General features: G+C 36.6%; 1 long non-coding RNA gene across 1 annotated transcript; it reads right to left on the reverse strand.

The window, feature by feature from the left end:
* Positions 1-19791: 19791 nt before the first annotated feature.
* Positions 19792-83145, reverse strand: LOC132317631 (uncharacterized). The gene is made up of 5 exons (XR_009484125.1): positions 82893-83145; positions 53955-54068; positions 20808-20881; positions 20652-20723; positions 19792-20567 (listed from the first exon to the last, which is right to left on the reverse strand). It is a non-coding gene; the product is annotated as an uncharacterized LOC132317631 (long non-coding RNA).
* Positions 83146-144179: the final 61034 nt, after the last annotated feature.

The following is a 144179-nucleotide window of genomic DNA, read 5'->3' on the forward strand; positions in this document are numbered from 1 at the left end:
GCAATGTTTCTTCCATAACTATTTTAAGTTTCTCTTCAACTAGAAACTGGTTATAAACACAAACATACAAAAATCTGTGTAGCTAAAATGGTATGTATTCAGTTTGTCTCAGTGTTCTAGCCCCTTATAGTAAAGGTGGTCAAAAAAACTTAGCCAGGAAGTTGAACCAACGTATCAACACATACAAAAATATCCTAACCCAAATACCACTTAAATATTTCATATTGTTGTTTGCTACAAAGGAAAGCAATAGATTTAGATTAGTTCAGATGATCTCAAATACAAGCTAGCAAATGTCTATGCACTGCGAATATCCATATATCGACAGACTCTTGATATATCTGTTTTTTTAAGTTGCCTACTTCATTGTACAGGATGGAAATACTTGTATAGGTTCCTAAGCTACAAAATATTCTCAAACTTGGGCCCAAGTGATGCTTTAATGGAAGTACTTGTAGTAAACCTAAACATATGCATCTAAGATTTGTTTAGCGGATTTTTCTTTTTCGTATTTTCTTTAAGTATTTCTGCTTACATTAGTAATGTGCCACAGTTTTCACTTCATGATATCACACATTTAGTTTGCTTTTAATAGCAGGAACAAAGAAAATGGGCAGCTATGTAACCTGAATGATGTCACTGAATTTAGGCTGTGTGACTAGAATAGTGTATAATATATAACTGTAGTCCCTGTAAAGCCAACAGAGCACTGCCTTTCTTGGTGTTGAGAAACCCCTTTGAAAAAAAGAAGGCCAAGCTGTACAATAAGTTACGTAAAGCATAGCTTCCCTGAAAAAAGTTTCAACAGCTTTACTTCAGTTTGGCTGCTTCCATGCTTCATCAGGATAATTTCTTTTAAGCATGGATGTAATTGTAATTTTTACACATTTACGGGATGGATGAAATACAGTAAGTTTGGGGGTTGTTTCCATGTGGAGTATCTATTAATTGTAAAATTCTCATAACACAATCAGGGTTGATTAGCTGGTTGATTAGTTACCTTATAAAGGAGCGTGTAAACATCTGGGGAAACAGGTGGTGCCTCTCCTAAATGTATCTGCAAGAAGTGGAAAGCTGCATTGAATGTCTGCCCTGCTGGAATCCAGAGACTTTGTCTCTGCCCATCAGCATTTTCCTGTAGCTGGTCCTAGCTTCTGACTCAAATGGGATTGTGTCCATATCTGGCATTGTAACTATTTAATATGCCACCCATGTTCCTGGTGCCATGGTAAGAGCTCCAATGGTTAAAACTTGAAAGGCCTCTTCCTAAGAGCTTTCTTAACCCCTAGTGGATTAAATTCAAAACAATGTAAAGCAGATATTGGATTTAGAACATGGATGGACAAGCTCCAGAGAAATAGGAGATCCACAGCTATGTTTCCATGGGGAAGATGGTTACCTGATATGAAATTAAGTGTTGTTATCACAAGGCATCCTTGTGAATATGCATTTACAGTAGTATCTAATTTATATATGTATATACTGGTAACATGGGTGCGGATGTAGTCTGCCACACAGCTTTCTTTATTAAGCAAATGTGTTTTTTGAGGGAGATCTAATACTATGTTCATAAACACAGCTTTGCAATAAAGCTGACTCTGGGAATTTAGGGCATGTGTTTGTTTATTAATGGTGTACTTTGTACTATGTATATAAAGAAAGGCTATCAAAAAGTGCATTTCTGATTTGTAGCTTGAAATTCAGATCTTTATTAAAGTTTGTTTCTGTGCCAAATATTTGCTCATAAAGATATATGGGTTTGTGTGCAGCTTAGATATTCTGAGATTAGTGAAAAGAGGCAAGCTTGACTGCTTTGTTTATTAATGGGCAAAAGCACTGTCTGAAAATTTTACAGTAGAAGAGTAGTTCTAGACAGACAGCAAGGCACCACTGTGGGAGCTGATTGCTCATTATATTTATAGATAGGCATAGAAGCAATGTGTGAAAGATTGCTTTAAGGGGTGAAGTTTTCTAGTATATGATATGAAGTACCAATCACTGTTTCTGAGAGCTGTTGAGAATACAGATTTAGAAATGGAACCCTGTCTTTAACAGCTGCTTAAAGATACCAAGTGAGAATTCTTTCTTTTTAAAGACCTTTTTAAAAAGTTGTAACAGCTCTGGTTGTGTGAGTGAGGACTTTCTTAATTAGCACCTAACTCTGCATGCCTGATGAGTGATTAGGAACTTGTGAGCTCTTGAATAAAAGTTTATTGGAATGTTGCATAATCTAATATCTGGGGTTGGTAATAATCAGCAGTACTTTGACTTACCCGAATTTATTCTTTGATTTACTTTAAATAATGTCCATTTGAAGCCTGGTGGGCAATTCAATAAAGAGCTGGCTTTCCACTCAACCAGTTCAATGCACCATGTATTTAGATAATACTTGAAAGCTGGGTGATCAGTATTATATCTGTGTGTTAAAAGGGTCATTTTATGTGCTTGGGAAGTTTTTAGACTTATCAAAGAGTAGTAATTTATTTTTTAAGAGGAAGCCTTATGTAGCATTAAGTATGATTTTTGAGACTTCAGACTGTAATTTCCATAGTCTACTGAACCTAACATGATTAATTCAACTTAAAAATTAAACTTTTTTCTGAATCTTGCATAGCATTAAAATTGCTGTAGCTGACACTTAAAAACAACTTTCCTGTATTTTCTCTTTTCAACTTCGCATTTTTCAGCCAGTTCTGTAGGGAAAGACTATTCAGGAATATCTTTCTTTTCCAATGACATGTTAAAATATAGGCTTAAGAATAGTTTATGGCACAATTACTCTGTTTCCAAAATTAACATTCTGATATTTGCTGCTTTTTCAATAGATCTGTTATGTGTTTGAAGTTTGTAACAGTATTGTCTATGTCATATGGTTGTGTGGCTTCTTGTTAAAAAGCTTTGAGATTCTCTCTAGAATGCAAGCTGCCAACTTTATCACCTCTTGTGGTTTGTGAGCTGACTGGAAGGCTAGCAAACCCAAATGTGTTGAAGTGCTAGTGGTATTACTGAGGGACTGAAGTGGAGGTCTTCCAGCAGTGGGGCTGCACAACCCTTTCCTGTTCTGTGTAGGGGCTGTGACAGATACAGCAAAAGGATGCCAGTTAGCAACATCCCTTATCAAGTTCTTGTGGTGTCCATTTTCATGAGGTCACCACTTGCCGTGGTTCCTTAGTGATGCTTTTTTTCTTGCGAGTTAAAGGAGGTGGTTTAAACTGCAGACTTGTGTCCTTAACTTCCCTGAATGCCCAGGGTGGTTGGGTGCTGGCTTGCTCAGTCACTACGGGCAAACTCTCAGATGATGTAGTTGGCTCTGCTGAAACCAGTACAGGCACACTCACTTATCCCTGAGGCCACTCTTAAGTCTCAGCAATGAATAAAAACAGCGTTCTAAGATTAAAAATCTTATTCTGTGTAAGTTTGGAGAACTTTACACCTACTGTAATGAGTTAATATGCAACAAGTATGCATGATAAATTCTGCATTGCAACCCAGGTTCCAGAAAATTTTCTAATGTCTGACTTCTGCCAATTTTTGCACACCGTATTTTCAGGATGTGTTAAGGAACTAAGCCTGCTTTTGGCTTATTTTCTTTTGAAGCTTTGTGTGCTTTGATTTGCCAAAGAAGCTGTACCTAGAATCCCATGTTCATTGACTCTTTAATCTTAAACCCAAACTCCCCTAAAAAACACCCAACAAAAACACCCAAAAAACCCAGCAAACTGCAAGTTACGTTAACCAAGGTGCAAATTCCAGTCTGGGTTTCTGATGCCAGTTCATGCTCTCTTCTGACTTCTGGCTGTGCAGATTTAGCTGTTCTAAGCTCATAGATTTAGCTGTTCCATGCTCGTATGTGCTATCATCTTGGCATTTTCATATCAAAAGCATTCAGATGGAATATTGAATTGTGTGTTACGCATCAGAAAAAACCATTTTCCACTATCAGTGATGAAAGAAGTATTACTGATCTCATTTCAGTTTCCATTTTTGGAGTAAGGGTAACAGGTCTGGAATGAGACTGAACAGGGTATTTTTGCCTTTATAATTGAAAGCAAGCAGGTCACCTTGCCAGGCTTCCAGTACCTGAGCAATTACCTGGGTGGAAAAAAGCAAGTGCTGGATCCTCAGACCTAAAATAACAGATTGCATTTATCTAGAATTTGGTTGTTTACTTTATTATAACTTGGATTTTTCAATGGTGATTAAGACAGTCGTGTATTCAGTTTTGACTCCTAAAACATTGAAAATCCCACCCCAAAAAGTAACCGAACAAACTAACAGCAAGTTTTTTGTCTCGCACAGACCACCATGGTAGTTGAAATTACCCTGCAAAATATTTCTTAGTTTGCCATCTTTCATTATCGCATTTGATTTTATTCTTTATCTAACACAGCAGAACCCCGGTTGCCTGCAAATTGCTTTGTGAGGTGTGTTTCTAGGCTGCTTCTTGTGAATGATAAAAGCTTAGCTCACTCTCATAAGGACCCTACTTTTTATAACCTAAAACTAGCAAATATAGAAACCAAACTAATTTTGGACAAGCTGCAAGTGAATAAAAATGCTGCTCTATATCACGTTGTGCTGTGCAACCTCCCCTGAACCTTGAAGATCCATGGCACAATTAACAGATGCTCAGATTTTGAATAAAGATTCATACAGGAAGGAGAGACTTGCTTCTCAATATGCCTGCAAATTTTTGAAAGGGAAAGAGTGGTAATGGGGGGTCAGTGCAATAACTTATTATATCTTCATATTTTGGTTGTCATTGCCTTTCCTGCACATTTTTCTTGGACTCTACTATGAGTAAATACTATTTTTGTGTGTACACCAAAAATAAGTAGATTCTGGTAATGCGTTGGTATGAGGGAAAGTTGAAACATTGCAGGAAATTCTTTCTGCATTGACACCATCTCTTTTTGCTCATGCTTGTATGTAATGTTTATAAAGCAAACAGACATCTGCTTCCCTTTCCTCAGTTGTAGGCTTTGGATCCAATGAAACAGCTTTTACCATTGTCCTGCGTGGTGCTTAGTTGCTGGCTAGGGTTAAACCATGACAAGCATACAATCTTTAAGTTGTCTAAGTGAGAATAGTTCTGCCTTTTAATGTGGATGTTGGTTCTTGTGGTTTTGGAGGTACTGTATGTCTCTTGGGGTGAAAAAGAGACAATTTGGGGCTTAGAACTGTCATGGTGGCAGCAAGGGCCCCTTCCTGACAACAGCAGTAAAGCCTACTGGAGTGGAAGGAGTGTAAAGGGAGCAAGAAAGTGACTCAGTTTTGTCTGACTTTATTGTGCAGCAGGTTCTGTGAAGTGATGATTTGTCCACTGCCAAATTTTCTATTTAGTGGTGTTCAGAGAAAATTAGTACAGATTCTGTCCCCAGTCTACCAGTTTGGTGTATGACCCCTGAGAGCATCTAATAAAATCCTAACAAATTTTAAGAAGTTCCTTGCAATATAATTAAATACTGCTTAGTAAAAGGCTTTGTAATCTTCCAGTTATACATGTGCATCAAAGCACAGATGTTAAATAAAGCTGGACTTTCTCAGTTCAGCGATTGAATTAATGCATTTGAAAGGACGAGAGGGGAAATGGTTTCAGGACAAACCAAACCAGATGGGAGAAGGTGGGGGTTAGCTTTCCCATTGATTTCTTTAGGGTGAACCCAAATATATGGTCTGAAATTAATGTTTTAACTTAGGAATTATTTTATATTTGTTTAATATAGGTTAAAAGAGAGGGGTTTTTTTAGATTAAAAATGTTGAATGTTTTTGCTTGAAAATACTGAAACAAATTACTCTGGGATCCTGATTTTTTTTTTTTCCCCTGTCTGTTTTGATTCACATTGATAATGCAATTTGACTGGAAATCACAAAAGGCTTGTTCTTCTGAGCAAATGTATTTTATGGTTAATTCATTATTGGGGGTGTGCGTGCAGCAGGGAAGTCCAATTGTAATACTAAATGCTTTGGCTTGTTTAACTGCTATTGCATGTTCCTCAAGACTGTGAGCTGAGAGAACGATTTCTAAGCTTGAATTGCACTGAATGTCAAGTCTGTCCATATCGAATGATACAAAAAATGAACCTGTCATACAACCTTATTTTAATTTTCCCCAATGTCTCATTGGTGGGAATTGAGTTTTTTGGCTCAATATTTTATTTAAAAATTTGAGATACCACATTACTGTCTCTTCCCTACAATGTGTATGGTAATACTAGGTTTGAAAGCATTCGGGTTTTATTTCAAATAGAATTTTTGATGAGAAAAGAGATGTTAAATCTTTCAGATCAGCAGAAATACCCACTGTAATTCTAATTTTGGAATATCACTTGGTTAGATGATAAAGGCAATATTTGCACATGCTAGTTGATGAGGCTGTTTTGATCCCAGTCATAAAAGACTCCACAGTCTGATGCTATATATTAATCTGTTTACCTAGAGGATGATGTGTGTGGACAGTTAGAAAGGTTAGTGCTGTGGTTACTGTACTGAATTTTGTAGGGGATTCTGCAAAGAGCGATGCAAGAGCTACACAGATTGTTTCAAATAGCAGTGAATACTATGGTTTTGGCTCAACACATTTATGCTTTTCTAGATGAAAGTATAACATAAGTTTGCTGGAAGCCAGAATAGTTTTTATGAACTCTAACAGGCTGGAAAAAAAAAGTTGGCTTAAAGAAAAGAAAAATGAGATGAAAAAAAATTAACTCCTAGAAAACAGTTTTTGCCACTTGCAAGAATATCGCACATGCCTTTATTGTTCATGAGTTCCTATGTTCTTGCTAATTTTTGAAGCAGAAAGCAACAGCAGTCTGACTTCTAATGTCGTAGGACAGAGCAACCTCAAGATAGTATTTCAAGAGGATGAAAGAATTTAGGCAGATACTGCTGCAAATTGTTATCTAAAGCCAATGGGGTTTCACAGGGTATGCTTTCTGGATGAGGCCAATCCTCTTGTGCATATAAAAACATAACAAAGTAAAGAGTTGCTACAAGAGAAGTCTAACTTGTGAACATCAATAATTACTACAGTCACAGTCCAAAAAGATACTTGTTTCTGGAAACAAAAGAAATGAGAAAATATTGATTAACCAAATTGGGGATAAACATTTGGATTATTTGTTTTGATGTGGCAGTGCAGACAACTGCTCTGTGAGATGTTGAATCAGCAGCTGTGTATGGGCATAGCTGTCTGAGTGTGCTGGCAGGAATGGGATGTTCATCTTCAAAAAAAATCCACCCAGAAACAAAATGTTTCAATAAATAAAAAGAGCAATGAAATGTTTAAGGATTTTATCTTGGGTTTGGCTACAAAAGGACTAATATTTATTTGCCAGAATTCACAATGCATTTCTGAGACACTGTTTTCCTTCAAATCAGCTAAACCCTTCAATTTGAAAAATACCCACAAAGAGGGAAAAACTGCAGTTGTTATACAAGCAAGCTTTAATTATATTTTTGATCCTTGTAACTCTCAGTTCATATTGCAATACTAGAAATAGGAAAGCTTGTTCGAAAGTGAGCTAGCAAAGATTCTTCTATGTGCTGCATTACCAAATAATATCTCATTTAGGAAGCAGGAGGACTAGGTCATACCTCTTTAGCTGTGTGTAAGGGAACAAGGCCAATGACATGCTAGATATTGCCAGTCTGTGATCCAGTATAAACCTACCTTTGCAGTGGAATCCATGCCAGCGTCTGACTTGTAGAGTCACAGCAAGACAACTCAGCCGGATTGCTAACTTGGAAAACTAGGTGGTCTGGAAAAGGTGGATATTTAATTTTGTAGAACTATCAATGCAGAGGTAAGCCCAGCTGGATGTCAATATGTTGTCTTTTTTAAACTAGCAAAGGAATTTACAATTGCAAAGGGCTGTTATCAAATATGGAAGTGAGCAAGAAGAGGGGGCTACAACAGCTGCATGCCATTTGTTGCATGTCTCTCCATGCTCCTTTTCCTGATACATTTATTGACTTGTTTTCCCCATTCCTGCAAAATGTCTCACCTCCTTTTGCTGAATTATATTTTGATCTGTATTGAGACACCATCTGATGCTTCTGTATTCTCTTTCATGGCTTTTTTAAAGATTTCATTTCACACAACCTTTCCAAACTTTTCCTCACTGGAATCTGTCTATGAAGTGCTGTTTTCTTATCTGTCAGTACCAGACTTCCTTCATCCTCATCACGCCTCCTCCTTCTACCATTCCTACCTGACCTAATCCCCACTGTCATCCAACTGTGTCATCGGTGTCCACAGTGCCCAAGTCACTCAATCATATCTGTGCTGTCCCAAAGCAAGGCTACTTAAGACCAGCAATGATGCCTTCCTTCAGGCTTCCACCATACTAAATGTCACTTGTTCCATTTTAGTATTGGTCTGTAGTGAGAAACTGGGTCATGTATTTTTGTCTACAAGTATTTCTTCAGTACTGGTATACTTCTGCTCAAGTAATTTTTCTCTTTTACTGCCAAGTGTCCTGTGCTTACAGTGCCAATCATCTGTAAAGCTCCCCAGTTTCTCTCCCAAACTTTTTCCTGAAAAAATGCCTGAAAGATGTGCTTCCAAGGAAAGATATAAAAGCTTTGTGGAGGACAGATAATGGCTAGAAAGAAAAACAATCTTTCCCATCTTTAAGAATTGGGAACAGGGTAAGAGGAGTCACAGAATTGTTGGTCTGCTGGCTGAAGTTAAATTCCTTGAATTAATTTTGGAATAAATGGCCCAGCTTTTTAAAAACTCTTGAAATGTGAGGAGAATGAGAGTCACCATGGATTTGTAAGGAGCAAACTGTCAAATTAATTTCCATTACAGTGGGATAATAGGACTTGCAGAAAACAGAAGCAGTAACTGTTATCAGTGTATTAGTAAGGTTCAAGTGAGCTATATGCTCTCAAAATGAAAAGGTATTGAATGGTGGTATGCAAGGTTCTGTCCCAAGTCCAGGACTATTCAACAGCTTCACTAAGAACCTGGTGTTGAAATTGAGCATCTTCACTAGCTTTAAAAATAAAAATTAAATTGGGAGAAAGGGGGCTGCAAGTACATTGGGCAAATTGAGGAAATTATCAGAAAGTGTATCTACTGTAGTCAGCAGTAGTAAAGCATCATCCAAATTACTTCATAAAATCTTGGATGTGCCACTTCCAGAAATGTTGAGATCCTAAAAAGATCATTGAAAATTATCAGATAACTACACTGGAAGAATTCGAGTGCTTTGCCATAAGGCAAGAAAACTGAGGGGAGTGTCTTAAGATATAAAAACTTTGTCCATATAGGAAGAAAAAAAACCTTGTTCTCGTAAAGACATTACAGCCATAATCATAGCATGAGAAATGGGATGGACTTGACTACTCAAATTCCCTTATGGTTTCAAAATGGCATATGCTGTTAAAAATGTAAGGTAAAATAGAAATGTTTTGGATGAAAACACAACTATATATTATATATGTACAGAATAAAGGGGAAAACTGTTATTAGATTTTTTTCTGATATAAATGTTGTATTGGACCATACCTCATTAATACTATTGAGTCCTTGTGAGTGAGGAGTATAGCCAGACATACATGTTGCAGCTGATGATCTGCAGCTTGAGATATTAGGCAACTGCCGTAGTCTTAGGCAGCTGAATTAGTGTTTTAAGCGCACACATACTTTGACTTTCTAATGTTGCATCTGTATGGATCTGAAAAGAGAATTCTAATTCTACTGTATAATCACAACTTGTCTCCTTCCCACTAAAAGAATATATGCTTACATATTCTAAAGTAGGTGGATTAATCCAAATCTATAGTCTGAATATCTCTAAAGTTTGGAGTGGAAGACCAAACTGTTACTACTTTTCCCAGATCTTTCCTGGACTAACGTTAAAGCCTTTTGAACTTTTGAATGCATGTTTAAAGTTGTAATTTTATCTTGGGCCAGTCCCATGTAATTAAATGTCAGAAATTTGGTAGTGCCGACCAAATGCCGACTGCATTGTATAACGAACTATTTAATTTTACATTACAGTAAAGCGAATACATCTCAAAATGATTGTTTCTTCATATGGGCCCGAGAAGATTTATTAAATTTAATTATCTCAAACTAATATTATCTTAATGGTATTTTTTTCCTCCAAAGAAAAAACTTAAAGAATGGTGAGGTGATGTAATGGTTAAAGAGATAGCATAAGAAAAATTGATACTAGTGCTTGTCCCCATAGGAGTACATTTCACATCTGTTATTTATGATGTGAAGTGCCACTGGGGACAGATCCAGTAACTATGTACATAGTAATACCTTTAATTAGACTAACAGAATAAATATTGCACACAGGCTTTAGGGATCTCATAAAAGCTTTACCCTGATGAAGAGGAAATTGGTGCAACTGGAGAATAACTCCAACATGAACGGTAAACTGGGAAGATCAATATCTCCTAACTTCTTGTGCATTGATTCTTGCAGCACTTGCAGATAAACTTAGATTCCTCTATGACCTTTCAGAAAAAAACCTTCCTGTGGACTTGGAAAGCTTAAGAATAAAACTTATTTGTCAGTCAAATGACAAATGTCAGATGACCACCTGCTATCACTGTGCCTATACCAAGATTGTTTTTTTAAAAAAAATCTAATCTCTTTTGTAAGCACTGCTAGGTTATTGGAGCAGAAAAATATCTTTACCTGAGACTATGCTGTCTCTCTTCTGGGCTGCACTGCCTGAGGTACAGAGCTGAAGCTTGAGGGTATGAAGGCTTTGAAGTTAAAGCATAACAGCCTCTTTGTTTTCTCTGTTTTCCTTGCCATAAAGAGCACATAACTGGAGTGACAGAGTTCAGTGAATAGACGCTTTACACAGCCGCCCATTGCAACACCTGCTGGCATCTGAGTGTGACACCACTGCAAACCTCTACCCATGGCACAGGCAGGGACACAGAAACCCCTTGTTCAGTCTCATGTTTTATAATAGTCAGGAATATACATGTGGTGAGTTGAGTTTTCCTCATTCTTGAAGCCAGTTTTTCCATGTGTTTCAGCCAAAGCAATACCTGCAAACATTAAGACTAATTTTCCAGCTCAGTACTTCAGAAGTAACTATGGCAATGCTACAATTGTATTGTGTCACCTGTAGCTTGTGGGGCTGGCTTCCATGTCCTTACAGTGATCTGTAGGCACAGTTAGGTGGACAGGATATTTTAATAATCTGTGACTGTTGATTGTGCCTTGTAGCTTGTGTCTGCTTTGGAATAAGAGGCCAATTGGTCAAGCTGCAGAAGAAAAGACCAAATGGGATTTTAAAATTGAACCTTTTTGCATGGTTGTCACAAATTGAGGACTTCCGCTTGAATGCTGTTTGTGGGCAAGGTGGTAGGGGAATTAAGCTAACAAAAACTCTGAGCTGAACTTTATGGGTAGGCTGAAGAAAGTATGCCCAAAACAGTGGAACCACAATTGCTTCTGCTGTGGAACCACTTGCATGACTTGCCAGACTCCAGCTTGAAGTTGCGTTCCTTCTGTGCTCTGTTATCGTTTGCATGCCTTGATCCATTAACATCTCTCCTTAAACATACACAAAATGAAGGAATTTTTTTTACAGTACTTCTGTAAATTGCTTACCTTGTTTTGTTTTTTTTATAAAAAGGGTCTATTTGTCCCTTGAAGAGTTATGAGACCTGCTCTTACAAAGAACATGTAGCACCTATCAGGTCTTTTTCTGACTTTTTTAAATGTTCATTTCCAAATGCAAGGCTTGAAAAAGTAGCAAATCTATATACCTTTTACACAGTAGGTTCCTCTGAGCCATCTTTGATATGAAATATTTTTTTAAAATTCCAATTAAGTCTTGTCTTAAGAATTAATATCTTATTTTATCCACAAAAATTTCTATATAAAGTTAAGGTCTCTATTTTGCTTTTTAAAGTTTTAGCTTGAAACAGCACTAGTGGCTATTTGCATGAGAGGCAGGCTAAAACCTTATTAAAAGTAAAAGCTGAGCACCCACTGCAGTATTTCATTTTCTATTTAATTTTATTAATAGTTGAGAGCTTTCTTGATAGGAAAAGTTATTTTGACAATCATAACAAGAAAAAATTCTATACATGTATAAATAAAACTTGGTGATGAAAAAGTAGGTCAGTCCTTCAGTCTGGCTTTTAGCTACATCTTAGATTTTTCTCTGCAGTGATTTGCTGATCCACTTATTCTTAATATCATAATCCTTAAATTTATAATCCTCATTGATTGCTAACATGTATAATTTTCCTCATGCAGTGTCAACAGTGCCAGTGATACATTTGGTCATGTGTTTGTAAGTGGCTGGCTGTTTCAGAATCTGGTTATTTAAAGTGTATCTAATTTAATTACCAAACAGCGAATATACTGTCTGTAAAAGTCACTGACCTAGAATGTTGCCTCTAAGCTTTTTGAGCATGGCTGATAGTGGAATGATGTAAAATGACATGAAAGCTGAAGACATAATTGCTCATTGTGAATTTTTTTCAGTAGCTAACATTATTCTGAAGATGAAAAGTGACAGTTATATATTTTTGGCAATGTTTCCCTGTAGGAAAGGAACATGCAACCTACTTATTTTTGCTATTGCTAGGGCTGACTCAAAATTATATTCATAAAAAGTTTATTTACTGACATCATGGTCTGAATTTTTGAGCGGTCTCTACCCAAGTACTAATTTAGGGCTCTTATAGTCTAGGTATGTAGTTATGCAAAATGAGCTGTTAGAGGTTTATCCACAAAATATCAGAAGAGTTATTTCTAGGAGAAAATGCTGTGTTTTGGGAGTATCAAAAAAAAAGTGAAGCATCCAAAATTCAGATGCTGCTTCTGAATATCTGGCCGCATAAAGCTTGAAAATGCCATCTGGTGACAGTTTTACCTTCGATACAGATTCCATCAGACTGAGCGTGTGTGTGTGTTCCCATTGCTTGCAAATTTACACTTGTAGCTGATGGAAACGATACATATGTGAAAGCTTGGAAAGCAGTTAGTGAGCAATCTTATTTTAAAAAGAGCTCATAAAATGTACCAGCCAACAATCTTAAAGTGAACATAGAGCCTAAGCACATATTGCAGTATTCTGTGCTTTTAAGTATGCAGGCTCTGTGTTCACTTTAACACTGTTACAGTTTTGGATGACAATAAAGGCACATAAACTGCAGTCAGCTCAGGAACCTACCAGTCTCATCTATGTGCGATGCAGAGATACCAACTTCATTGCTCAAGAAGTTCAGAAGGCCTGTTAAAACTGTGGCTCTTCCTGTTACGAGGTAGAGAGTGGCACCAGTGCCCTCTGAGCTCAATCAAGCACAGCAAGTTGCTAATGTAATCTTATTGATTTGGGGATCCAAGTCAGAATTTCTTTGTAAATGTGACCTATACTAGCTCATTTGTGGTAGAAAGATGGCAAAAGAACAGTCTGTTTAATTTTAATGACTACAAAGAGTCCTCAAAACATGGTCTGTTACTTGTAGGCATTTAATTGAATTAACTTTCAGTTCAGTAAAGGCTAGTATATTCTCCTGGGAAATAATTTTATCATGGGTATCCTGAGCTAATCTGATAGTGTCCTCATAAAAAATGAATATGGCAGGAAGACTTCTCTTTCAGGACAATATAGCTCATGTACTTCAGGTACAATATAGTCTAGGTAGAGAGGAACTGCTAGTGCTAGACATTGACTGGTCAAAACCAGCTGGAAAGGTATGCACCTAAGTTCTAGCAAAAAAAGTATCTCTGCAGGTATGCAAATCTGAGACTTGGATTACTCCTAAGCAATGCTCCTGACTAATTAGCAATAGATACAGTAGTGGCCCCAAAATCTCAGTACAAGGTTTAAAGCAGAAGTCATGTTTCCACACAGGTAATAGTCTGTATAAGGAAGAAGGAATTTACTCTTAACAGTCAGTTTGTGGTATTCACTTTGAACAGACCTGTGGCTTGGTTATCTTACTCTTGATGCATGTCATCTGGTTCCAGAAGGCACTTCCAGTCAGCAGTTGTACACATACCTGCAAAGACTAAAATTTTGCAGAACATAAATCACCTCTTGTAAAGGCTGATATGAATCTGGAGTCAGTACATAGTTCTAGGCCAGAGAGGGGTGCCAATAGGCACCCCAAATGAAGAAGCTGCTGGATATTGTGGCAGAAGGTATTTAAAATGATGCAATCATGTTTTGCTTTGACTTATTTTTTTTCTCAAATGCAACCAATGAATGGCTTAATTTTACTAGCTGTGCGTCAAAATAATAGAATATGATGTAAAGTGCACAGTGTGAAAGGAGAGAGAGGAAACAAGCTGCCATTGCTTCAAGTGTGTACGCTTGTGCTGTGGGAGCTATCGTTGGACAAAAATATGCTACAAGCTCTTTCCCACCCACATATCTCAAGCTTCATGAAGTGAAGGAGACTGTCATGTGGTGGCAAAGGCCAGATTATCATAATGTGGGTGTGACGTTTCTGCCCCAAAATACTCTCCTGCCTGTTGTGTTCCGAAGCTCCTTGTTTGTACCTGTAAAGCAGTAATCTGCACAAATGGAGTAGTTAGGCGTCCAAGTGATGTGTGTCCAGGGCCACCCACAGTCTGTGGGCAGAAATGCTCTCTCTGTAGGTAGGAACATGTGTTTTTCAAGTACGTGTTCTTTTGTTTCTCTCTTTCTCTCCCCTCCCCCAAGACTGACATCTACCTCTGACTGCATTTCTGTTTAGTGTAGGATGTGTGGGACCATACTTCTTTTGCATTTCTTTTGTGTGTTGGCTTGCCAAATCCTCGCTTGTACAAACTGGCACAATTCCACTGAAATCAATAGAAGTATGTTGACTAAAACCGGCAGAGAATCTGGATTCATTAGTTAGCAGACCACGATCCATGTGAACTTCTGTAATGATCTCCCGCAGTTGTTTTGGGGATGTACAGAGATCTTCCTGGAGAGGTTACAAAGACTTCCTTTAAGATATTCTGTAGGGCACAGCTGGCTGCTGTTGTTAAAGTACTGTCTTTTTTCCTGTTTTCTTCTACAGTTACATCCTGAATGTCTGTCTGAAAGTTCTTTTAGTTTTGGTATCCCTCTAGCAGTTTGTGGCCTCCCTAGTCTGCAGGACAGTGGATGCAGTAATTTCATCATGTCTGTCCAGTGTGGTAACTGGAGCCATACTGATACCGAGACAGTGAACTGGATGGCGTTTAAATGTAAATCTATCATCATGAACTCTAAGCTTATCATGGCTCATTATTTTGAGGCAAACACAGTAATTAACACGGGGTATGCTTATGATAATTAGGAATGATGCACACATCAGATGGTGATGTTGACTTTTGAGCGCAACCACCTGGACTTAGCTCTCAGTAGCTAAAATTAATATTTTTGTATTTCTTTTTGTTTCAGTGTTTCAAAATGCCTATCATAAAGAAGTATTTTAACTGTTTAATCACTAAATAGTAGATCCATGCAATCAATTAGCTTAATAGCATGATTATTGGGATAACTTGCCAATACCCCTAGGTGATACTGTAGTTTAGATAAATAGTTTATGTATATTGTAGTTTACCTTGAGTGCAAAGTGAAACTTCCACTATCTAGTGGCCAGGTGAATGTTACTTTCCATCTATCTTGTCTCTTTGTCTGACCTGGTATCTGAACCTTCTGAACGCTGGTATCCTAGAATTGTGGTATCTGGTCCATTTTACACTCCTTTTTATCATAAAGACCTAGTGTGATATTTCTAATAGAGAAAATAATAATTATTAAAAAAACCCACAAAAACTGCAATAACTTGTATCTTCAGGTCTCACGATAATCTATTTGCAAGCTTAAGATATATTAAAGTGGCTTTGTTAAAACATCATCAATTTTTAGAGGTAGCTTGGAAGCAGCTGTATCTCAGAAAGAAAATCGGGAAAGGTCAGAATATGTATCATGGGTATATATGCTAGCTGTAGAGCTAGGGGCTTATTTTTCTTTTACTGTGAAATATAGACAAAGTTTCTGTTGTAATTCATGGCTTGTGTGGATTAGAGTTTCTGCACATGAAGCTTTCCCTAAATTTTTTCGTATCAGTTCAGATCCAAACCTAGGAGGAGACAACTATTTTTGGTTACAGTGACAATGTGAAGACAGTCTCATAACCAGCAACTCTAAAAATTGGACAATTCTATCCGTTTTTTTGATAAGAGCCATATTTGGAAGCTGTGCAATTTGAATACTTGTCCTGTTTCCTCTTCAGATTAATACTTCCTAAACTCAAACATAAACTGTATCTTACATATATTTGTCAGACATATTTGTATTCACTTTGTGAATATTGGTTGTTATAAAGTGAAGGATCTAACATGGCAATTTAAAATACTGAGCTTGTAAATACACTTTGGATGCAGAGAGCAGGAGGGGCAGTTAACCATTATGCTTACTATATGAACAATAAATGAGGATGCAATAATGTAAAATAGTGCTATCCTTTTACTTCTAATACATTTCTTATTTGCATTCCAGAAATTATCTTTCTTAAATTGTATGACAGTATCTGCAATATCTCCCAATAATGACAAATAGCAAATGTTTTAATGGTTCTCTTATGTCTATGCACCTTGAAGATACACCTCATTTATATATGAGAGGGAATGTTTTTTAAGCTCATGAAAAACTTGCTGGTTTTGTATTTATTCTTTCTATACCTCCTTTCGCAGTCAATACTTGTAAAATTAAAATAATGGGGGGGGGGGAATGAAATATAATGGCAAGTTCAAATTTTTTTACTAAATTATGACAGGCTTCTGCTTGTATTCGAAGTTTATTCCTACTACTACATGCTGCCATGGTTTCTAAGTTTCAAAACCTTAGTGCTTTTTGGGGGGGGAGGAGCAGCTATATGTTGAAAAAAAATTCTCTAAGTTCACAAAATTGCAAGTGTTACATTTCAAGGGGATGAAAGAATCTATTTCAAACTAGGAAAGAACTTGTGGACACTTATGTATCTATGGAATAATGTTAGATAAATTTAAATGTGTTAACTGTGTGGTGCCATTACAAATGCTATTTTTGGCTGAAAAGGATCAGTGATTGCTTGTAAAATAAGGAGACATCAGACTATTTCAGCTAGCCTTGGCTGGGCTGTTTGGAATGTAGTCTGTGTTTCTGGCACTTGCACTTAAGGAGGATGCACAGGAAGACTAAAAAAAAGTTAAGACAAAATTATACAAACCCAAATAAAAGAAAGGGCAAGATATAAAAATTAATCTGGACTGGGTGTCACCATGCAACTGCTTAAAAAAAAAAGTTTTTCATTGTAACTCTGGCAAGTAACAAAGATAAACATCAAAAGAAAAGAAAAAAAGGGGTGGTCAGCAAGAAAAACATGGTGTTCGCATCAGGGAAAAGTCAGGTTTACAGGATTATTTTTTTCCGGAAAGACACACGATTGGAGTCCAAGATCATCTAGATACTGCTTCCAGTTCAACTATAGACTACTTTTATATTAACTCTTTAACTTACTGTATGTCACTTCACCATCTGTAAAGCGAGATATGTTAGCATGGTGGCATTAGGCTGTGCCAGAAAGCGAGTCTAACGTGTTCATCCTGCCCTGGTCTTGAATATCACAGACTATTTCTATCATAGGAATTCTTTGACTTGTAGTTTTAGAGGTAAAACCAAGTGTCTTTCTGTACTTGCTAAAAAGAAGTTATAGACTTGATGCAGAAACTGTTGGCTTAGATGTTTTGATCCTTCTTACGCTAGAATTCGGGGAAAAAACATTCAGAGGCAAGTAAAAAAACCCAACTACAAACTTTATAACAAGCCCTTAGTATCACCTCTAATGTTTTCAAGCACAGTATTGTGTGCACTGGGGAACAGCAACTGATCTCTCATGTATGGAAAGTATATTCCTCCTCATCTGCTGTTGTAAAACTAGTGCTCCTATTATGTCAAGGTCCATCACGTTTACTGCAACTTTGATATGCTTGACCTAAAAATATTGCTGCGAGTGAATTATTTACAATGACACTGAGGAGCAATCCTCTAGAATATCTATATGGCCCGTGGGCATTGCACTGAGTACATATGTCTCATATTAATAAAAAAACATGCAAATTACCACGAAACTTTTCGGTGGTATTTCACAGCTACCATTACCAAAATAGGATTGTTCCGTGGCTTTACAGTGTAAGGAAAGACAAGTGCGAGCCAGCATCTCATGAGGGGTGTGCAATAACGGTATTTTTTTGGCCAATGAACATTCTGTAAATTGCTAGTCTGTAGGGGTTGACTTTTAGTTAAATTGTATGACATACTATATAACTGTACACTAAGAAGACATTTTTCTATCTATATGAAAATATGATGTCACTAAAATAACTGATAAATCTTTTAACGGTACCTAGTATAAAAGACTATTGTTGCATTGTCTGTTCTTCAGAAACCAGTAGAAACTTGCAGTCCAGGTAAAAATACTTGTTTTTATTTGTAATCGGTGTGGACTGATTATGTGTGCCTAGGTCAATGCGGGCTGTGGTTTCTGCACCCTGTTCTGGTAGGGTATGAGTTGTTGCTGTTTAATATTTAGTGAGTGTATGAAACAAAATTATGATAGAAATAGGGGAAAACCATGTATTTTGAGGAAAAGTATGTATTTTGAGGAAAAGTACTGCCTTAGAAAAGGATATAACTTACTTTCTTCTTTTCCCATACTGGAATCTGTCCCTCCAATGCTAATCGTTCAGACATTAGAAAACATGCAAAGAAACCACTCATGGTCCAGGACATTGGTTCTTTCCAGTGTTGCCAAATTCCAGAATCTTCTATTTTGATAAGTATTCTCTGTTAAAAATACATAACACAACTATAACTAGCATTATAAATGTATTGCAGAAACAAGACCTGATTTTTAGTTTCCAATAAGGGTTTAAGTTTCCAGCAAGGAACCTTGATGCATGCTGTTGCAAGAACATACTAGCTACAACTTAATTTTAAAGTTTCTTCTTCTAGATAGAATATATACCTTTGAGTCTTGCTTTTAATATGATCTTTATCTATCTGCAATATGTAAGTCGGTAGTAATTCAAGCTCCCATTTTTGTAGAAATGAGTAAACTTAAAGATACAGGCTTATCTCTGAACAGTGTTGCTGAGAAGTCATACATCCATAGCAACCCTTCCTTTTAATACTTAACTGCTGTCTCTGACCACAATAGTATCCAGTGAGCAATAGAACTTGTGGATTTTTCTCTAGTAAATACTGCAATAAAAAAATATAATCTTCCTAAACATCAACTTTAAATAATGTCCAAACAATTCCAGGATTTAATTTGTTAGTGTGGTTATGTCTTTGAGGAACTGATTTTTTTTTTATATAAATATCAGTTTCACATGCTATTGAGGACTGATCTTTCATGACTGAAATATATTTTTATCATTTAAGTAGACTGGTAACAAAAGTTTAAGAAGCAACTACAGATGTATCCTCCCGTGATAGCCTTGATGTAACCTGCTATATGGTGAAACATGCATAAAACAAGCAAGTACAGTACACAAGACAACTGTTGTGTAACTGACGTGCTGAGGAAACTTTGTAAATAATCAGACTAAAGTATTGTTAATGGACCCCCCCATTATGAGGTGGAACAATGTGAATGCTGTGTGATTACCTAACTTTTGGAAGCAATTCCTACTGCGGGATATCTGAGTTGCACTAAGTCTAAAGGCTGAACTTACCTTGGATGACTGTGTGATGTGAGAAATATAGACTGGTCCTTCAGTGTGTCTGACCAGGTTAATAAAGGAAATAAGGACAAAGTTGTGAGCTTTATTTACACTTTTATTTTCTTATTACTATCAGCAATACTGGCAGTATGACATAGGTACCCAAAGTTTACAGTAATTTTACAATTGAATGACTTCCATAATTATTACTGGATATACACTTCTCTGCCATCTTTCAGATCCCTAAAAAGGCAAATGTAATAGCATTTATTTAGGTGCTTAAAAGCAGTTTTATGTAAAATTAATTAATCTTTTGATTTAACATTTTCTCTGTATCATTGAACTCTGGCTCCCATTTGTATTTGTCGTGACAAGTATTGAAGAAATTTTTGAACTATTCCACAAAGCCTAGTTAAAATGAGATTTAAATATTCTTTCTTATGCTCAGAGTTCCCCATATCCTTACTTATTTCCACATATATACTGAATAAGAATTTTTGTTTCAATGATGCTGAACCCTGGGAGGAAAATATTCCAGAAAAAGGCAGTGATTTTTTTTCTAGTCGTTTAAGTTAAACACACTTAAAAACAAGGAAGCAAAAAGCGAATAGCCCCAACTATTTTTTTGACCAGAAAAATGTAGCCTATAAGAAATACTTTGCTCCTCACTACTGCTCTCGGAGCTGATGTTCCTTGTTCCTCTCAACGGCAACTGTAAAATGTGGGGCCACAGTTGCATTCATTGTTCAGTGAGCTTGTCCACATAGTTAAACCCACCGACAGCAATGAATGTTGATTGTGACCTTTTTTGTAAAGCTTGGCAGGGTGGGGGAGAAACATCATGTGGTGGTTAGGTTGCTATCTTCGTGTTAAGGCCTGAAAGCATGAAGTAAGGAGGAGGATGGTTAGCTGGAGGGTACAATCAACGGTCGATGGTTTTCACTTTAATTCCAAACTCACCGACAGCGTTGAATGTTCACTGAAGCAACCACTACAACAGAACTCCATTGACTTGACAGCATCCTCAAATGTCTGAAAGGGTGGGGGGGAAATCAAAATTCATACAATTACTTTAATCATACAAATGATGCAACTTCAGTCATTTTTTTTTCTTACCGACACCAACATCCTTCTCTGCCCATCTTATTTCACTCTTTGTGCAAGGAGCTGGCAGTTTTCCAAACTTCCTTCTGTGAAAAGAAAAGATATTTCAGTTACTCAGGCTTTAACAGTATAGGTTGGGGATCCAGGCCCAGGTGGATTTATGTTGCCTTTTCACGAAACTGAATGTCATAGCAAATCAAAACACAAGATCCAGTATATGAACAAAGTTGGGTAGGAGTTTTATGAATCAGTGTTGCTAATTATAGATTGCCCCACTGAGTAAAATTTCTTCTGCTGACATGGTTCAATTGGATTTAAACTTGCTTAGTATTGATGAAAAGTACATTTTCTTTTAAGCAGGCTTAACTTCTCAGTAAATGTCTTGGAGACAGAAGGCCTTTTTTCCTTAAAAATTGTCATACATACAAAACCTATTATGATAGTTTTCAGGAGGAAAAAAGGCAAATGTACATCAAGGCTTGATGACCTAAATTTCTTTTCATATATTTTTTTAGGTGGCAGCATGCTGTCCATATCCAGAACTTGATCATCACACAGTAAAGAGCTTATTTGTAAAAAAAATTTCCACAGTAACACAATACTTTTTTCCAATCTTCTGAGCTTTCCAAATCAATTGTCCTCATTCTTAAAATAAATTAAACTTAAAAAAAAAAAATCCATAGGATTGCAATTTTCATGTTGTAGGGGGAAGGGTTTTAGAGGCTGGATCAGAAGGCAAAACATGGTAACCTAGGAATTTACCTTATTTGCATTTTTGAGCAGAGTTCTTCTGCAGAAGGTGGTCTCATAGCTCAGCTGATCTGGATTATTTTTTTGCTAGGTCCACTCTTAGATTGCTGCACTGAAAGTACGTGACTGATTCATTGGCTTCTATGAATTGCTGTTTGTTTACTTTGTCCTTTGGTAAAAGATGTCTTATACTTTCTCATCCATTTCTGATTATTTGAAAAATCTTTATAAATGTTGGGGGCTTTTTTGTTAAATTTGTTCGTACTTGCATAAAGGGAATCAGCACCAAAAGACTGCAGGTTGTAAGGGTGCTGTCTGTATATATTTTGTAAACAAACACTATGACTAGGACTTTGTCCTAGCTGTTTCTTTCAACTAATTGCTCTGCCTGTAGAGGTATTTATTATATCATTAACTCAATTGTCTTTTCTATCAAATATATCTACAGGATAGTCATTAAAATGGCCTGTTGGGGAAGTAGACAAGAATGGAATCAACTAATTTTTTCCTTTATGGTAGATTAGATGTGTTTTGTTTAGGCCACTGTGATTATGAATATATCTGAATTCTAACCAAATGTGGCAGTCAACCGTTTTTTTTTTTGCTGTTATGTTAGCATGGGATATTTGCTGACAATACTTTAGCTCTGAAGTTTGATTATTTTTCTTTTTCTTCCATTTATTTGTACTGGCTTTTTTGCAGTTCAATTCCATGGATGTTATGAAAGGAGTTCCTTACACCAGCATGAGCAATGAGAGAATAAGACTCTCCAACTCAGCAGTCTTTCGTGCATCTGTTCAACATTGTTTTAGCCAAATGAATAGACTTTATGGTTTAGGGTCGCTCATGTTTAACATCCGTCCTATTATAAGATTTCTTTCTGTATGTCATTTCTTTCAGTACTTATTCCTATGTTCTTATTCCCTGCTTCTATCTGTCACTTCATATTTCAATATGGGGTCTTGCCTTGCTGATACCTGGCAGTTAGGATGGGGTGTAGGGGAAGGAGAGGAGCTACATAGAGCTTGCAGCTGAGTGGATTGCATCTTAGGAGGAATTACTTTCACAGGTTATTATTATTCCCTTCCCACCCCCCATAATGGAAAAACCTCAGTATTTCCTTGGTTATGTAGCCTCTGTTGAAACGGGCTGAAACTTGTAAGTACGAAAACACAAAAAAGTATGCCTGAGCTCCAGCCCTGATTCCTGATGTGTGCAGGTTATGCAGGGTAAAAATGCTTTCATCTTCTCTCATCTGGTTTTAATTTTTTTTTTACATCCCTCACCAGGCTTAGCTAGCTGTTACAAATACCAGCTTTATTTTAAGTTTTATTTCAGATCTGCAGGCTTATGTGAACATTCAGATTGGATGTATGTTTTCTTTTTATTTAAGGTTAGTAGGTCATAAATAAACCAAAGCACTTTCCTTGCTATGAGCAATAGGTTCACGGTGTACATGAAATATTGCTTTAAAAAAATTGAAACCTAACATGAATTGACAGAGGTACATGAGGAAGTAGTTCGTTGTGTTGCTGTAAAGGCCATAGGGATTTGGACTGCTAGAGCTGCCTGTTTTAGGAATAGATTAGATATCTTGTCTGATGACCTGTGCTTAATTTAAGTGACTGCCTTTGCCAGTCCTTCCAGAGGGCAACTGTGTGAAGTAGAGCATCTCATCTTCAGTCCTTTTCCTCCTCTTGATGGCCTGACCTAAATTGAAGATATGGGTGTTGTGCTGCACAAACAGACAATTACTTCAATGCTATGTGAACTGCATCTTTGGTTCTAATTAGTCAGCTTTTCCATTTTGACCTTGATATCTTGAATCAAAAGACTAATGTTCAACTTCATTGTACTGGTTAATACTGGCAACTGTTATAGAGTATACTCATGTTTAACAGCTGCCTTACATAAAACAATAATAAAAGCTCCCTCTCCCTACTGTGAAATGGTGGCTGGACCTGTAAAGTACTGCTCTGCCCTGCTTATTGCCCCACATCTTCTTTCTTCCTTCTCGCTCCCCCACATAAATGCTTCATGAAATACAAATGGTAGATGTCAGACAGGTCTGGCTTGCAGGCTACTTCAAACAGCTGTTCTAGTACTTGTAACAATCTTACTGCTTGTACAGCAGTGAGATCGCTTAGGGAAAAATACTTAGGTGAATATACAGATCTCAGGTTTGGGGGGTTTCTTATGATTTTTAGATAATTTCCCTAATGATGCATTAAAATGGTCTATTCAGATTTGTACGCTGATTAAAATAGTATGTTAACATACTTATATGGTAGATACTCTGCATAGTTTACAGCATATTTTTTCTTTTGCTGGCATTGAATTGCTACTGAAAGGTGGAGTTAGAGTTTTTGAAGGCAAATATTCATTTGTATAAAAGGAAGACAACAGAATAATAGTGTTAATACTCATACTGCAAAGTTATCTCATGGATACAGTTGTTGGCTACTTCCACCTCCCACTTGCCCTCTCCCACAGTCTGTCAACAGCCTTCCAGTTATACGCTTGGGGACAGGAAAAAATGCAATGTGTGGATGTATTTTTAATTGTGTTGCAAAAGTGAATTCCAGTGGCAGTGTCTAAAAATGGTACTAACACACTTGGGATCAGATTCTCAGCTAATGTAAACTGACACAGCTCCATTGACGTCAGTGGCATCTGTGTTTACACCAGCTGGCAACTGGATGCTCATCTGGAAAAAAGTGAAGTAGAATGATCAGTTATCAGTTCTTATCACCTTTTCTATTTTTTGTTGCGTGTTCATCTTTTTTATTAAACCTTTCTCAAATGATACATTTTCATGTTGTATTGACATTTTAATTGCAATAAATCAGCAGTAATACTAAATCTCAGTAAGTATTGACACTGCTGTGCTTCCAGCAAAAGGAATTAAATCCAGCTGACTGTAGTTATTAGAAATTCAATTTATTCTTGGATGACTGAGTTATATGCTGAAAGTAAAAACTCTGTGCAGCTATCAAGAGAAAGTCCTTTTTCTGAAAAAATGAAAAGTGTTCATTTCTTCTGTGGTTTTAAAAACTGCAAGAACAGAATCCAATAACCTTCATTATAATCTGAGACTCTCACTGTATTCTACAAACACTAACTGCAGTTGTTTCTGCAGGGCATTGGAGTATAGCATTGGCTCCTAATTACTAATGCAGTAATTCTAAGGCCAGTGTTTTTCAAGAAATCCAACTAGACAATCACAATGTTCTCATGTTGCCTTCAACCTATGGAAACATCTTTGTAAACCTCTGCTGGAAAAAAAGACATTTTAGGGAGTATTTCACCATTTACTGTAGTACAGCTGTCTCTGGAGAAAAGTAGCAGCTGCATAACATCTTGAAGCACTAGTGCATGCCAGCCTGAGACAGGAGGGAAAACTGGGATTGCCTTGTTTAAATTCTGCATTCTACAAGGCTGCTTTTTTGTCCGTTGTAGTATGAAGAAATCTGAAGTTATGCAGAATCATCCTGGCTTTTGCTCATGAAATAAGAGGGGGGGAAATATCTTGGCACACCAGAAAATGCGTTTTTGAGGTGAAATAATAACCAGAAGACTTTCTTTAAACTAAATCAAACTTGTTTGACATGCATACCATCACAGAGCAATCTGCAGCTCATTGAGTCCTATCAGAGTTCTGCTGGCTCAGAAACCAGGACCTCTCCAGGTATGCTAGTTCATGCGTTTGTAGCCTTTGACTAAGTTTTTTAGGAAGTCTGCTGTCCAGAAATTGACTGTGGTCTTGAAATTAAACCCATCAGATAATATTACATGTCCACAACACAGGCTATGAGGTGGGATGCTGATTAGCCAAGCTAATTTAGGAACAGAACAAATGTGAGGAGCAGCAATGATATTAGTTCAATCAAATATTTGATTGCACTGCCAGAAATAATTAAATTGCAGAGTTCAAAGCTATGCTTTGCCTATTAGAATTTTTCCTGATTACTATTTTGTTAGATTTTGATATTAAAGACACTTCCAAAACAAAATGCCAAAGGCAATATTGGCTTTTTGCTTATTGTTTTAGACTTATTGTACCTCAATCAATATAAATTGTTACTCTTATTTTAATAAACCACAGTTGTGTTCATGTGTTCTAAACAACTTTTACATCTGAGCTACTGAGCCTGACTCTGCAATTTATTACTTCATGTTGCTAGTCCTGTTTGAAATTGTAAGAGCTTTTCCAACATACAGGATTGTGGCACTGGACCTATAAGCTTTGCTTTTTATTTAAAGCCAAGAAATTGGTGAATAAATTCTAATACTGCCTGCAGTTTCCCAGCCTCTTGGATGACAATTCTCCACTCTTTGTTACTGGAACACATTACTGTTTATGGAAGATATGCACATATTTCAGTGTTCATAAATCACATGCAAACATCTGTTCTTTAGATCAGTAGATGGAGTATGGTAACTGCTTTTTACATTAATATCCATGATGTAATGCTCACCTACTGACATTATGCTTAAACTTTTAATATTTTAGCAAATATTTCAGTAATTTAACTTTTCAGGCAATGTAAGTCAAAACAGTAGAAAATGCAAATACACTTTGGCATAGAGTTATGTGGCCTGTACCCAAAAAATGTCAAATGGAAGTTGTACGATAGAGGGAGTAAATATTAAGAGCAACATGATCAACTTGGCTAAAATACAAGAGGTTCTGTTAGTAATTCTCTGTACTCATTACTGCCTTTGAAAGGGAATTTCTTACCCTCCCTCTTCCTGTGATAGCCTTAAACGGGCATCCTTTTCTTACTTGATGAATCTGGATTGTGTGTAGAGGTCTACATTTTTGTCTTAGTATGATCTATTTCCCATGTGATTCTGCAGGCAAGATTTGAAGGCCTATTACTGTGAAGCTGTGCTCAGGAAACATATGGTATGTGTGGAAACCAAGACTGCATACAAGTTAAAATGTAAGATGTGGGAAAGACAATATTGTATGACAGGGATGGGTGCTGGATGGAAAGGCAGAGGATAAGAGTTTTCTGTCTGTCTTCAATCTCAGCGTTGGTATTTTTACATAAAATGTTTTCAGCTATAAAGATACATCCTGAAGATTCTTCTCCTGTTTAGCATTTTTGTCAAGCACTTATTTGGTTGTCATATGTACCAAGACTGTGGATTCATTGGTGGTTTTTCAACATCCCTTGTCTTTGTATTTGTTTTATGGGAATGGAGACTGGATATTTTGAGGCTAGACTTATAAATGTCAGCATAGCAATTGAATTTTCATAGAATGAAAGTATGTATAAAAATGGAGAGTAAAAATATTCTATATTTCTAAAAGTTATTGAGTCCTACTGTAGTCAAGTGTTAGACAATAGGCTGAAGTTCTTTATCTGCAGAAAAGCAGCTCATTACTTTTAACTTGCCTACTAATCCTCTTGGTTTTACAAAAACCAAACTGCTTTAGAATGAAGGGGGATCCCCATCTTAGGATTTCTGGAGTATTTCAGTACAGTTTGTGTGTTGTCTTTTAGGTTCTTCACAGTGACTATATGAAATACGTATATTCAGAAAAACATGTTTGGGGCTTTTAAAACACTTTGTTTAATTTGTGGTTTTGATTTTTTTAATTAATTTTTAGAAGTTACTAGAAAAGGTGCTGTTTGAGTGCAGGTTAGCTTAGGGATTCTCCATGTATCTGTTTCTCACTGCCAGAGCAGAGTGCAGTAGGAACTGGCTTTAATATCCCACCCCCCTCTTCTTTCTGAGTCACCATAGAAATGGACTGTGAGAATTACCAAATTCAAATAATTATGGTCCTGCTGCACAAAGTTTCTTTTGATCAAGAGCAAGTCATTTGAACCCTAATGTTTAATGGGTAATACTTACAGCCTCATAAAAGTGTAGTGATGCCTGATATCTCATAGTGCTTTGAACATGTGAAGTGCTATATAAACAATATAGGGCTATTGCACACAACTCAAGCTATTAGCATTTCAGGCACGCTGCCCCAGGCCCTTAGAGGGGAAATCATGTCTTAGCTGGAAAATAGGCACCTTTTTGTGTTCTGTGTCTGCTTCCAGATTAAGTATCAGGAGCTTTCTAGGTAGCATATAGATATGAAAAAAAAGTATGTTTTTTCCAATACAATGTTTATTACACAGTACTGGATACTAGCTAAAGGCAGACAGCATTCAGTTAGAACTGTGATTCTGAAAATGCAAGGATGGTAAATCATTGCCTGTTTGCATTATTTTCTTTTCTGTAATTGTATTTTGGCATTCTTGCATTTTTTCCTTTGTGAAATTTCTGCATGCAAATCTATTTGTTGCTAACATACTCAGTATTTTTCAAGTGTAATTTAAAACAGATGAGAGATTATGCTTCATCTTTGTTCCTAAAAATATCGCCATACTTTACACAAGTTAGTCTCAAATTGCATTTGTGGTCTATGTTTAACACTCCGTGTGTGTGTTTCTGTGTAAATGTTGGTGAAATCTTGTTCTTAAAATATCAGTATGAGTTAAGAAAATAGTAGAGGGACACTGGCTAAACAGCTGATGTCATATCTGTCTATTAGAGCTGAAGGTTCTGCTCAGAAGGGAACAAAGTTTTCATAAGATTGATGGAATTGCCTCATTTGCTTCATTTTGACTCTCCATCACACATCCTGTACACCCTGATAAATAAAGGCTACTGCTTAGGACCCATGAGACATGCCTATCTTGCAATCACTACAACATGCAGTCTGGGGTAGTAGAAAGGCTCATGGCTATCTTCAGAGAGAAGAGGAAATTCCTTGAAATCTTTTTATGCCAGTCATTGCTCCAGTTTAAAACCAAAACAGTTTTTGATCCAGAGTTGGCAAAACATTCTTTTTGCCTTTTGATGGTGTAACTTCTTATTTTCAACAGCAGAGACCATTCCAAAGAATCATATTTTTCTGCTTGCTTGGTTTTGGGTTTTTTTTGGTGTCTCAAGCTAAGCTTTTAGGCATGTTAAATGATGTAAACAAGTTTTGGATTTTTGTTACTGTTATCTAGGAACAACCATTCAAAACAAATATGTTATTGACTCAACCCTACAAAGCTCTGAACACAGAATAAGATCAGACTTTGAAGGACTGGGCACACAGTTTAAATATTTAGCATAGCAAAACCCATTGCAGTACAATTACTTGTACTGGATCCAATGATTTACAGCACGAATGCGAAGCATAATCCCATGTAGTCAGGGAGCAAATGCCTAGCTTGTTTACTGTTTTCAGTTGTGGTGTTTTTATAAAGACCAACACACACAAACTACTTACTTTCTGCCCTGGCAAAGGTATTTTTAAGTAATATATATTCTTCTAAAGAAAAATAGCCCATAATAGATCAGTATAAGATTGCAGGAACTGTTATAAAAGCCTTATCTTTATTGTTGAAAAATGGTCCACTCTTAATGTTTTTAATCTGCCTGTATTTTTGTGGTCTCTCAACACCCTTCTCCTTGTCCCTGTTGAGCTCAGCTGCCCTTTGAAAAGCACTTTGTGCTCCAGTGACCACTTTAAACTTTCTATTGACAAAATTAAGCTGGACTCCTAACTTATTTTTCCAACAGAAAGTGTGAGTTGAAAGTGGTCGTTGGCCCAAAAACCTATAGTGAGAGCAAAGATGATTTTATTGGGAAGGGGGAGTGATGTTTTGGTCTCCTTTTCTGTCCTTCAAGCCCCTTCTCCTGTTAACTTATTATAACATTCTTGTTTCGTTCCTTCTCCCAGAGTCCCAGAAAACTGCAGTTCCTACACCTCTTCCTGAAGTTTCCCTTTTCCAGCCCCACAGCAGCAGTTTCGTTTTGGCAGACATCTGCTGCAGTAAGGAAGGGCAGGCCAGGAAATAAAGCAGTGTTTGGGACCTCAACTGAAACGGGTTTGTGAATCCAAATTTTGTCACTTAAAACCATGGGAAGACTGATGGGGATATTGGCAATGAAGTAAATGAATGAATGGGATGAGGGAAAGCATATATAGCCAAAGGAAGTGGACATGTATAGCCAAAGGAAGTGGAAATTATTAAACCATTCCCTTTGCTCCACATATGCTTATGTGTCTTTTAAAAACACATGTAAATGCACATGCAGACATAGTTTAATGTGATGGAAGAAAGGGAAATGTCTCTTCCTTTTGGAGATTTAAGGGGATCACATTTGTACATCTGTAATACCCAGAAGGCTCAAACATAATCAAAATGTATTTCTACGCAACTGGGTCTTGCTTTTCTGCAGTACCTGATACATTTAAACCAACCTTTAATGACTGAGTAGTTTTTGGAGTAAGTAGATGGCATTTTATGCAGTCAGCACCTTCTCTAAAAAGTCTCTAGAGATCTGCTATTACCATCTCAGTAACCATTCTTAATTAACAAATCATAATCTGAACAACCATAGGTGACATTGGCAATTCTGAACTTTGTTCTGCATCAATACCTCCTTGGATTTATAAAACCTTTCTTGTTTAGGTAGCTACCGATTTTCTTGCTAAGGGTGATCAGGGAGTTTGAGGCTCACGGATTCAAATTACTGTGCTGCTTAAAGGTGTTCTGTTTGTATTTTTCTCCAGAAAAATCTGAATGGAATTCTATTTGGTGGGAAGGCTCTATCACTTAAGTCCTATGGTAACTCTATACTCCAAACACTTAATGCAGAGACATTATGCTGGCTTTTAGCAGATAGGGTGAATTTCATTCTTAGTGAATATGACCTAGGTGCTAAAAAGCTATAGCTGAAAGTGCTAGGTTAAAAGCACAAGTCAGCTAGGTACATAAATATTATATGGCTATACCTTTAATGGGTTTCTGTTGTAGACTTGCTTTGTTTAAAGATTTCCATAACACTGCTGATTTATTGTGTCTTTTCTAGAAGTATGCTGTTAGCAGGAAACTCAGCTGAAGCACTTTCAATCATATTGGAGGATCATTACACTTTCACTTGAATAACTAATTAGTCGCAAGAAATTAACCACTGCTGTTTAGCACAAAAACACTTCTAAGAAGGGCTTTCATTTTTGTTGTGGAAAATGACCTCAGGCACTTGAGGAGGGGGGCAGAAGGGAGAAGTAATGATCCTGCTGTCTTTTAATATAACTTTTGTTTTCAATTCAACCTGGTAACTAGCAGGCAGCATAGCTGTCTGAACAGGGCACTGCATCTGGACTTGGGATAAATATTTTCTGATCTTGCCAGTCCCATGGATGTAATGGCTGACCTCATCCCATTGATTGAAACTGGTTTAAGGTTCCAAATACTGTTCCTTAAGGCTGTGGGAGGCAGAATATGAGACTAAGGAAGAAATAAATTGGTGAATAGGATGGAAGGAAGAATATAATATGACCAAAGAAAGGTTGTAATGAGTCTGTTCATGTCTCTGGAACTTATTTTTCTTGTTGTGAAATGTGGATCATGCTTAATGGGTGTATGAGGGTCTAGTCTGAGTGTCTTGCTTAAGAGTTTCAGTATTATTGTCATGTGCTGTTCACAGCACTGTTAATATAATGTAAGACATAGTGAAGCGAGGAAAGAGAATAAAGAGCAGCTAAAATACTTAGCAATTTGTCCTGCTTCTCTTAGGGCATAAACTGGAAGGAAATTGAAGACAAATGGTTTCTGAGATCTAGAGTCTTCTCTAATATATAAAATTCATTTAACAAGGCAATAACAGAGTGATAAATCCTGGTCACCACTTTTTTCTCTGGAACTGCCATTCCATTTCACTCCTGCTGTTTGAGAAAAATACACATAAAATAATTTTTATTTTATCATTTAAAACTATAACTTATGCATATAAAAATCGGTTGTCTCCTTTCAGTCTTCTCCTCCCTCTCTTGCAGAGGCAGTTAATTCCTCAAGTATTTGGAGAAAGAGAGAAGTATCATTCAGAATGTGAGGGCAAAGGGGAGGGGAAGCTTATTGGTATTTCTTGCTCTCCCCTTCCTTTTCTTTACCCACACTTGCAAGATTAGAAAGTTAAGTCTTCAGTACATGTATCTGAGATGTGGTGATACAGAAATGCTGGGAATTATTCAGTGCGAAAAGAGTGGGCTACTGTAGTCATTAAAACTCCTCCTGAATATCAAAAATAAGGGTAGCATGGCCCCATTCCTATAATACTCTTAACACTTTTCCCCTCTTCTGTGTTCTTTGCCTTCTTTCCAATGCTTACTCTCAAGCACCTATTTTGGGTGCCTGAAGGTTAGGATCAGAATCTCATTCAGCTGTTTATGATTATATTGAATTACGCGCATATCATAAGTGTCTCCTGAAAATATTCACATAAACGCAGTACTTGCTGGATGTGTGTTTTTTTTCTTTGGGTTTTTTTGGCTAAGTTTGCAACTTATTTTATTGGCACATGACAATACAGTAGAGAGGAAGGTCATGTCTGAGGTTTTTTTTATGGGGAGGTTTGCATGTGTGCATGCCAGGAAATGTAACTTCATGTGGAAGAAAACAGCAGTGCTGCCTTCTAGAAAGCAGACATGAGCAATGCAATTACATCTTCAGTCAAACCCATGATAGCATTTTTCTTGAGGAGCTATGGGGCAGACAATTTCAGATTGGGCAGGCTACCACTGAAACAAAACGGCACAAACATAGTCAGCCAAGAGCTTGTGCGTGTGCACCATATGTGTAAGCCATTCTGCTTCAGGATAGCTGTACATAAGAACTCATTAGGAAAAATGAAGGGCGAAGGGCTTAGTGAAAGTTCTTTACTATTTTCTGGAAGATTACCTTCCAGGCTTTTTAAAACAATGTTACCCTGAAACTGCATGCAGGGAATTTCAAAAAGACCAAGGGATTTTGAAAGATCCCTTCCCTTAACACTTAGTGGAATTTCTGCTAAAAATTCCAGTGCTTTCCTTTGCACAATGCTGAAAAGGGCAATCCGAGTGCAAGAATAGCATAGAAATGTTAAACTCAATGCAATGTATCTTTCAGATGAAACAGTATGCAATAGCCTAAGATTCTTTAGTTCTAGTACCTGTGGCTCATTCAAACTACATAGACACTCACACTTTTGTAGTCATTACAATTGAATAACATAACTGAATATAAAAGCATTAACAGATATCTGAGATATAGGCTGTTGACAGATGTCTCAATTTTCCTTTCCCCTTTATGAACATGTTCTCTGGTTTGTTCCCATTACCTAATTTTGTTTTACTTGCTCTTCCATTTTGATCTGTAACTGTTCAATGAGTTTAATGTGTCTTCAAATAACAGGTGCTGACTTTGAGAGTAGTTTCAAACTGCAATTCAGATTGGGTTTGTTTGAGTTCTTACTCAGATCTAAATCTTGAAATTCCTTCCCACTTGGATACTCTTATTCATGCCACATCAAACATTGACTTGCTAATGTTCAGACATCAGCTGTCCCTATGCTGTGGAAAATATATGTCCTTCGTAGTCTTGTATAATCAAAAGAAGTGGAAAATATGTAGTCCAAAACCCCCTAAATATCTAGAGAGAAGGAAAACCTTTGAAATGCAATTAAAACAAATAGGCAGCTACGTCTCCCTTGCATTTACACTTCAGTTATGTGATGAAATCACAGAACACAAAGGCTGATCATGAATGATTTTTCTTTACTGAGAAAACGTGTCTATACAGATGGAGTATGTTGAGCCAAGACACTGAGGGAGAGGCAAAGAAATATCACTTTATGTGAATTATAAGAAAAAGCATGTAACTATGTGCCATTCTTTCTGTTAGGAAACTCGTGTGTATTAGTTGTATGTAAATATAGCTACTTTTCTATTTCAGTAGCTGTGAATGCATGTAGTTGAAAAGACCAAGTAAATGAGAAAGTGGGTTGGGTTGGTCATACATTTGAGAATCCTTGCTTTGATTGGGCCTATGCTGAGTAAACCAAATGTGAAGGGATTAGCTCCTAAAGTGCATTCCAGGTGACTTCAGACAATTGGAAAGAAAGTTTCACTGTGCAAATGGAAACAAGGTTCCGAATTGGAGAAAGTATGCTTGCTTGCCCAGTATAGTCCAGTAAGAATTTTTTTTCCTCTTTCCCCACCCTTTCTTCCTCTACTGAGGACATAAACCAACCTTATTTGTCATCCTTTCTGGTTTCCCAAGGTGTAAGTTTGTAAACATGTCTTTATGCCAATGAGTAAATACGTTTCTACAAAATTTTACAGTGCACGAGCATTCAAAGCTTGTACATTTCATCAGTTGATTACATTTTGATGTTCAGCAACAAAACATGGCTGCTTTTCTCAAATGATCAGCAGTGTTTCATACAGAGCTAGTGGTGATGAATTGAAGTTTCTATAGTTCAAAATTCATTGTAAGTGTAGTGTACAAATTCAGTATCTTTATAATTGCAAAGACTTGTTGGAGTTTTACAATTCTGAGTGGAAATCGGGATAGTTTTATTGGTCAAAACCAATAAATCTGTACTTTGCAGATTATACCATGTCTCATGAAAATGAAGAACAAATAGTCCTTCTTGCATTATGGCTTCTTGGTGCCTAAAATGTTTGATATATATTAGATGTTTGTCAGAGACGCATAGTCAGAAGCTGAATGATGATCAATGTCTTTGGCATTCTTCCCAGGATTTTTTCCACCACTATCTTTATTTAAAAAAAAAAAAAAGTAGTTTTGGGGCTTAGGACCTACGCTTCCTCATTTTTTTTTCTTGTGCTTTTTTGAGGCTTTGTATGGCACTAGTATCAACTATTCAATCAGTGTCTTTGAAAAGCACCTACCAGGCTGCCAGATTCCTGATGCAGTGAAGATAGATGGTGCCAGAAATCAGTCACTCCATGCTAAATATTGCTGCTGGTTCCACTCCCTGTCTCTCAGAGTCTGTAGAATTCTAATCTTCTGTTCTTTGGTGAAAAGATGGCAGAATTTAAAAACACCATCTGAAGTTGCTCTTACGTAACAAATGTCTTGTCATCCTGCATGGTTAAGGAGTTAAACAGGTCTCTGGTCTCAAATGTGGTAGCAAAGTCCTATTTTGTTTCCTTATGGTATCTTATATACATGGAATGCCCTTATGTACAGCTACTGTCGTATTTGTCATTCAGTTGTTCACTTGCCAAGACTTAAGTTTAGTGAATTTAGAAATTCTTCTATTTTAAATAGTGTTTTGCTGCCAATCAAGTCTAAATATCAACACTAAACTGCCTTGTATGTGCACAGAACACCAACTAGCAGAGTACCTATAAAGCAGTTCAGCTGCCCCCAGTTTCCACCACCCAGATGATGTCTGTACAGAGTTGGCATACTGAAAATTAAAACGATGTAATATTAAAACTAAAATCAGAAAAAGTAATGCTGAATCTAATGTGCAAACAAATCCTTTTCACAATTGTAAATGCATCTTCATGGCATTTCCAGTTTTCATAGAATCTAGGGACCTTCCCAAAAATAGAGAGCCATTTGACTGTATGAGAAAATAGAATTAATTTTCTAATCACACACACAATATGCAAGTAATTTTTAGAAGGTTTTAGAATTTTTAGTAGGCATTTAAAACAATCGTTATGAAATTAGCCTAGTGTAAACTCCATCAAGCTGCATTATTTTGCTTAAATGTGTTTTACAGCTGGCTCAGGTGCTTAACTTGGCACATAATACCTAAATTCAGAATCTGAAGCCTCAAAACACCTTATTCAGTGCTTGTCTCACTGTGGAGGTGCCCAAAGCTCCTAGCCCCCAAAATACCTGCCAGGTGAATTCCCTGTCACTTAGGCCAGGCTGGTGCTGAGCACTCCTCTGCAGAAGTGCCCTGCTGGCCTCTCTTCAGTATGCCTTGCACAACAGGCTGAAGGAGCATGCGGTTCCCTTTCCCTGTCTTTTCTTGCTCCTAGGAGCAGTCATTGGAGCAAATCCTAAAGACGAGGGAAGCTGGTGTCTCAGTTACCGAACTGTAGCTGAGCATATTCTCTATTGCCAACTGAATATTTAATTGATCTTTGCATATTGTGAAAGCTTATGGAGGAGACATCTCAGAATATCCAGTTGCAGGTAGAGGGATTTGGGTTCAAAATCCCATTGGTAAAGCTGGAATTTGAATCTAGGTCTTACATGCCCTGGGCGGGTAAGATATTCCTTGAGACGGAGGCAGTAAAAGTGCCTGCTCCTTTGTCAGTTGGGAGAGAAGTGTTTTAGGGGCCAAACTACCCCTACAATTAGGAAATGGACATAACGATTGTGGGGTTTGGTTGACTCTTCTTGTCCTTAACTGAGAGGCTAATATATTCTTTTCTGGATGTTCTTCTTAGGCCTAAGTTGATATTGCTCCGCCTGCTGAAGTGACAGCTCCTGGGTGATGTGTGACATGGCACTGCCAAGAAATTTGTAGGTGTGATGTTTTTTCTCCAGCTGGATAGTTCTCCAGGAAGAGGTTTACAGGTAAACCGGAGCCACAAAAATCTGTTTCCATTATCAAGGGGTTTAGCTTCAACTGCTAATTCTAGATATCTAATGTATGAACCCAGAATTTATGCATATGACTTTGGTAGCTGAAAATGTGAGCATATGAATTTGAGGGTCTGAGAAGGATTTTTAGTAGGCAAATTAGCTTTTAGCTAAGCCACACAAAGTAAACCTGAGAAGATAAAAGAAAATAATATTCATATGTACTAAACTGCTGAGTTTATTTCTATTTATTACTCTGCCAGCAAGTAGCTGGATGGCCTACATGAAAACAGAGGGCTCATTATACCTTACAAGTGCTTTCCTGGGGTTAAAAAGATGGGAAAGAGCTCAGAGAGAGATTTCTTATTTTAAGATTATTAATATGGAGAATTACTAGTGGGAGCAACTTATAACCTTCAAGGCAGTTTTTTTCCTGTGTGTTTAAAAAACCAACCAAACAAACCTTTGATAACCTTTATTTTGATAATGTTATAATCCATCTTCAATGTATGGGAGCCTGAAGCCTTGCTTATCTGCAAAGTTGAACCTTAAGTGCTATGCCTTTTTCTTCTACTCTGAGTATGCCAACTAGAGTGTCTTAAAAAGGGGGATTTTCCTTTTTAGACGGGGATTTTCTAAGAAGGGATTTTCCTTTTTAATTGACTTTGGAAGGAGTTAACTGTGTTTTGAGCTTCCTTATCTGTGCTCACCTGCTTGAGTATGTTGTTAGACTACTTTATTAGTGAAACTTTATGCTGATATTTTTGTTTATTTTTCAAAAGATCAGGTAATTGGAAATAATCTAGTTACTCCTCTCTAGATGCCTTTGGAGAGACTTGGAAAAACTAATTGTAAAAATGTGCTATAGTATGAATCTTGCTGACTTTCATTTGATTTTTCATTCGTTAATTTGAGACAATGAAGGAGAACAGACGTTGCTTATGTAAAATGAGACTGGGAGTGCAACAACATGGAAAACATGCCTATTCTTGTGAGAGGTGTGGTGTGCGATAGCTTATGATGAGGTGCAGTTGAAGAGCTGTTAAGTCTAAGATGTATGCTGCCTAGTACAGGTCTGGTAGAGCTACTGTTTCTGATTGTGTATTTCACACCTTTGCCTTCCCTGCTTCTTCTCCCACCATTGCAGCACTGTCCTACATTTTCACCTCATGGGGGAGGAAGAATTTAAAGGGGAATACTAGTTGGCAACAGAAGCATGCTTCCAGCTGGACTCTAATGATAGACATGTGTTGCAAAAATGTACTGCAAGAAGGGAGAAAGGGAACTAATAGCCTCAGGAGCTATCATTCTGTTGTGAACTGTGGCAATGTAGATTGCATCACAAGGAGTTTTGTGTCTGTGGCTTATGACAAGTTGGTAATTGTAAACTGAAGATAACTCAGTGCACTGTTTACCTAATTTCTTGTTAAACTTGTCATGGATATTCACTTGAGATGTGATTCTATTCAGGTTTGGCTTTTTCATCATACTCTAGTCATGTGGTTTCCTGGTTTTCTTATGTTTGAAAAAAAATCAGAAAGCTTGTCCTAGGTCAAGCCATAGAGGCATTATTTTTCAGGACCAAAATGCAGGCATAGATGTTTCTATGGGTTTTGGAAGTCTGTCTGGGTTTGGGGCAGGTTTTGGTTTCTTTCCTCCTGAAGTATGGCTCTCCATATTTCTTTCAAATCAGACATAGGTCCTTAATAATGAAAATTGATAATGTTTTAACTGCCAGGCACATAATTAACAATGTGTGTCAAAATTTGCAGCTTAAAGAGGTCTCTGGACAAGGTCAGCAAAATAGTTTACTGATTATACTAATTCACATTCATTCTAGAGAGTGTCTATGGTAGATTGTCTGATTATAAAAGTAATTATTAAACTGATATGGAAACTCTACTGCAGTAGCTTAAATTTCATTCTATTATTATATCACTAAATCTACAATAGTATTTAAAAATCATAGGTACAGTAGCCCTGCCAAAAGTTTTTCTACAGCCCTATGCATTTGAGTGATGATAAGCAATGAAAAGCCCAGAGTGGACAGATAGTTACTATTTCACTGTTCCCTTCAGTCCCATCGTGTGTCTGAATATAGGTGCTTGCTACTTGACTGTGCAAGGAAATGATTAAATATGTATGACTGGATTTTTGAATATACAAATTGGGTATTACAGACAATTGTGCTACCCTTGCATGCAAGTTGAAAAAATGGAAGAAGGCAGAGAATTAATTTAGAGAAAACAAGCAAATATGTCTGAAATACTTTAAAACAAATGAACACATAGAGATATTTTATCAGGAAATTCAAAATTTGGTCACTGTGAACATGACTAAATGTAATCAGGTCTGAACAAAGGGGGATCTTTGAGACAGAAGCATAATTAGACTTTTTGATTATAAAGAGTGAAAAAGGATTTTACAGCATCAAATATTTTTGTCTGTTTGCTGGACCTCCCAGAGCAAAAACTTTCTATGTAGTTGAGAAGCAAACCAAAATATTTTTGCATTGTTTTTTGTAAAGACTTGTTTCCATCAGCACTCCATAACTAATATCTGCTTGAAAATCTACTGACTTAAGCATTTAATTACGTGTTTTTCTATATAAGTATTGAAGAATGCATGTATTGGCGAAGTAGTATACCTCTTTTAAGTAGATACATCCTAAATTGAATAATATGTAGTATTTTTCATGGATTGAAAAAGGAAGAAGATATGAAAATAAGTATTTAACAAGGAATAAAATGGGATGTATTTAATCATTAATATCCCTGACAATCATGGAAATATATAGTCTAACTTGAGACTTCTGATGTGTAAGAAGGGATGCAGAGGGTACAGATCATTCTCATTTAGTTTTGGTGTGTGTTTAAGTGCAGTTCTCTCCCTATTCTGTCATAATAATTAGTGAATTTCTATTGATGAGGTCAACAGGGACATATCAGTAAGCTTAGAAATGGACCTGATTTCCCAGTTCAGAGCAGGGACAGAGGGGAAGGTATTCTAGTGTTTCCCCAGAAAGCTCTTTCATCTTATATCTGAAACACAAATTACAGCCAGCTAGCGGTCAAGCATGAATTAAATCTTTGTCATGTAATACCACATCTTTTCAAGCAGATGTCTGAAAAGAATACCTAGTATTTTTACCCTTATTTAAAGGCCAGTGACTAAAATCTTTATTGAACAAACTAAAGGAGGCCAACTCTATGCAGAAGATCTCCAGTTCTTAAGTAATCAAACCTAGTATCTTTTAATAGATGCTTTTGGGTGTTTCTCATATTCACTTATCAACAGCAAATTGTTCTAGGGATAGCTTTGGGCTAAAACAGTATGTCTTTAGAGTAGGTTTTCAGAAGGGCTTAATGTTACTTTACTTTGCTGTCAATGAAGTTAAATGGGAATTCTTATGATGATTTTTAGAGTTGAATTTAGGAAAGGCTAATTATTTCTGTGCAAAGAGGATTTTCACATCAAATTGTCAGAACAAACCACCAGCACTTGGAATGAATCCAGCCCAGGTTGACTGCACCAACTTCTGACGAACCTTTGAGGCAGTTCTAGTGAATGCCTTTAAATTAAAAGAAACTAAATATCAGTAAGGTATTGATGAATGTGGTCAGATTAAAATGAGGCAAAACCTAAAAGTATCTTCAAAGGATCATCCATGGCCTAGGTTCAGTAATCATTACTAAATCATTTAATACACCATTACATAGTGGTCTAGACTAAATTAAGAGCATTTACCCAGAGTTACCATGGGGTAATATCTGACATACCACAGGTAGTTCTTTTTACAAAGGAGACTAAGTCGGGAAAAACAGTTAAATGCTATAGCTAAAATGTAGGTTCTACCATTGGCTGATGTTGTAAGCCTATGTGAAGAGTTGTTATTAAATAAATGTTTAAAGTTTTGCCTCAAATTATTACTTGACCTGTCAGCAGAGGCTGCTATCTCTATTCTTGGTGATATTTAACAATTGATTGAACGAGGCACCCAGCACAGGGTAATGCCAGGTTTTGCCCTGGTTTGAGCAGGACATTGGACTAGGGTGAGGTACTGAGGTCCCTTCTGACCTCACTTATTTCAGGAGTCCTTCTGATGGAACTGTTTCAGAGGCACTTCTGTTGATAAAGATATTTCAGACAGCTCAAGAATTTAAAGTGTATCTACTTCTACATGTTTTTGTCAGCTGTTGGAGAAGAACTTGTATATCTGAAGGATGCTTTGAGCTTTCTGTTCTAAAAGTCAGGAATAATAAGTATATTTTTTGACTACTGACACTTTAGAAAATTACATTTGGGATCTTCATATGTGTGCATAACTTTCTCTAATGCCTATAGTGTGGTAGGTTTTTTGTTGTAGTTGTTTGACAGTAAGAAAGGGTGAGTGAATAGCTGGGGGGAGTTTTGTTTTGCTTTCATAGTCTGCTATCCAATGCCAAACCATTGTAGCTTTGGATGAAGTTTAAAATGGGGTGCAGGGGGGAAATAAAAGAAGTTACATTAGAGGGGGAAAAATAAAGAAATAAAGAAGCTAAGTCACTCTTAATATACAAAATACTCTTTTAATTTAGGAAAAAAGTAAAATAATTTCAACACTTGAAAAGAAAATTGTAGGCTGTTTTTTCTCATCCCCTGTGCAGTGGAAACAATTTTAAAAGTTTAGCTGAACTGTTGAATGTATTCAGTTGCCCTAGATAATCTTGGCAAGTTTAGAACATGCTCAGAAAACTTCATGGTTTCCTGATATTTAGCTCTTCTGAGTTGAGACTATGCCTTTAATAAGCAAAAATCACTGTTATTTTGCATATGGCATTAGAAATAAGCCAATACAGAATAAAATTAGCTGACTGTAATTTAATAACATGAATCTTTTTTCTTAGTGCGAATACTTTGAAACACTAACTTTGAGGGTCTGAGTGTTCAGACTGATGAACTGCACGTACTTTACACTGCAGAAAATAAGAAACCATGAAATCTTGAAAATTCTGTCTTAGATGAATAAATCCTTTCATCTTAAGTGGAGCTGGTTGTTTGAGGGCTGCAAGCAGCAGACCAGATTATAGGAGCAGACCCCCCAAAAAGCAGTTTTGTGACCTTGAAACAGCTTTCCCTGGACTTTTGACATGAAAAAAAGCTTTAAATGCAGGTCAAAAATCTGGATTCAATACCTAGCTCTGTTAGTGACTTCACGTGACTAGTCAAACTTCTTTTGTTAGAATAGTTTAGAAGAAGAAATGTCTCAGATAGTCACACAATTATTTAGAAATTTGAATGTATTCTCTTAAGATGCTGTCAAAGTGCAAATTGTTATTTAATCAATATTTGTAATTGTGAATAACTGTACATATGTACAGGTCAATAAGTACCTGCTTCTGGAAAACAGTGTTTCAGTACATCTGGAATATGTTACTGAAAGTGGAAACAAAAACCAGCTAATATTTAAAAAACAAAAGAAACAAAAAATCTCACTTGATCTAGTTTAGAAGCTAGTTTGTTTAGAACACATTATTTCTATCTGACTCCCTAACCATATCCTGTATTTTAGTTTTAAATTCTCCATGAATGTTTTTATCTGGCTCTGTACTATTTGTACCTCTAAATTTCATTGGTGTAAGCAGGAGTCTGGCTATGTGATGAATTGAAGTATTGCAGCTGTCAGAGTAAGAAATTTCAGTGGAGTCTAAAGATAGACTTGTCTCTTGTATCTATTTGTTGGTAGAGAAAGAGGGTGATTGATGAGAAGTACAGTATATGAAAGAACAGTTAAAACACTGACACTATAATACAGTGTCTCATTGGGTGATGTGGTGTTTTGACTACATGGCTGCAGCAGGTCTGTAATTTAAATGCCATTAATGGGACAAAAAGCAATAGGATGGAGACAGGAATACTGTAAAATCTCTGAGTCTGTACTTACAATGCAGATAAAATAACCCTTTGAACTTGTGGTGCCAAATGTTGTCCAAAGTTACCTTTCTTCCATGGGAAAAGTAGTTTTTGGTTTTGTGGGGTTTTGTTTCTTCCCTTCCTCCTAGCACAGACAAACATTTTCTGTTTAGATTGCTTGGCTTGTGTCACTACAAAGATCCCAGGCAAAGGGAGGCTGCTTGTATTTAGCCTAACTCATGTTCTGTTCACACATTCAGTACAGAATTCGCTATTGTGAATAGTCATGACTATGTTTTCTTTGTGCTTGTTGGCTTTTGAATATGCTGCTTTATACTTCAGTAAAAGTAGCACACAGAACTAATTTCATCAGAAGCTATTGGTGTTTAGCTGTAACTGAGTTACACATAGTCCTGTGACTGCATCCCAGTTATAATATCTCATTTGTTTCCACTCGGCTGTTGTAATGTTCCCTGCCTTTTAGACTTGTCCTTTCTCTTGCTCTCCTTTTTTCCTTTTTTTTTTTTGGCCCCCATTTAAAATTATAACTGACTTTGTTTTGCTTATCGAACTTAAGTGTGGGTAAGCACGTATTTTCCGTACCCTCACAGAAGCCAAACATTTAATGCACCTTAATGTAATATATGCTGTAATTGTGTGCCAAATTGGACTGAGTCTTTCCAGAAACAGTTCCTGATCTTTGAGAACCTTGCAAAATGTGTACAATATGTTAATTGTGAAGCTTTTTTTAAGCACGTATTTCAAAAGAGGAGAAAAAATGCTGTGTAAGTGAAACTTGTTTAAAGGGCTCTGCCATTTCTAGCAGGAGACTGTTGTAATATTGCATTATTTCTTTATACTGATAGAATGCAAACAAAAGAATGAAGCCTTTGTAAATTGCACTTAGGCTTTTGTTTCCCTTAAACTGGTTCATTGTATGTAAGTCTGGTACTATACCACATATATACTAGATGTTTCCAGTTTTGGCTAAGTGGATGGATTTTTTTCAAAATATTCTTGCAGTGCTAACAAAGTTTAAATCCAAAGTCTGTTCTGTGAATAAATCAAAACTTAATAGTAATAGTTGCTAAAGGGATGACGGGGGGTGGTGGTGTCAGAAAAGCTGTCTCTTTATAGTACAAGCCTTACTTTCTAAGTGTGGTAAATGCGTGCGTGTATGTATGCCTTTCTTTTCTCCCTTAAAATCAAATTGTACTTAAAATTCAATACAAGTTTCTCTGTTACAAAATATGACATGGATCTACTTATACTGAAGGTAAGAGAAGTGAAGAACAGTAAACTGCATTAACTTAGAAATTTTGGATCTTATCAGAAGCTATTTATTGAGAATTATCTTTATCTGGTATCTGTCATGTGAGGCTACCTCTTTCAAGCAAAGTCTTTCAAATCTGTGGTCATCAAAATGGCTTTCTAATGATTCTGTGTATTCATATAGCAACTCAGCTTCTTCCAAAACCTAGTACTAGAATAGAAATCTTATGGCTGCTTTGGTTTTGGAAGGTATCTTGATCAGAACAGTCAATAAAATGCAAAAAGGTACATTGGCCAAGTGAAAGCAATTGTCTGTGTTTATTCCCTTCTGAATATTACTGAAGAAAGATTTCCCTTAAACCACTACGCATGGCTACTACAATCAGTACTTAGTTTTGGCAGGGGGCAGATGGGGTTCTTCAAAGAAGTGATTAGTGGTCCTAATAAAGTTTCTCTGTCAGGCAGTCCAAGAATTTTAACTAGAAATTATGGCTGTAAGTTATAAATTTTGGAAGGTTAGGTTTTCTCAACTTCTAACAGCAAATGCAATAGATACAACCTTGTAGTATGTTGGGGAACTGCACCACTTCTAGATCCTGTCTTGTAGAGATCATTGTTTTCTTTTTTATCATTATTTGGAAGTGTCATGAGTGAAATATCAAGATTCTGGGTCTTGAGGTACAAATATTGAGAAAACTTGGCTTCCCTTTATTTCCTCTTGCTGTATTTGTTGCTAGTTTCTTCTTTCACTGCCCTGCCAACGTACTAATACCTTATTTTTGTTAGTTTGTCTTTCTGCTTGATAGTGGAACAGAAATTATGCAAACAGAAACAAAATTTCTTTTATTTTCAGTTCCTACTGTACAGTTTTTTCCTTGCTATCTCAAAGGAATCATTACTTATGAAATCCTTTGGCTTAGTGTGACTGCACTTTCTCGCTATGGCTAGTCACAGTGATTAAAACAACCTCTTGTTTACCTGCTATTGGAAAAAACAGTAGTTCAAATAGCTAAAGGCCTCTGACTTTTTGTGCTGAATTTTCCAAATTCAGTGTTTTGCAAATAGACTTGTGTCTCTGCATGTGTAGCTCATGGTTTATCATGTACTATTTACATACATGTGCAACATAAACCCGTGAATTTTGGGTAAACTTTTGCTTCTTTAATTTCTGTTATGTCTTTCCATGCAAGATAAAAATGACAGGAAATGCCTCTACAGTAAATGTAGAATTTACACATGTCAGTTGCTGAAAATAGTGTTGAAGGGGACTATTTACGTACAAAATTCTTACAATTTTTGTATGTGACTTCTGAAAAATAATGATTTCTTTCTTAGCACCCTTGTCACAAAAGCTTGGCCTGGTAGGCTAGGAATTCTTTCCCCTTGCTCTTGAAAACCATGGAAAACTAGAATTTACCTAGAGCTTAATCACCTGTGCTGGAATCTCCTTAAAGTTAGTGGAAGTGTTTGTAAGAATCAGGAAGAGCTTAGGGGTGTTGTAACAGCTGCTCACAAACCAAATTGCCTGGGGGCAAGACCTGCTAGGAGTCACAGACTTTGAAATAAAAGCCCAGTGTTTTAATATTATAGCCATAACCTTCCGGTCTTTAAGTTGCAATATGTTCTAGTAGGAAATTTAGGGGAAATGCTAGAAAAATTTGCAGCTTATTTGCATCACCTTCCCCCACTTATTTGGCCTTAATGTTCTTCATAATTCTCAGAGGTGTTGGGCATAAGTATCAGCTGATTTTTAAGAACAGAAGAAAGTTTGAAATTAAAAATACTGACTAGAATATTTCAGAAATGGGCATATGTTTGCCCATATTAAGTTATTAACAGATTTGAAACTATCAGCTTGAATAGCACAAAAGCAATATCCCAATTTCTTTATCAGCATAACTTGTGCCTTCAAGATCAGAAAATATATACTTCATGGGGATGGACTGGTACTAATCTCTTAACTGTAGTAGTATTACTGATACTGCTTCAGAGACTCTGAATGGAAGAAGGATTTATGGTCTTTAAAGCAATGTTGCATCTCCTCTTTTTCTGTATTCTGAAAACTATTGTAACAGCATAATCAGAAGGAAAAATTAATCAGTTGCTGAAAGAAGTGGGAAAATAAATATGAAGAAACCAAAATGCTCAAGGATTAACTAACAATTTAGAGCATTTGGAGATGCTAGGATGGTGTGCATGTACTTCACACAGAATAGACAGTATTTGAGTAGTATCTAGTGCTTACAGTCCTCTGGGAACCTCCGAACGTGAATGAGCCGTAATGTAATATTTAGTGAGCCACAGTCCTGTGATTTATCTGCACAGAAGAGAAAAATGTGTAAAGGTGGGCATGGGTGTTGGAAGAAGCTAGAGAGGGCATGGCAGCCCTTATGGTAAGAAGTTAATTTCACCTGGCTTCATTTACCTGATATGGATCAAGGTTGCAAGTGGTCACTTCCTTGTCATATAACAGAGTGCAGCTGAAGAGAAATGAGTCATTTTTCTTGCATTTATTGCCACAAACCCTCTGTGAACATGAAATCAAAGCACAACTTGAAAAGTAATGGCTAGTGTTTTCCCAACCTGTTTTTTTAAATAAGATCAGAATATGAGTTAGTGAAGAAACTTACTGGCAGGTTTGGTAAAATCAATCTTAGGTATAACACCATTTTTCTACTTAAGAAACAATTTATGAAATGAAAGGGAGCTATTTTTCATGCCCAACTGGATTTTAAATATAGAGTGAATGTGCACAATTTCTGCATGTCGTAAAAGCATATTATGCACTTAGATAGATTTTCCTAATAAATGACTTGCACACAAGTAATTCTTTCAGTAACCAAAATGGTTGTTACTTTTCTGCTAAAAGTCCTGAGTATATTTTGTAACAATTAAAACCCTGAGGAGAGCACAGTTCACTTCCTGATGTAGCAGTGCAGTCCCAGCTGCCCTCCCAAGAGCAGAATTCCAGATGTTCCTGTTTTGCTGTATGGACTGGTGCTGTAATTGTTGGACAGTAAGGATATGATTTGGCTATCTGATAATGTTGTATTTGAAATACTTTCACTGTGGCTGTAGTGATGTGTATACACAATATGAAGAAAACTGTATTATGGATTGCAGTCTTTAAATGCATTCATATTGCTAAAGTGAGTGCAAGAAGTGCTTAGATTTGAGGATATCTGGAATCCCACGTAATGGGAGAATTAGCTAGTATCTAAAGCAGTATATAAGGTAACATAGCCGATGATTTGAACCTGTCATTCATAGAATCATTTAGGTTGGAAAAGACCTTTAAGATAATAGAGTCCAACCATAAACCTAACACTGCCAAGTCCACCACTAAACTATATCTCTAAGCACCACATCTACAGTCTTTTAAATAACTCCAGGGATAGTGACTCAAACACCTCCCTGGGCAGCCTGTTTCAATGTCTGATAACCCTTTTGGTGAAGAAGTTTTTCCTAATATCCAATCTTAAACCTCTCCTGGTGCAACTTAAGGCCATTTCCTCTTGTCCTATCACTAGTCACTTGGGAGAAGAGACCAACACCCACTTCTCTACAACCTCCTTTCAGGTAGTCGTAGAAAGTGGCAAGGTCTTCCCTGAACCTCTTTCTCTCCAAACAACCCCAGTTCCCTCAGCGGCTCCTCATAGGATTTTTTTCTGTAGACCCTTCACCTTAATCATGCTACTTGCTTGCTCTGGTCACGATTATAGTGTGTACATAGAGGGGAAGAAGAAAAACCCATCTAGGGAAGTGTTTCTACATGTTCAGCTCTGGTGTTTCTTGCACCGTTTCATGGGGCTGTTTTTATAGGACACTAAAAGTTTAATAAAGCTTGGATTCAGTAAGACCGCAGAATATGAGAACAACTTTAGTTGTGGTTGTTCCCATGTTTTCGGTATTTTTTTTCAGAATATGTTCTACCATGGTTGAATGTGCATGTGTTCAAATTTCTTGAACGTGTTCGTGACGGGGTTGGGGGCTGATCCTGGATTCCTTCCACACCTAATTATTCCATTAAATGCTGTGGATATTCTGGTTGTGGATTATCTTGTTTTAAATCACCACTACATATCATTTAAATGATTTTAAATGCCCTAGTGAGCAGTTGATCACGGGCAGAAAGCTTCTCAGGTACTAGTAATAACTGCGGCAGAAGAGGAACACCAAACATTAATTTCTTCAAACACAGTTCGCAAACTCTGTGGCCACTTCTATTTTCCTAATCTGCTTAGTCTGAAAATGGCTTTTTTAATTTTTTTTTTTGCAAGACGTAGCAAAACAGGGCCTTGATTTCAGGTGATGCTGCTGATGTATTATTGTAATAGAAATTTGTAATCAAGATTATAGTAACTGTCAACAGTATACAGCTCCACTTTCAGGATGAGAAAAATGGAGATGATGATTCCCAGATCCGTAGAATCCTACTTTGTTGGAGAAAGACTGTAGGGGCAAACATGGGCTTAGGTGTATGGAGAAAAGGATCTTCTCTCCCTTCTGGGCATGTGGAGTTGAACATTCACTTTGCTTTGTGGTCTAGGCTTATTACTAAATGCTCAAGCCTGGAGGCATTTCCTAAATGAGGCTGCAACTGTATAGCTTTTAAACTCAATCAGTCCCCTCTTCTGTTTTCTCCGTACTGCATCAATTATAATGGAGTTTACTTGGCTGTGTGAGAAAGGGAAGGTGTAGGGGTCCCTGTAACCAGCCCTCTTCTTTCCCTGTAGTGCGGTGGAATGGCTACATCTTATGTGGCCCTTTGGCAGCAGCAAGCTAGATTCTCCAGAATCTTAAAATGTAAATTATGGTTAATGGGGGGATGCTGGGACAATAAAATCATTCAACAGCAAAGAAATAAGTGAGTTAGCTTCCACTACCTGATGTGAGACTCCTTCAGAGTAGAAAGAATACCAAACTGGGCTGTGCTTTGTGTAATATCGACATGATAGGTTGGCCCAGGGTGTTTCTTCCACACAGCAATCTCCTGAGGCTTGTGGTCTTCTGTAAAATGCAAACTTGAGAGAAAGCAATCCTATCACAACTATTACTAATACCCAAAAAAAGTGTCCTAAGGAAATTGCTATTCACAGGATTAAGAACCGATTAGAGTGTATTTAACAAAGCAGTCGAACTGAGATGTTACCATTAAAAAAGAAAAAGTAACAAAAATGACGACAAAACACCTAATAACTGCCTTAAGGAAAAAACCCTTTGTTAGGGTTCAGGCATAAGAAAATACTTGGCCTGTTTTGAACTGCAGTGTTTTTGTAACATGCTTTTGTTGGATCACAATCTTCTCTCTCTTCTCTGTTTGATCTAAAAGTCCAACTGTGTTAATTTAACAAATTAATGTAACGCATTAAGCTTGTAACATGATTAAAGGTATTACTAGTACTTTCTATAAAGAATGTTTTTTCTCATTCTGTTAGGAGTTTTTCCCTGCAATTGCAGATGTATACAAAACTGTAACTACATCTGGTTAAAAATTTAATCTATTTTTTTTCCCCCTGTGGGGAAAATGCAAGATGTTTTGAAGAAATATATTTTTCAATTGACATTTTTCTGGGAAGCCCTTTTGTATGAGGAGAAGAAAAAAAGACCCCTTGCTGCCCCAGAAGGGTTGATAGCCTGGTGTTTTTGGTGTGCCTCTGGAATGTTAGAGCTCTGTTGTTGTTGTTGTTGGAGAAGGGCCTGGAAACCTGGGTTTCTGATACTCTGTGTGCAAGTCTTAACGATCAGACTACCATCTATCTGGAAAGTGATAGTGCTGCCTAGTTTTTCTCCTCCTATTTCCTTTGCTATGACCTCCTTTCTCCAAAAGAAAATGAAAATAACTTAGACATATCTCTCTTTAGTCTAATACAGAAGAAAGAGATATTCTTTTCTAATTGGTCTTAACAGCAATGTATAGAGCCATTGTTTATGTTGTCTAGTAAAGAAAAAAATGTAATTATGATATAAAGTTTACCCTTAGCAATGAAGTGAAACAACTGTAAATGTTTGGAGAGAAAGGTTCTGTAGCTGTGGCTGAAGAGTTCTGTTTGGAGCAATGGAAAATTCTTGTATATATTCCACTGAGTATCGCAAAGAAGCATCTTGCTGTCTGCGCACTTGTATAGGTACTTAATACTTTGCTTTATTTACGCATAGTAAAAACTAGAACTAATATTGACAATGTGAGGGCTGCTTCAAAAAAATACAAAACCAAACAGAAAAAAACATGTGTGAGGAAAAAATCCTGTTCATGAAGCTGAAGTGACTCTTTATGGAAGAATAAAAATAATCAGTCTGATATATCTGAATCCCTCTCTTCCACTTATTCAAAAACATGCAAAACCTTAGCGTAATTTTATTGCCAACTATTACAGCATCTCTTTTGAAGTACAAATTCTAACTGAAATCAGTGAAATGTCTTTCAAAAAGTTCAGCATGCGTGCTAAGGTATTACAGATTTTTCTTTTATGTACTTGAACACAGGTATGTCTGATTTTCTTTAAAGCTTCTGTCAGTGGGGAAAGAAATGTTATGGTTGGATCATGCTCCCATAGGATGTGCCTTATTTTTAGTACTTCATGTTTTAATATTCTTCGCTTAATGGTGTTTTGGGGGGTGTTTCTGAATCATTACTTTGCAGAAAGAAACAGACATTGCTGTCCATCTCCAAATGGGTTTCCACCTTGTTTAAAGATTGGTGCTTTTCTCCTTTATTCTTTAGAAAAGATAATTTTAAATTAGATTCTGCTTTCCAGATAAGGTACTCTTAATTTTTAATTCAAGGGAACAAGAGGGGGTAACATTGGGGTATATTTGATCTCTTTGAATTATTTCAGTCTGCCTTTAAAAACTACCAGCATTGTAACTTTCTCTTGAAAGGCTGCTGTTGCAGTCAGATGTTTGTTGGCTGGACTGAAAAGTATGCTTTGGATACTGTTTTGAAAACAATCTAGTGCCCCATAAGTGCAATATACAATAAAAGGAAGTAATGCTCAAGACCTATTGTGTGTGGATTGCTGCAAACTGCTTTTCTCTTAATGCTTTCAGCTTGCTGATCTGAATAAAAGGTTGTTTCTACATTTTATTCCAGTTATCTAGGTGAAATTCTTCATTTCAGGTCCTTTTTGTTTTTGCTTTCACCTGTTTTTACAGGTTTTTAGTGCTGCCTGTTTAACATGTGTGCAGTGAACAGCTGTACTAGTGAGTTCCTGCAGATGATGTGAGCCAGTATGAGTTTTATAACTGCCCCTATGGTGTTCAGTCATGGAAGCCTTGATTTAGGAAAAAGAAATCATATTCCGTCATGGATGTCTTCAAATTTCCTGACCTAGACCTAGAAAAAAAATGTGTGTTTTTTTCTGTCACCCTCTGTACTGAGCTGTCTTGGATGACTTTCTTCTGTGGCTCCTAAACATGCCAGATAAAGTTTGGAGCTATCCAGTAATTGCATGTTCCAAGTTCCTTTTCGTATCTACAGCAATCCTGTTAATGTTACTTCTTTTAAAGCTCTTTGTTAGTAAATATAATCAGATAAAAGGCTACCTACTCTGGATTTCTGCTCTGTAAAAGTCCGTTAAATAAACACAGTATTACCAGCTGAGTGACTTCTGAGCTTACTTTTACTGAGGGTTTTAGTGGGCTGTTAACAACTACAGGTATGGCTTTTTTTACTTCTTGATTTGAGGGGGTATTTTGCTTATCAGATCACCTCTGTTTTCCTGATTCCTTCATGTATGACTTTGCTCTAAAGGAGAGCCATATCTAACTATATTTTCTTTATTATGAGTTCAAAATACCTATTAATCTGGAAATAATTTCAGAAAGTGTATTCCACTGTTGAAATAGTGGCCATGACACCACTATTTTGTATCTCTAGTTTTGTATAAAAATTTCATATATTTAAAATTCATAATTGAGTTTCTTTTCAAGATAAATTTCAGAAAGACAAACCTTAAACAGACCTGTATCAGTGTGCTTACCTAGGAACTAAGTTGGACATTACAGCTGTATCATAGTGTGCATCTGGAGGGGGGACTTAAACTGTAGTGGCAACCTTTCACATGGGTGTACTATGCAGTTGTTTGCAGGACTTAATATCTTTGTATAAGTTTTTCAGCTGGATTTAATGTTCTCCTTGCTCTGGAAAAGTAAAGTGTTTTCTGTGGCATGTCCTAGACCCCTTTCTCATTTCTCCCACTTCTACCATCAAATCACTGTATCACAGGTATATATGCAGGACTTTTTTTTCCTTTTTATAGTAGTTGCTAAATAATGCTGCCAAGTTTGTCGAGTCAGAAATGTAATCAACACTCTATACAGCATTTCTTAGAGACTGAGATTGAAAAGGAAATAGACAACAAAATCAACGCTGCTGGTCAAGAGTTGCAATGAGGTGTTTTCCAGGGGAAAGAATAGTAATAGCAAAGCCAGGACTCATTGGTCCTATTATCTGTGCACGAGAACAGCATTGTCTTTTTGTCCCTTCCTTATGCCCCACAAAACAACCTCCAGTTTTGGTGAATTAGAAATATAGAGATTTAATCTTCACTCTTTAAAAGTAATTTTCTAGCTCTTTCCATTGCTAAGATAGAATGGAAACCATAAACCAATGGTAAATGTCAGCTAACCACTAGACTTGAAAGAACCAGCAGCTGGCTTTTGCTTATGAAGCGGAGAAACTGCGTGGGAGGAGATGTAAAGAACCTCCTCAAATACCCACTCTAACAGAGGGGGGTGGGAGGGAGACTGTACCGAATATGAGTTTTAACCTTTAGAATTCTTTTGCTATTCTCTTGTATTCTTAGACTTGTATGAAAATGCAAAATGGCAATTGATTTGTTTCAGGTTAAAGGCATCAGACAAAGGCCCTATGCCACCTAAAACTAATTTCTGATAAGAAATGGTGCACTTAATTTGCCTGTATCAATTTTGTGTCTCGTAAAGATTTATGGTATGAATCTCCAACATTCTTGAAATGTATTTAATGAATAATTGTTTGCAAAGAGCTTGAGTGTGCTTCAAATCAGATGCAATGTTTTTAATGCAGTAACATTATTAACAACGTTGTTAGAGTAGTACTGAAATGGCAGCACTTAAAAAATGCATCTACCACAAATCTGAAATGATGGGTTTGTTTTGAGTACAAATAAACATAAGGGAAGTGGATTGGGTGATATTAATTCATGATGTATAAACTGAGATCAAAAATAGTCCACAGGTTTATGCTAATATAAATTGAGACAAATTCTAGGTTGGCAACACTGTTTGATCTAAAAGCTGTCTAAGCAAGGCAACTAATGTTTCTTCTGCTTCTAAAAGGAAGTCTATACCTGCTGTCGAGGAAAGACAAAGGGTTGGGTTTGGGTGTTTTTGTTGTTTTTCAAGTAACTTATTTTTTCAATAATTCATTGATCCTTCATCACTTTCTGATATGGAAAACAATATATAGCCTCATTAGTTGATGGCACAATGACTTTTAACTTATTCTGAAAAGATTCAGGGTAAACAGACTAGAAACTGAAGAAAGAAGTTTTTTTCTGAAAACAGTCAATTATAAGACACTTAACCAATGCATCTGAAAAACATGGTGGCAATCTGTCTGGTTTCAATTGGAGAACTTTCTGTATCTAGATGCTGATTTTACTGGGCAGATGAAACTGCTCTCAAGGAATGGTAAATACTGTTCAGTATGGGAAGACTGTTTTTACATGTTTGAGGAACAACTCTCATATGCAAAAAAAAAAAAGGGTATAACTGCAACTTTGTTATTTCACCTGCTCTTTTTAGAAGTGTCCTTTCTTGTTTGCTGACAACTCCCACTATGGAGCGCTTGTCCACAGTCCTGGGAATTACTATTAACTCCCCAAGACGGGGGTGGGAGATTAGAACTGGTGAGCAAGGGCTGGAAGGGTACCAGCTGGAGGATATTTGTGACAGATAAGAATAGCAGGAAGAGAGACAGAGAGAAAAAGAAATGGTCAGCACTTTTGGCTTTTAAAAAGTGAGGTGCATATGACTTGCTGTTATGTTTTTGCAATGTCTTGTTTCCAGACTGCTGGCTTAGTCAGCCACATCTTTAATTTGCCTAGTCTATAACAGCTGCTTCTGCTGCTACCACAGAAAGAAATTATAGTTTCCAACCCTTTATTTCATCCCTCTTACCTATAATCCTCAAGTTCCAGTCTGTCTGACCACTTGACTAGGCTTTTTTAATTAGCAGATCTTTTTGGGGGCCCTTAAATGTTTTGCATATACAGAAACACTAAACAGCCTTGGAAACTCTTGATGAGATGAAAAACATCCTGCTGGGAAATATAAAATGGCATATAGTGCCTAGAATAATGATTTCCATAATTGAGATTTTCATGTGCTGTACTAAAGGCATCATTTACCTGGGGTCCTGTTCTTATGAAAAGGAAAAAAATATTTAGTCATTTAAAAACTTGTCTGTTTAATTCAGTCTCTACACTGTTTTGTTGATTCCTGTGAAGAAGGCTTATGGGTTTGGCATGAAATACACAAAAGGCCTGAGATGAAAACTAGCATTCAGATATTTCTGTGCAATCTGTGGTTTGGATGTACTTACTTGATTTGCCCAAATGAGGCAGGTGTAGTTTCATTACTATCTTTTCCTTGTACCTGAGACCCCGTGCTGCCTGATCATTTGGCTGAGGTGACATGTTGTTAATGAAGTGCTAATAAACAACATAATTTGGGAAGGTACACTCTTCTGTAGAAAGTAATAGCTCTCACTGCTGCAAGTATCTTAATGTAATCAAAGAAAACAGCTTGTTTTAGTCATTTACTAATTGTGTGGCACAACCACCTAATCTCTGGGATGTACCTTGGAGAACCGATAACATGTTTCATCGACTTCTGGGGAATCGACACAGATGATGTTGGTCAAATTGCCCTCAGTTCACTTCATTTGCTGGTCTGCAGCTCTGTGGTGATTTGTCTAGAAGACAAAGAAATAAAAGATTCTGCGTGATAGCTTAGGATAAGTTCAATAGATCAGCCAATAATTGGCCTTGACATTACCCAAGGAAAAAAATCACTAGTGTCGCTATAAAGGTCTGAGTGTTTTTGTACTAATTCTTTTCTTTGTCTCTTCAGGTAAAATACATTGTACCTCAAGTTAGCTTTGTGAATAATCTAATTTCACTCAATGTTAAACTGAGACACAATACTGTGAATAAGCCTTATATTTTCAATAATTTAAACTTCATAAATACATAGGTCTATGGTATTTTGTTTCATGCTGTTCTGGTTTGCTGTTCTTGTGAGATTATTCAGACACATAAAACAATAAAATTTGCCAGAAAATGAGCTCTAGGCTTATTTTTTAGTGCTGCAGATAACTGTTGGTAAGTTCTTTCTCCAAAAACTCAAATGTTAAAACTCTGTGCATTGGTCTTTTTCCATAGCATAGCTTTGAATTAATTTTCTGTCTTAAAGAAAAATAATCCCACTTAAATACTCAAATACAGGTCTAGGTAATAGTGTGATCTTTATTAGTACCATGCACCAATCCAGATGAAATCTGCAAAAATCCTGCAGTTTTTCAATAGGTCTGAAAATTGTTCCATTGTTAGCCTGCAATGTTCAAAGGCACCTGTGGAACTACCTAAAATACTATCCCCTGTCCCTGAAGTGCAGTGGGTTAGGTGATGGGATTCCCAAAGCCCTCTAAATTCTTGGCATTCAGGCTTGAAAATGCCAGGGCTCAAGTAACAGGTATTTAAGTTGCTTGTTAAAGCCACTTTATTATATTGGACTCATCTGAATAAGTCTAGTATCAAGTAAGCATGGTATATTGAATCTAAAATAAATCTTTTCAAATCTATACTTTTCAATGGTCTAATGATTACTTTTTGAAGAGCTTGTGATCTGCAAAATACTGTAATTATACAGCATATGCTTAAAAAGACTAGTTTGTAGTATTAACCTTCATACAGTTTCATGGAAGACATTTTGAGAATTTCGGATCAGTCTTGTTCAGCTACACCTTTTCCATTACGATTAATGGAGAAACATGCAAGTTTGAGTTCTTCAAACAGCTTTGAAGAAATCTCACATTTGTTATTTGTCTATTTTATGGACATGAAAAAAACCCTGCTCTACCCCTCAGGGAATTAAAGCACAGTGCTTTAATTACATAATGCCCATTAACGCTAATACATTTTATGCTGAAGACCTATGCTGTACCAATGCCAACTAAAACATAAGCCTCCTTCCTTTTCAAACCCTGTGCCACGTATTGCCTGGACATGTGGTCATTAAAATGAACTTGGTTGCGATGACAAGCATTAGTCAAAGATGCAAGATTTTATTTTGACTTTGAACAGCTTTTATAGGTTGAAATAATTCTAGGGTTTGATCTTCAACTAATCTTCAAAAGCATTCAAATAGGAATAGTGTTAACTGAGTGAAGGAACAGGCCACCATATATGTGAAATCAAGGGATAATGTTTTCCAATTGCTGCAGTGTTTCTATACTCTGATGTGACTTGTTTTCTCTCAAAAGATTCTTTTGTAATGTTAGTCTGAAGAATGAGTTTACTAGCTGTATAAAAGAAAGCGTGTTTGTAAGTATTCACAAATCTTGTTTCTTTTTCAATTCTCTGCTGTGTATCTCTCACCTAGTCAATAACTGCAGCCCTCTTTTCTTTTTTCAAATATAGCTCTGCTGTTAGTAGTCCTTCCAGAGTTTGACCCCAGAACTAAGTCTCCTTCTCTGCAGTATTTCTGGAAATCAGGCAATCAAATCACTCTTGAGCTATGTGTTAAAGTGCAGCAGTTCTTTCTACTTTCTATGGGTGTAGTACAGGAGGAGGTTGGGATCCACTTTATGAGAATTCGAAGGAAAAAAAAAAGTAACAGTAAGAGAATCAAACTGGTAGATGCAGACTTTTTTCACATTTCTGTAGTGAGCTAATATTTAGTATCCCTTTGTGCTAACGAAACAAAAATATGATAGTGGTTTGATCTGGTTGAGAATGGAGACCGAATGGGAATAGCTGTGCATGAGGAAGATGGCATTTTATCAGTGCAGATGAGAGGATTTTGAGGCAGCAGGAACATGAGATGAGGAGGGGCTGAGTGGTGGCTGCACAGTAAAATGCATAAAAAGAACAAAAAGCATTTAGATACTGTCTGGTTGGGAAGACTTAGAAAAAGCCTAGACTTAGTAAGCGGGAGGATAGTGGGATCAGCCAAAGGGTTGTGAAGAAATTTAATGGAAAATAAATTTAATGAAAAATAAATGTAAATGTGTAACATTCAAGGTTTGTTCTTGTGTTCCCTGTCCTTCACCCCAGATGGAATAAGGAAAATAGGGTTGTTTCTCTACACAATTTTTGTTTTCTCATATATTGTTCTTGACTATCCCAATCCCTGTATAATGATTACTGTTGATCTCCTGAAGTGGTTTTATTAGTTAGTCAAAGGATTACCAGCCTGTTCTTTCTTAAGCCTATCATCAGAGCAGCCTTCAGGAGCAGACAGAAAGGAAGAGCAAGGGCTGTGCAGCAGCACATGGGTTCAGAGTGAGAACCATGCCACATGCTCATGGCCTTGGTCTGGGTGGGCAGGGGAGGTGCCATGGTACATGGCTGGGCTGAAGGGAGGTGGAACGTGAGGGTGAGGAGTGGGTACAGAGCTGAGCTCACTGCCTGCAGTGCTCTCTGCAGGGCCAGGGGCCCCTGGGAGTCCTCTAGTAGAGAGCTCTCACAGCTGTGTTTTATTCTTGATCGCAAACCTGTCAATTCAGGGCATTGAGCACAGTTTTAGTATTTTCATTATGTAATGTGTTCTGTGTTCTGTTTACACTGCATTAGTGTTTCTGCTGAAAGACTGGAAGACTTCAGCTGAATTTGGGTGGCTCTGCCACCAGATATATAGAAGCAGCCTCACATAAAATTAAAACAGGCTATTATAAGCAGAGTTTGTTAGAATGCTACATGTTGATGAGCAGTAATTATCACAGTTGGGAGCATTTTGAAAACCTTACTGATAACTAAGCCGCCATTTTACACTGCTGCTTCCCAAATTCCCAGTCTGGTGGGAGCTCATGTTATTTTTAACAGTAGGTACTTTTGCATCTGAGTCCTAATGGATTGGAATAACACTGAAAATAACTGATAGTTTTTAATCTTATATGCTGTTGTTGCAAATATCTTTTTTTATTTTTCAATTAGTGAGAAACTTGAATTGTCCCAAATCTTCCCACCATCAGTTGCACTATCTCCCAACTTTCTGACTAGTTTTAAAGAGGAATCATGTTCTTGATTTTTCTTCTGCTCTGCTTGCCTGTGTTCACCTCGCTGCTGATCTCCTTGCTCACAGGCAGACCCATTTCAGCTCAGTGATGAGTGCCAGTCATGATAGCTTAACAAGCCAAAAGTAGTAAACTTGCTATGAAAAGCTTGAGAACTTGGAAGTGCTTAGGTGCCAGGGTTTTAAACTCACTGCAACTTTATTAATGACACCCTGGGGGAAGAATCTTTCAATAGTAAACACATTCAAACAGATTTGAGCTAAAAAAGGTGGATTTACTTGGTTTTGGTTGCATGTGTACTACAGCATTATCAAGAGATGATTTAAAGCAACATCTTGGATCGTGTTGAACTGAAGGTTCAACACGACTGAAAATGTTTTTCCAGCCTTATGGGAGCTTTCCCCCTCCCACCCCCTGTAGTACTTTGCAGTTTAAAAACTGCTGTGTGCTAAACAGCATTTGTTGAGTTCACTGAATAATCAATAATGATTTCATTTTTTCTTGAAACATTCATTCCTGCTCTGCTTTCAAAATGATACACGTGCCAGTGGGCTATTCTTCTCCCCAGTAGTTTTCTACATGAAATCTATTTTCCCTGAGAAAATGGAATCTTTGTGTCTTTGTCTCCTCGCTAGCTTTCAGGCATGTTTTGGCAGGAGCTCCGACTGTCGAGGCACTGCAGAGGAGGGGCCTTACACTCATTTGTCAGCTTTTCTTGCATCTGTAATTTTTGTCCACTCAGCAGTACTGGAGGGGCTTAGAAAAGGGGGAGAGCTTGTAGCTGTTGAAAGTCAAACTCTTGAAAATAATTGCTGGACTGTAACAGTTTGGGAAAGGTGGGGGGGGGGGGGGAAACTACAAATGTTTTGGCTAAAAACAGCTTTAGGTTTAAGGTTTTTAGCAACTCTCCATTTCATGTAATTGCATGCCTTTTCCCCATATATCTGTACAAGCAACAGTACTGTGTTTATAGACTTGTTTATTGTGTGTTGATAAACTGGCTTTTTTTAACGGTGATAAAAATTATTTCATTGGTGTTCAAGACCTGGTTGTTTCCAACAAACAGCTTAATTTAAAACATTTAAAGTCTTCTCTAACTTTAGTTCTCCACTGCAGTCTTCCTTTGCAGGCCATGTGCTTTCATCTCCTTGTATAGTGTAACCAAACAGAAATCAGTTAATTTTTTTCATTAGAAGACAGATCCCTTCATACTAGAGAAAGCATTTTTCCTCTTCAGCTTTTTATGGAATATTAGCGTTGATCTCTCCTCCTCATTTCAGTAGGCTATTTAAGCTCAGGGCTCATACTGTGAGCTGTTAATTAATCAGTGTGACAGATGAGGAAAGTATCCAACTATGAAAGAAAACCTTACTTCAGTGACTAACAATAAGGATGTGAGCCCGAGTGATTTAAAGGATTTTTTTTTTTTGTGAATGTATGATAAGGAGTCTTAAACTGAGGTAACAATGTTTTTTTTTTTCTCAGATTGTGTCTTTGCACAAACATTAAAGGGCTCATCAATATTTTGTCTTGAAAAGTCTAGACAGGAGTTAAAAGAACCTCTCCTACAGTTTGAAGAGATCTTGTTTCCCATAATTAATAACAGGAAGCAAGTAAATAAGGCTTTACTGACAAATGAAACTGCAACAGTAACATGTACCCAGAAACATTAGCTCCTAGCTGAGAAATGTAGCTGAGGTCTCTTGGTTTTAGTGTACGGGAAAAGATTGCTGTGGAAGTGCATTAGAGCTTTGCTCAAGTCTAATTCAGTTATGTGATAGCAGACTGAAAGTCCAGAAGTACTGATAATGTATTTTAATTATTGAGAGTGATTCCTGACCTTTGTTTACATCTGTGTTATAGTCCAAGAACTCTTCCCCGTCATTATTTGAAACTCTTTGAACTTAAAAGGAGATTTTCATGTTTATTTAAAAGCTACCAGAAGGCATTTCAGACATTTCCTGGAACAAACTGTATATATGTATTTTAGGAAAATAAGAAATGAAAGGAAACTTGAGGAAAAGCTTTTAATTTTCTTCCTTTTTGAAGGTTTTATTTTGCCTTCAAAGATACCTTTTCAGAAAGTAGTTGAAAACCCTTCCCTCCCCCTCCCCAATTCCTCTCATTAAAATCAGTTAAACAACAAAAGGGGAGTTAAAACCTCACCTGTTCTGTACCAGTGTAAAACCAGAGCAGTGATATTTATCTCACTGAGGTCATTTTGGTAACTCCACACTGCAATGACAAAAATTCAGTCTTGTCCTTGCTTGCCATACTTACGACTTCGGTTTTTGGGTTACATTGTGGGGGGGAGATTGAAGGGGAAGGAAAAGGAGGATGTTTTTCTGTGTGTGGTTGGGGGGGTTGTTTTCCGAGGGAGCAGCAATGACTGAATGCAATATTCAGAAGCACTGGAAAGCACATTTAACTCCATGTTTGTGCTGGACCTTAAGTCTGAGCTTGTTGAATTATGGGTTCATCTGGCATGTCGACTGTATGATATAACTGGGTAATACAGTCTGTATGTCATCTTAGTGCTGACCTTGAAAAGAGAAGAAAAGTGAATTTGTTTCACTGATTCTTAGATACACTAGACAGTAAATTCCTACTTTAGCTATTTAATTTACAGTTAACTATAGAATTCTTTTTTTTTCCTGTAGAAAGTCCAACAGCTCATCTACTAAAAATGACAAGATAGGCTGAAATAAGGCTGTTTGTAGAGCTAATGTTTTTACTTTTCTGTATGTTTTACAAGATTAACAGCCGTTGCTGTACAGGAGCATGGCGATGAATACTAAATAGTCTGTCCATAAGGCATTTTGGAAGGAATTCAGTAAATTCAAAGACGATATCCCATAACTTTGTTTATTTTTTCCACTGACTGTAGCTAATGCTATGAAAGCAATAAACTATCCCCAAAGAGAAGACACAGTATTTACAATACCTTGTCAGGTTAAAACATTTACTGGCAGATATTCTTTTATTGTTGACTGATTAAATGATATTTGAGCACATGTACCTAACTTGAAGCATAAGCTTTTTCTGTTCAACACAATGAGATTATGTATTTCCATAGTTCATGATTGGACTTCTGTTATTTTCTAAATGCATCTCCCTCCCCTGCTAAGTACTGAGTTATGTCACCTTGGATCATACATGCCAATATCCAGCAAGACTTACAGCTTTTAAATGAGACAGCTTATGGAATATGGTGCTACCTGACACAAATGCTTGGGTTCTTACTGCAAATAAATATCTCAGATGTCACTTCAAGTGATTATTATAATAGGAAAAAGTCAAAAAGACAACTGTTAAAGGTGTATTTTCAGGGTAACTATAAGGTATTATGTCAAGTTTTTTCCCTAGCTCAGACCTGCAATAACTAGTCAATTCCTGAGGGAAGCTTACTGTAGACAAGGTGCGTTTTCTTTACCGCAGGAAAAGTTATATTACACTGCAAAGCTTTGAAGAAAATTGTGGGAATCTTTCATTAATTTGGGACCTTTGAAAATCAGGTGTTTATATGCTGCACTTATAGATCTAGGGTTAGAAATTTCTCTGACTAAAAAGGAAACAATATACAAGCCTTTTTAATAAACATTTTGAGTATCTTCAATTCCACATCCCAGAGAGAATGTTCATATCAAGCATAATCTTTGTATTCAGCTTTTGATATGTTTTACATAACTAAGGAGGAATTTTTCATATTTAGGGTACTTCTAGAAAGAAAGGTGATCCATCAGTAGACAGTTTGAATTCTTTAAATTGTCAGATTATACATTACTGGTGGTGTGTGCAGCAGTACATGTAGAATGATTAAATACATATTTCAAAGAGATTAACAAGTATAGTAAATAGTGTAAAATAAGGTTCCTGATATAGACTCAGTTTAATCTAAAACATGCTAATATGAAAAACTACAGTCCTACCAGGACTAGGTATTGGTAGCAGAATTCTATTATCTTAAACATTGTAGGTACATATTTTCCAAGTGAAACTCTCTTGATAACTAGCAGTTTCCAGGATATTATCTAGGTTTCCTGTTTATTTTATGTGGTATTGGAAGTATCATCTTGTGCCTTTTTCCAAAAGGTTGAAGGCTGCTTTTATAGGGTCTTATCCAAAGCCCGCTCTGTTAAAGTCACAAGGTTCAAAGTCACTGTAGGTACCCTGGTTATACCACACCCTTTAACACAATATTTCCTTTTGTTCTCTAGGATTTTTAATTACTTTGAGCATATTTTTCTTTGTGTGTGTTTGTGATTGGACCTGATGCATTCTTTCTCCAGCATTTTTAAATATTTTTGATTGTCTAATTTACTCAAGGGGTAATGAGAAGTTTATTTCTGAATCAGCCGTAGGCTCCTTAAAAGAAACCTACTAGAAGAAAAGTGAAGGAAAATTTATTTGCATTCAACTTCAAATATTAACGTTTCTAACTACATTCTAGACTATTATTTAAGTATTCTAAGCATTTATTTCTATACTTTTTCTATAGTTCCTATATTTCTATAAGAACTGTTTTGCACATCCCTTTCATTAGCAGAAGCTGGGAGGCTGCTTATTTCTTTTAGGCAATAACCTATTTCTGCCACACAATTTAAAGAAGGCATTCCCATTCATTCTCCTTTTAAATGAAATGATGATTGTATAGGTGGAAATACTGTGAATTACAGTGAATGTGTGAAAGTAGATGCATGCAGATGGATTATGATGTAAAGAATTTGCCTGAAATGTTACTTTTACCATGACTAATATTGGATAGCTCTTGGAAAGTTCATCCTACTGTGTTCAGGAGCTCTTCAGGGTGCCAGTAAGCAGTGCAAACGAAAAAATGTTCCGGGCTACCAGCAGGCAATGAAAACTGTGGATTGCCAATAGGATATATGAGTTCAGGCATTTAATTTTCAAAGATGTTCACTTTAGAGATTCCATTAAAAAAAAAAAAAAGCTTTAAATATTTGGTTTCTTGTTTGTAAAAATACCTGCTAACTATAAAAGATTTTTAAAAATTATTTTCTGTAAAGTGGCAGACACTTATCACTGTGTTTATTTCAGCAGAAAGAGCTGGCTGATGCTGTAGAGTGGAGGAGGCTCCTGGGTCTCTGAAGACTTTCACTCTTTCATACAACCTAGAAGGGGTTAAAAAGGAGGGACAATGCCCTGGGAGCCCTCACTGTGCTCTCCCTACCATGACAGTCAGTAGTAGTGTCAAAAAAAAAAAAAAAAAAAAAAAAAAAAGAGAGAAATGCCAATACTCCAAATGCTGATTCTGGAAGGAAAGACTTTTGCTTTACATACAATTAATTAAAAACAAAAGTAAAATTTCTTGCAATACACATTTCAACCATCAGAGACTCAAACTGACATGCACCCCACTGTCAATCAGAGGAGGAAGTAATAACATCTAGTAAGGAGTTGTATCTTTTTTGGCAGCAGAGGAGTAAGGGAATACCTGCTGCTGCTATTTCTTGATGTCCTAGTTTAAGCTCAGACTTAACAAATCAATGTGTATGATGTTCTTACTCCTTTGAAGACAATTACCTGTATTTTTTTTTTGAAAAGCCAGGAGATGGGAATATGTGATGATGAAACTGGATTTTTGTTTGTTTGCTTAAATAGTCTCATAGAAGGTTTTTGTAACTACCTTGGGCTGCTTCTTTCCAGAAGCATTATTTCTCCCAGGTAACCTAAATATAATGCGACCAGTTAAATAAATGGATTTTTTTGGTTTTATAGTAAAACTGTCTCTCCTATAGGGAGACAGAATAAAGTTCAAGGATACTTTCCTCTTCCACTGCTTTTTTTCCTGAATGGGGAAGGCTGTGGTAATAGCTAAGCTTTTCTGCCGAATTCCTGTGAAACCTGGGGGTTTTCTCTGTGAGAAGTCCCCTGCAATGCCTGAGATCCAAACACACAGTTCCATGACTCAGAAAATGGCAGCCTGACATAATTTTGATAATTGTTGACGATGCTTTTCAACAAGAGTAGCATCTCTTAAGCCTTGTTTTCTAGAACACTATGATGAAGATTTCAAAGACCTGGGAAAAAGTTATTGAGTGCCCTTTGTCAACTACGTATTTGCTTAGCTCTAGTCATAAGCAGAAGCTGAGAAGACCTTTAGCTTGTCTGGTTTGTTCCAGGTATCGCCTATTTTGTAATGGCAGAATCTTCCGGCAGCAAAAGAATTATTTTAAATATAGAGCTGACTCTCATTCCTACCCCCCCCACCCCCAATCAAAGTCCAAAAGTCATCCTTCCTCTCCCCTGAATAAATTTGCAATACTTAACAATTGCAATTCTCTCTTAAAATACCTAAAATTGGATTTAGATCTGGGATGTGATAGTTCTATTATTAAAATTAACTACTTTATCTGGAGGACTGGTTAGGGCATTTTTATGTTTTATGAAATGTTTCTACTGGATATTTAATTTGAAAAGTTCACATAAGCAGCTGCACTTTTCCAAAGCTAAAAAAATAATCTTTTTACTAGACATTATGCGGTAGGTACTGTTGCACATAGGATTTCTTGCAAAAGTTCCCCACAAATTGTGCATTTAGTTCTATCTTGGGTTCTTAAATTATGCCAAGCAACTCTGAGGTACTTCTGGCCCATTACATTAAAAACTAAACTCAGTGGGAGGCCATGTTGTTACAATTGTATGAGGGTGACATAAAGTAACATGACTCAATACGTTGAATACATGTGATCAGTGAATGCTAGATTGGTAATTTATACGAAGGTCTTCACATATAGAAATGAATCACTGTATACCATTCATTGCTATTTTTTTAACTGGTGAACTGATAAATATTTCATGACCACAGGTAAGCAGAAAACTCACTTTTTCCAGCCCACAAAACTTTGAGTTCAAAACTAGTTCTGTTCTACATTAAATTTCAGTGAAATTTGGGAAGAATGAAGAGATCTGTCTAAAATGGTCGATTTGCTGCTGAATGGGAAACAGCTATTTTGAAGTCAATGTGTCTGGTTTTGACTATAAATTTCCTTTTAATCCTCAGAAATGTTTTCCAAAGGAGTTTCCTTTAAAAATGGTACAACCTCATGAATCACCATCTTCTAGCTTGACAGAGAAGCTGATATTCAAAGACTGCACTTGTGAATTAGGAGTCAGACATGAAGTGAAATCTTACGTTTTTGGTGAGAAGTGGCACTTGATCCTTGAGGCAAACAAATTCACTTCAACCTGCATGACACATCACATCACATTACTAACAAGTGCACTGGCAAGGCCGTAAGATGAAATGCCACTTTCTGTTAAGTTAAAAGTAGGACATATTTTTTCAATTTCTGAAAGTTCTATCACTTCATATAGTTGCTTTTGCAAATGAAAAATGGCAAGTCCTGTACAGAAGTGGTTTATGAATTACAGAAAAGCTGCTTATGCTGTGTGGCACAAGAAGATGCCAAGCATTTCATGAGAGAATGCAGCACAGTCATGCTGAGGTTAGACCCCACAAAATTTAGTTATGCTAAGTGTCTCTTTCTTAACTAGAGAGGAGTATGAATAAAATACAATTATGGTTATATTTTCATTTTAGCAGGATCAACAAATACGGTAACCTTGTAGATGGTCAAGATACCTTACAGTACCTGGACAGAAAATGCAGATAGAGAGAACATATGGGGTTTTTTAGTTTTGTTAATGTCATATGTTTTCATCAGCATCCTGATCTAGATTACTACTGCTAAGTTTTGAGGGTGATATACAACTGTGTGTATGATATACCATATAGAATTGTCTAGATTTCTTTACTACTGTATAGCAGTGCCCAAAATAGTCTCAATTTGTCTTTGTTTTCTAGTAGAATGAATAAAAGGAAATAATCTTAATATACCTTCCCACAGCCTACCAGTCGGGGAATAAGCAAAGAGGAGTTTCTCATATTACATCATTCTGAGTCTGGAACAGGAGCCCAGATGAACCTGGGTCTTTTGCTGGCTTCACTAGTAACTTGCTCTTTCCTTCCCCAAGAAAGGGAATAGAAATGTTTCAATCCATACTAATAGGTTTTGTTTATTAGATATTTTAATGAAATTCTGGTGTCTTTGTTGGAATTGGGTTCTACATATGGCTAAAAGCAACTAGAAGGCTTACCCATAGAGGTAATGGAATGAATGAAGACAATTTTGTTCTTTGTTCTATAGTTTTATAAATTGCCTTGTTATAAATTTGTTGTTGTTGTTTTAATAGCTTTGATACAATTTTATTTTCAAGAGTTTGAATCGGTAGAAGAAGAAAAACAAAATAAGAAGAAATATGATGTAGTGAGGAATGTAACTCTAGCTCACAAAAGCTTTCGTTTATAGTAATAAAGACTGGAGTTGTAATTAGTTTTTTGGAGTGTTTTTCACTCCAGCTGCACTAGACAATACTATGACTTGTAGTTAATACATACAGACATGTCTACTTATTTTCCTTTGCATTGCAGCACATGTACTTCCCTAATTGGCAGCTTGCCATTTATATTGTGGAAAACAAGATTGTGTTAGCAAGAGGGAGAGACTGAGATTTCAAACGTCTGCAGTGCACAAATATCTTAGTTGCATTAATGAAGGGAGAAGAGATTTAAGTTTGAATTTAGTTATTTGGATCATAACGCAGTTAGAGCCTCCATAAGGCTAGCCATGAGTTACAAATAATCAAAGTCCAAGTGAAAACTCAGACTGCCCTTGCAAGGCTTCATATTAGGACCACCTGTTAGTTTCAGTTCTGGTGGTAGCTCTATGTAGATATCCAGCAAGAGTAGATACATTCAATAAAGCCACTTAATGCTGAAACATAAATCAAACTGCTGAGATACTCCTCCCCCCCCCCCATGCAGAATAGATTAGTGAAGGCGTTCTACTTTTTATGAAGCTAAACATCATAGGTAGGAGCAAGATGATTGAATACAATGTTCTAGAAAATAAATACTCCTTTACTCCATTCAAGAACTAAAAAATTACCATTAATATCTCACACTTTCTCACAAATCAAAGAACAACTGATGTAGTAACAAGAGTTGTATCAGGCACTGTATTTCTGCCCTCTTAAATGGATGTATTGCTAAACTTCTTGAGGATCATTTGACACCAAGTTTGTGTTGTCTAGCTACGCCAGCATGGTATAACTTGCAGTAAAGCATTTGAATGAATTCTATTTGGAAATTCTTGCTACATCTTCAAATTTCTCTTGCTACATCTTAAGTGAAACTCATCACAAGTAGAACCAACTGTAACTCTAGGTCTTGTTTGAGAAGTCACGCATATCCGTTATAAAAAGTCAAGTTGTGCAAAATGCTTTTATGGAACCAAGAAGGTTTAATCAACTGCCTAAATTCTAGAAGACAGGATTTTCTTTAGTTGTTCTTTTTAAGCAAGGATCTTGTATGCTTTTCATGTCTTAAGGCCAGAGAAATCTAAAATCTTAAAAGTGCTTTCAGGCGGACTCAGCTTAGGACTTCAGTTTCCTGAAGTTCCTTTTGTCAGTGTCCCTTTTTGTTTAGTGCATGCAAGTGCTTGTAGCAATTCAGGTGTTACAGATGATGGAGGGAGGTACCTAACATTTTCTATGTTAATAATTACAGACAGAAAGTATTGTGTATTTTGGAGACTCTGTGCCTGCCAACATAAGGGACTGAATTAATAGGTTTTGAGTACTCAAACAATGCCTTTCTAGACAGAGTACTGGAATTAGACTAATAGACTCTGAAGAATTTCTGACACGGGCTGTCTGCTATAGCTTGCATAAACCTGTGCTGAATGAGTACTGAACCAGAATTACTTGAAAAGAGTTGATAGAAGTATTGTCAAATTAAACAATTGTCTTAGTTCTGTAAAACCAAGATCGTCATCAATGAACATAGTCACTAGTATATTAATGACTTAATCGTTACATATTATAGGAACGGTGGGACACTATATTAAAAAGAGCAAAGTGCGATCATCTCTATTCCAATCTTGCATTTTATACTTCTTACCATGAATTAGGGAGTTCAGTAGCTTTCCTGCTGTAATCAGCTAGAGGTGACACTGCTGAATCCTTATAATCCACTGGTTTAACAATCTATATGATCTTCATAGGTTTAAATAAAATCTCCAACTGACACAGCAAAGTTGGGTTGAAGGTTAGCTATGAACTTATCCAGTTCCTCCCACAAGGAACTAATTTGCTTCCATAAAGTAAACTGGAGCATGTTTCTTCCTCCTTTGCCCCTTCTGTTTCCAAATACAGTAGTCCCGGTCCTCTAGATAGGTTTTGTCAACTGAAACAACGCAGCGGGATAAACAAATTTTCCAGACAATGCGAGGTGATCTTTTAAACATCATCAGTAGTCTCTTAAATACTTTTGATTTAGGTGTTGGTGTGAAAATCCTGATGTCATGCGATCCACTTTACTTTTCTTGCCCGCTTTTTATCTAACCTCACCCTGTGAGCTGGCTGGTAATTATGGTGACACTAAAGAAAGGATACATTTCAACAGAGTTCAGTAAAAGTTGGATGGTGTAATTTAATCTCCTTTTTCAGCTTCCTCAGAATTCTCTTTGTCTTTTCTCATCAGCCAAATCTATAATGTCTTGTTACACAGCTCTGATTCTGGCTTCACAGTTTTGAGAATAAACTAGTCCCTCTTCCTGGTCCAGTTCCAGGGATTTCTGATGAGAAATCAAATCTTTTAGAATCTTATCTCTAAAAATAAAATGTGAGTTGAGATTCAGCAATCTGATTTAAAAATGACATGATCACACACATTGTGTAAATTTTAAAGCATGTTTGCCCTGATCCATTCCGCTAAAAAGATGTTTCTCTCCCAAATATCTGTATTTACTTCCCCATCTTCTTGCCCTAGCAGGTAAAATCCATTCACTTTCCCAAGTGCTCAAATGAAGCAATCTAATTTTATGAGGCGGCTAAAAGGACTGCTGGCAAATACTTAAATACCTGCTTACATTTGAAGTTTCTATGATTCTCTTTCAGTCTGAAATCAGTTCTATTAACTTTTCATAACAAGCCACTTATTGAAGATTTGCTTCTATTAGGGATCCTTTAATAAATACAGAAAACACCTGTTAAGATCAGTGTTACAGGACAATGGGTCAATCATCTTTATGAAGAAATAAATGCAAAAGGTGTTTGATTAAGAAATGTTATTAACTGAAATTTTAATTTTTATTCAAGAGGAGAGAGAAATGAGATGTTCTTTCAGCATCACTAAAACAGATTAGTGCTGGTCTGTTGAAGAAAACGCTCACTGTTTTGAAGAGAGACTCTGTAGATGTTGTTAACCTCAGTGAAAGGTAGAGCTACCAGCTCTGGAAGGCAAAGGTGCCTAACTTCCATTTGCCTCATAGCAAACTTCTGTGTTTGTTTTTAAGTAATCTGGAAGTAATTTGAGGATCAAAATAATAAGTATTCTCAAGAAAAAGTCTGTCTTAATGTTGCTTTTCACTGCCATATTTAGGAAATGTGTTCTTGATTTATCAAGTTAGGTATTATGATAGGAAGGAATGGGAATGGCACTGTATGAGGGAGACGTTGTCTGCCTGTCGTTCTTAGAATAAGATAAAATGTGAGACTTTTCTGAGGCTATGGGAAATAAGTTTTCAGTATGTGAAATGTTTTGGCTTTTAACGAAAAGGTTGAGCTCTACAGTGCCACCATCTTTTAAAGATTAAATCCACATGGCACTATATGGAATACAATATCCATTGTTCATACTTCTTGAATGACTTGGAATCATGTGTTAACATGATGAAACCAGATGGGATGTTCAAACACTAAACTCCATTCAGTGCTAGCCAGATGTCTTTCCTGGAGAATGGGGGAGGGATCCTCCAAATAGCAATTTCAGAAAAGATATTAACTGTCAAATTTTGAGCAATTGAACTGTCAAATTTTGAGGAATTGATTCAAGTGATAAATATGCTCTACTGGTTATTCAGTAATTGCTTATCTGCTTTCAGGTGAGCTTAACCTGATCTCATCTTAGCTCCTGGCTTCAGATGTGGATGTATCATCTGATCCAAAAAATGTTTATTTTTTTACCCCCAACTTAAATGAGTAAGTAAAACTAATTTGGCAAGTACACTGGGAGATACAGGGTTTGTTTCTGTGGCTCAAATAGCATCTTAAAAAAAAAAAAAAAATGAAAAAAGAGGGCAGTAGAGAACAAAGTCAAAGGCAAGCTGTGGAACGTAGCACTAAATTAAAAAAAAAAAAGTTTGCCAAATGGTTAGCAGTCACTCCGAAAGGTTGTATCTCTAAATTAGATTAACAAATGTTTCTGTAATGAGCCAGCTATATGTGTAGTTATGTTTGAAGAAAATGCATGGTTATCTTCTTATGTCTTAAAAAACAAACCAATCCAAAGACTCTTCAGTTATGCTACCTTTGACCCTTACACAAATTCCACTACAGTGGGCTTGCAGCAGTGTGGAGAGACTGTAAATATGTTCAGACAGCTGGCACAGTCTGAGGCCTTCTTAGGAAATGGAAAACAATACAGAAGGACTTAATTCAGAAATAGTCTCATATAATGAAGAATGCCCAATGTCTTTCAGATATGCCTTTTTCAGTGAATCTTATTGCTTGTCACAAAATAAAGTATGAGTTTTCAAACAGAACAATTGAGAAGTGGGTCTCCCCCACATTTCTTTCATGCTATGTTAACCTCACTTATTTTACATTTGTGCAGTAGAAGAAATGCCAGCCAAGTTAAGCTTCTAAATTTAAAAATACTGGATGACAAATCTTTGGTGAGGAGGGATGCACAATTCTAGTCTTCACTTTGATTGCCACCTTCTGTTGTAGAGAGCTAAGGAAAAAAGGAGCAGGAAGCTCATTAAGATCTTGTAGCCAAAGGCCACAACCCCCTCTCCCATAAAAGTCTCAAATTTTCTTGACTGCCTGCTCTCCCTTTGCAATGTCCAAAACACACAGTGAATCCTGAGGGCATCCAGCAGGAAATCATTGCTGTCTGTTCTGTATAAATTCCAAAGAAGGGAAGAAAAGGACAGGACACAAGCACAGCATAGTGTGTTACCCAGCAGAGAGGCATTGGAGGAGAACATAGTAGAGTAGTCGGTCTTAGTACAACAAAAAGTTTGTGAATTCAGCCAAGTCCCTCTGGTGATTTCAATTGTCTTGATGTTCTCATAATCTGTGTATGCAAGGCATCGGGCTCCTTCTGCCAGGGGTGTGTTGGAAACACATGATGGAGTCCTAATCTATTGAAGCCTGCTGGGATGATGCTCAATGTGATCCCCTGTGCTAGTTGCTACAAAATGACCTGCATGGGTACAGGTGTGTTGCCATACCCTTTGGGGAACCAACTCAAACAGTTATGCAACCAAGAAATATATTCATGAACTTGATGCGCATTCAGTGTTAGTCCCTGTTTCTTTTGACCTATTTCTTTCTTAAAGTTCAGGAGTTTTTGTATTGTACAAACTTAAACCAGTCTTTCAGCAAAAAAGTTCTTAATTCCCCTTTGAAAAGGAAATGAACTTTATTAGCTTTTTAAGTAACTCAGGTTTCACTTCCTTCATTAACATGACCAATAGATTTTAGTATTTTTTTCATGGAAAAGTTCTTAAGTTACCCAAATTTTGTCACTGAGCCTGAAAAATTCAGCTAGAATACTGGTACTGATAGAATAGTCATGATGAATGACTCTCTAAATGAAGTTATATAAACTTTATTCCCCAAATATATGTACAAAACTGTCAGAGGATATTGGTTAGAGGGATCTTTTTTCCACTTTTTTTAACAATGTGTTTTGTAGAATTGAAATGTGGATTTAACGATAAAATAAATCAGTAAAACTTAATAATAAACAAATAAAACTAAAAAATAAAGTACATGAGTCACCAATGAAGTGAGGGAAAAGGAAGCTTGGATTTAGAAACAAAATGTCAGATGAATCCCACAGATTGAAGTAACCATGTGCCGTATTCTAACTTACTGAAATTTCATGAGACAATGCTTGCTTTACCATCCTATTTTGTGATTTGAGGAAACTTGTCTCTAATTTTGTAAGTAGGAAAATTATGGAAGACTAATCAGATTGCAAGCTAGTTATTTATTGGAGGTTTCCACTGATAATGAAAATGTAGATTTGAAGTCCTGATCTTTCTTGTGTCAATTTAATAAAAATATGTATGTCTTTGAAAATTAACTGCCCCACAAAAAGGCACAATTTTACTTGCATTTATGCTCTTAAGTAAAATAAAAATCTCATCTTATCTAGAGTAACTTTTTCATGCTTATGGCAACCAGTTCCAATTTCTACATCTTTAAATCTTACACGCTATTTGCAGAGGAATACAGCAATTTAAGGCAGAGTAGTTTAAAGAAGCAGGTTGGTTGGGGTAGAAGAGATGGGTGAGAAGCAGCTCACCAGCAAAGTAGCCCACCAGTGAATGGATTTCAAAAGGGGAATCTGTCTCTAGTTTTAGAATTCTGTGAACTGATGCTCTGGTGCACACTTGAGCTCTGATCCTGACTGTGCACAGCATCTGGAAGGAAGGATTTCTTTTCTTCCATGTCTCTGATATATTAGGAGTCATTTAAGTGTTATGCAAGACCCGAAGTATTATATAAGAATTACAGAAGGAGACACCTGTTTTTTTGTTATGGCTTGTTTCAACTGACATGGAAAAGGACTTTAAAACCAAGCACAATTCAAAGATGGTTTGCTTTATTTCGCTTTTTTTCAGGTAAAATGTGTAGTGAATGCATTAGGAATGATTGTAAGTTAGAGGATGAGGGAAATATGTATTCGCAGAAAAAGCAGGTTCAATGGACAATTTCCTGTATTGTAGGTGCACTTACTGCATGAGGAAGGGACTGATAATTCATAAGGGTAAATGAATCAAGACACAAGAATAGTGTCCTACTTGTACCACGCTATTTTTTTCTGCAGATTTGGTATGGTGTGTAACAATTGTAACAAATCAGTTTAGAATTTACAGAGAATAAGTTTTATATGAGTCTTCTCTGAAAGACATGATTTTGATGTTCCAAAATAGCAGAAGACTAAATGAATTTATATTTTTGGTTACCTATTTTCTCTACTTAAATTAGAAACTTGCCTAATTTCAGTTTTATTCAATTTTATACTTGCAAATCATTGTAAAATCAGTCATTTACAAACATTACAAGAACTTAATCTCAGGTTGCAGTCCTGAAAAAAATTCATGGTAGCCACCTAAAGCAAGACAAATGAAACGACTTTTTCCAGACAAAGGATTCTGAAGTTTTGTAAGTGTAAGTACCCCAAATAGCTGCTTCCACTGATACATAGCAACTTCAAAAGTTATGATCTTGATGAGACAGTAGGAGAAAACAGTGTGAAAAATTACTTCATTCTGTTTATTTCAAGTTCAACTCTTCAATACTCTTTCCTTCACAGAAGCAATGTCTGTTTTCAGTCTATAGAAGTAGTTGAATTCTCAGCTGTGCACAAAAATACAATTATGACAAGTACACTTGACCTTCAGTGAAATTAAGGAGAGTACCACCTGTACTAAATATGTCTTGTAAACAGTGTAAGGAGCAAAGGGATACAGTGTGGCTAGAAATCAAATCCAGTTGCATAGCTTACGACAATATAACATTTTGTGTTGCTTTAAAGTTTTGACTTCTAATTGTACCCTACTCTTAAACAAGGAGTGTTGATGAGTTGTTAGCAGCTGCACTGTGAGCAGGAGCATTCTTTGTGCTGAGATAAAGCTGCCAGCTCTAGAAATAATCTGTCATGCAATAGACAACTTTTCTTTTTTTTTTTTTTTCCCCCCTTGATTCTCTTGTAGTCCAAATGTTACAAATGAAATCAAAGAACATAAGAAATCTGTTTCAGGGCACTTCCCAGAATAGTTTGATCCCTTGACCTGTGCCTACTCCTAGAATAAACTAGTATAGTAAAATTGATGTTTTGTTTTAAAGAAAAAAACTCCTCCAAAACTGAACCCCTTAGACCTATCTAGATAATTAAGATGGCCTAAATTTGTTTATATATAGATGCCATAGAGAAACCACAAAATACTCTTTTAGAAAGACACTTCATACTGCAGGCTGCTTGTCATATCTGAAAGACAATCCAGTAAAATAAATGCTTTAATCCAGATCTAAACACATCTCTGTCATGGAAGTTCCCTAAATGTAAACCCTCATCAGACTTCTTTTTATGCAAGTCTCACCTTGATGTAATGCCGTACCTAGAAGAGGTGTTAGCCTGGGTTATTTTTGCTAGACAATTCTGACTAGTAAAGTTCTCCATGAAGACTACCTTCCACTGTTCACCTCTTTTCAACCAATCCTTTTCCTCTTTTCTTTTTCTTCAGCTTAATGAACATTTTGCAGCATCGCTCAGAGAGGAAGGAATGTGGGGGAAGTCAGTTATTTAAAGCTTTTAAATGTCTAAATCATAATTTCTAAATTCTTTTAGGCGTAGTTCGCTGGTATAGATCACAAAGTGCAGGAAACATGTACCAGACAGTCTTGTATTTCCAGTAAGCTTTATACTGCAGTTGTACAGAGTGCATTTTAGTAGACCATATCATAAGGTGGTGAACTTATGGGTCTTAAATGCCAGCTCTACATCTGAAGAAGCCATCAGTCCTGGAGCATAATATGAATGGGGAAAATGGGTTCCTTGCCTACGGTGGCAGGAAATGCCTATGGTAGGCTTTTTGGAAAGAACATGAAATCTGTAATGGTCTTGAAGATGTCGGTACCCAGCTCATACTTTCTCCCTGGCAAAGTCAAATTGCAAGCCCACAAAAATCTTAGCAACCATCTACTAAATATAAGGCATAGATGAATAAACATGACATATGTGTGTGCCATCTTTTATATTATCTCCATCACTGACAATTGTAGAATTTATAGCATGTCATATTTAATATACATTTAACTACACTACTTATTTCTGTAAATCAAAATTGGAATTATACACACCTTATGTAGTTTAGCTCTTTTTATTATTAGTCTGTAAAACTGTTGTGCTTTTCTTTAAAATTTGTATCAGTCCAATATAATTAATAACTGTATAAGAAATCAATTAATTTCTGAGGAAAATCAGCTGAAGTGCCTTGGCTGTTTTGTAGCAATGGGTTCTGGTTTTGTCTCCCATTTCCATAGCAAAAAGAACTAATTTAAGGGAGATCAACAGCGTTGCCAGCATACGTTGCATACTCCTGCTATAATTCGGAGTGCCTGGGAGTATGCAACAGGAATTTAAACTTAATCATGTATCTTGTTATATAGAATTACACAAATGGCATACCCTTACAAAGAAGCTCTTGTTTTTATTAATATAACACAGTAATAACTAACAAGGGAAAATGCATAAACCAAATAATTGTGTGTACTTAAGATAAAAAAAAATGTGCTAAGCCTTGATATTGGGGGGGTGTAACGGATGTTGTTGTGTAAAATGCTCTGTGCACTTTGCAGCGTGTGAAACCTGCACAAACTTTCCAATAATGTTAAAGCACTTGCAAAAATGTTGCACCTGGAGCAGGGAGGAGTGAAGAGGGCAAAGGTCAGCATTAGGCATTAAGACACTGACTAAACAGACTTTACACTCGGTGAAAAGTCCAGACAACCCCTGCAGTGTCATCTTACAACTCTGGTTTTCTTCTTTTCAGGACATAGTAATCCATAAATACACTCAAGTCACCAGCAGCTTGGCTCTTCCCCCCCTTTTCCCCCTTTTTAACTCTCCTTTCATTTTTAATTCTTACATAAAGATCTGAAATTTTAACCCTTTCTGTGTCTTTTAATCAACCTTGGGAACCGCTTTTCTTCACTGTTGTCATTCACTAGACTTCTCATCTTTTTAAACCCTCTTTTTTACAAATTATTCTCTTAGAAAAGTGGTTTCAAATGAACTAAAAAATAATGCCTGAAAACAGTAGCACAAACTCAGTTTATGGGTAAGATGCTCTGGGAAATTATCAGATTTTTATTTCTAAAAACCACCAGTTATCAAACTCAGTAAACAACTTAAATGCATCCTTTTTTCTGAAGCTTCTTAACCAGAGACTTTATGTAAAATATTTCATGGGATGTAGTATAAAATTTTTTTTACAGTTTCTTCTGAGCTTATTTGTTTGGATAGATGAAACCAGCTTCAACTGGGATGCTGCAAGAAAATAATCATCTTGCTTGCCATTGTTGGCTTTTTAATCAAAGAAACAAACAAAAAAACCCCACCCTCTCATCAATTATTTCTCTAAACCGGAAAAATGTAGAGGTAAAACACAAAGAGGTGTTTGTACTTTTATTGTACATTTAAGTCTTTCAGTTTGCATCTATTACACTTATGAGCTGAAATCATGAGACCAAACCAATTTTAATAATTTTATCTGATCCCATTATCCACGTCCCATGGCTTAAGAGACTGGATAGACTCCTGATACTAGTCTGGAGCCTTGATAGTAAAAATAGGCTGGTGAAATATAGCCCATCAATTGCACATAACTCTGCACATTTTGCTGAGTTTCTCTCCTTGTTCTGAGCTGTACTTCCATGCAGGATATTTCCCTCTTGTCTGCTTCTCGCTACCCCAACCCTTCTGCAAACCCACCAAGATGACCAGCAGATCTGCCACATTGCCTTTTTCTTTATTAATTTTTACAAATCCTAAACAGCACTGACAAAAGATACCTGAAAGTTTGACTATTTATTTCATACTGTGCATGAATATTGATTAAAAGAAACATTCAGCAGAAAATGATTTTTTTTCTTTCCTACAGAGATCCCTCATATTTGTTCATGGAGGGAAAACAGTTTTCAGTTCTATGTATGTGCTTGTCATTTCAGTTACTCATAAAATGGCGGCCTGAAAAAAAATCTTCTGTGAAATCTCATGATCATCTTCAGGCCCACTGGTTTCTGTTCCTGTGCAGTGATTTTTAGAGTTGCTGCCCAAGGGTTGCTAACTCTCTCTGTTCAATGGTGGGAATCAAAGAATCATCAATAGAAACAGAAAAGTGAAACCGGGAGTACAATTTAATGACCACCAGCGAAGGGGGCTAACCCAGCAAAGGTATTTACTTCTTGTGGCAAAGGGTTCTGTAGAAATTAAAGACCTATTTCAGCACAATGCTTTAAACATGTGCTGAACTTTGAGCATGGAAGTGGTTTGCTAGATCACCTTCAGGCTTTAGAAGTAAGAATACGCTCAGTGTCGTTACAAGATCAGATCCTTGGTGCACAAGTACTGGAGGTGGTAAATGTCAAGGGCTCAGGTTTGGTACTTCTGGTCATGCAGTGCAGCATTTTAGCCTGTAGTTAGTCTCACTGGTACCATGGGACAGTCTGTTAAATAAGCAGTTATTCTACAGGAGTTAGCATTTTAGTGTCAGGCCCTGTATGATAGCAGTTTATGTTGCATATAGAGCATCATTGCAGATGGAGTAGTATCTTCTGTTTACCTTATATTCTGATGCTTTGTTGTATGTTGGCAAAAAATAAAAAGTGAATGTACATGAAAAACTTAAGAAAATAAAGCTAGAACTGAGTTATGTGAACCTCTTGAGAAACAGGCTTTGTATCTTGTCTAGTTATAGAAATACCACACCAAAAATGACCTGATTTAATATAATAACAACAAAAAAAAAGACTGTCTGGAATTTTGTATTCTTTTCAAGCATCTGAGGTGTCTCCACTACCCTTTGCTGTGGTATCTCGATGCTGACCTCGTAATAATAATCACAAATTCAAAAGTTGAATTCTACTAATATGACGTAGATGAGAAACCAGGCAGTTGAATGATTTGCCCAAGGCTACAAAGCATCTTGCTGGAGAGCTGAAACCAGACCTTCTACCATGTCTGCTTGGCCAGTCCCAAAGTCTGTGCTTTGTTTTATGTTTTCAGGCATGTCGCTTCACGCACATGTTACTTGGACTGCATGCTTGACAATATAGCAAAGGCCATGCTGCCCACTGCAGTTCCTCCTGGATTGTTTTTCACCTTACATTTAAAAAGTGATTGGGGTTTTAATGAAAATCTGATTCAACTGAAAAGAAGGTTATCTTATTGAAACCATTTTCATAATTATTTTTCAGAAATTATTTTCCAGAGCTATTTGGTTATTTCCTGATTCAAGCTTATACTGATAATCTGAAACCACCAACCACTCAAGCGTAATGTTAAACTAAGCTGTGAATAGTTGAGGGAATTTGTACAAAATAGTATAGGAATAATAAATCTGTTGCTAATTTTTTTGTGTAAGGAAAAGAAAAACAAAAAAACAACCAAAGCCCCAAAAAACAAAACAAAACCCAAAAAACCCCAACAACTAAACTTGCTCTGCATTGCTTTCAATTGGTCTTTTCCTGCCTCTTTTTTTCTAAAGGATTCATTTTACCCACTTACCTTATCCGTGGGTTATGTAAACGTATGGGGAGGACCTTGTGCATCTTTTGCATACTCTGCTGCTAAATCTAGATAAATATTGTTATATTACTCCACAGATATCTCACTAAATCCAAATAAAATAGTCACTAAGACTGTAATGATGTCATCTGTGTGCATATTTCTGTAGATAATGTTTGTGTGTGATATAGACAGTATTTACAATCTGTACTTTGCACGTAGATCACACAGAAACCAACCCATATAGCATGGGTGGGGTATATGTGTGTAAAATCTATGTAGGCAAATTAATAGTAATTGGAGATTACGGATGTTTTAAGGGTGAGCATTTTGGACAGTAAAAAACTATATCTTTCTGACATTTTTAGATTTTTTTTTTTACTTTGAGAAGTACCATATCCTTCGCATTTTCCGACTTTGTTAGAAAAGGCAAAGCAGTTCATGCTTTAATTCACCTGCACCTTTCCCTTTTTTGTTTACTCTTTGCTTGAGGGTTTTTATTTTTCTTAAATATTTGGCAATTGAATGATGCTGAGTACCTGTTTTTCTGGTGTGTGATAGAAATGCGTATTCCTTGTTGCATGCATTTGTAAAAGAGGAACTTGCAATGATTTTTGCCTGAATGTGACTAGATTTGCTGCTGTACAAATAATATAAATTAAATATTCTTAATTATTTTAGCTCATGCTAGAAAAGATTCAGGACAAAGGGGAGATTGATGCAGCGTGCCTTACAATGGCCCTACTGATTTCTCTACTGGTCCTTCCTCTGCACATGGTCAATTAGAATTGAAAATCCTGTGCTGATTTCATTCGGTGGAATTTTTAAGCAGGTCAGGAAGAAAGATGTTATTGAAAGGAAAAGTCTCATCTAAATAAGAAAAGAACACGTGGCCATCTGGTCTAACTGTACCATGCTGAAAGTCATTTTGGCTCAGCCATAGTTTGGTCTTTGCAACAGTTTGCCAAAATATCAAACAGAAATCTGTTTACATTAAAACATTCTGTGCTTTTTATCTGTAAAAATGCAATGTGCAGTTCTCTTCCTATCTGTAATGCATGAGCTCATTTGACCCCATTACCTTATTGAGACTGCCTATGTTTCTGGTAGGCTCTCAAGTTACTTCTGCTATGTAAAGGTGTAAGTGAAACAACAAATCTTTTGAAAGTTTGGGAAGTAGTCCTGAGCACTTCATTCTTATGACTAAAACTTGCACTAGGAAAGGCTCGAACAAGCAGATGCAGCAGAGGAAGCATTGGGGGAAGAGGGGTAAGGAGAGTTTAAAAAAAGAAATTAAGACTTCAAGTTTGTGCGAGTAGCATCATGGAGTTTGCACAACCAATTGGAGGCCATAGGCTAAGAGACGAGCTGTAATAGACGTAAAATTTTTAAGGAATGGATTCATAATATGCATGAGCTTCCATGATTGCTTTGTTTCAACATCAACTATTTAAAAGTTTAAAGTCAGCAAAAAAACCCAGGTCAGAATTTTTCACATTTAGGTAGATAAACTCTCTGCGTAAAAAGCTGAAACACATAGCTCCAAATCTCAGGTGCCTGGACAACAGCAGCTGGAGGACAATGCCATATTTGCAAAAATGCTGGGCACTTGTATCTCCTACCTACTTCAGTCAGAGCTGCTGACCACCCAGCATTCACAAAAACCAAGAGACCTTACTGGGAGAAGGAGAGAGCGTTGAACTAAACATGGAGGCAAAGGGCCCTGTATTTATATGCTCAGGTTTAATGCTTAGCTCTTATGTGATTAGTCATTACTTTTGCACTGACAAACAATATATAAGTTGCCAGTTGAAATATCCCTTCTAATACAAGGTAGTGTGTAAATCGCTTCTGAAGTTTAGAGGAATTGATTCGCATAGGATTTCAGTGTTTAGGTAAAGGATAAAAATATGATTGCTTATTGTCATTACCTTAAGAAAATAAAAGTCAGTAGTTCAATATGTAGCTGCAGGCATTATATTGAAATACATTTGTGAAACATAAGTGACAAATTTTATTTTTCAAGCATAATATGCTAGGAAAAGTAGAAAGGTAATTAGGACTTAATACTGGTGGACTTGTGTATATATGTATACATCTAATTTACAAGTATATACTTCTCATATGTGACCATTGTGTTGAGTTAGCTTGTATATTTCATGTAAGGTATATAAAAATTTCCTTCAGAAAAAAGTTAAATCCCTTGTTTAAAAAAAAAATATACAGGAATATAAATTTGAATGCAGCTCTCAATTATTTTCATTTCTCTGAAATATCTTTTCTCGAATATTTACCTTGCCTGTCGATATTTTTGCCACTACGTGCAACCTTTTGTTTGTATGTCTCTGCTGCTGTTTGGAAAGAAAGTTTTTTTTAAGACTAAATTTATGGGATACCTATGCTGGCTTCCTCTTTTAATAGTGTTTATTAGCAATACTAAAGAAAAAAGCTAAAAAAAAAAAAAATACTATCTTTCTATTAAGATACCTGTTACTGTGACTAAAATATAGTTTAAGCCTTTTCAGGGAGTAAATTAAAAGCAGTGTACATGTGTGTATAAAAATGTATTTTCTTTTAAGTCTTTTTCACATAAAGTCCACATTGAAAAGCAAAAATTAATCACCATGTATATCATACCATAATTTGCACGAGAAGACAATGCAGTTCCAAAGAACTTTTAGAAAATAGGTCCGCACAGCACACATTTAAAAATTAAATAGAATAAATGCTTTGAATCTCCCTTTTCCCTGGATGTCTCTGCTAACCCCACCCATAGCCACACCAAACGTAGAGCAACTATTTTGGGGAGTATTGCATTCCCAAGACCAACTTTCTGGCACGACGACACTGGGCCAGTCGGCGTTTTTCTGGGCTGTGGCAACAGGAAGGCCGGGGGTTGCAAGGCCAGCTAACTAAAATAGTGCCCTGCCACGCTCCCTTTCTTCGGTTTGAAGATAACCTACTCCCAAAGCTTTTCGCTACTGCCTTGTTTAAAACTGCCACAAAACTGTCTAGGAGATCTTGCTAATCTCTCAAAACCCAAATATGTTCAAGTATTTCAGTCTGACTGCCCTTCAGATATAGGTCTCTGTATGCTAGCTATTTGCCCTTATGTAGCATATTGTATACGTATACAAAATCTTTACGTAGTATGTGAGAGCTACACGGCAATTATGTAAGTGATGCATGAACTTAACATAAAATACTGCATTAACTGTAAAGCTAGAGTAGAAAGCACTGTAAAATGGGAAACAGTGGATGTCCCTAGTTACACTGTGCTGGAAAGTGTGTGCACATTATGTGCATGTTTTGTACAATAATGCGCATAGATGTTGACAAAGTTTCTTACTTTGTATTTTTTGCGAATCGCAATGAAGTTGAAACTGCGCCTGGCCAACATAAGGAGGAAAGGCTTGTGTTTGCCTTTAATCTTTTTGCAGCACGGTTCAGACTTCTGTCTGATCTGCACAGAGCAGAGCAAGGGGCTTGCCGTGCATTGCGTGCAGGCTCCTTGATTGTGGAGGGGAAAAAAAATCTGGCTGGAATCCAGACAGGCGAGCGCAGCGCTCTGTTGATCATTATGTCTAGCCTTCAGGTGTCTCAGCTCACAGTGGGCGGCGGTTGGGGGAGGGGGAGATAACAGGAGGGCAGACAAAGAATAAAATGGTGTATTTAAAAAAAAAAAATCTTATGTAAAAAATTCACGTCAAATCCTTTTTTAAAAAGTGCTTCTTTTAATGTGCCTTTCCCCACAGTGGGAGCAAGCAAACATCTGTCCAGGAAGATTTATTTAAGCCATAATTAGTAGCGTCTGGAGTCTTTCAACAATTTCTCCTTATTGCACTTAATTTTTTTTTTTTAAAAGAAGTCTGCTCATCTTTCACTTAAAAACTGTTTTCACTTCATGCTTTATTAGAGATCCAGCCCAGCCGGGACTGAGTCAGATTTCTATTGTCTTTGCTTTTTCCCTTCTGATCGTAGTTCTCAGAATCTAACTTTTGGTAGGAGAGAGGGGGTGGGAAGGAACGTGCAGGCGGGGGTGAAAGATCTTATTAAAGGTCTTATGAACATGTGGGGAAAAAAAAGAACAAAAATACAAATCAGGGCTGCTTATTATACAGTTATCCATTTGGGTTCGATTTCTTTTCCGGAGAAGCAGAAAGGAAAGGAAAAAAAAAAAAGGCGCTCTGCTTTGTCTGTTGCTTCTGTTTGAGAACTCTCATAAATCTTGCCCAGAAAGCAACTTGGGCTGAAGGAGATCTGGCCAGCAAAGCTCTGGGAAGCAATTGCAATGTGTCTTGCTATGGATATTCTCTCCTTTCTGCCCCATTCGTCCCCGCTGCCCCCTCCACCCCGACCTCCTGACGTTATGCTGCGAAGAGCCCCACGCCCTTTCCCACCCCACCAGGAATCTGAGTGAATGCAAGCCCTAATCTAGAGGTAAAGTTGCTTATCAAAAAGCCTCTCCTCGTGCTGAGTGAGTACAGATATTACACTAGTTGTGTTTTTTTCACTCCAGCCATAACCCTTTTCTAACACTCCTGTAGTTGGCTCGCGTCTCCCCCTCCCCCTGTGGAAGGGGTGGGATGGGAACCTTGCTCGACTTCATTGTTCCAAATGTAAGAGCTATTTGCCCCAAAGTGTCTTCAGTGTCTTTCATAGCTAATTATAATAACTGTCAGATGTCTGGGAAGTCTGGGCTGCCCTTGCTGGTAGAGTTAAAGTTTGCCTTTATTTTTTTTCCCCTTGGGGACAGATCAGGCCTGATTAGACACAGAGTACAAATAAAAGTGAACAACATACATGTGTAGGGCTTTTTGTCTTTGTTTTTCTTTATGAACAAAGCAGCGTGCTGGCTATGTCAGGAAGCAGTGTGGCATGCAGCATGCATGCAGGCACTGCCCTGGAGGATAACTCTTTTTTTTTTTTTTTCCTTTCTTTTTTCTTTTATTGACGCATGCAAGAAATATTTCTGAATTTGAATGGCACTTTAGATACTTGTACACCTCGTAAGAAAAAGTAACCGTCGATTTAGTGCACATAGCATTTTGACAATTTTAAAAGACTTGCTTTTCTAGGTAAAAATAAAAATAAATAGACTGCATACTCACTGTTTTGTTGTGCCGTGCAGGTCGCTGTCTCCTTCTGCAGAGACAAGGAGGGTGGGAGGATGTCAAGTGTGCAGAATCCTAGTTTAATTCAGGAGAAATGTACAAATGTGCTTCCTGAAGACGCCTGGAAGTCAGCCACTTGTGCTCAGACATCCCATTGCTGCTCTGCACGCTATACTATCTGCAGTTCTGAATTGAACTAAATACTGCCCATGTGAAAGACAGGGGAAACACAGTCATGTGGGACACACAAATCCACTCTATTGGCTCCGAAGGCACAACTTCAGCATTCTTGCATTTCCACCATTGGTTAACAGTTCAAGCTGAAAGAGTCTAGGTCCTCCTAGTGAGTCCGTTTTCCCTTTATGTGTGGAAGAATGACTGTAGGATTTTACAGTGGCAGGATTAGTTAAGAAAGGGACTGAAGTCATCCCTTTGACTGAAGCTGGTGGGTGGGGATTGGAAGCTGTGCTTTTTTCAAGTTGACGTTTTTCCTTTTTCTGCTTGCATTCAGTGTGTCAGGAAATGCTTGCAGTTAACTTGGGCAACACAGAGAAACTGAAGTCACTTTCTTCAGGTTCAGGGACTCGACTTTTAGAGTAATACAGTGTTACAGACTGTACAGTGATTTTTACAGGAATACCTCTATTCTGGTTGGCTACAGTGTGGTTATTTTCTCTTTTCTAGATTTTTTTTTTTTAAGGGCTATATTGGGATCATCTAACTTGAGCTTTTGCATCATATAAGCCAGACAAATGAATCCAGCAGTTCTAAAGCCTAGACTAAGAATTCAAGTGACAACAGAAAATAGATTTTACAGAACTATTGGATTTCTGGACAATATTATGATGTGGTCATAACAATATTTTGAAAGAAGAAATGTATTCCATAAAATCTATAATTGCTGGTATTTGTAATTTTGAGAATAATGAAACTATAAAGATTAAATAAGAGGGACGAAGATTGACTATTCCCTGTTTTGGTGTTCTGTCATTTGCCTGATGTAGTTATGCCAGCGTGAGCAGTAATTTGAAACGGTACTCAGTCATGTGCGACATACTTCTCCAATTAACCCTTATTAAAAAGACCTTTCCCAAATCCCAAGTAGAGGTATGACAGATTTGTCAGGGTTTGTGTCCGTCCTCCTCTCTGGGTAGGTTTATTTCCTCTTCTGTGTTTCCAGGGCTTTGTCTAGTGTAACTCTAAATACCCTGAACATGTGGTTCCTGTTGGTGGACTGTTGAACTTAGGGCCTAATTTAGCAGTTGAAGGGCTTAACTATACTTGGAAATTTACCAGAATAATTATGCTGGAATAGTAAATTCATTACACGTCTGTGGTGTACACAAGGCCAAGCACAGACAGACTGCACTGCTGGCATTTGTACTATGTACAAGCTCCTATTCAGTAGCTTATGCCTGGCTCTGGGTGTCCGGCCATCTTTTTGTTTCTACCAGTCAAGCTTGTTCAGACCACCTTAAAACAATGCTTCTTCCTCTTTGGAGTTCACCCTCTTAAGCTATTTATAGACTTTTATCATCACCTCACTGACCACCCTTGTCATCGCTTAGCTGAACACCATATTCCAGGTGTAGCTGCATAAGATACTGGAACCTTCCTCCATAGCCTGTGACCTGGTATCGCTGCAGCAAATCAATATGTGTTTGCTCAATATATGAGCAGGAAAAATATATAGTTTAAAAATGTACTTACGTATCTGACTAACAGGATTTCAAAGAAGATGAATATACTACATGCTCTACTCCAAGTTAAGAAGGTGGCCTTGTAAGGCTTTCTTTGCTTCTAAGTGCTAAGAAGATGCAGAGCATTTATTTTTCTTTAGCAAGCTCACTTAAAAAAATGTTTGGTAATAATATATAAAAGGTGGCGTTTGGTTTTTTTAATCTTCATGAAGAAAGGTAATTGTCTGATTTGGATAAAATAAGGCTACAGCAGTAGCATCAAAACTTTCTCTCCTCCCTCCAAAAATGTTTTCAGCTCCACTGGGCTCTCCACATCTGGACTCCAGAACACTGAGGGGAGAACTGAAAACCCTGGGAGACATTTTTTTTTTTTTTTGCAGTGCTGGTGGTCTTCATAATTTTGGTTACTTTTTTTGTTGTTGTTTAATTCAATTAAAGTGGGAAGAAATACGGGTAAAAGAAACCTTACTCCAGAGAGCAGTAAACTCTGGTTTTAAGACCAGTACATGCTCTAGTCTCAAATACATCTTTTTCATGGATGTCAGTTTCTGATTTTAAAATGCTGAAAAGCTATTAAAAGGGAGGGAATAAACATCTGAATTCATTTAGTATTGTTTAGCTCTTTCCTCAAACAAATAATGAGTGAATTTCAGGGAAATTTAGGGAGTCTGGAGCAATGATTGTTTACTTGCACTGCTTGAGCTATGAATCAAAGACTTAGGTGATACAAGCGGACATTTTTGTGACTTCTATAGTGTTTTAGAGATCAAATTAATACTTAACATCACTGTTGTCTGCAGAGAGAGAGAAGTACATGCATCTTTATGTGTATTTATGTATTTCAATGGAGATCTTATTTTCCATATCATCTCCATTGCAAAGAAATCAAAATTAACACTTAAGCTACATCATGTTCACTCTCCTTGAATAATAAACTGCTGCTTTTTTCATAATTGGTTACTAGAGAAGAATTCATAACTGTAAGAGACAAAGAATGAGAGCATCATAAAATTACCACGGTGTGGAAAATAACATTACTTTGCAAATTCTGTCATTGTGATGACACTTAAGACATGAGACAAGATGTTGCTGTACGAACAGGGCTGTCAGAGTCTAGAGACTGTACTGTTACTGCTATGTGCTTCTCTGTGACTCCAGCCATTGACAGAATGGACTTCTATTTCTGGTTTTAGGTTAGGGTTTTTTGGGTTTTGGGCTTTTTTTCCCTGATCTAGCAAAGATTGGTAAAGACACTTAACTCCTGCCTAATAGAGGTCCTGTTCCTAAGAATTTTCACAGTCCCCTGGCCAGGAGCTCTAGGAAAGAAAAGAGACGACTGAAGTAAGTTAGAAATGGTAGTCACTAAAACAGGTCTTTTTCATTCTTTGGAATTATTGGAGAGCATATGGTGTGAGGGGGAAAAAGTAGGATGGCCTTGATCCTCTCGTATGGGGTGCATTCCCAAACAACTTTACAGAACAGCTAGTGATTTTTTCTTGTGTAAATCTAAGCCCAGTGGTTATTTGGGGGGAGGAGGAGATTTGCCCCTTGGCTTCTTTTTAGTAATGTGTGATACATTTAGAAAGGCAAAAATAAAGTCAGATAAATTTCTTTCAGAAATGCTTAGAATAAAAGCACTTATGCAGTTTGCATATTGATATGTTCTATTATATAAATGGATACTTCTGAAAATATTTTAACTGTTTCCTTAGAAAATCAAACGCAATTCTATTGTGTGTATGATGTAGATCTCACATTGCCCACCACTGGGGGCTGGAGAAGCTGGAAAAAGGCAGAGAAGAAGCAAAGTCATTGAAAATCTTTGAGGGCAGGCAAGTGGACAAAGGGCACCCAAAAGCCATTTCACGGAGAGGAATTACTGGAGCCTGGAAACATGCACATCACTGGCAGTGTGTGCATATATTCTGGAAATGGTTTTATACCCTACTGAAGAACAGCCCTAAGCTAACAAGAAGAGATTTTAAAATGCATTTGGTACAGGAGGGCTGTGAAGGAAGGTTTGTTCTCATTTCCTGCACCAGGAGGGGTGAAACTTGCTGAAATGCTGTCTGACCAAGTCATCTGTGCTGTACGTGAACCACCTGGCCAGGTTGCAGTGTCTACCATTTACATAAAGAAAAATCACCAGTAAAGCTGTTAATATCATAACTGATTTTGTGGGAGTTTTTTGGGTTTATGTTTTGGTTTTGTTTGTGGTTGGTTTTTTTTTTTCCCAGACGAGTCTTTTCTCATTCCTCTGTCTCCCCTAGCTATTTATGTAGATAAAGTGAATGAAACCACATGAGATACTGGGAAGATTTTCAGGAGGCAGAGAGGAAGCTGGTATCCCATTACCAGAGAAAGTCAGAAGAACTTATTCCTGTTCTCTCCGCAGGCCTTCTTTCTGTTTAGGGTCAAGTTTTGGTGGATAGCTTAGAAAATCTGGCTGCAATTTAACCACTACAAAAACCAGCTCAGATTCAGTAGGTTCTTGACCTGTATGTACTGAAATTAATGCATGCTTTGAGCTATTGGTTGTTTCACATTTATAAACCTGATTTTGGTTACAGGACTGTTGGTGTGAGGAATTCAGTTCTCATTAACATCTCATTCAGATGAACTGATAACATTAGGAAAATATCCAGGATTCTAAAATTTTTACAAGATTTACACAAGTGAAAATTAAAATAATCTGTTAACAACCATATTTGTAGGAGAAAATTTCTAAATAAAACAGAATGTTATGTAAACAGTGGGTTGGTAATTGCAATGTTGTTCAGATGAAATTGAGTGATAGAAATGTTTTAAAGCTTGTGTGTGTTTAGAGTACCATAGAATTGTGATGTCTAGAAAGATTTGATCAACAAAGCTAGAACCAACCATGCTTTTAAGCTGGTATACTTCAAGTTTAAAATAGATAAAATCCCTTATACTATTGAAATGAAAGATATTTGAATTTTTGTATCACATCTATATATTGCAGAAAGTCTGGTGATTTCTTTTAAATGATTTTTTTTTTTCTGGGTGATTTTGTCAATTTTTGTTGAAGCCTTCCGTTTTTATCCCTTTTCTTTCATCACTTGTTTCCATAACTCCTTTCAGTATAAACAATTTATTTTCCCTAAAATACACAGGCCTGAAACTCAGCTGGCCCAATTTTCACACACACAAAAAAAGTAGGACTTTGTAGGGGCAGTCTGACTTGCTGTCCATAACAGGTCTTTTCCGTCAGACTACTCTTACAAGGTTATGTAACTTTTTCTGGTTTCAGGTAATTTCTTTCATCCCCAACTAACCCATAATAATATATAAACATATATATTTTATAAATTATCTATCAAACTGTCATTTCCTTATAGAATTCGGCAACTGGCACTTTATATTCTAATTTCCTTCTACTGTAAGGTATTCTATTGGTTTCAAAATCTGAAATGTATCAAAATTGTGTGCAATCCAGTATTTAGTGAAGAACGATAGTATTTAGCAGTTCATGTTTCAAATGTATAGCAGTCTTTTGATATAAAAGTCATATGTGGTCTAATTTTGAAAATTTTTTATTGAATATATCATTCCCTGGGATAAATCATCTCTCTTTTCACAGAGGAAATAGATGAATGTTTAAGTATTTCACACTATATGTAACAAATTAAACGGAACATTCCCTCTGTTGTCCCACCCCTACAGCGCTGTCTGCAACAGAAGTGCAGTATTATTGGTGAGATTAGAGCATCGCAAGGAAACAAGTAATTACCAGTTGCAATTTCTTTTTCAGTAAAAGATATATTAAAGTTGAAATATATTACAACTTTTTTCAAAGTAATGTATTGTTTGGGGACCAATATACTAAATCTTGGAGGTGATTTTTCTTCTTTTTCAATAATTTTGATCTAAAGAGAGCTCCCATTTTTTGATTCATTATTCTTGTCTGATATCTCAGTCTTTTAGGGATTAAGATAGTAGGTAGTTTGCCCAATTCTGTTCCAGTTTTGGGTGGTCCTAAACCAAGATAGTTTCAAAAGGATTTGATTTTTTTTTTTTTCAACCATCTGCCCTCCACATTTTATTCCGTAATGAAATAATTTATGTTGTTCTTTTCTTAAGGGAAGTTAATGCTGCATAAAAGCAATACTAATACCATAGATTTCCTTGCAAGAGGCCAGACCTGTTACTTTAAGGATGTGCATTTTTTCCTCTGGTAGCTTATGAAAATTTAAATTAAAAGGGTTTAATAATTTAAGCAGCATAGTTTAGTGACTGAATGTTGAAGAACAGAGGAGTTTGAAATTGCTAGCAAAATACTAGACATTTCAGAGAATATAGTTCAATACTGCCTTCAGGCACTGATCCTTGCTAGGTGCATGCAGGGTAGAGATGCTTTCAGAAATAGATTATTACAGATGAAGAGAACTGCTACTCTAGTAATGACATTTTATCTTTAATTATATATTGTATTATATATTCTATATTGATTAATGAATTTCTTATACACTAAAGACCAAGGAATTCCTTTAACAAGAGGGTTTTGATCTTGCTTAAAGAACAAGGTGTAGGCAGAGGGGAGTAAAGTGGGGGGGCAGAGGGGGGGAAGTCAATGCAAACTGCACTTGTTCAGATAATTGCAGTTGCCAAAGTATGTTCACATGTTTGATCCTTGTAGGGGGAATAAAATCCTACCCTGAGTCCTTCTAAATGTCCACCTGCTTTAAATAATCTCTATTGTGTTGTGTTTTGGTTTGTTTTTTTATGGAACCATCATGATGGTATCTAAATATCCTATTACTGCATCCCTCACTCTGTTTCTTTTGTTCCTTCCCACTGTTTAATTATGGATCTCATTTGTGGCATATCACAATCCGGAGGTTTCTTTCTTGAGGGACCTTGACTGAGATCCTGACCTTAGTGAAATCAAGGAGGAGAGTGGGTTTCAGTGTCTTTAAGGGGCACCAGGATTTCACCCTTGCCTTTATTTAGTACACCTCTGGACAAAGGGAACAAGTAAGAATGAAGTACTTGAGTATTAAGCCAATTATCTCTTTTAATTAGGACATGTATGTGTAGAGAACTCTCAAACTGAAGAAAGAGTGAAATCTGCTGAATAAATTATTCACAGTAAATAGTCCACCCAGCTCTAGTTCTGACAGAGAGAAAGCTGCAGTGGCATCAAAGCGTCTGCTCTTACAGGGTGTTGCTCTGACACAGATGTCAAATGACAAATCAACATGAGGTGAACAGATGAATCTTATTCCCTGCCTTGCTCAGCTGGAGAGATCACTAAGGGTGGTCAAATAGGCTCCAACGATGCTCTTAGAGCATCCTTTAGCTGTAAAAGATAAATAAAACTGGTCAGGAGGTAACTTCTGTAATGCCTTAAATCTGGTTTGCAGATATCACAAAGGATAGACTACAAATAGCTTGGGAGCTCTTTACCACAGCATAGAGGAAAATCAGTAAGACCTTGTGGCCACCTCCTCTAAGACTGAGAAGAGACCTGAAAATTTGAAACAGTTTTTCACCTGGTGAAATGGGTGTTGCTAAAAAGGAGTTTAGCTGTGGTTCATTTTGTTAGTACTGACTTTACCTCCATATTCTTTGCTGGTGTCTGGTGAGATATCTTTGGAACTAGGTAACAGTGATGGAAATTACTGAAGATGTTATGAATAAGTAGTGATTCAAACCCTGTTCCAGGGACAATGTTCTGACCATTCATGTTTTTGCAAAATGCGATGAAAATCATAGTTTCCTTTGGGCTTCTGTTACCCTGTGCAATTCCTGTAGCACCTGCTGAGTAAGACTATCTTCTTAGCCCATTTTCCATAAAAATGAGTGCTTAATCAGGGAAAACCAAAACCACTGGACAAAAGGCGGTTTAAGTGCTTCCTTGGGACAGGCATGTAGGTAAGGAACTCATTCATAATTTTCATCATTCATGTAGGACTTTGATAGAACTATTTGAGCGTATGCTGTGAAAACAGTCCTGTCTACGTGCAGAACCTGACGTGGGAGCTGGGTGACATGGAGTTGGGCAGCAGTAGCTCCAGCTCCGTAGCCACAGAGAGGAAATCGGAGAATTCAGGTCGGATGCCTCTCTAGCCATAAAGCTGTGATTCATGCATTTTAAATGGCATAACAGTGATAAAGGCTAATTTTGGCTGAAATAATCTCTACAGCACCAGATTTTACTTTGGGTAATAAAATAGATTGTTATAAAAAAACAGGTTCTTTCACTTGTTTCTTAAAAATACAAAAATGAAAATGAGTACTTTTTCCTGCTTTTTGTCCCTCCTTCTGTGAGACAGCACTACCTTTACAGTCTTTGTTCTGAATGTAATATTTCAAGCCATAATTTAAAATCAGTGTAATTTTTATCAGATTTTTGGCATTCTTTTAATGCTTTTTTAGAAACTCTGTGCAATGAAATTGAAATGCAGTTTACAGTCCTTTGATGTAGTGAAAATCCTTATTTTGCAGTGGCGTGTTTTCACAGAGTAAAGATGATAATTAATGTATACAATATCTTGGTTAAATTTCTGTAGCTTTTTAATTCCAGTATGCTAAAATTTCTATAAACTAGTATATTCCTCAAAAGTAGAATTATACTGAAGATGAATTTTATCATACTGTTAAAAACTGTACATCATAGACAAACAATTCATGTAGAAATATGTGCTTGTTCCTTTGAGAGAGGTGAATAGATAAACTGTCCAAGGTACAGGGAAATAGAGCATGGATAATGCGGGTTTGAGATATTCTGTTGCTTAAGTGATGCATTAAATCAATATTCTGCAAAGCTTTTTCTTGTTAAGTTATTTACTTGGCTGCTGTCACAATTCACCATTTAGGTCATCGTCTTTTTAAAAAAATGTATTTTCTTGTGGCCTAATTTAACTTTATCTAAATACTTCAATTCCTCAAGTAATGAAACTTCTTCAAATGCTGAAATTATAGCACTGTTTTAATGCCTATATTTACATTGAAATTCCTTACTTGTTTAATAGGCTAAGTAAAGAAATTGCTTTCAAGTGAATTACTAGTTTATCTGCATGAAAATCTATTACTACAAATGAATAGCAGAACGAATAAAAAGTGAAGTTAATAATTTAATAAAAAGGGGAAATTCTTTAATAAAGTTCCGGAAAGAGAAAAAAAGAGAAAAGACTGACAAGTGTTCGTTCTTCAGCTGTTTTCATTTTAACATATATCTGCATAAATGGAAGCTCAGAAGTTGCTGCTTCTCAACAGTCAAAATAACCATTCCAAAATAATTATGGAGATAATCAGTGCCTTGTTGTAACAGGAGCTGAAGGTGTGCGCTCAGTAACGATGTAAAGGTACCTCAGGGAAACCTTCATCTTCCCGTCATTCAAATGGCTGAGTAAGAGCCGCAGAACTTCAGCACCCTGGAGGTATTTCGTTTGTCAAAAAAATAGGCATATCCTGCATCATGAATCACCTCTGTTGTGCTAAGATTTTACTGAGCTTCAGATAACAAAATAATTTTAAACAAAGGAATTTATACATTTATTTTTTTTCCTTTAATCAAGATTCAAAGGGGTAAGATCACTCACTTCCTTTGGTAAACTGTCTTAATGGTCTATCATCTGTACAGTGCTGTCTGTGAGATACTGTTTACATAACATGTAATTAGTCACAGTGTCTACACAGGCGTGTGGCTAAGCCTGCACTTCAGTTTTAGATGTCTTTGTATTTTTCTGAAGAATTTTTGAAGGAATTATAATTATGAGTGACAGCCACAGGGCTGTGCTCTTTTTTTTTTTCTTTCTAAGCAGTTTCTTTTAATTTTAAGCTAGGCTAAGAAACTGTTTCCAAAGAGAATTTCCTCATCCTTCTTATGGTATTTTAGAAATGTAGGTGTTCAAATAGTGATGAAAACAGTCAAGTAAATGCAGGGGGTTTGGGTGGAGGAGACTGCAAAGATTTGTATTAATTATTTAAGAAAGCAGAAGAATTACAATGAGTCATGAGGGGAAAAAAAATGCAAAGTACTGAAGCTTGTAGAGGAGGGAGACTGGGAATGCCTGTGTTCCTTATCTCTCTGACAAGGGATGAGAGAGGTCTTCAACCTAATCTGAAGATATAAAAATCAAATTCTTTTGTTAGGAAGGAAGTGCTTTTTCACACAATGTGTGATAAAATTGTGGAACTCACTAGCAAGATTACTAAGGCTAGACATGTTTCTTAATTACTACATGGATATGGACGGTTTTGATGCTCTTCCATTTTTTTTTCTTCATTCATGTTTTCTCCCAACCCCATCAAGTTTTATTAATCTGTTTCTATGATGTCTTTTCTCATGCACCTTTTCCAGTTTGTGGGAACTGAATGCAAAACAAAACATCTACTGTCTTGCTATCTACTCTTCAAATTGCAGAACCTTTTTAAGAAAATACACAGATAGGGCAGCGTAGTTATATTTCACCAATACTCTGAAAGGTTGTTACATGGTCATTTAGAAAACAAGCACGATTCACAGACACACTATGAAAAAAATAAGGTGGCTCTTGTTAATGTTGCTTAGATAAAAATGTTTTTGGCATGTATCATTTCCCTAAAGAAAGTTACCATTTTTTAATTCTTGGTATCAGGTGAAAAGAGAAACAAATCTGTTCTTGAAATCTGATTAATAGAATTTCAGCTATGTAAGCCATTGCACGCAGTGAAGGTAATGGTGAAAGAAATTAAAATTGTCTGGAGCTAATTAAGCTGGTTTTCAGATTAATAAGGTAATGAAGAAATACTTAGATAAATAAATCTTACTTACTGAATAAATACAAGTGGGAAGACCTCCTTCAATTTTTTTTGCTACCAATAGGAAAATTTTTTATATCTTTTATAATCTATTAACGATTTTGTGGAAGTACTGTATTATATTTTATTGAGGAATGCTATATGCAATGAAACACATAGTATGACTATCAAAAGCAGTGGAAACTCCATTTCCTGACTAGACAAAACACCTAAACTGCATGAAGCAATAGGCTTTGTAATCAAAGTAGTTGTAGAATAGGTAGTATGGCTACTCAAAAAATACAAGCAAACTGAATCCCATGTCAAACCAAAGCTTTTAGTATCTTCTTAGCGGGCTAAAAGTGCAAGAGGATGCTATCACTGACATGGAACAAAATACACCAAGAAAAAAATGATGGAATAGCTGAACTGATGAGAACAAGAAGTTCCAATGAACCAAAAATTCACTAAATCCAAAAATGTGAAGTGCTGACCCCCGTTGACCTCAACAAGTTGTTAATTAGCAGAGGATTAACACCCTTTTCATGTGGTGGCAATCACTAGAAAATAATGTGCATCCATCAGAGAACTTTAGGGTCTAACAAAAGATGAAACACAAAGATTCTGTGGATTATAAAAGTGGAATCTGAAAGGGGCACTACACTGTCCAGTTTGCAATTTTGAACAAATGATCAATACTTCAGAAAATAAAATATTTTGGGAAGAAGAAGAATTGAAATGGAAACATAATTTAAAAAAACTTGCTTCTACTGAATTCATTTCTGAGTTCAGTATCTTTAATGTTAACACTTTATAGCAAGAGTTATTAGAGAAAAATCTGGACACATTTTAAAATATTGCCAATTTATTATAAGGTAACCAATAAGGAAATATTTTTTCTTAAATTAATTTTCCAAAAGGGCTTTAGAAAGTTTCATTCCTGTTTTAAATTACTATGGACATCAGGTTATTCAGTACTTTACATAAAGCCATGACTTGAGATGAATGGTGTAAAACAAGCAAATAAACAAAAGCCAGAATCCCCCTATTCTTTCCATTATGAATCTGTTTTGGGCTCGCAAAGACTGATGAGGGTTGAATTGTGTTTTGTGTCAGAGGACCTATGAGGAGCAGTAGCAGCAACCTACAGCGTTTTGGGCGTTGGCATGCCTTGGGGATGCTATGCTGCTGCGAACTGCTGGTGCCGGGAGAGGGGCAGCCAAGGGAGGGAGAGCCCTGGGCCCAGCACTGCCGTCAGCTGGGCAAGCACAGCCTCTGTAGGCCCCGCCACTCTGCAGCTCCCAGCTACGTCAGGGGTCAAGCAAGGAGTGCTCAGGAGCCCCTTGGTACAGCTGTGACGTGAGTAAGAGCAAACTCAGTAGCCAGAGTCAGTGTTAGCTGGGCCATTGACTGGGTCCCAGCAGTTGAAAGCTTAAATCACCACGCATTTCTGTTTTGGCTGACAAGGATTGAAACCACACCAGCAAACATGAGCAGAAATAAGGCATATTTGAGAGTTTTACAATGACCACAACTTGTAAATGTGTTTCTAATAGTTTTGAATGCAATGCAATTTCCATCAAAGATGTATTACTTTCTCTGAAAGGGTTGGTTGCTTCTTAATTCTGAAAATGTGGCTAATATTCTGAATGTACCTGTTGCAAAATAGCATTTATTTCTTTTCAAGATGCACACAATACATTATAACTTACTTCTGTAGTAGGTTTGTAAGTTTTATTCTGATTTGGACCCCTGAGGCGATGTGGGTGTTGGACAGCTGCCTGTGCGCTGTGCTGGTTTGCAGATGCCCAACAGGGTGCAGATGGAGGACTGTGTCCCTCCTGGGTTGCCTGTGTATCACAACCTGTGCTGGTGGTGAAGCTGCACACCTCAACTAAGCGGAGAATGTGAAGAAACTGAAACCCTGTAAATGTAGCTGACGAGCATGCTGCTTTCACTGCTTTTATAATTACCGACGTCAGAAACTTCTTCTGCAAGTCAGCTGTCCACTGGGGAAATTTATCCACAGCCCTGGCCTCACCCAAGCTTGTGATTTATGGCATGAAGTAGGGCGCTGATGAGCACCTTTCTCTTATTGTAAAGACTCTCTTTAATTTCATTGTCCAGACAAATATCTGAGCCATTAGACAAATGAAATGCTTGGTTTGTCTAATCACTTGTAGGTAGTGAGTTCTGCACTCGCTTAGTTGAGTTATAGTTATGTTGTAAAAACGTATCTCTCTTCATAACAAGAAGAGTTAACTTTCATAACTTCAGTTTTATCACTACAGTATTTCTGCTTTTGTAGGATGATAAAGGTCTATTAGAGCATTTCTTGCTGTTTATTTTTACTTCACTCATGTCTAGTTGCACCTTACTCAAGTCCTTTTTCTTTTTTCTTTCTGTGTTATGAATTTGGCATATTTAAGTCTTCATGATGGACAAATTATGGAGTAATTTGTATCATGAAAGAGAAGTAATGGTGATTCCAACTGTGATTTTCAGTGCAGCATTTATAGTTGTACTCATCAGAAGGAGCCCATGCTTTGACTCTCACATTTAAAGTCAGTCTTGCAGGGCTGACAACTGAGAAAAATATTTTTCAGGTAAACTGAGTGAATCAGACCTGGAAGTTTCTGAAAGATAATGAAGAGGAAGCTGTGCAACTTTTAGACTCATTTCTCAACAGAGCCACAATTGGAGCACAAAGACATTCTCTCTGTTGTGAATATGATTTCCTAATACTTGTGGTAGATTCTGTATTTCCAAGGGGATTTTACATTATTAATTATACTCTGACACTGACTAGAACATGTTCTATTGGTGTGTTTGGTTTGTCTCTCTCATCTGTTCAACTATTGATTAAGCATTTGAAGACTCCTGTTGATGCATAAGTGTGCAAAAATATACAATTTAATGTTGTCTAGTTAATTCTCTGATTTTTGAAATGTAACCTGATTCAGCTTCAGACTTTATATGTTAATAGTTAAAAAGAAAATTAAAAGATCCAATCTTCTTAAGAGGAAATTAACATAATGAGCTCTAACCACATGTAACCATATATGAAAAAAGTTATTGGTAGCCTAAGTAACCAGTACATAAATAGGCCCTAAATTAACTCTTCTTTCTTCAGGTAGTAGGAAGTTCATTCAGAAAGGGTTCATATATGTCAACCAAAAGCGTGGCTGTGTTTGATTCTCTATTATGCTTGCATCGGGATTCTGATGAAATACTGTCTGTCAGTTATCTCTCTTCCTAATTAGATAAATGTTTCAACTGAAATTCTTGGAGGGCCAGATTTAAATTGTGCTTCCAGAAAAGCACTTGCTTTCTGCAAGTGTTCATGCCAGCAGAGTTGATTATTTGAATACTGTTGGAAAGCAAGTAAATTCAAATGAGTATTCATGAAAGGTGTTGCTCTTTCAGATCTAGGAACTGAACTTAAAGAGATATATTGTGTTAGAACTTCAGCTGCACAGCTGTAACTGTTTCCAGCAAAATCTGTATTAATGTATACCAGATTAAGCCTCCCTCTTTTTTTATCTAAGACAATGGTTTCGTAAATACCTTAAACTGCTCAAATCATGCCTCACTGAAAGGCAGCATTGCCCTTTCCAGTAGAAACAAGTAGCTGGGGATGGAAGAGGTGGGACTTTTCCTTTTGCTATCGTGGTTTTAGATTGGTGTAAATCAACCATGAACTCCACCCTAAAGTATTATATAGAGAAAAGGCAAGAACACAACCGGATAAATTATTTTTCATATGATTTCCTATCACTTAAACTCTTAAATCTAGATGAATGTTTCATCAGCGTTCTCATACTTTTCTCAAGACTTGATAAAATTAGATTTTCACTCTTCAAAGGTCACAAACAGCATCTTTTGTTGACAATAACTAAAACTCAGAAGCACCATCTAAAATACGTACAATGTATGAATTTTTAAAACATTCACATTCCTGGAACTAAATCCCTGTTTCGGTATTTACTGTTTGTTTTCAGTCCTTTCTGTTAACAAACTCAAACAAAGTTTGCTGCAATAAGTAAAATCCACAGGCACTGAGGCATGTACTACTTGGAATTACTTAGAGTAAAGATGGTGGCCACAAACATACTCATAGGTTCCTTTTTCCTTGAGCATTCGATCAGATATGGCAGTTTTCTGAAACAATGTGTGCTGAGGGGATGTGAAATGCTTTCCATATCCAATAAGAATACAGAGTAAAAGCATTAATACGTGTATGGTAAATGATTCTTTGAAATCCTGAGCCTCTCTTGTAAAACTGTCCTGCAGAACTCAATATTGAAGTTACTGTGAAATGTAGATTCAGTTCAATTACAAGACTAAGTGAATCAATTCAAGGTTTTTTTTTTGAAGGCACTGGCTTTCATAATTTTGCATTTTCTTTCCCTGTGAAGGAGTATGGAGGGAGTGAAGGAGCCAAATTACTTGTTTTTCAGAAGTTGAGTTTGTCATGGAAAGCTTAGTGGATCAAGATAAATAAAAGTGTGGGGAAGATGTTGGTGTATAATAGTCCTACTCTTCTACTGCTCCTGCTAATTCCAAACAGCCCCTGCTTATCACATGGTGGGAGCTATTCTCATTACTATTTTCCTTAATGCTGTTCATGTTCAAAGTTAGGTTAGCCCTGCACATCCCATTTATCACAAACTCAGTATGGAAAAGCCATATGGTGATCAAGGCTGGGAATTATGCCCCAAGTTTCACACTAAATGTACTTATATGGTCTTATGGCTACTTACACTTGGTGCCCATCTGTTAGGATGGCAGGGGGCCCACTGCTAAGTTGGCCAGACAATTGCCCTTGAGGATAGTTGCCAGACAATGTTTGAGCTTCAGTGGGTAACATAGCAATGGAAAAACCATTGTTTTTGCTAAAACTGCCTCCTTATACCAACAATGGCTTCTTACACATGGTTATAATTTCTACTTCACATAGAAAATATATGAAATAAAAAAAATGTGACGATGATGATTTCTGTCCCTTGCAGTGGTACAGGTTATATTGCAGTGAACAGATGTAAAAATCATCAAAAAGAAAAGTTTCAAGTCAGACTGCAGTAGGTTAAAATTACGAATGTTCAGTATACAGGACGTTTCACATCAAGTAAGAAACCAGAAAACAGACTGATGTAATATATCTGTGGCAAAACTAAAGATACAAGTTCTAAATGTGCTTCAGGAATTTAGCACTCGGCTTCAGAGAGAAAAGATTGTATGATTCAAGTTGGTATCCACCATTCAGAAGGTGGGAGGATCTTTGCTAATTTCAACCAACCAAACATATTTTGCTTCATTGTAGTGCTAAGGAATGAAAGTATTATTTTGGAAAAAAAAATAATCCTTACAGCTTTGCAATCTAAAAAAAATTTGGACATTGAAGACAGCGTATGAAAATAAAGGTAAAGAGAGAAAGATAATAAGGAATAAAGGTATACATGATATAGCAAATTAATTTTGCAGGATATAAAACTAGAGAATAAGCTAAGAAAAGAGGAAGAAGGAATTGGGCAGGATAAGAGGAGGTATCAGAAGCACGGAGAAGCGAAAAAGCAGGCAGGTTTGTTTATTTCCATTAAAAAAATACATTGTAGTCAAAGTCTTAGGTATAGACTAGGAATTGACTATATTGAAGATGAAAGCAGACAGTCATGACTCCAGGAAGGAGAGGGAAAACATAAGCAGGAAAAAGCATTCATTCTAAGAAAGAAAAAGAAGATTTCAAGTGAAAGGGAGCTGGGGGAAAAAAAAGAAATTAAAGGTAGGTGGTAGCAATTGAAGTTCAGCTCTTCCTTGAGTTGAAATTAGGCCTTAATAGGTCTGAAGCCTTGATTGCTTAACAGTGCAGCTGGGAAGAAATAAAATTCTGCTGCTTTCAAAGTCCTTCCTGTGTCTGGACAGCTCTCTTGCATCTGAAAGATCTACTCTGTCAGAGTATCATCTTTGCCTATACAGGTGATGATTTATTTATCACTTTAATAACACTGCTTTCTGTATCTGTAACTTTCCAAGGGGCTTTAAACTTCATATTCTCGTTTGAAAAATCAAGTTCAGCAGAAATACTTGTTACTGAAAAATACCAATAACTTGACATTAAAACTTCTCATGGTAGTATAACAGTTTTGATGGAGATTGTATTGGAAAAGACCTTTGTATCCAAATGGACAAAACTAATTAAGAACACAGTTTGGTGGTCAGAACAATTGCTTATGATGAAGAAAGTTGCATGCCAGGTCTTGTTGAACGTGGTTCATTCCAGGAAATGTTGGTTTCCTTCATGTCAGGCAAGTGCCCTAGCTCTCTGGATTTTCAGAAAGAAATGGTCACCTTCTCCATTGTCTTGGTTGCATCTTGAAAAGGATTACTGGAATGGAATATTTTTAAAAACATGAAAACTTCTAGGGTCACAAGATGAAGGAACCATTTTCTGTGAAGCTTTAATGAGGAACAGGAAATTACAGACTCTAGGATGTGGTGTCCCACCCCAGAAGGGTCCAGTAGGTGAAACTGACTGTAGATCCATTGTCAAAACTTCTATTGGATAACAAGAAGGAAGGTCTAATTTCTGCTATGAAGATGTTAGTAACCAGCTTGACCCTCTGCACTCTGAAAGGGGACACCATCCCCTGCTGAACCAGTTGGCTAAAAAAATGCTTGAATCAGAATTCTTGTTAGTGAATCTGGTCACTTTTCTGCCCTATTTCAAAAATTCATTTAAGAAATAGGTATTTTGTAAAATAATCATGCAAGACACTTAATCCTGTGCTCCAGGAGATTAGGTCAAACATGCTAAATGATAATGGAACCACTGATGCAAACCAGTAATTTTCCTTAGAATCATATTTTTGTAAGGTCTCTTCACTCTGTAAATAAGTTTGTTTTGTGTTGGCTTTATGGCATTCTGTAGCAATCATAAGATTAAGAGGTTAAAAATGAGGTTCTATATTCTTTAGTATGTCTTTTGGCTGTGTAACATTCATAAAGAGAAATTATCTAGATTCATATTGACTTTCTAGGAGGTTTGTCAGAGGTGAACAGAAATGTGAATTTGATTTTAAGCTTGGCCCACATCTAAGATTAAACACACGAGAACCCAGTTATGCAGTTCATTCTGGACCTGAACTCTAGCAAAAACTTTGGTCTTTAAGTTTCCCCAAAATAGTTGAAACACAATACCTATTAGTATCCAGATGTAATTTAAGCAAAATACTTTCAGTTTTAACAGATGGACCTTTCAAAACTGACTATATGGAACTAGTTTATTTTGAGTGTTTTGTTCCTGGAGGGACAGCATTTTATTTAATCATCATAGCTCTTATTTGCATATTGTGTTTCATTTGTTTCATGACCACATTAATTAGAAGGAAAGATTATCTTGCTGCATATGACATTTCAGTTCCAGAATGAACAAGGACATGAGCTTCAGGCAAGTTGCATTAATTTCTTCTGTATAGAAATTAATAACAAGTGTACTTTAAACTTCCCCCTCAAAAATAATAATTTGAATATTTATGCACTAGAAAAGGCCATTCCTGACCTGTGGCCAAGAGATTATTTTGTTGACTTATCCACAGGAGAATATTTTATGTTGACAATACATTACATGACTGATTTTTGAAACATAAACAGAGCATACTGTTCTTACAAAGGCTTCATAACAAATTTCTTTCTTCGATGCTTGATTATGACCTGAGAGGCTACTCTTGATCTGGGAAAGGAAATGTCAAATGTCCATTTCTAGACAAGTTCTAGATATAAAAAATGTACTTCCTAATAAAAATTCCAAATGTTGGATTGTGGGTCGTGTAATGACCAAAAGAAAAGAACTTAAGGAGGAATGCTGATGTAATTAATGAATTTTGAGTCCAGAAGAGACTATACCAAATTTAATCCATTATATTGCTACTGAAAATGCTTCCAAAACTATCTTTTGGAAAGATGTCCAATGTTGAAGTGAGGATTTCATGAGAGAGTCACTCTTACAGTTACTACACTAGAAAAGTACAATATTATAGGGAGATGTGCTGACACTTCAATGCCATCCTTGAACAGGACGTTCAGATGGGTAGTGGAAAAGCTGAAAAAAATTCTGCTTGGAGCTAGAAGAGAAATTTCATCACGTATACCTAATTTCTGGGAGGTGGGCTTCTAAATGTTAGAAGTTTTATTAGGCACTCTTGATAAGTAAAGCATGCTCAGTTATGCTCAGAGAGCATAGCTTCAATGCGAAGCCTTAAGTAGTCTATAAAGCCATGTTGACAGAAATATTTTTCTTTGAAGGTATTGCAGTCTCATGCTTTGTATTGGAAAAGAAAATCCTTTTCCACTCCACCTTCCCTGGAGTGCTTTATATTTGCAGACTGCATACCTTTTAAGACCAAGGAGAACTATAGTTGTCCTTTTACCTGTGGCTTTCTGATTGTTTGCCTGGAACTAGGACTAACTATCCTGCTGTAAATTTCACAAGGTTGTTCATTCTTAGGAACTTTACATTAAAAAAAATTTTCATCTTTAAAGCCATTGTGATTAGTGCATAAAACAAAATAAATAAATAGGGTTTAGAAGTTATTTTTTATCATAGTTCTGACTTTGGCATGGGGAAATTTTGTAGCATCATCTTCCTATGCTTTTATTTTATTTAAAAATATCTTCTTTCTGCCATTCACTTTTACAGGTGTTTAAGAAATTCAACTACAATGACAATGCCATTCTCGGAACCACCTCAGAAAACAATGATTTCACTTTGACTTTTCTTTTACATTTTCTTTTTTTCCTATATTTTGCTTCAACCTTGTTTTCCTACCGGTTCAGTAATTCTAGTCCTATTTCCAGCTGAACCTGAATGCTTTGACTTTCAGATGGATTGCAAGGGACCTCCTAGACTCTCAAAGAGAGAATGAATGGAGGTACAGAGAAAAGGTCAACAACTTTTTACGCTCCTCGGTGTACGTTCTCCTTATCCTAACCTGAAGACAAAATGTCCAAAAACTGGTTACGGTAATAATAATTTTAAAAGCCATATGCCCTTTCATGTACATTACAACAATAATTTCTCAAAATAAACAAGACAAGTAATCATCCAATGTAGTAGAGATCAGGTTTATTGGGCAATAATGGACTTGATTTTATGCACTTGATTTTACCTATACAATTAGAAAAAAGGGCATCAGGTTATGGCAGCTCAAATGAGGACAAAGTGTGATCTGTGGCTTGAAAATATTTCCTGGGCAGCCCACAGAGAAGCCTCAGACATTTGCAGCCTGCCTGCTTCAGTACTGAAGTCAATGATGTTGTATCTGCTCCTGCAACAGTTGCATGAATTCAATTCATTTTACCTGTGTGCGTTTAATTCTTTTTTTTTGTTCCAAGTTTCCCAATACTTTTTTTGCACGTGATTAAACAGCTTACAAATCCAGCCTAATAAAACAATTGTATGGGGTTTTTCACCTAGTCTGTCTAGGTCCCTATTTAATCTTAGAAAATTGAATATATTGTAGTAGCCATTATGTTGTTAATGCAAGCAAATGATGTTTAAGGGAGCTGGGGTACCCCAGCAAATCTCCTTTTATTCTGCAGCTCTTTTCTTGCTTGCGTTTTGTTAATTTTTGAGTGCTGCTCATGAAGCCAGGAAAGCAGTAAATTCTTTGAAAAGCATGAAATAAATTCTGTTCAGTGAGTGGGTAATTGTTCAAGGTCATCTGCTCGTTGTCTTTGTCTTGATTGTTTGAATTAGTAGCTAATAATGGGGCCAAACCATGAATGAAGTATTATCCATAGGGCATATTTTGGGGAGTGTCAGGAAATATTACAGGGTAATTAAGGTTATCCAATAGCAAGGCTGGGTTATCAGCAGATGTCTAGTAATTACTATGTTTAAAAAGTGTGGGGATTAAACTAAGATTATAGCTTTTATATTGTCTGCCTTTACAAGTCATATTTGTAATTTATTCAGTTTATTCTGCTGCCCTTTTCCTTTTGTTCTGATTCCGTCACTTAAATTCCAACTTAAACACAGGCCTTTCCTTGTGAATTAAAATAAACATCAGCAGATGGTATGCAGTGCATGTGTATACAAAATAGCAGTGTGGTTATTGAGGACTACAAAGATGACTGCATTGATAAATACTTACCGCTACTATTTATTTGTTAACAAGTTCTGATTCCATTCTAGGGTTTCAACATTAGGCCTTTTAGGTCCTCAAATAGTGCAAAGATGAGTTTTTGGAAATATTTTTTCAACAATGTAACAGTATTTAACATGACAGGAGAGCTCATTTGTTCATTTAATTTTAATTTGTTGAGTTGGTCATCTTCAGGCAAAACCAAAAGTCCTGAGTTCAAAGTTCTGCTGTTATTACTGACCCTAAGCTGGCTTAGTGCTACCAGAGGCCAGGGAAGGGGAAGTATTTGTTTAGTCCCCAATCCAGCAAATTTGATTTTAGCAGATGGGCTGAAGGGAGATAATGTAATGGACATCTGTGGCATCTGGAATGTCTGGATTTAGCACAGTTGACTGGCACTGAGGTGGGGGGGAAGGTGCAGAAGCTGTCTGTGCGAAGAGTGAGCCTTAGTGGTAATGAGAAACCTCTCAGTAGAAAAGGGTGATGACTAGGAAGAAAATGTCAGGACATTGGGTTTACAGCCATAAAAGAGGAAAAGTAGGAGGCCTGAAAAATGGAGAACAGGTACAAAATGAATGTGACAGGGAAGGGAAGGCTTTTCAGCAGGCGTTTATGTACAGTTGGGACCTCTTTGAAGAGGAGCATACTGGCAGCTTGGTTTTTTCCTTGACAGTAATTTAAAAACACGATTGAAATAAAAAGTTCACCTTGCAAATTGTAGGTAACTTCCTGAAATCTAAAGATTTTTGATTCTGCCCTTCCACTCCTCTGCATCCTTTTTCATCTGACTAGCATTAAGCATGGTAAGCTTTTTATTTATTTATTTTTCATGCTGCTGGCAGTGCAAGAAGCATTATGGATTTGAAAGTCTAGCTACTGTGTTAGTGATTTTTATTGGTATGTGGCTAGCAGCAGGTGATTTAGTCTATGGCAAATGCTGCTAGTTGTTGTAGTCAAAGCCTCTGCTCACTCTAGCTGGCTTCTGTAGCCATCTTGTGCCAATCATAGTGATACCCATTAATGCACATTCCATAATTTCAGAAATTATTTTAGCCACACTAGAAGGCATTCGTTAACATTGCATTGACATCTTCCTTGGCTTTAAAATAAGTGTGATAAATGTTATGTGTTTATGTACTAAATGTTACTAAAGACTGTGCTAATTTTAAAGTACTAATTACATACTTGCACGCATGAGCAAAGAAAAATAACCAACAGTAACCTGATATGCCAACATGGGTAAGTGGGTTACTGTGGACATGCAGTACTAGGATGAAACTTTGTGATGAACAGTCAAGTATGTGTAATGCACAGTAATTGTCTTAATTGCAAGTGGGTTATTATTAAAGTCAAAGGCATTTTTCATGATCTAAAATTAAGGACCACCTCAAGTTTTCTACTTGGCTAAAACATTCTTACAAAATTCTCACTTGAAGAAATTCAAAACTAAAGCTAAAATGTGCTCAGAATCAAAACTAGATCTTCTAATATTTAAAAATTGAGTGTAATACAAATTGATTTTGTTTGGCATTAATTTAAAAAAAAAAAGTTATGACTTTTCCCTTATTAACCCATATTGGAATTAACGCTTAACTTCTGGTGTAGAACAAAAGCAGAGAACATGGAAGGGGAGGGACAGGGAAGGGCAGAAACAACCGGCAAAACATTTGGGTTTTGTGCAAATAAAGATAAAGGTGAAATATGAGGCATGTATGAATGTGTCTGTTCGCAATTATCCTGAGTTTAGATCCATATTAATCCATATGTGTTATAACAGGAATTTAATCTGTTTAGGTTTCCTGAGTTTAAAAAATACAATCCCCTCATCAAGTCAATTAAGAACTTCAGTAGCTATTAGTCCCTTCAGTGAAATACTGTAATGCCTCTTGTTTGTATTCCAAGTCATTGATATCCATATGTTAACATGATAAACGGCAAAAGCTGATGTAAAATGCTCCTAGCTTTACAAAAGACATCCATCTTTCTTGGTTGTCCAGTTATTACCATACCAAAGCCTGAGCCAGAGCCTGTTTAAACTTAATGAGAGTATTTTTACTGACCTCATTGTACTTTGGATCCAAATAGAAAACTGCTCAACTTTTCTTTTAGCAAGTTACGAGTTTTGTTTAAAGAAAGTAAGGTTGACATTTTGTTTGATGTAATTAGTTAAAATACAGCAGTGGGGAAGCGAATTTTCAAACACCTAATCTTACCTTTTGATCTGATTGTAAATTAACAGCCACTGAATTAGCAAAAGCCACTGTAGTTTTTATAGCATCATTTTTGTATAGTTAGAAAAGGATCTTAATGGAAAAGCTATATTTTACCCTAAAGCTTTTCTTTCACTTTGTGATGAAAGAAACACCAATGATCATGTTTTCCTGTGCTAACTGAGTTTACTGTTGCAGCAATAATGCTTTTGCTGAAATCTCAACACTACCAAACATAAGCAAAGGCAGTACGTACACGGGGCACTGCATTACTCCCTTGAGCGTGCTAATAATGACCTTGGTTACCTCAGAGAAGAGCAGTCTCTGCAAGTTCATGAGCCTCTTAGACAAGAAAGGGGATAAATCCAGAGTGTTCATTAATAATGAAGGAATAGCCAATGTAATGAAATCTGTCGTGTGTGAGACCTAGAGAGAGCCAGTAAAGGTGGAAAACACAACTGTAGCCATGGTCTGATTTTAGGACAATCACAGATTTCCTTAACCTTAATCAACGTGTGGCAAAGCCATGTTTTTGCTTACTTTTGGAAAATTGTCCGCGTGCTTCTCTAAAACAGGGAATCTTACACACTCGCAGTAATGTTCAATAACCTTCAACAAATTTAAGAAAAAAAGAAAAAAGGCAACTTTTGTGATGGGAGATCTTGTTAGAGACCCCAGAAACTGACCAAAACACTGAAGCAGTCTTAACAGTAAAAGTTAGATGAACTAATGAGGTACATTAGGGACTGTGCAGAACATCCCTGCTTTAAGATGTATGCATATATTTGTATTGTCATGAGACATTTTACTTTTCATATTGATGCTGTTATGCTGAAGTAGATTGTAGAGGGGTTTTGAACTTTTATCGTCCTTTTTTCCACCCAAAAGGGAATAAAGAGTACAGAAAAAGATATGCAGAGTCAATACTTTGCTTTAAGATTTAGAGAAGAAAGAATGACCATTTGTGTAGTCCCACCATCACATTTGAGTCTCAAGTGTAGTAAAAGGTCAATATAAAACAGATGTAAAAACATAAAGTTTAGAAATTAAGGATGCTGGTAGACAAAAAAGACTTGAATATTACTATTTTTGTGACATTGGTTAGATTTAAGAAATGGGACAACTTTGAACACTTTGTGTGTTCGTTTTAATCCTCAGAACATAAATAATTTAAAGCTGTAATTTTGGGTGGATGATTACTAATGACTTTCTTTGATTTAAACCTTAAATATTTCTAAAATTATCTTGACAGACATAAAATTAACTGTGTATGGAAATCGGTGAAACAGAATCTGCATGAGCTTAACTTCGGAAACAAATAGGATTGCTCACATACAAGAGGGTAAACGTGTTGGCATATTTGCATGAACCAGAGTTGTAGAGATCGGGAAGTTGCACTGAAGTTCTCAATTTGGCATGCCAAGGTTTTTAGGATTGTATAAGACATATTTTCTGGGTGAGTACGTGTTCTAAATCGATGTTTGCACCCCGACCCATGTGGCGCAGGCCAGCCCATATTCTGGCAACTTCAGCCTGCTCGCCTGCAGTTGAGTCTGCCCAGCCGGGTAGCACACTACCCAGCTGTCTTCCAGCAAGCTGGCATTGTTAGTGACCTGTGAATTGGTAATAAGATGGATCAAGAGGTATCCTCACTTCATTGCCAAGGAAAATGTGAAAGAATAGCTGATTCGCTGTAAGAAAACAATGACTTTTTTAGAAAAGCAAATATTTTCAGACTTTTGGCTTAAAAAAGACATTTATAGTTCGAAACTCTCCATAATCAAAATGAAGTTTTAAATAAAGGTTAGTTAATTTGCAGATCAAATAAAATATTTTATTAGAATTTGGCCTAAACCTATTATTGCTTAAAAGGTTTTGGTTTGGCCACTCAACTGAGACACCCATTTTTCACAGAGTTCCATTCTCAGTTTCATTGCATGGAATTTGAGGCTGTAACTTTTCCTCTGAGATGAGAATTGTGAAAACTGTACAGCATATGTGGCAATTCCTCATCTGAGTCTAAAACCTTGTGAACTCCAAGGCAAAACATCTTGGTGTGAAAGCCTGTAACTTTAACTGCTTTTACTTTCAACACCTTTTAGATTACTAAAGCTTAAATCTGAGGTATATTAATAAGCATTCTTGTGGACGTTTGTTTTTTATCAATCAAAAATGCATGCTCCAACATGAAATCTTAAAAGTAGGGGAAATAGGTTGCTGCAATTCCTTCAAATCCCTTTTCCTACTTTTCTATATAGCTTTAAAAATATCCAGCCTAAAGATTGCTTTCTTTTGTAACTTCAAATGTAAGTTCTTGTAGCTGTGAGAAGAAATAATTTGATGTTTATTTTTGATCTACAATACCCTCATCTGGCTCTGGATTTAACAAGAAGGATGGCTGCTGTTTATTTTTAACATGTTAAATCAAAAAGGAAATACAAATGGTCATTTCTTGAAACACGATTTGCTGAACTCTTAAAAAGAAAAGGGTAATTTAGAAGGGTATCCTGTGACAGGAAATGACAAGCTACCTTCATCAGGGTATAGGCTGGGCTGCGGTGCTTGGATCAGTATATAGCTGTTGACTTAGGAGAGAGACGCTTGCGCAGAAAAAGCAATACTTTGTTCAAGTCACCAGGCAGTCTGAGGATTTGGGGAGGAGGCAGGGAGGGGCTGAGGGTTTACACTAAAAAGGCCAGAGTCATCAGACTTTAAAATAGCATGTGTGGCCTTGTTCAGTGAAAATAGAGAGTTATGTGGCTATAAAAAGAAAAGTAAACTACCAGTTGACTGCCTCTTTTATGCCGTATGCATCTTTGAAGGTTAAATTTGTTATTTTAGAAAAACATATGGTAGGTTTGAAAAGAAAAACCAGGTTGTTTGGCTTCAGTTTTTTATTATGTGAACCAAAAAGTCACCTTGCACTGAAGAAGCAAAAATCCTCACCTTTAATGTAGTTATATTAATGAACACAAGTGTGCTACCTTTTAAAATTCCATTAATAACGTTATTTAGTATTTAATATTTAAGTGCAGTTTGTAAACATAAATGTGACTGTCATATTAACTTTTAACTATAAAAAGGTACTTCACTCGTTCACAAAAGTGTGACGAACTAAATATCCATACTGCAAATCTCTCTAGTTAGAATTTTCTTGTATACAATCAGTTTTCAAATAGATACCGTTTATCTTTTGGCAAATTAATGTTTGTCAGACATAAGTAATGTGCAAAATCACTAGTGCTCCTTTGATTTTATGGGATTATTGAAAGAAAATGAAAGAAAAAAATATAAATATAAATAAATATAAATTGTAAAGGCTTTAATAGGAAAATGAGAGTAGACATCTTATCTTCAACATGTAATACCTGTAATGAAAGACAAGTCTCTCATAAGCTAGAGACATCTCTGAATTTCCTGGAACATTAATGCTTAAAATGTGGTTATCTCATTTTACTAACTTTTTTTGAATTTTCTGCTCCTAACCCTTTATCCAAATCCTATCTAACATGAGTAGGATCCTTTTGTTTTCGTTCTGTCTTAGCAGCAGTGGAGCTCAGATGTGTAAAGCCAGAATTATTAAAATATTAGCTCAGTATGTACTAGAAATCAGATTTAGAAATGGGCAAAATGCAGGAAACATTTAAAGCATTTTTAAAAGATCTAATTTTATTCATCCAATGTTGAAAGCACACTGGTTGCTCTATTTTGGCTCATCAAATCTATTAAGTTATTTAAAAGTATCAGGACTTCAACTCTTTCAAACTCTCTTCTCACACTGACTCACCTGGAAACTGGTTGTCTTTGCAAGTATGTTTCTTAGGATTCTTTGCACATTTCGGCTGTTTGTTTGGATCTCTAATAAGCTTTCACAATTGGCAGTAGTAGTCAATGTTCTTTAAGCTATGCAATTTATTTACCCTTGACTTCCTTTAGAACAGGGACCAGCTATTAGAGACGACATTATTTTGTACATGTGATTTTTTTTTTTTTACAGTTAAAATCATTACTGATTATTGCAGGTCCAGGCAATTTGATACTGTCATGGGGTTTTCCCCTTTTTATGCCTCTGTACCCCTTCTTAAATATAGTGACAATGACAATTCTAAGAGTTCCTGTTCTTTATGCCTTTTTTTCCACTACAGCTCAACTACATCTCTCTCTCTCTTCTTCTAAGGGTTATCCTCCCTACCAAAAGCGTTTTCTAATGCTCAGAAAATTGGTTACCAAAATATATTGATTATTTGGGGAAGCACTAGAGTTGTATGGGAGCAATATCTTGTCTGTCTGAATTAACCATCAGGTGTTCTGTGCAAGAAATCAGTGTGCGCTGTTGGAATTAGGATGGTCAGCTAATCTATGTGGTGAAGCTTCTGTTCTTTAAGTGGATAAGTACTCGTGTTGCAAATATTTTTGCCTGAACCTGAATACTTTCCTTGAATACTTACATGTGTGCCTTTGAACTTGCCTTTCATAACCATTTGTGCTTGTAAGGCTTGTAGACTCTTTCAGGGAACTGATTGCCAAGGGAACATGGACTTAGTCTAGGAAGATTAATTTTTAAAAAAACAACACCCAAGTATTGAGTCATTGAGAACATTCAACTGAATTCATTCCTCTCTAGTAGTCACATCTAAAGTGAATATTTGGAAAGGGTGGTTAAAATTAATTTATAGAGTTGAGATAACACTGTTGGGTGTACTATTAGTTTTTCTTTTCACCTATATAATTCGCTGGCTACTCTTAACTCTCCTTTCCTCCTCTTCTAAAGAAACTTGCTTTTATATCTCAGGCAGATTTTATTCATTTGTTTAAAAAAAAATACAAATGAATTTTAATAAGAACTAACAGCTTTTAATGATTTAATGAATGCACACTGTTAAAAGGCAGCTGAGTCATAGTCATGGTATAAAACATTTGGGTGATCTTACACTTTTAGCTTCTTTGTGGAGTTGAGTAGCTAATCAGTTCTTTCACAAATTAGAAATTTTACTTATTTATAGAATTTTTTTCTGCTAAAAATATTTTTAATCAGAGGATGCTCATAGTTTATTCTGATTATGTTATTCTGCGGTTTTCTATTTCAAAGAAAACATGACAATTTAAGAAAATCTTATTGAATTGAATGTAAAATAACTTGCAAAAACATGTTCACCAGAAGAATGTAGCTGGAAAAGGAGCACAACGATACAAAAATGCCGTAATGAGAGAGATTGCTTCTTTTGGAGGCTGCGGAACTGGGAAATTCCTCACTGCTAAGATTTGTTCTTGAGACAGTGTTTGGATGTTGGTTTGATGCAATGTGATAACCTGAACCATTCATGTCTGAAGGAAGTGTATACATCTTATATAGTTTATAATATCTGCCTTATGGCATCAAATCAATTAGGCTAAACGTCTCATCTAGGAAGCTGGTAAATAAACATACAGGTGTTCCTCCCAGTGTGCAGATTTATAAGGAAATATTTTTAATATTGAAAGTCCATTTCTGTTGTCTTCGACCGTGACATAAGATAGAGTGAGTTGTATTTCAGAGCTTGCAGGTCTGTATTTCAGAGCTTGCAGGTCTGAGGGTTTTTCTCACTGGTCGGTGTTCAGGAGTGGAGAGTGTTGTGCTATCAGCGTTGCCGGAGCAGGAGGTATGGCAGACCTGCCTGTGCACAAGGTGTTGAGCCTAAGGTGAAAATATCACTGAAGGTGGATGGGTGGTGGGAGTGAAGAAGCAGAAGTCCTTGAGCTGGGGAGGCAGAGGAGGAGAAAGAGGGAGGAGCTGGTCCAAGGAATAGAATAATGTCAGCTATTTCATATGGGGCTAGGTGTAATGACAGAGAATGACTATGCCTTGCTGAATAAGTCAGGCCAATATGAGACCGTAATCTGGCATTTAACAGATGATGATGATCTCTATCTGTGTCTGTGCGGTTCCACAAAAATGAAATAGAATATCTTATTTTCTCTTGTAAGTGATCTGTGATAGCCTTTTTCTGCCTTTTCCCTCTATTATTAAAAAAGGAAGGAAGAGAAGTTTTTAGAGATCTGTGAGCTAATAAACCTCTGGTTATTGCAAGCTAGAAGAGTATAGTAGAAAAACTATCATTGTATAACTGCCTGGTATGCCAGTACACCTGTACACTTCACTAGCATCTATTGATAGCCAATGTTGGAGGCAGGCCTGATACCACAACACTTTGGCTTGCTCCAGTAGGGTCATTTTACCTGTTTATAAACAGACCTGGCCCAGACTAAAATGAAAAGGCTAGTGTGTTAGGGTAGTTGTTTTCTCCAGCTTAGTACTGGAAGGGATCTTCCAGGTCATAATATTTAGCCAGATGCTGTTCCAGGTCTAAAGTCATGGGAAAGGTGAAATTTTGCAATAACTGAAAAAGAGGACAAGAAGCCTGTACCCTTGGGGGTTTTCGCACAGCAGAACAGAAAACCGAAGATGAGAGGAAAAGATGAGGACTTCACCGAGTTGTCAGTGGAGATGATTTCCACTGCAGGGCTGGGCACGCAAGCTAATGAGACGAGATGGAGAAAAAGCCAAAACCACCACCAAAACCTAAAATACCTTCCATATTTCAGTAAAGGATGTGGGAAGATTTTTACTCTTCCAGAGTGCATTTCCCAGCACTGAGGATGCTGAAACGAGGCACTGTGTCTTACACCTTTTTTTTTTTTTTCCTGGGCCAGTGGCCCTTTTGTTTCAGAAACCTTTGGGAGGCCTGTCAGTCTCTCTGCTTTTACTATTTCATGTACTTAAAGAGGTGTCGCTAAATCAGACAGCCCACAGTGCTAGAGCACTAGAAGTTTTGCTTTGTGCCTGCTAAGTGTTGAAGGCCCACATTGTGGGCAGGGTGACAGACTTTGCTCTGCGACCATGCCAGAAAGGGGAAGAAAGAGGCAGCTGCCTGCCTATAGCAAAGGAAGGTCAGGAGGATATGGGGTGACAGTCAGGAGCATATGGAGTGACAGAAAGGTACCCAAGCACGGCTGGTTGTTTAGTGTCCCGTGGGGACTTCTCTGTTAAGGCTGGATAATAAGAGAAAACAACTTGGTATTTGTTAGACAAGGTGGGATCTGTGGTTCACCAAATGTTACGCCAGAACTGGTGAATCACAGATGATGTGTGTATTTTGACGTTTTCGCACCTATAAATACTATTCTGACCTCAGGAGACAGAAACTTTGTTTTATTCTAATACTAGAGGGTCCTTTCTGGCTTTATGATTCGTCTTACAGACTTGATAAGCTCTCCCTCAAGACCCTGTAAGATGATATTAGCCAACAGTGCTAACATCAAAGGTGCTTTATTGAATATGATCAAGGAACCTCTAATGTCAATACAAGGGGCGTTCATTTTGCAGCTGGTTGGCAGCCAGCCAGTTGCCATGCAGTTATGGAGCTCCTTAATGTTGAAGTGGCTTTAAAAGTGTGCTGAAAAAGACTGATGGAAGGCCTACAGCTCTAGACTGTGCATGAAAGGGAGTGCTTGTGTAATACAAAGGTAATATTTTTTGGTTTATGTTTAAAAGGTGGGGGAAGGAAAGAAAAAAGGGAAAAGAAAAGCAGCTATGTATTTTGTCAGCTGTGTATGCCAACCTGGTGACCAGTGAGAATTAGTGAAATGTTACCAGTGACCTCTTGTCTTGCCAAAGATGAATAAATTAAGTGAGGTAGAAAATTTAAGGTAAAATATACAGTAGAATAGCAGAAACTCTTGTGACCCTCCTTATTAGGAATTTCGTGCCTCTGGATTTGAGTCCTTGTGGTGGCAGGCAGTAACATGAGACATTTCAGTCCTGACTTGATTCATACAGTGAGGGCTGAAAGTAGCAGTGTGAATGACCAAAGGTTGAATTCTTTAACTGTAAATTATGCATTCAAAGCAAGTGTAATGGCAAGTTATTTTGTAATTTGTCACTTTTATATCCTAGTGGAGACTAGGCTTATGAGATGTATTAGCACCTGTACCTTGGGCAGCTGCACACCTTGTTTATGGATGTTCATTCTTGGTACCGTTTGGAGAAATCACCTTGAAACTGCAGTGGTATTGTCAGGCATCTTCTAGTGGTGTTGAAGGTGTGGAGCTGTCTGCAGGTTGTTCTGGTGAGACAGCTGAAAGACAAACAGTAAAGGTTTCTCTCTGTCATAAGACTTTGGAGAAATGCAACAGGAGACGGTGTATCAGCCCTCTGTAGAAAGACCAGGTACAGATGGAGGCGTAGAATATCTACAGTATAGACAGATTATTTTTACTCAGTTTTCTGTGTGAATGGATGCTATTCAAGTTATTGTGTTTTCTCCTTGGATTATGTATGTTAATTTTTTTATTTCCAAAAAATGCATGCATCTCAGTCTCTGCTAATGCTCCATCACCTATACAAAAGAAAGCATGTGAATAGCAAAATCCAGCCTTCCCTCCACCCCACTTTCTCAGTCCAAAACCAAAAAACCACCAGTTAAGACTTTAAGCTACCCCTGTGAATGAAATAAGACTCCATTGATTTGGCATATTATCAGCTGATACTATTGTTACCCATGAAAGCAGGGATAAATTGTGAATAACACAGCGCATGGGAGCCTTGAATGAGGCCTGAAAGGAGTGCCAGTGAAAGCTCCTCTTCTTATTGCAGTTGCTGGCACAGAAATGAGAAAAGGTTGATTTACATTCTTATAATCTTAACATTTTTGTATGAATATTGTTTACAAAACCTAGACTCTATCTTAATATTACAAAATGAGTTTACACAAAGTCTGGAAATACAGAATGAAAACTAGATTTTCTGCTCTGACAAAGTGTGTTCTGGCATATCTTTGGCGAGCTGGAGAGACAAAAGGGTACATTTGTTTCTGTGCACATTTTCTTGTGGAGGGAGAGAAAGAAAGTGTGATAGCTAACAAGCTGGTGTTTAGTGTTCACACTGACAAATATATGCATATCTATGTATGAGAAATTTCCAAACAAGCTCTTAGCAATGTAAAAAAATAAACAATCAAATAGTTATGGTCTGATAACGGCATATATTTATTTAGAATGTTGAATATGCGTCTTGAAGCCTGATTCTCGTTTTGTTACAGCCGTATGGTTTCTACAACGAAACGATGAGCTATTTCTAATTTTAGTGGTTTACAGGTTCATTGTTTTAAAAATGAAACTAAAATGTATAAAATGGTTGTTTCTTTACAAGTCTAGTTGCATGCACAGTTTAATCAAAATGTGGTATTTTTAAGATTTTTGCAAGAAAAATATTCTTCATGGTCTTTACGGTCTTTTAAAACGGCAAATGGTCTCATTTACTGAAAAGATTATAAAATAAAATTTCTAATTAAAAGAAAAGATTTAAAGAAGTTCTTAGTGTTTAAATTGAATTTAGGTCATATCCATATCTTTAGTTAATGTAAAAGTATAAAACTGTCAAATATTAAAAAAGTAACTGCTTTTGTGAAAGTAGTAAATGCAGAAAATCAGACAGATTTCTGCAATAGAAAAATTCTGTATCAGTTCTGCTAAACATCTCATATGAATTTCTTGCATAAAACCAATAACTGAGATGCTGTATGAATTAGAAAAGTGAAAAGAAAACATAAACCATAGGATGAACTTGTCTGATATTTTAACACAAGCATTACAGTAGCTGACCATTCTTGACATCCTACTAAAAAATTGTAATCGTGCATTGGAAGTAGAAGTAAAGGCATTTTCAATAAATGCTATAAAAACATTGCTGATAATCATCTTCAGATTCTTCCATGATAAGAATTCTGGTGAAAAATACAAACCTGGGATTTCAGAATTTTTCTTTGAGATACCCTCCTAAATAAGTAGAGGAAATAAAAATAGACAGTCACCCAATTATGTTATTGTCTTTGTTGCATCTTTTTTGTGAGAGATTCTGGGTACTGTTCTTTTTTTCCTTCTGCAGTAAGTTCTTTAGTCCTTTCTCTCTTACTAACTCTCCCAAATCAGTATCCAACACACCTTTCTGAACTGCTATAGTAGCCAAGCAAGTCCAAATGGTTCTCATTCTTAGACCATAAAAAGCTTTCTAAGAATTAAATTAATTGTGAATTTCCACATAGATTTGAACTGTTCACCTAAATTTTGGTCTTGTCCTCTTTCTTTATAAATTCCATTTATTTTTCCTGTATTCCTGTAATACAGATCCTCTTACAAAAATTGAATTAATAAATTTGAATCCATGCTCTAGCCAGGCAAACTGAATATGCAGCATCTCATTCTAATGTTTAAGATATATTTTTTTAAAAGATTTCCTGCATTTTACATTTAAAAAACCCCCATGAATTAACACATTTAGTAATATTAGTAACATAACAACAGTGTCATCAATCTTATTATTAATGCATTTGCAATGTTTTTTGTTGGAAGGAGAGGAGATGCTGACTGGTGTGTTTAAGCAGTGGCACAAACATTCCATAATCAAGTGATGCTAATAAACATGAACTGATTAGAGTGCCCTTTTTCCCCTTTGAGTCTGTAAGAGCCGCAGAGACCAACCTTGATATAGTGGTCCCGGCTGCCACACAAACTGTAGCTGAGGTTCTGGGCTGGGCATGTTTTCTAGTGCCAGAGCACTGGGCTATTTGGATGTAGATTCATGAATCAGATGATTCTCTGTAAACCCTGATCATTTTGCTGTCTTGTTCATGAATGCCTCAGAACTGACCTTTCTGGATAATAAGAATTTCGTTTTAATCTAAATTTAATCCACTCCTCTGTATGATTAATTTGACTGAGTGAAATCCTCTGGTTGTGAACAGTCTTCTATTTTCATCTGGGAAAAAAGTTTCGAAGTAGGTATTTTAATGTTTCTTTTCCCTTTGATTGCAGACAGTATCCCTACTACTCGGTAAATACTTCTTCAGCACTTTTCAACTTTAGTCCTTAGAGACTATCTACTTAACATTCTCTCAGTGATGTCAACAATCTGTGTTTTATGAGATCAGAGGATATCAGCAATGACTATATATTATATTCCTTTTTGGAATTAGCTATTGATTGACTGATTTTATAGCGGCATAAAGGCATTTCTGTCATCACACTCAGTCTGCATGTTTTGATTTAAATAAAAGCACTTCTCTTTTGGCTTTTTTTTAGGGGGAGCAATCCTTAGCATTCTGTATGGAAACTGGTTTGTATTTTTGTTAGAGGCAGGTCTAAAAACAGGTGACAGTTTAGAATTTTTGAATCATGTAATCATCTTTTACCCTAAATGAAGTCTAGGCATGCTCCATGAAATAGTGGTCTATATGAACAGTTACCAGACTGTGTCATGTACAGGCTCTTCTGCCCTTGTTCTTTTCTTTATAACAAATAAGTAAGCTAGATGTGTGAGAGAGAGCGCGTACAATATTTGTAATAATTTAGAGTATGTGTCGCACTGATTTACTGGGCTGTTGTGATAGTCTCAGTTACTATCTAAGGAAATACCAGTTAGTTAAATATTTCACTGCAATTTTGAATAAATGTGTAGGTGAAAGTTTTACCTTAATAAGGTTAAAATATACTTTTGTCAATGCAGCATGAGTTTAAGAAGTCAGTTGGATGAGTCCTCTGGAAAATGAAGCAAACATTAAGTTTCCCAGAAAAATCAGCATATGTCTGACAGTAGATAGCGACTCTTGGAAAAAACAGAGCTTTCATGTGTTTTGCTGTTTTTAAGAAAGATTTACTTTTTAAAGTTTCTTGTAATTCGAAAGAATATGGGATAATTCAGAACAGTAGACTTTACTATATTAACTATTAATATTATAACAGTTAAATTGCGTGGGAAAAGGTCACTTATTTTTTCTTGCTGTGAAGTTTTCAGTAAAGACCATTATAGTCTTAGCATGGGAAAGAGTACATACTGATCATTTTGGTCAGATCTGCTGCCTGCACACATTCAGGACTGGTTTGGTTTATTTTCTTTAGACAAGAAATGTACATCTAATTTTAAGTTCTTTGAGATATTATCTCCTTCAACAGCCTGGTGTGCAGATATTTGTAAACCTTCCCCCAAACAAGTCTTTTTTTTTCGGAAAGGTGGAAGTGGTAAGAAACCGTTAAACCAGTGGTTAAGAAAGTAGGTGTCTGTGGGTATTGATGGGAAATAGTCGTTAGAGGAAAGCTGCATCACCGCACAGGAAGAAGCATAAAACTCTTGAAAGCATTTTCTCCAGCTGTTGCGGAAGAACAATTTAGACAGTAGAACTTTAAAGCCACAATTCTTATACTTCATTTCTAGCTGAGAGAGTCCTTCCAGAAAAAGGACTGATTAGCTCCCCTGTTTTAACAGCTCTAACAAAGGTTCAGCATTTTCACAGGAAAGATGGGTTTAACAGTAGGGAAACAATAAATTGCAAATACGTAATTAAATTTATACAGGATGGCCTTCAAGCTTTGCAAAGAAAATCGCAAAATATGAACGAAAAATAGTGGATCTTTGATTTTTGAAACGGAATATAGCTCCATAATTTATTACCAACCTGTTTGCCAATAAATAACAGCCAGCGAAACTTCTTCAAAAATGACATTTAAAACTGTTTATGACTGTACTAACTCCCCTTCACCCAGTCATATGACTTCTTTACTCTTTCAGCTATTACATTTTGCGTTAAGGGCTGGGCAAGATTTCCCTGTGACTGAGTCATTCAGTTATCTGCAAGGGCTGTGAGCTGACAGCTCGGAGCTCCTCTTCCCCCACTCCCCCTAGGCTGTCTCAAAAACTAGAGAGACTATTTTTCCCATATAAATGTCCAGTGTTCTGCCATTAAGTAACTTCAACACTTATTTCACATGACATATTGTTGGTAACTATTCCGCTTCTAAAAAATTGCCCACTAGCACCCTTGGAATAAATATTTGCAACTTTTCTTTGAAGTATGTATTTGGAGACAAAGCAGACCAGCATGTGCTTTAAGCCAATATTTTTCTTTCAAGTAAGATTTAAGGGAAGCAATATGATAGTTCATAAGAGTAGTACATGATTCATTTAACTGATGGCGCATTTTATAGTCCTACTTCTATTACTGACCTGTTACATAATCATATGCAAGTTATCTTATCTGTGCTTTTGTCCTTTCCAAGGCAAGGGTGGTCACTATTTTTTTTGGTCTGCACATTTTGAAGCAGCATTTAGTAAACTGTGACTGTGTGTTCATGTATGTGTGATGGCAAGACTTGCAGTCCTATCTTTGGTCATCATTTCTCAGAATTTAAAAAGGTTTTTTCCAATAACATCTTAGAGTGACATTCTTAAAGAACAGCCTGTCTCCCCCCCAGCCCCAAGTAGAAGCCATGTCCCATTGTTCTTGGGGAGACCCAAATCAAGGTATCTCTCAAGCACACAGGAGAGCTTCCCCTCTCCAGTGACTGCAAAACCGAGCTGCACTTGGGGTGGCATGTTTGTAGAGAAATTCTGAAGCAAAAACAGAGCGCAAAAATATTCTCCAAAAACTAGTTAACTATCCTTTAAGGTTTATAGCAGACTCAAATATTAAACAGAATTGGGTTTTTTTGCATTGTGTATTTCCATAACTTCATTTATAATAGTTGGTTTTGAGATACTTGTGAGATCCTGTATTGATGCATGTTTCTAATTTAACAGGTATAAATTTTATCTAGGAGTAATCTGCATGCTAAGAGTAATCTGCATAACCTCATATGCTAAAGGATGACAAAGAAGGTAGGGAGAGACATGACAGTTCACACATATTGAGAGGTGCAAAGCTGCAAACTGTGTTACAGTCAGGAGTTGGGGGCCTAACTGAGAAAGGGAAACCAAATGATGCCAGACAGGATTATTTTGACGATCTTTGGGATTCAAGATCTCAAGACAATAATAGACAGGGAATTTTGTTTGTAAATAATCTATAGTTTTACTGTAGATTACTTTGGTCACTCCCAAACTATGGTCAAAGTGATGCACGTGGGGGTTTTAGACAATATTGCTTTTACAGGGATATTGTTCTTTGCGGGGGGGAGACCATGGTGCAATCATTCAGAAAAAACTCCCGAAGGGTGATAGTGATCCAAAAAACTTTGTCACGACTAGGCAAAACTGAGTACCTGTATGTCAACTGAAGAGAAGGACCCCAGGTTGAGAGAGAGAAGGACACAGAATAGTCTACAGATTTTCTCCATGATATCTAGCCTCTGCAAGAATAAGCTTAGGAAAAGCAACTTTTCTACTATGCAGGCAACCCCACAACTCTAAAAATACATAGGTGATGCATTTGGTATGCATTAGCTTGACTTTAATGTCCTGACCCAGAGATACTCTCTCACACTGACAGTCTGCATCCTATGTGAAGTAAAAAAGTGATGGAGGTGGTATACACCTACCATAGTACAGATGTTGCTGTTTGATACCAAGAACTGAATCGACTGTGCTGTCTTTACTGGAAATCCTAGTTAATGTTTTGCTTGTGTTAGTAATTCCATGTGCTGATCCTCTTGGGCAACACCTTAGAGTACTTGTATTTCATCGCTAAAAATTTTAGTCTCATTGAAAATCATTGGGATTTGAATTTTTGAGGTTTTTTTTTTCAAGTTCCACCAATTACTACATCAGAGCAATACATAAAAAAAGGGTTTTAACTTCTTTGGGCAGATATTCAAAAGGTATGTGGTCTGAAACATGGGAAACAAGGCATGACTCTCTTCTGTGCCACAGATACCTATGTTATTTTGAACAAGTCATGTAATATTTCTGTTCCTCACATATCCACTAATGAAAGGAAAATTGTGGTATTTCTCTACTTGGAAATATCACCTTCCAGACACTACTGTATTTATGGTTGTATGTAAAATATCTTTGGTTGCCTTGTTTGCCAGACACCCTGCTCCCACATATTGTACCAGTATTACAACTTTAGAGAAGAGAGACCTATCAAGGACTGCACCTAAGTGGGTACATCAGGTGCTACTTCTGTTCTCAAAAGGTCATCTGAGAAATATTTTAGAGGCAATGAATTGAGGTACTGTTAATGTTTCAACTCTTCTAATTCAACCACTAAAACAAGTACCAAAATTTTTGCCATTTACTTTCACAGTGGGGATGGGATTAAAGATGTTGTCTTTCTGTGTCTATATACTTCATACATGAGTATGACGATACACTAGAGATGTATATTCTTCTAAGAGCAGATGGTATCTGTCTATAGTTCAGCAGCCTGTGAAAGCCAAAAAACTTCTGAAACTCTTCCAAGAATAATGACTTGTTCCCCAAGACAAACTTATTCAGGATGCAGTTACCAGACAGAATTCAACATTCTCTATTAAGAGAAGCTGTTTGAGCAAAGGCAATTATTACATGCTATGACATTTTGAAAATGAAATTGATGGATTCTTCTCATGTCTGGAGCAGACACTAATGGAAACTCTTATGAATGTGCTGAGACAGTTTGAACAAGCCACTAGAGACCTAACTGCTGAAACAGCATAGTAAAGCCAAGTCATACCACCAGTTCTTATTCTGTGATTATTGATGCATGACTTCTCTCCTCCCCATCACCCCCAAAGTCATCCAACAAGGAATCCTATTTGTTGCCAAAACATTTAGGGGAGAGAAAAAAGATGGTGCAGACTATTTAAACCATTTTTTCAGGTTTAGAAAAAAAGTCTCCATTTTTATGGAAGTTTGCTTCTAAATCCCTTTCTTTGAAAAAGTTAGTGGAAAGTTTTTGTCAGAGAGGTAACAACACTACTAAGTGACCAAAGATACCTGAAGAGATGTGGAACATTCATATTCCTTTGGCTACTACTGTTTTTATAAATTCTTTTTGAAACATTGCTCGGGGGGATGAGCAGACAAAATTTTATTTGTTAAAGCAATAAAAGAAAGAGTTGCATACTCTTGCTATCCTTTGCCTTTGCTAATTCATTGAGCCCAACTTAAAGCAAAAATCAGACACTCATCTGCTGGGATGTCAAATAAACCATCTGGCTAACTAATGTGATAATTAAGTGTCTTGAATTCCATCCCACTAATTTGTCATTTAAAACAACAATGACAACACTTTAGTAGTTGAAGCTTTTTTTTTTTTTTTTTTTTAATTCTATGCAGGTCAAGTTTAAAACTCAAAGTTTGAGTAGCTAGGCTGTCAGGCAGACTATTCAGTTTCAACTGCTGATACTAATTTGTAAAAGCCACTTCAGATAGCATTAAAGAACTGGTTAATTAGTCTTTAAACAAAAAATTAACATAAAAGGGCCTGCTTTAGAAAGAAGTTTTGTTTCTCCACATATATTTATTATTCCTTAATTTCACTGAATGGATAAAGAGTTTTCTTGTTGTGTTGTCTGCAAACTGTTCATAAACTGTCTGTGAAGTGCAACTTGTTTTGTGGTTGTTCCCTGTTCATGCTTGGATATATTGGAAAACATACGCCTCACTAAAATTCGGAATGTTTCCAGTACAAATGGTGAAATTTTGAAGGATTGAATTTATTTTAACGAATAAAGGTAGCTATATAAATATTGTGGAGTAATAATCTTGTAGAGCACTGACCAAAAGTTGGGGCAGCTTTGTGCCAGAAGATAAGTCTTCAACATTGGGCTGTGGCAAATTTCACCAGTGCGTCCTCTTACACAGACCCCTTTGAACACAATACAAACTGTACTACAGTACACTGATGGAGCCGTTGGAAAGTTGCTGAGTGACTCAAAAGTGCTAGTGTCCACCTATAATTCTAATAAAATCAGTGAGGAAACTTGTGATACAGTGTTACCTGAAAAGTAATCTCTTCATATCTTCTACTGATTTTTTTATTCGTACAAATACAGTTTGATTTTTCTGGAAATCACGTAACCTATACATGGCCTTAGTAAAGCATTACCTAGTGTGTGTAAGACCTATGGACGGTCTCCTTTTAGCTGATGCATTTTAGGGAATAAAATGAAACAGGTATCTGATATAAAAATCAGAATTACATAGGTGCTGGCTTGAAATTATCTGCTGTTAGTCACCAGAGTATTTCTGATCATTAGTGTTGCAAGGAGGTGTACACAATTATCGGACGTAGCTAAGGAAGGGAGAAGTCTGTAAAAAGGTTATCAGCATCTATTTTTAAACCAATGATATAGCAAGCTGCTGTAAGCTTTGAGCAGGGAGTTGGACCAGACGATCTTCAGAGCTCCTTTCCAAACTAAACCGTTCTATGTCAGAAGTATTTTAACTAAACATTCCCCTGTCCAAATGTCTTGGTTACTTGAAAACAGAATTCCTTGGGGGAAGCTCTTGACTTCGGTGAAAGTTGTGTTGCAAAATAAGAAGGAGAGGGGGAACAGAGGAGCCCAGAAGACCCAGGTATTTGGGTTAATTACCTGACATGTAGTGACACAAGCAAAGGTCCAAGCTTTGATCCAGAAAATAAGTGAACTGCTTCTCTTAATCTTCCTGTATTTTTAATTGACTGTGAAAGGTCTGTTTTATTTTGACTTGTAATAAAAACAAATTATGGAACATCAAAAAATGCTGTAAACTTAGTAATTCCTGGTTTCATGCCAGCCATACTCAACTGGACTGAGTTAAGGGAAAAAATTAGACCTTATGTAGTCCTATCGTTTTCTTTTCTCTCTTGACTATAACAGAGAATTTCTTAATGATATTTCTTGCAAATTATGTCATTCTAATTAGGAATGTCTATTAGTTACTTCAACATATGTTCTTAAGAGATACAGAAGTCTGTATTGTTTCACAACTATGTTAGGAAGATTGGTTCTTATAATTCACCCAAAGCAGGGGAGGTGATCCAAAGAACATATAAGAAATATTGTAGTGAACTAGCCAGTTTACAGTCTGAACCAAAAACATAAAAAGTTGTTTTAATAATAAGGGTAAATATTTTTCATTTCTGTGGGTGGTTATCCATATGGTAAGAAAAGGTATGAAAATCTCATGTTTCATTCTTCAGCTATAGTAAAGTAGAAGAAGAATAGATCGGGCAAAGTAAATTTAAAACAAATTTTTCAAGGGAAAAGTGAAATATTTAAACCTTCCACATCATAATTGAACTCCCAATCCAAAGGTGTCTATTGAATCAACTTCTTCTGTAGCCCAATAAATATTCAAGGTCAAGAGACATAAGTAGCTCACTGCTTGACTCTCAACAAATGAGAACAATGATCTCACTCAGCATTGGATAAAATGAGGGAGCAGCAGACTGCCAGAAAAATAGCTGCACTTCTTACTGGTACAGTGAATGTAACTCTGAATAAATGTTGATGAGACAGTGTCCCTCAGAAGCAAGATGGAACCAAATTAGGATGCATTATCTAGGAAAAACACCATGTTACAATTTATGGTCTAATCCTAAACTGAATAATTATCATATGGTGCTAATACCCATTTTGCTCTTTTATGGAGCAGATCTGGGATTTAACATCTTGAGATCAGCTTAATCTAAAACATATGTGTTTTCTTTTATTTCACATGTGTGTTCTGCATTTCCCTTTTTCCAAGAGCTAGGACCAGCATGATAATATGCTGTGATGAGAGAAATACAGAGTTCATTGTTGTGATATAGCTACAGAAACAATACGGGACCTACAATAAAATATGTATGTTCTCTTTTATGGGTTTTATTTTGTGGCACAAGCTAGGGTTTCTGTTAAGATTAGAAAGTGAAAGTTTCCCTTATTGGGCATGGTAATTGTCTGGCCCCCCCAAAAAAAACTTTAGTAACTTAACTGAATATTTACTAAAATTTGCAGCAAAGATTGAAGCACGCTGAAATGACAAACCTTCAGCATGTGTCTGTCTTCTACCATGGGAATGCTGTGAAGGAGGATTCTATCGCAAAGCTTGGGATCACTTAAATTTTTGTGGGTCTTTGTGTCTGGATCTATTTAAATTAACATTTTAAGACAAAGGACTGAAAGGCTTTTTCAAATAAAAGGATAATTTATAACAATAGTTAATCAAAGTGGAATCAAAATATGTATTTAACCTGAAAAGCATTTCATGTAAAGATATAATTTCCTTTCAGTACTAGAATAGAAGTATATCCCATAATATTTTCTTTTGTTATGTAGAGCTACACTACAGTGTAGTACAAAATAAATTAAAGTCCCTGTCATAACAATGTGGTATATGCAATTCTAGCAGAATTGTTTGTCCAACACAATTTTCTTTCTAGTCAGAAAACCCCTAACTGCCATGATGAAACTGTCTTTTCTGGCAAAAGAAGTTCCCTTGATCAGTGCTACATCCCCACAAGGGATTTTCTTTTGTCTTGTTTGGTCATAAGGTTGTCTTACTGTGTGAAACTAGTTCAGTATGGTAAATGACGTCTCAGCTGAAAACTGATTATGTAGCACAGTACCTCTTCCTAAAGTGTTGTTTCCTTTTGCTAGAGCCTCTGTTTTTAAATAAGTGACTGTGGAAAGTACATTTGAATTATAAATAGCCTGGAAAGGAAAATCCAGAAAAGAGACTTGCTGTCTTTTCTAATAGGCATCAAACAACTTTTATGTGTTTTAACCATTGCATTTTCATGGAGACTCCTCTATACCGTAGTGAGAATTCAAGGGAATTTATTGGACGTATTTGAGCATGCTCACTGCTGAGAAGTAATGACAGAAATTATCTAAAACAAACCTCTTACTTGACATAATCTACAGTTTTCTTCAGTCTTCACAAGACTGCAAACATAAAATTCTCTTTCATTATAACAGTCACGTAACAAGTCTGGGAAGGGCATTAAATCCTACTGTATAATTAATATCAGACATACAGTCTCTGTGCTGCTATTCTAAGTGGAATGGTAAAGAGTTGGAAAAAAAAAACAACCAAACCCTGGCATCATCCTGCATAAATTGAACAAAGGAAAAGTTTCAATTCCTGGTTAGAGCAGAAGAATGAAGGGTATGGGAAGACACTAGGTTGTCAGATGCTATACTGCTTGAGAGGGTGCACCTTGTACTTCGCTCAGTGTTGACTGAACATGCAGTGAGACAGAGGGGCAGCCTTGCAGCCTCACCTTCGCCAGAATGTGAAATGTTTAATGGGAGAAATGTGCAATACTGCCAGCTCTTCTCTCATCCTTTATTTTACAGGGCATCAAGGCAGGGTTTTGATTCTAGCTGGTATAGATCAAGCTAGACAGGTAGATCAAACCTGTTCCCCTGCATGGAAAATGAGGGAGGAGCGTATTCAGCTACAGTAGTCATGAAAAATTCCAAGTACAACAGTTTTTTCTTTGTCTTTTGCATAGACTCTTCCAAAAACAATCTCCTTAGTTATGCACTGAGGTACAGATCAGAGAGAAGCTGACTCTTACACATTGCTTGGGGTTTCTCGCCCACTAGATAATGAGATGTTAAAAGGTGTGTGGCCTCAAAGTTTTTAAGGAATGGAATAATCTCTTTTTTTCCCTTGCCCTGAAAATGCTGGGGTTTTTTCTCTAATTGAAATTAATATTGGCCTCAAGGACATTATTTTCTGAAAATTTTCAGCATCTAAAATGGAAATCCTTGTACAGCCTGCACTGCCGTGCAGCAGACATGGCCTCTGCTGAAAGAATAGTGCATAAAGTGTACATTGTTTATCAGTAGTATATGTATAGGGATTAATTTGGTCTACCTAAGAACACACCCGTAAGTGATATTTGCCAAATAGAAGTGATTTGTGCTTTTTTTCTTAGACTGTTAGTTCTTAACCAGAGGAATAGGTTCTTTACAGCACAGTTTCAAAATCTACACTCAGAAACTTTTCAGAAACATTCTTAATATACATAACTTCACAGACCACTAGCAAAGCTGTGATTTAATCTTTTGTAATGGTGCTACCCAAATTGAATTTCTTTGGCCACTGTGTTGCATGGTGTGTGATCATCTACTTTTATTATTCACTGGACAGATACTTGAATTTTATTAAGTATTTGCAATGCAGAAATGCATGTTATAAAGATGGAGAAAAAGTTATGGAGATACATATATATAAAAAGGTGTAGGTAGCAAGGAAGTGTCAGATCAGTATCATTTCTTCTGACTGACTATTAAAATGTACAAGCTTAATTTTTTTGCCATTATATCGACATGTGACTTGAAAACATTCAATGATAGAAGATTACTAACATTGTGTTATTATACATACAAATGTGTTTGTCAACCTCTTTGTTCTCTGAAATGAAACAAACAGGAAACTGCACTCTGATCTGCCGATGATGTGTGTCTTTTTATCACAAATAGGAAAGTCTGCAATCTAGTTTGTTTTTTTTCCATCTCCTGTATTCAGGTTCTATTTCCAAACTACCCCTCCTTTTAGAAGGCAGTGCAAATCCATTCCATACAAATATTTCATTTATATTGTTATGAGAAAAGCAAAAAAAATTAATCTTAGTTGTTCTGAGTAAAGACTATATTTTATCAAAAGAAAACAGTCCAAGACAGAAACATAAACAGGGAGACTAGAACAGTGCTTTAATATCCATATGGTTTATCTTGCTGAGAAGCTAGGGAAAGCTTGATTTCTGTCATCCAATTACAAGTATTTAAAACTTTTCTAACTTCTAAACTTTTCTAACTTTAAAACCTTTTTAACTTTTCAACTATTCAAAACTTACATTACAGGGAACTGCCTTGGCAGAGAATGAATAATTTATGTGATGGGATTCCATCTTCAGTTTCTGTGCTTCTGCAAGATATATGTGTAATGTTATGAAAGGTAGCTCTTCCTTTTAAAAAGGTTGTTTTACATTAGTTAATAAGGCATTTTAATCCATTGTTTTTATGCCATCTGTTTAAATAGAATGAGTTGTGTGAGGGTTGGCATTTTTTTAAGCTTGATTTTACTTGAGTTGTCTCTGAAGAGAAGTGCTGTGCAGGAAGAAAAAAATAATGAAAATGGTGCTATAGAAGGTACTGCCAAGACAAAACAAAAAAAAAAGCAACGAAAAAATCAACAAAAAATTGAGAACTACTTTTTTTTCCTTGTAGCTAGGGTGGGTTCATGATTTACAGGTTAGAAACCTAAGCATGAGAAGGACCAACGGGGCTTGTCAGGCTGACAGTTGTGTAACAAGCAGTTAATCCAGGCTGGCCCGGGGGACATCTGCTGCTCCTCCTCCCAGAGGCTGCACAGCACTTCTAATACCCTGTAACAAGCTTAAACCCATGATAAAAGATCTATGGTCACAATTACAATGTGCCACAGGAAGAAGGCAGGAGACCTCAGAAGTTTTATTGGTATCACAGGACACCACAGTAGCAGGGAACTTGCTAAGTGCAATTTCCAGGTGAGCCTCAGATGCAAGGCAGGGGCTGCGCTAGCAGGGGAGACCCACAGCCCAGGCACTTCTGCCAGGCAGCCCTGTGGGGAAATGCCTTCCCGGCTGCAATCTGGCAATCTGTAAATGCTTGAGCCAAGCATCACACAAGGTTCAGAGATTTTTATATCAGCCAGAGTGTTCCTATTTCTAGCTACAGCTACATTTCCTCAGAAAAATACCCCAGAAGTTAGTTAATATGTCACCTTGGGGAAAGTGGTGGGGGAGAGTAGGTGATGGAAAGAAAAGCTGCAAGATCCTGCAGCGATCAGTGAGACTGCTGAAGCAAGGTGGAATACAAGCTTAATACAAATATCCTTTTGAACCATCTTGTCACCACCCTCACAGGCTATACTAAAAACCGTGGGGTTTTAGAGAAGTGCTCTGTGCCTGCAGAAAGCTGCCTCTCATGTGCTTTGCACCCCTTCCCACTGAGCCGTTAGGTCAGACACATGAGGCTCTCTGGATTTTGGTCACTGTGACCATGCGGTGTGGGACTAGAAAGAAATGTAGAAAGGGTACTTCTGTGTTTCAGTGAAGATCAAAGCCAATCCACATCTAACATCAGCAGCTGGCTTCTGTTATGGTTGAATGAAACAAAAAACAGCATTCAAGAACACTTGTATCATTAGACAGTCTCCTAGTTAAATATTTCCCAAAATACTCTTGTAATAAAAAGCTAAAAATACATGTTAACTGCAAATTTGAGATATTTAAGTATTTTCCTTTATGAATATTTTTGAGAGTGGCCTGTTTCTGAATAAATAATGTTTCACCAAATCAATTATCGGGGTGGTTATTTATCATACATATGTTAATAATATTTGCTTGTTTTAATTGATACGTTACTTCATTGAAACGAATATCTATTAGCCTGGCTTTGGTCTTTCTAAGCTACTCTGAACTTTAAGGAAACGTATGAAAGGTCATATATTAGAGCTTTATTAACAACACCTTTGTAGCATTAACACTGAAGTTGAGCACCTTTTTATACCTGACACTTTTCATTCCTATTTCTCCGTTACACCTTAACACGTGGTAACAAGAACGTGATGGGGCTGCGCAGCCCAGCTCTCCTCGCAGAGCCCGTTCTTCTCCACTCACTGTTTCCTGCATAGGCGTATTACATTTTACTTCTTTGTCCTCAAAACACAGGTAATTTGAACTTACCCTTAAAAAGTTTGATGCACCTTTGATTGTTAAATCAAAACCTGTTTATTAACCGATGTGTGTTTGATACATGTCTGTCTCTAGATGCTTAGTTCTCATTACTTCAGATATTTAACTTCAACGATTGGTGAATTCCCATGAATGATTTAAAGAATTTGATATAAGCTGAAATAAGTTAAATGCCTAACCTTAAGCACAGATAATTGAATGACCCACTTCCTTTCTGCTTAAGATGTTCAAAGAGGCTTAATTTCAGTTTCTGATGGATGTGTTGCTGTTTTATCCAACTTTCTTAATCCCAGCCTTATATAAACCATAACATTAGTGTATTTTTAAGCAGAAGACTGAGACAGGAGTTTCCGAGTATATACTGAGAGAGTGAACGTGATTTGGCAGCTTGAAAACTTTGACTCAGACTAACTTACTAGTAATGTTCCTCGGGCCTGAAGGGGATACAGCACCCTGCAGAAGTGTGAAGGGGAAACGTTCCTAACGCACTGTCTGACAAAGGGTGATGGAGTTGCTAGATAAAGGAGTTGCTCTTCTACTCGAATGGGTTCAGATCTGTATTTCAGTATGGCAGTTCCCAGGCTTTAATCCTTTTGGCTCCCATATGAATTGCTGTATAACTCAATGGTTTTACATTCAGACAGGAATTTTTTTATCACTTATCTTAAACAATTAACATTTCAGTGGCTCTGGAAAAGAACAGTAGTATCATTCTGTGATCCTTGTCTTAAATAATATTATGTTCTCTCCGCACCAGCTCACAAACTACCTAAGCCCAAGACCCCAAAAGGTCAGCTCTGAATCCAGACTTTCCCAGTGTGAGAAGCTCTCTCCATCTTGGATTTCAGCTCACCCACTCTAGAAACAAATGCCAAATGCCAAGATTTGAAAGAGATTGGACTCAAATATCACCAAACTCTAGTTGTACAATAGGCCGTGACTGCTTTCCAGTTCTAAAGATAGTGATTGTTGAGCTTTGATGGATATAGCTTTAGAGCACAGTTAGAGCTAGCATAGATCTAGTGTGGTTCAGTGCATTTTACAGGATTTATACATGTTGCCTTATTTGAAGCTATGCCATTCAGAATGTGGCTTACCCAAACAAGTTCTTCCATGAACAGCAGAGTCCAGTTTTATGGACCTTGTAAATCCAATGGCTTTACATCCCACAACACTAAACTCCTTCTGCCCTTATTTCCTGTTTTCATACACTTTCTCTGCTTCTTATATTGTTATCCCTGGTCCCTTTGCTATGCTGCCAGGTATCCCCATGTCTCTTAAATTTTCTGGGCTGAAAATAATTCTGCAGAATTATTAATACATTTGGTAACTGTGGGTGTAGTGTAAATGATAGTATAGGTTTAAGTCTTAAAAATTTTAAAAGCACATAAATACCAAACAAACCTGAAATACACTTAAAATTTTCATAGGGTTTTTAATTGCTTTTTCCCCACAACCTTTGAGGGGGTTGCAGTGCATCCAGATCTTTAATTATAAGGTCTTTGAGTAAATGAATCAGAGTTGTAAAAGCTAGGAATATTGGAAAACAAAGTAGCACATAGTTCTGTCCAGCATCTAACAGCAATGGCTGATTTAAATAAAATGTCTATCTGCTTGCTGGGGGTGGTATTAAAGCACGTAACTTCTCTCCCTTTCTTGGAAGAAATGAGGAAGCTTTGATATAAAAGCGCTGATGCTTCTTCAGCCTCAGTAAACTTTTACAAAGCTTTTGTGCACCTTAATATAGGCATAAAACAGTGGAAGTTGATACCGTATCTTTAGTTTGTATACTGTATCTCAGGTTCAAGTGATGTTCTGGAAACCTACAAGCTTTCTTCAGAAAGCTGACTTGGGTTTCTTGTGCATGAACACTTTTCCAGTCTGCCTTGCAGTAGATTTTTTGATCCCTGAGTTTTTCATCCACTATGACTGAAATCAGGTAGATTATTTTTCTTTCTTCCCTGTCTAAGCCTATTCATCTCGCATATGAACCAAGACACCATTTTTTTCAAAGGCATTAATGTCGTTTAAGACTATAGAAGCAGCAAGAACGATCAGTTGGATAGTATCAGGAATAAAATTGGCCATAGACTTTTATGGAAAAAAAAAAAAGACATTATCTTTACATGGAAAGGATCTTCACTACCACTACATTAAGAAAAAAATTGATTTATTCTTGTGTTCTTTCTTTTCCCCTTAAGGCTTTGTGATTATAATTTTATTCTCCGATACCTAAATTTAGTTTCGAATCAAGTACACCAATAGAACACCACACATTAAGATCCACATTGAATTTCACATGACAGGCTTTACGTTTGCTGAAGGCTTGGGGGCTATAGTTTTAACAGTCATCTCACTCACATTTAGTTTGAACGCAGTTTGATGCACGTCTAGGAAATTTGTGTTTTGTTCACACAGAGGATGATTCAAGTCTACAGCTGTCGCAAACAGTATGCAGGACCTAATTCATGAACAAGCTGTCAGTTACTATGTTCCCACAATAAAAGAAAATTAGAACCACAAAAGGAAATTGGCATGAAGCATAAGATGAGAGTTTAAAAAAAAAATTCAGTCACATTAGTATTACATTTGAATGAAGATTCACCTTAAAAATTAGGATACATACCCCTGCCTCAACTTTTGTATTTTTGTAACTGGATCTCTGTAAAGCACACCTCACCTATGAATGTAGAATTCTACACATGAAGAGTATTATTTACCCTTAAAAATACAATAATTCATCTACAATACTGTGAAAATAGCTATAATGAGAAAAAGATGTATTCACCTAATCACGCTGTTCTCCCAGCATTTATGTCATCAATCTACTATGTAAGAAAAGTGCTTAGAAATACCATGTAAGGGAATTACCCTTTCATAGCTAAAATGAGAATTCCTCAAGAACTTAAGAAGAAAACCAACAAACCTTTCTGAAAGTGTCTGACGTTATCTCCCAAGGCTGGGGTAAAAACGTCAAACACAGAATGTACTTCATAGCAGATTTGATTATTTCACCCTTCTGTGTGCAAGATTCTTTGCCTGTTTGGCCGTAATACAGTATTATGCATTTATTTACAGAAGTTTACTGACATAACATTTCAAGGGACATTTCTAGTTTTTTTCAAGCATGAAAATAAGCATGAAGTGCTTATTGGCGTGGAAGTGCTGATGCACTGAAGTATTTTGAAAGCTGTTATTTGATCCAATTGTATGTGTTAGTACTCAGTAGAAATCATTATATGTATTATTCAGATAAATATGAACCAGAGTTAGATATATACACATAATATAAAACTAATTAAGCTAGTACTTGCTGAAAAGTAAGATCTGGTAATGATTTGATATCAGAAAATATTGTACAGGACTAGACACCTATTATTTTTACTGAACTGTATAAACTATAGAAAACACCAGAAGAAGCGTATTTATTTAGTATTAGCATTTCTGATTGTGCATTTTGGAGCCCTCTTACTGGAAAGTTGTCCCCCAAAAGACCACTTCTGTTCATCTGATCTTGTATGTTCATTTTTACTTACGTTTATCTGGGACGGTACTTTTGGCTGATTGTGTTCATGTCATTATGCTTTATTTCTAAATCTTAATTTCTAATCTAGATTCACAGCATCAACATGAATACAGTTCCCCCATTTCCCTTCTTTCTGTGTCACTTGAATAAAAATCTCCACCCTTAGCTTACACTTTGAGAAAACTCGCTTTCCCTGAAAGCCTTTTCCAGCCAGAGCTTCAGAGGTACAAAGGTAGCTCCTCACTATATGAACATACCTTTCTCTCTTGTGCTCAAAGTTTGTTTGATGTCCCTGTGAGACTACAAGTATGCATGCGGTAGCACATGTGCATGGAATCTCATGGGATATATGTGCCCCAGTTTATACCAACTGTTGGGTAAGAACAGTTAAATACTAATCTGAAGATTATTAGTGCAACATAAGAATTACAGTGCAAGATTGTCTGGCTGGTAGAAACAGGTGCAGTTCACAATGATCTATTTTTTGTACGGGAAAGCTCCATCTGTAGCCATTCCTGAATATCATGTGTTGTATGGGGATTATTGCATGGCATAGTTATTTAAAATCATAAATTACTGCATTTGAAATTAAACTAAATTGAAACAAGCTTGCATATTTCAGAAATTAATATTTCCATACCATATGCAAAGTACCTGTCTTCACATGTTGGCAGCATACTATTTGTTAAAGACCACTGGCATGCAAGCTGTATGCCCTGAAACATCCATCAAATAAGACCTTTAGTAAATGGAGTATCACTGCTACAAACAAGACCAAGGAATTGTTTCAGACAATTAAAGCTGCACCACACAATAGATCATTCGTATATGTAATTCGTATATGTAACTTCACTTCCAGTTCAATTGTCTCTACGTACAGATCACTCAAGTGCTCTTATCTAGTTTTCTCCAAGCTTGTTCTGACAAGTTTGAATAGTGGTGGTTTGTTCTGAAGCAGTCAGTCTTTCTAACAATGCAAAGAATTAGTCTTTTGTCAGTGCATACCAAGTGCAACAAAGGCACCATTCTGCGTAGCCTGATTTGGTGGCTGTTTTTCAGCAGAACTGATGACTGCATTTCCAAATTGTGAAAACTTATCACTGCTAGCATGGCTGGAGCTTCATTTTTTTCTCATGTGCTCAGTGCCAAAAAAGCTTACAGTTTAAGACATTGCTATTTTAGAAGAGCTCGTTTTATTATTATGGTGGTTGTTGGATTTTAAAGACTACAGCCTTACTTTCTGGGCATACATAGTCATACTTATTTTTATTTGGCATTTAGGGGAAATGTCATACCATTTTCTGAAACTCTTTGAAATATTTAACAAACAGTTCTGGTCATAGTTTATTCTTAACTCTCAAAACTTCTCTAATTTATATTTTAGTATTCAAAGAGACAATTACAGGGAAGTGACAGTTGATTATAGTAATAGTTACTGAGATTTATTTTGATTTATTCTATTTTAATCAGCTTTAGCATAATACTTATTTACATTTTAAAAAATTACATGGATACATATTTTATATCAACTAACATGAAATAATAATGTTTAATTCTTTGGATTGCTATTATCACACTGATATGTGTTCCTACATCAGAAAATGACCCTACTTCATTTTTATTATGTAAACATTGAGTGATTTTACTTACAGATGTATGAAATTTTCTCTGTCCCTGGAAGTTTTCAACCCTTCTGAAAGATCTTGCTATAGCTCATGAAAGAGTATTCAGTATAAAACTCATGTGGGGAAACTGTGTATGGAATAACGTGTATTTGAAAAAAAAAGCAAATAGTGGTAGTAGTCCACTGTATTCTTTAAATCAATAATTCCTTTAATGATTGGAAGATGTGGAATGTAAAAATATTATACAGGAAAGCAGAAAGACAATGCAGTTGTCTAGGAAAGAAGAATAAACTAGTTCTTATGGAACTGTTGTCAGTTAGAAAATGCATTTTAACAGCGAGTCAATATTTTTCTTTCGCATTTATGTCATCATTTACTTTTACTTCTAGTATATTCATCTTCCAAATATAACTTTTACTGTTGCTAAAAATTTAGTTTCAATAATATGCTAAAAACCAACATATCAACATTTCCTTCCTGAGCAAAATTCTAAAATCCTGACTTCCTGAGCAAAATTCTAAAATCCTGACTTATCAAACGTTGTCTTCAGTATGAATAAGAATGAAAGGTCATAATTCACCTAATAGAGAGAAAACACTTCTTCCCCTTTCTAAAAATGCAAACAAGGAAAAAATCTCTTTATCAAATGATTTTTCTATTATTGGAAATTTAAGTATCGTTTAGACCTATATAAGTTAATATATTTTTAGGTGGAGATGAAATAATTTGTAAATGTTCAATGGCCCTTTATCTTACGAGACTTCTTAACAAGATTAGTATATTGGGAAATATTCATATGTTCCGTATCTGCATACTCTGTGTGTATGTCTAGGGCTGTAGAGAAGTATAACTTGAAGGGATATGAAATATAACTTGAAATTTTAAATACATCTAGTCTATTGGACATAAGCTGACAAAGACCAAGCTTTAGTAATAATTTGGGAATGGAAGCCACCAAGGAACCTGAATAGGCAGATGGACTCCTAAACTCATGACTGTAGATGTAGAATGGATTCCAGGTACAGAATGATGTGGCTTGCAGTAAGGACATCGCTGTTTATTTTTTGTGGTTTTTTAATGTTGTTTTTTGGGTCAGAAGATATATCTATGTTTACATTCCCCAGAATTATGTGTCAACTTTGTAGCTGGTGTCAGTGATTCAGCAGTGATGAAAGTGAGCTGGTGTGAGAAATGGACAATGAGTATCTGGTTTTCCTTCACGCTTATTACCAGAAAACACCGTTTGTGACCTCCAATGCCTACATCCTGTATGTGGCTCTGAAGAGAGAATGCGTTGTAGTTACCTTTGCACAAGTAAACAATCATTTCAAACATCATCTTTGCTCTGTTACTGTAGCTGTTGTCCCCAGAATGGTCTATTTGAGCTCAGTCCTCAAGTGCTGAACATTATATTGCTTGTATTTTATTCTGGAATTGGGTTGAAAAATAAAAATTACGTTGGAATTTCTCCAAATTCTTTTCAGTATGTCAGAAAATTATAACAACAAAAATGCTTGCAGATCTTGTTAGCAGCAACATTTCTAAGTTTCTTTTCTTTTAGCATCAATATTTCAGTTGATCAAATGGTTTCAAAGTTAATTCTTCCTTCTGGTGGATGGGCATAATTAATCCCTCTCAGAGCTATCAATTCTGCTGTCTGCTTCTTAGAACACTACCTTTGAAACTTTGAATGTAGCCTTCACAACTAAGAGAATTAGAAACTTCTTGTCTTTCACTGAAGTTTTGATTTTGGCTCACCAAAAGCTTTTCTATGAACTAGCTCAGTTTTACTTTTGATTTTATGAGATATTTAAATTACATCTAGATGTGGAGTTGATTCTTCCATACCAGGAGGAGTACTTAGGATTTGAAGATCTCCAGAGGTTATAATAGTCCCCTTGTTCCACCAGTGGAGGCTCTAAAATCAGTGCTAATTTAGACAGAGAAATGTTCCCCTGTGAAAAGCAGACATCTTTTTCCTAGCACGCAACAAAGAACTTCATTAGAACATGGAAAATGGCATTGCATCAACTCTGCTCCTTTCTTGTTAAACTTCTTCCTAAGAGAGTTCTCCCAAAACTTTCATCCTTCTCTCCTACAGAGTTGCATGCACTGTCACGAAGGACCCTGTGAGCTTAGTGACATCAGTGTGAGTCCAGATGCAGTATAAAGGTGATCAGTCAGCTTATCAAAGGTATCAGTCTCACAGTTGCAACATATTGCTTTAATGTAAAGACCTTGCCATAGCCCAGAGATTAAGTGGCTTGGGAACGCAAACCATGGTGATTGGTGTGAGGGCTTCTAGAGGCTGCAGGCTGAGTAAGTAGAGACGAACAAGGGGAGCATGGGCTGCCTGTGCATATCCTGAAGCTTGATTTTGTAAGTATACAAGTTTTCCTCTTAATGAACAGGGTGTTGAGAGGAGGGTGTTCAGCCAGTGGTGTAGTATCTTTTGCCCAGGCATATGGTGAATAGCTTCCAAATGGATGTAAATGATCTGTTTTTCCTTTGATGTGACTTCACTGAGCGCAAAGCACAGATAAAAGATTCTCTACAGCTTATTATAAAATTACTAGGTAAAATTAGAAACCATCAGGACATACTCAGACCCTTCAAAATTTGCCAAGTGTGCTTAACTGTTGCTGTTTCCCTTTACAATACTGTAAGCTGCAAGCAAATCTAGGGCCTCCCTTCTCCTCTTACATGACAAAAGTGGTGCTCTCTGAGCATCATATGACTGCAGGACAACAGGATTACATCTTCTGGTTTGTTGCCTTTATGTAGACACAAAGCATGCTCCTTTTTATTCCTTGTGCCTTCTCTCTGACTTTCACATCTACTTTAGTGAACCATTTCAGGTCAATATAGAGTTTGCTGGCTGGTCAGTTATCAATGGAAAGGTTGTTTTAAACACATTTTCAGAGGGGATTTCTTGGGGGGGAAGGATCATTCACAGTTACAGAAGGTATCTGGTGAAACCGGACAGAGGAATCCGTAGCATGTCTAGACAACCAAAAAATCTCCTAAAGAGGGGAAGAAAATAGACCACTGATTTTCTATAGTAAATTTAGTATCAAACATCAAGTCCTCCCCTCCCCAAGCTAAAATGTGATCATTGACTTGTATTTATTTAATTTAACCAGTCTTCACATGGTGAATGTAACAGAGCTTTCTGAAAGATAGTTTATCATTAACCAACAACATTTAGTAAACAGGCTGTATTGTGTGGAATATCAAAGGCAGAAACACGTTTTCCCACTTGGAAGCTTGTGCACATATCGCACCATTGTGAATGGTAGTTACACGCTCAAGACGCCTATTAGCCCTCTTCATGAGCAGGCAGGTTCAAGTCATGCTACTGGATATATGTTGGCAGCATGTTTGCCTTGAGGAAGCTGTGCACCAAGACAAGGGACCGCATTTCTGATATATGAATGATGAAAACATACTGTAATTAGTAGAAAGTGTTATGAAATAAAACAAAAATTGTAGTCTTTTTTCTTCAGACATGGTAGTTACTGGAATGCAATCCTGGGACTTGATTTCCACTCCCCCCCCCCCGCCTATTGGCGCTCTGTTTAGAATAAGCTGAACCAAAAAGTTTGACCTACCTTGCTCCCCTAGTTTATCAGATTGCACCACCACTAATGGGGAAGTTAAATTTGAGAGAGAATAATGGAATTACTCAGCCACTTACAAGGCTGTTTGTCATAGTGGTTGCAAGGTTTTACAATGCATTTTATTAGAATTAGAGTTTATATGCAATTTGACAAAGTACAAAAACTGAGAACACATTTATCTAAATATGTTTCATAATACTCTTGTGCAATGTAAACACATCATATGGCCATGCTTTTAATTAAAGTGACCATTGCTAATTCAACAATCCTGTATATCCTTCCTCACTTAAAAATGCATCTGTCATTCTCTTGTCACTATAAAATCTATGATTCCCAAGAATTTTTCTGTCCTGCAAGCATAGTCCATATGTGTTAACTGGTTAAGAAACAACATGTGGCAGGATGCATGATGTTTCAATTAAATAATGTGAGCGTATTAATTATCCACAAGAAAAGTCTAAACTCTGGATTGAGTGTCTGCAAACATTTCATCTTGTTTTCTTTTTTATTTCTCTCTCATTTTTCTTAGCATTTAATTGATTCTTGCATTTTCTTGTAATAAGAGGCTTACTGAATTTGGTTGTAGTAAATCAATTGTTTTTAATACGGCAAATATTTTTTTAATGGAATAGAAATTTTATTATGAAAATCCAGGCTCTTACTTTGTGGTTGTGGATAAGATATTTGATTTTAATAAGGCAAACTTCTTAGTTATTTTTCAAATGCAGGGTTATCACTGGTCATATTTTTAACTGCAGTGTTTCTAGTAGACAATTTATGTAGGCTGCCTTGTTTTGTTCCTCTATTTGGAATTGTCATATAAGAGCAGATACTTGAAGCAAGTCTCTAGCCAAGAATAAGGTAAGGCTATTGTAATTTAGTTCTTTTATTATGTGATAAAGTTTTTATCCATTCTAGAAAGTCTTGGTTAACTCCTAAAGAAGCAGTGACCTATCCAAACGGGTCTGTTTCTGGTGATATTTTGGGCCTCTCTGAGATAAAAGGAAATATAAAATCTTCTTGTTATGCCTATATACAGTCCGCGAGCTGTTGTAGAGGGCTGTCCTGCTCTTCTGCAATGTCAGTAGCCACTTCATAGACTCAGCCACCAAATGTGGAAAGGCAGGGAATGGTTTCAGTCCCAGCAGGATAGCTGTTGGATGAGGATCAGGTTAACAACCTAAACTAGTTTTACTGGACCAAGAAAGTGGGGAAACGCACCCTAAGAGATTGAGATGATGACTATATGGAGTGATAGATAGCAAAATAGAAAAAAATAATAACTCAAAAAGACAGGTGCTCCTTATGTCCTCAGAGCTTAACTGACCATCTACTGAGAAATGTAATGCCAGTACTCCTGGGCTGTGCAATTGGATCACACCAACAGTCCCATGTGCTGGAGTGCTGGGAGGAGTTTTTCTATACAGGTGTGGGACATCTTTCCTGTGTAACTGCGCAGCAAAAAAATTTGCTCGTTTGTCATATATACTTCTGGAAAATTTTCAGTTTACACTGTATTTGGTGTGGGAATTGCCTAATAAATAACACTGAGGCACATCTGTGTACGCACAGGCACACAATCTGGTTCCAGGGTCTTAAAAGGGCTCTACATCCAACAATCCTCCTGAAAGCACATGGGAATTTTCCTTCCTCCAGTGGCTGCAGAAATAACCTACTGTCACCACCCCGTCACCCAGAAGTGAAGCCTTTGTATGTTCACACTGCAGTTCATACCCTCTTGCTTCTTTGCCTGCCTATTTTTGACTTCTACATGGCCATGGTATCAATGTGTGACATCTGATGCTTGCAGTCAAGCAACAGCTCTGGGGATAACAGCCCTCCCTAAAACACCACTTCTAACAACCAGCCCCAGCAGCTCTGGCACAGGGACAAGGGCTCTGGCAAGCCTGAGCCACACGCCTTTCCTCTCCCTTACGGTGGAGATAAAACCAGATGAACCTCTCTATGTCCCACCTCATATTTTGTCTGATGTCATTTCTACACCTGCTGATATTTTTATCAGCTCAATGGATTCATTATTTGAGCTTAGCTGAAGCTTCAGTCCTTATAAAATTTTGCCATTAAAAAACAGGTCGTTGACTCGATTGTACAGGGATAAAAGAGATACGACCTTTTTATTCAGTTTGTGACTTTAAAAGTTATTGGCTCTTAAAAAACGGGCTTTAATTCTGACTTAATAAAAGAGGGATTGGTGTATCAAAGTTCACCTTTGTCTTCTAAATGTGAGGTGGGAAAGTCCCTTCATTGTTCTGACTGTTTTTGGAGAGTCTTGATACTTTCATTTCAGTCCACATCTGACTACACAAGGACACAGAACAGAAGGAGGGATAGCTTTCACTAGTTTATCTGCTGGTGGTTTGGGTGCATGTTTGCTTATACAGTAATAAAACATGTCTTGTCTCAAGACATCTCAAGTTAAGGGTTGGAAACAATACGGATTTTTGACAGATAATCACATTTCTGAAACCTCTGACAGAAAACTGTGTTGGAAATTTTACATGGGTAGATTCTCTACCTATTATTTATCCGTATTTGTTTGGTTCAAAGATTCTCCATCTTCGGCAAGTGAGAATGTTGGTATTTATGGGGATAACATTGACAATAATAGAGATAAAATGGTATCTAGTGACTTTATCTATGATTTGGGAATACCAATTCCTTGGATAGACTTCTGCTCTGTTGTATCAATTTTTCTTATTACATGCTGTCATCCCAAAATACTGTACTGCTGTATCTTGTTCAGACGTCAGAGTCACAGGAACTTTGCATGAGTATGTTTTTACTCTAATTTGTACATTTGGGACCCTGTTATAAACATATCAGCAGAATTTTACAAGAAACTTTTAACTATTATGTGATTTTTCTTGCCCATTAGTGAATACAGCAAAATTAAATCCAGAGGCGCTGAGAATGAATACAACAAATTAAATCCAAAGGCCCTGAAGACCTGCTACCTAGTGCTGATGGTACAAAGCTCACACCATTGGTGCTCAAAGTAAAGGAGTTGTCCTGGGGCGTAATAGGGAACTACACACCATGTTTGGGGGTGGCAGATACTCAGTGGTTTGAAATGAAAGGTATTTACTTACAGAGGAGGAGGAAAAAAAAGCCAGACTTCTGATACATTCTTAGTTTCTATGTATTTTACACATACTTAGCCTTAGTTACATATTGTATCTATCACGATGATTTACAAGATGACTAAAAATAATGAGTAAAAAAAAATAATCTGCAATTACAGTATTTAGAAAGGTTTTGAAATACTGTTAGCACTGGAAAGGTGGCATTTCCAGAAGATGCAGTGATTTAATATTTCTCTTAAAAATGCCTTGTATTGAGTGTCATCTGCAATTTGGTTTCTCCAATGCAAATTGTTTAGTATAAACCATAATTATTTTCTTTGTCAGATGAATTTATTTGGGTTGCTCTGAACTATATTTGTTTGGAATATCACTGTTCAGTTATATTTGCACAATAGGAAATATTTAGACGGCACTTTTGAATGAAAAAAATTGTTAATTTGTATGTGCTTATTATAAGCACCTCTTGTATTAGACACAGTAATGGCAGAGTTCATTTTTCAGACAAACAGGTAAAAATTGAAAAAAAATTATCCCTTCCTTTCATGTTAAATCTCCTTAATAGTTTTTTTTCTTATTATTCTTACAGCCCCTCAAGCAAATCAGGCTAGGATTCTGTCTGATGTGCATTTGTTTGTATTTAAAACGTTAACCTGTCTAAGAAGTGAATATGATAGAGGCTCATATTTCAAAACTATGAATGTATTCCAGCTTTGTGAATCAAAGACCTTCTGACAGAGCTTTTACTTGTCAAAACAAAATATGTATTTTAACATTTCTATCTGCATACCCTGATGTATATCCTTTTCCAACCCGTATTTAAAATGTCAATTGCCTAACACAAATTGAGAATAACCATATAAAAAAAGACTTTGTCTACGTGTTTGGAATTGTTATGTGGTTTTTACTTTAAAAATGCGTACAATAAAAAGAGGACTTAACAGTTTTACTTTAGTGTTGGTATTAAAAATCACAAGTATTTCTTAAATACTGAAAACATCACTAATTCTTTTATTTTAGCTGTAGCAAACTTTACTGCTCTGCTGACAGGTTCATGTTTTATCAGCATTGCACTTCTCTCTTGTTTAGGGTTCTGTATGAGCACATTGTACAGAAGATAGATTTAACAGGGTGATCACAGGTCATGGATAGCCACACAACTATGTCACGATGCATTATATTCCAAAGACTTTATGAAACAGTATTATGACTGCAAATTTTCTCAATTCCAGAAGACTGTTTTAACCAAATGACTGTTATTATTTTGAGTTAGTGTATTTTGGGCTCTCTTGGGTTTCTTGTCTTCAACTATAGACCTTTGAGGAGATTTATCCCTTCTAAAGAAATATTCTGATGTCTGTTCCTTCAGAAGCCCACAGTCATGCACACAGCAAACCAAGCAGAGAGGCATAGGAGAAAACTGAGAGCTTTTGAATTAAATACCAATGGCATGTTAGTATTCATTTCAGCCAACCTGCAAATCACTAATTTGGTGGAAAGAACACTGTAGACAAATTTAGCAGAAACAGCACTAGGGAGAACCCTTTCAGACAAAGAAAAACGTCCTTTAAATCCTAAAACGCCTTGCCAGTGCTTGAATAGAGAGGAATCAGATCATTACTTCTCTGCATAAAACTTATCTTTTTACCAACCCGAGAGTGTATTTCTTGTTTGTCAAAATGACAGCAGTCAGGTCAGCTCTCTGTAACATGACAAAGCACAAAGGGTTATACAGTTTTCACTCAGAAAGCTGGCAATAGGCAACATCAGACAGGAATCAGAGTATTCCCCTGCACAAGGGGACTGGACTTAAGGGGGTTACCATTAGCCAGATCAGTATCTTCTCACCCATCTAATGCTGACAGCAAGTCTGCCGCAGAGCACCTCTGAGGGCACTGCTTGGGGGATTCACGGTTCAAATACCCCAAAAAATATTTTTTGTCAGGATAACATGTTTTGTTTATTTGCCAAAGAATATATTTGATCAAAGATCTCAGGGCTTATCTGTCTCAATATTTTTGTCATTGATTATATGATGTCTGTATTTTCTAGGTCACTTACATATTATGCTTATATATGAGCATGTCAAAGAAATATATTCACTAATGTATGTTTAATGTGAATGCATCTGAACTTTTATTCAAACAATGGATATTTCTTACTCCCTAATATGTTCCACTCAACTCTGTTTGAAAATTAACATTTCTTATTTCGATATTATCCATAATCCCGAACGCTATCAGCAGATATAATAGGCTTAAAAAAACATAACATTTACTGTTGAGCCTTATACTCTGATGCATGTTTTTCAGTAATTAACCCATTTTAGTTGTTTTGTATCCCAAGATGCTCTGTATTCATCATTTATATGCTCTATTTAACTCTTTTCAGGCAGAAGACAATATGAATATATACAAGCAAGCTCCTGCATATGTTACCCTAGTGAATTGCTCATTGTTTGATGAATGTGCTAGCTGGAAAGCGGTTATTGTAACTGAATAGAAAATTCTTGTTCTCTTGTTTAAAAAAAAAAAAAAAATAAAAATTGCACATTTTCCAGGACACGGTGTTCCTAAAAGTGACAGCCTGACTCTATATGAAATAGAAAATACATACTGAAATCCCCATTTTTTAAAAAAAGACGTTTTCAAAGTAGTCATATGGCTAATATCTATGATACACTGTGAAATATTGTAACACTCCTAAACAACAGACCCTGCAAAAACATTGATGTTGCCTCTGTATTGTCTTCACAGACTCTCTGAATGCATTTATATGTTTGGAAACCTGTTTTACCAAAAAATATTTGAACCTGAAATGTTTGATTCATATTGCAACAAACTGATTTGGTAAGTAGATGTTCTTTCTTTTGCATAATTCAGTAAGATTAAATTGAAGAATTTTTATTGGAATTATCTGGATGTTTCAAAGAAAATAGAGTGTTCCTATAGATCTATTTCCTTTTACACCTGGAGAAGAGTGTGTTACTGACATTCAGAACTGTAACGGTTTTAGCAATGCTAACTATCTCTGGCAACCAATGTTCACCCTAATTCCTCATAAAGTGAATAACATTTTTAATGCTCAAGAGGTTTGAATGCCTTGTTCTTAAGAAACCAATGTATATGTCCTTAATAGAGATTTGAAAATCTCAGCCTACCTATGCAA

The sequence above is a fragment of the Gavia stellata genome, chromosome 10 (genome assembly GCF_030936135.1).
Source record: "Gavia stellata isolate bGavSte3 chromosome 10, bGavSte3.hap2, whole genome shotgun sequence".
In the NCBI taxonomy this organism is placed as follows: Eukaryota; Metazoa; Chordata; class Aves; order Gaviiformes; family Gaviidae; genus Gavia; species Gavia stellata.